At 49.9% G+C, this 113,445-nt stretch overlaps 3 protein-coding genes and 1 long non-coding RNA gene across 8 annotated transcripts; 3 read left to right on the plus strand and 1 right to left on the minus strand.

The window, feature by feature from the left end:
* The first annotated feature begins 972 nt into the window (after nucleotides 1-972).
* On the plus strand, nucleotides 973-17,967 carry KIF7 (kinesin family member 7). Of its 2 annotated transcripts, none has more exons than XM_048867201.2 (19): nucleotides 973-1,062; nucleotides 2,002-2,397; nucleotides 4,448-4,648; nucleotides 6,070-6,487; nucleotides 7,380-7,914; nucleotides 8,900-9,037; nucleotides 9,523-9,750; nucleotides 10,150-10,316; nucleotides 11,022-11,131; nucleotides 11,520-11,672; nucleotides 12,637-12,839; nucleotides 13,073-13,270; nucleotides 13,522-13,647; nucleotides 14,330-14,506; nucleotides 14,894-15,109; nucleotides 15,554-15,760; nucleotides 16,226-16,424; nucleotides 16,633-16,779; nucleotides 17,086-17,967. In XM_048867201.2, the coding sequence occupies exons 2-19, from the start codon at nucleotides 2,070-2,072 to the stop codon at nucleotides 17,478-17,480; spliced, it is 4,146 nt and encodes a 1,381-aa protein (XP_048723158.2). In that variant the 5' UTR covers nucleotides 973-1,062; nucleotides 2,002-2,069; the 3' UTR covers nucleotides 17,481-17,967. The 2 variants fall into 2 exon arrangements, with proteins under 2 accessions (XP_048723158.2, XP_048723159.2); XM_048867202.2 differs by having other exon boundaries at nucleotides 17,089-17,967.
* Nucleotides 17,968-18,883: 916 nt separating this feature from the next.
* On the minus strand, nucleotides 18,884-43,822 carry TICRR (TOPBP1 interacting checkpoint and replication regulator). Of its 2 annotated transcripts, none has more exons than XM_075133167.1 (22): nucleotides 43,044-43,822; nucleotides 41,266-41,551; nucleotides 39,961-40,199; nucleotides 39,454-39,697; nucleotides 38,998-39,130; nucleotides 37,694-37,857; nucleotides 35,645-35,854; nucleotides 34,557-34,708; nucleotides 33,272-33,372; nucleotides 32,808-32,901; nucleotides 32,574-32,653; nucleotides 31,592-31,837; nucleotides 30,433-30,529; nucleotides 30,148-30,220; nucleotides 29,056-29,202; nucleotides 27,135-27,225; nucleotides 26,492-26,553; nucleotides 25,388-25,543; nucleotides 24,515-24,669; nucleotides 21,850-24,127; nucleotides 19,813-19,923; nucleotides 18,884-19,457 (listed from the first exon to the last, which is right to left on the minus strand). In XM_075133167.1, exons 1-22 carry the CDS (start codon nucleotides 43,701-43,703, stop codon nucleotides 19,339-19,341), a joined length of 5,898 nt encoding a protein of 1,965 aa, XP_074989268.1. In that variant the 5' UTR covers nucleotides 43,704-43,822; the 3' UTR covers nucleotides 18,884-19,338. The 2 variants fall into 2 exon arrangements, with proteins under 2 accessions (XP_074989268.1, XP_048723259.2); XM_048867302.2 differs by having other exon boundaries at nucleotides 37,715-37,857; nucleotides 43,044-43,821.
* Nucleotides 19,884-29,194, plus strand: LOC142073413 (uncharacterized). The gene is made up of 5 exons (XR_012670286.1): nucleotides 19,884-20,016; nucleotides 25,170-25,370; nucleotides 26,068-26,186; nucleotides 28,575-28,629; nucleotides 29,018-29,194. It is a non-coding gene; the product is annotated as an uncharacterized LOC142073413 (long non-coding RNA).
* Nucleotides 43,823-44,883: 1,061 nt separating the features above from the next.
* Nucleotides 44,884-84,471, plus strand: RHCG (Rh family C glycoprotein). Of its 3 annotated transcripts, none has more exons than XM_048867112.2 (11): nucleotides 44,884-44,986; nucleotides 72,558-72,744; nucleotides 75,073-75,223; nucleotides 77,791-77,938; nucleotides 78,631-78,797; nucleotides 79,680-79,817; nucleotides 79,911-80,047; nucleotides 80,663-80,787; nucleotides 82,340-82,413; nucleotides 82,834-82,911; nucleotides 83,530-84,471. In XM_048867112.2, exons 2-10 carry the CDS (start codon nucleotides 72,578-72,580, stop codon nucleotides 82,900-82,902), a joined length of 1,176 nt encoding a protein of 391 aa, XP_048723069.1. In that variant the 5' UTR covers nucleotides 44,884-44,986; nucleotides 72,558-72,577; the 3' UTR covers nucleotides 82,903-82,911; nucleotides 83,530-84,471. The 3 variants fall into 3 exon arrangements, with proteins under 3 accessions (XP_048723069.1, XP_048723067.1, XP_048723068.1); XM_048867110.1 differs by lacking the exon at nucleotides 44,884-44,986 and adding an exon at nucleotides 64,041-64,337; XM_048867111.2 differs by lacking the exon at nucleotides 44,884-44,986 and adding an exon at nucleotides 64,225-64,329.
* The last annotated feature ends 28,974 nt before the right edge of the window (nucleotides 84,472-113,445 follow it).

Here is a 113,445-nt window from a genome sequence, read left to right on the forward strand (position 1 = left end):
CTGCAGGATTGGGGTAGGGCTGATGAAACTGGTTAGGCTGGCAGGACTCCTGGGATGATGACCCTGGAGAGGGCTGATTACCCTGGTGGGGGGAGGGGTGTTAGGGCTGGCCAGGGGACTGATGACCCTAGTGGGGGGGTGTGTCAGGACTGGGGGGCTGATGACTCTGGGGGGGTAGCAGAGCTGGGGGGCTGTTGACATTGGTTGGGGTGGCAGGGGCTGATGACCCTGGAGAGGGATGGCAGGGCTGGGGAGGGCTGATGATGCTGGTTGGGGGTGGTAGGACTGGGGGGTGAGGGGTGATCACAGAATATCAGGGTTGGAAGGAACCTCAGGAGCTCATCTAGTCCAACCCCCTGCTCAAAGCAGGACCAATCCCCAATTTCTGCTCCAGATCCCCTAAATGGCCCCCTCAAGGATTGAACTCACAACCCTGGGTTTAGCAGGCTAATGCTCAAACCACTGAGCTATCCCTCCCCCGACCCTAGTGGGGGTGGGGGTGGCAAGACTGGGTGGGGGAGGTGATGATCCTGGTGGGGGCGGGGTGGCAGGATTGGGTGGGACGGTGGTATGATGACCCTGGTGGGGGCGGGGTGGCAGGACTGCGGGGGGGGGGGGTGATGATGACCCTGGTGGGGGCGGGGTGGCAGGACTGCGGGGGCGGGTGATGACCCTGGTGGGGGCGGGGTGGCAGGACTGCGGGGGGGGGGGTGTGATGATGACCCTGGTGGGGGTGGGGTGGCAGGACTGGGGGGGGGTTGATGATGACCCTGGTGGGGGCGGGGTGGCAGGACTGCGGGGGGGGGGTGATGATGACCCTGGTGGGGGCGGGGTGGCAGGGGTGGGGGGCGGCTGATGACCCTGGAGGGGGGGTGGGGGGCGGCTGATGACGCTGGGGTCTGACGCGGCGGCAGGCGGAGTTGACGCCCCTAGCGGGGGCGGCGCTAACGGGGCGGGACTCGAGCCCCCCCCCCCAGGCCGGGGCGCGCGCCTGACGCCATCCCAGCGCGCCCGGCCCCTCCGCCCGGCCCGGGGCTTGTTAGTGTCCGGCCGGCTCGAGGGGTGAGTGCGGGGGCTGCTGGGCTCAGCGCCGCGGCCCCAACCCGCCCCCGGGGCGCTCAGTGACCCCCCCACCCCCCGGTGCGCCCAGCACCCTAGGGGGCTCAGTGCAGTGCCCTGCGACGGGGGTACACGCCCAGCATGGTACACACCCACCACCCCTGGGTCCCTTGGCATCCCCCCCCCCCACACACACACACACACAGCCACTGCCCTGGGGTCAGAGTGGTGACCCTCTTCTCCCACCTTGCTCTCCCATCTGGAGGGACTCAGGGCACCCCTCCTGTCTCCAGCTGGCTCAGTGGGGCAGCAGCTTCCCCCACCCCCCAAAGCCCCCGGGGAGATTTAAGGGTCTGTGTGTACCTGTGGGAGTGGGGGTTTGCTAGGGCCGCCCGGGTAGTTACGGAGAGCGCTGCCCTCTCTGCTTAGTGGTGGTGCCTAGAGGCCTTGGTAGGTGGCACCAAGAGGCACAGATTACCAGGTCTGCCTGTGCCCCCAGCCTGTCCCCATTTTAATCAGATGAGTGGGGGAAAGGAGTGACCCTCCAGTTGCCAGGGCAGAGTCAAGGTGAAGCAGATGAACTCCAGGGGCCGGAGGCATTGTTCAGGCTGTGCAGGGGTAGCTAGAGGAGATTAACAGTGGAGAAATGCAGACCGACTATGGGGATAAAGTCCTGGCTCTGAGGTTGAGCTGGCTGGGGAATAGCTCCTCAAGAAATGCGTGGGAGCCCCAAAACTAAGGAAGTGTGAAACAAGACTGGATAAAGCTCCAGTAAATGTACAGTAGGGCCCAGCCCTGCACTGACCCCTGGTAGCTGGATCCTGGATTTTTTCCAGCTCTGCTCTCTGCAGCCCTCAATCAAATCATCAGGAACCTTTCTCCATGGTTTTTCAGAGGCAATTGCTGGCCTGAATCTACACTAACCCACTTCTCTCCTTACAGCATGTGGGCAGGGAGATGGTGCCAGCACCTGGCTTGGGGCTCTCCTGACTTTGCTGCTGTTGCTGACCATGGGTCTGAAAGCTGAGGCCCAGCCTCGAGCTGAGGAGACTCCCGTCAGAGTGGCCGTGCGCATTCGACCCCTGCTGCCCAAGGAGCTGTTGCATGGACACGAGGCCTGCCTGCATGGGGACCCAGAGACCAACAAGGTGACCCTGGGGCGTAACCGCCATTTCCACTTTGATGCTGTCTTCACTGAATCCTCAAACCAGGAGTCTGTGTATGGCGCCTGTGTGCAGCCGCTTGTCGAGGCCTTCTTTGAAGGCTTCAACGTTACTGTGTTTGCTTATGGCCAGACAGGCTCGGGCAAAACGTACACCATTGGGGAAGCAAGTGTCTGTGAGTATCTGGAGAAGTAGCACCTTCCTAGTCTTGTCCCCCTTGATGCATGTGTGGTAATGGTACCCTCCTCCACCCACTGCCCAGGGCCTGGCTGTGAGCAGGGCAGACAGGACTTCTTGGGCTAGTTTAGTAATAATAGCATGAAAAGCTGGTGATAGTGCAACGTCAAGGCTGAGAAATGAAGCAGGCAAAAAGTTGAGGAAATTCAAAGGCTCCTCAGCTTGGCCATACTGCCTGTCCTGCACTTGTACCAAGAGAGTACACATCTCTCTCTGGTGCCCCGTGGATAGTGAGCTTTTATGTTTAGCTGCAAAACTAGGCACTGCACATTTTCCTGTGTCTGATGTAATATTCCCATAGGAACCTGACTTAACTTTTGCAAAACTATTCATCCACTGGCTTGGGATCAATACCTGTGTTTGAGCAGCACGTGAAGTATGGTTACCACTTGCTTATCTTGGGAAGGTCAAGCAAGGAGATTGTTTTGTGATTTCCTAAGGGTGCCTTCACCTTTGACTTTCCTGAGCCTTGCTTCCTTTATTTCTCAGGGCCCTAAAAATTTACATCAGCATAGCTACATCCCTCGGAGTGTGAAAAATCCACACCCCTCAGAGATGCTGACCTAACCCCCAGTATAGACAGTGCTAGGTTAATGGAAGAATTCTTCCATCAATCTAGCTACTGCCTCGCAGGGAGGTGGATTAACTACAGCGATGGGAGAACCCCTCCCGCTGCTGTAGCGAGTGTCTATGCTGAAGCACTACAGCTATAGCTGTTTAAGTGTAGACATACCCTAAATCAGTCTTAACAGAAGGAGTTTTGCATTTCATTTCATTTCATAGGTTTTTGTTGTTGCACTTTCCTTTTCCCCCTTTTCTTGAGCTTCTGCTGTTCAGTTCCCATAAATGCTTTAATACTGAAGGGTTGGCTGTTTTGGTACATAAGGCCCCTTAAAATATTTACTGCGCATGTGCAGAAAGATAGCTATAAAAATACTAAATTGCTTGTATGTGTTCAAGCTTGGCTTGACTTTTCCTTTTGCAGTTGGGGCTGTCTTCATGCCAAGTTTGAGGCTTACAACTTCAGATGGTTTGGGGATATTGGAGACTCCCCACACACATCAAAGGTCAATGTAAAACTTAATTTAATTTAAAGAAATTCTCAGCCCAGAAGAACATTTTTTTTGATTGGAGAAAGTTCTGAGCAGAGCTGGATTCAAAGGAAATCACATTTCAGCCTCAGCCATAATGTTTGCTACCTACGGATATTATAATTTACTTTTCTCTCCTAAAGAAAGCACTTTACAAGTCCATACGTGCAGTACCACTAAGGATATGTCTTCACTGCACAGTTAACCTTGGTTCTTCACTATGTTTAGCCCAACCCCACAGGACCTTCCACACAGAAAAATCTCTGACCCCGGTTAAACCTGGGCTAGTTATCCTGGCTAGGGGTGTGGGTTAGAGCCCAGACCTTGCTTTCACTTAGGCTGCAGCCTGTCCATTTTGCAGTGAGGCTAAATCACTCAAGTGTTGATAATCCTCCAGTGCTGTCCCACAATTCCCCCCAAAGGACAAGCAAGTTTTCCTACAATTGACACAACTGGCTGGGAAAGAATCCTAGCACCTCTCAGTACAAAGAACTGTGGGATGTGCCTCCATACACAAGGGCGAGTGCAGAAACAGTGAGGACATGGGCATAATTTGGCTGTGGGAACACTCACACCCAGGCTAAGTTAACTGTGCTGTGAAGACATACCCTAAGATACACCACCTCTGCATGAAGGGCAGCAGTAATGCACCAGTGGGTTGAGGGGAATTTTGGACAGGGACCCTAGGACCTCCTATGAGAAGTGCTCCTTTAGGGGCCTTTAATATGGACCCTCACTGCTGAGCACATGGGATGGTGTAAGGCTGGTCCCTGTGGCATACTGTCCTTACGGCATGAGATGTGCTCTGCTTTGATTGTCCTCTGCTGCACACCACACTGGAGTTGGCTCTCTGGGCATCCACTGCTTCTGGTGATTGTGTGTCTCTCTCGGTGCCAGCTTCCATCAATGAGGATGAGCAGGGCATCATCCCACGTGCCATGGCTGAGACCTTCAAACTCATTGATGAGAATGACCTGATTGACTACACAGTCAGAATCTCCTACTTGGAGGTGTATAAGGAGGAGTTCCAGGACCTGCTGCAAGTGGAAACGGCCAGCAAGGACATCCAGATCCGTGAGGACGACAAGGGCAATATTGGTACTTGTGGCTGCTCTTAGACTCCCCTCCTGGACTGACTCCCATGGCCAGGGCTGGACGTGTGTTCCTGCAAAGCAGTGCACTGTGCTTCTGCCCTGACAAAGAAACGATTATCTCATTTCTCTCCCCCAGCCTCTTACTATGAAACTTATGAATGGTGACCGTGGCTGGGACTCAGGTTTTTGGCCACAATAGCATGCAGTTACAGAATACGGGGCATAATATGTGCTCTGACTGGGGCGGGCCCAGCTGTGAGGCTTTATCTAAGGGCTTTTTTTTCTGAACGTGGGTGGAGCAACATCCCTTCCAACATCTTCAGCAGCTCAGCCGTTCAGGTCCCCCGGGGCTGGAAAGTCATTTCACAGGTGGCCATTTAACATGGGGGTAAAAGGAAGTCTCCTGGCACCTGAGATCTCACTCGCTGTCCATGCAGCTGACCTTGGCTAGCAGGCTCTGCTGAATAGTGCAAGGAGAGCTTTTTTATAGCCCCATCTGCACTGGGCTCTCTGAAGCAGCGCAGGGGCCTCACCTTTGAACACTAGCCATGTGCCTAGTAGTTACCTTATGCACAGAAAGTAACTGTGGCCAAACAAACCCACGCTAGCCTTGTGGTAGAGTCTCTGTCTTCTAGGGGCAGCTCCGGATTACGTATTCTCTAAGGCAAGTGGAATATTTGAAGGACATCTGGCATTGCTAGGACAATACTGGATGAGACACTGGCCTTAGTTCAGTACTGCTCTGCTGCCTGATGTCTCTGGTCCATTCCCTCTGAAATTCCTGGGGTCCAGCGGGACCATGAGAAAGTGATGGCAGCAGTCGGCATGGAAGGGGTCTAAAGGGACGCCTTCAGGGTGCCGGTCTCCATTTTCAGCAACACTTGAGATTTGTGGCCCCTTGCCTTTCTTAAGCACCGTCGACTCTGAGAAGCTCAGCCAGGGTGTGCTGTGGAGGCCTCCAAAGGGATTGTATGTGATCGGGACCAATATTTCAGTCCTGGGGCTGTTCCCAAGGGTAGCTAAGCAACCTCATTTTTCTGCTTCACTGTATCTGAGCTACGCCCATTATTTATTTGGTGAGGCTGGGGTGGAAGGGTTTGTCCCCCAAACAAATGAGCCAGCATTGGTTGCTTAAAATAGATGCCTATGGCTGAATGCAGGGGCGTGGCCCATGATGAATTAGCTGGGTGCGCAGTCTGGCCCTTTCAAGCAACCCTACAATAACAAACCGGTGTACCCTGCTGACTGGAGGAAAAGCCTTTGGGTAGGAAACAGATTTCCCTTCTGGGAGTTACTCTATATGTGAGTCCCAACTGCCCTTCCACCCCTGCTGAACATCCTAGCTGTCTCTTTGTGTGGCTTTCCCGGGCAGTAGGTGTGAGTATCCATGCCAGCACTGTCACTGCTGTGTTTGTCTCGTTACAGTGTTGTATGGAGTGAAGGAAACCGAAGTGGAGGGGCTGGATGAGGTCCTGAGCCTGCTGGAAATGGGCAACACGGTCAAGCACACGGGAGCCACCCACATCAACACACAGTCGAGCCGTTCGCACACCATCTTCACAGTAACCATGGAGCAGCGGCGCGGTGCTGGCCGACTCACCCGCCTCACCCTCCACGACAGGGCCTCGGTCCCGGCCTCCGGCCAAGTCCTGGCTTCCAAATTCCACTTTGTGGACCTAGCGGGCTCAGAGCGGGTGGTGAAGACTGGAAACACAGGGGAGCGCCTGAAGGAGAGTATCCAGATCAACAGTGGCCTGCTGGCTCTGGGCAATGTGATCAGCGCCTTGGGAGACCCCCGCAGGAAATGCAGCCACATTCCTTATAGGGATTCCAAAATCACCAGGTACCCCATGGTTCCTGGGCCACCCACATCACGCTGCTCATCTGGCTGGTGCTCTCTTAGCCCCGTAGCAGGGATAACAGCCTTCTCTACTCCTTCCCAGCATGCCGAGGGGTTTCGCTGGGGTTTGACCACCCTTGCCCAGTCAGGGTTGGTGGCTGCCACAGTTAAATTTGCCAGGTTGCTTGCCCCTGCTGCTCTCACTTGGAGGCTCTCTGACTGGTTCTGAATGGGTCAGCTGTCCATCTCTCCAAAAGGCCACAGGTATCCAGGCCTGTCAGTCCATCCTGTAGGTGTGTTTGGCTGGAGGGGTCCCTGAGAAGCAGGGAGCCAAGGATAAGCGTGAAAGTCCAGCTTGTTCCAATGCTGCTTCACTATAAAACATTCGGCGGGTGACCTGTGCTGCTGTGGCTCAGGGCACTGGGAGTGGGGTATGGAGGGTCCCATCTGTTCCTGCCTAGCCGAGACTAGCAGATGCTCCCATCAGATGGCGGTTTGGGGCCTGTGTGAACTAAGGTGGTCTCAGTCTAGTTCCTAGCCTGGACAGGGTCACATAACTGGTTCCCTTGTTACCATGCCCAGCAGAGGTTATTGGAGCCCCTCTCATCCCCAGAAGGGATGCTGTACTGGAGGCATTTTCACCAGAGATCGGTATGAGGGACGCTTGCAGTGCTTCAGGCTGTGCTCTCCCTCTCCCGTAGGAACATACAGGAGCTCAGGGCTGTCGTCCTGGCCCCTTTCCCCAGCACTGAGCTGATGATAAAGCGTTTTGTACCCCTGGGTTTACCCTGTCAGAAGGGTGGTGCTGTGAATACCCTGCCAGCCCCTGGCATGTCTGCCGTAGCATGGGCTGCAGCCCCTTGCTCTGATCTGATGTCTCCGCTCTTCTCCTTAGGATCCTGAAAGACTCCCTGGGGGGGAATGCCCAGACTGTCATGATCGCCTGCGTCAGCCCTTCCTCCTCTGACTTCGATGAGAGTCTCAACACGCTGAACTACGCCAGCCGAGCTCAGAACATCAAGAACAAGGCCATGGTGAACTGCCGCAGGGAGACAGAGCATGTAGAGGAGCTGCAGCTTCAAATAAAGAACCTGCAGAGGGCGCTGGAGCAGCGGCATCGCTCAGAGACCCGTATCATAAACCGCTCCGACGCTGCCAAGCGGTGCCCACAAGACCGCACGGCCCGCTTGCTGGCAGAGTGCGCTCACTACAGGACGTGCACGGACGCTGCCTACCAGCTCCTGATGGAACTGCAGGGGGAAGGCAACCTGACCGTGGAGCAGATCCTGCGAGTGAAGGAGTGGTTGTGTGTGGTTGAGAGCGAGAGGAGCGAGCTGACCTCTGCCTCTGGACTGGATAGCGGCATTGAGAGCACCTCAGCAGAGGATCGGCGCCCCCAGGCACAAGGCTCAAAGCCACCACAGACTCAGGTATTGGGGTGTCACCCTTGTTTGGTCACCCTGGGCAGTGAGAAGTGTCAGTCTGGTATCACCTGCCCCAGGCCAGGCTACGCAGGCAGTGATGCTTGGTGCGAGAGCAGAGTGCTGAGAAGCACCTGGGAAGGACAGTAAAGGAAAAGCTGCATTGGCAGTGGGAAAGAAGAGAATGAGATGAGGTTGTCTCTGTGTTAGGCCCTCATTAGAGCCCATCTGTGGGTGGGCGCAGCCTCCTGGGGGTAGAGGGGAGTAGTACTCCCTATGAGAGAAGAAGGATGGGCCAATGGTTAGGGTTAGCCTGGGATTTGGGAGACACAGGTTCAGTTTTGGTTTCCCCTGAATAACTCAGCAGTCCCTGTCCTCCACAGAGGACAAAGTGCTTCTCAGACATCAACTAGGAAAGCTTCCCAATCCCTCTTAGGTGCCTCCCCACTGAAAGGCAGCTGCTGTTGAGGTGGAAAGCAGCATCCACACAGGGAGTGTGGCCGGGGAGTGAGGGAGAAGCCTGGATCCTGCTGGCAGATGGTAGCGAGGCCGAACGGTGGCTGGGTTCCAGTGGGATTTTTTTTTAAATGTGAAATTAAACTAGCTTCCAATGTAGTTTGGAACGTACCTACCCCTCTGGTGGGGAAAGCGGTTGTAGAACTAGAGAAGTTATTTCAATGGGGCGGGAGGGGGTGTGTGTTGTGGGAGCCCCACTGAGCACAACCTGCAGAGGGAATGGCTAGCACTGCAACTCTTCGCTCCCAGCAGTGTCCCCCATTGCAGCCTGACTTAGTAACGGTCTAAATAACATCTTTCCTCTCGGGCCTGTCACCCCAATCACATGGGGAGAAGTGAACAGGTCTTTGTGTCCGACTGGTGAGTGGCACACCGTATAGCAGACATACCTGTTTGTGCCGCGTGTGGGGCGGGGAGGGGGGCACAGTGACGTTTGGGGGGTTACTGATGCCGTCTCTCTTCCCTTCCCTGCGGGCAGGTGAGCACAGAGAAAGCATGTGAGGCAGCCAGAGACGAGCACCTGGCCCAGCTGCAGAGACAGGTGGAGCGTCTGGAGGAGGAGAACCGTGACTTCCTAGCTGCCCTGGAGGATGCCATGGAGCAGTACAAACTGCAGGTACTGCTGGCCTCTGCCCATGCCCAGGGGAATATCTGACCCAGCAGTCCCCTCCCCTTCCTGTTGCCTGCAACCTGCACCTCTCTGTCCTGGTGGGCAAACCCTCCCTGCACCCTCCTGGTGTCCCTGCAGGCCCTTGCTCCCTTTTCAACCTTCATCGCACTGTTATTCCTCAGAGAATAGGCCCAACTAGGGAGCCTTTAATTTCAGATGCTGCCTGGCCCAGCCTGGCCTGTGCTGTAGATTCTCCCTTCTGGGGTGGGATTTTCCTGTTGGATTTTTAGTGCCTGCCCCCTCCACTCCCCAAACCCAGCCAAATCTCCCTGCCTATCTCATCTCTCCTATTAATCTGCCACTCCTTTTCCGGATGGCACAGAGAGCGGGGGCGGGAAATCAGGGAGAGTGCAGCATGTCCTGTTTGCTACTGTGCTAGCAGCAGGCCTGAGAGACGTGCGTGGGAAACCCCATCTTCCGTTGTTTTTCAGAGCAACAAGTTGCAGGAGCAGCAGGATGCCATATCTGAGCTACATGTGCGCCTGGAGATGGCGATGCCAGACCTGCAGGTGCCAGAGCTGCTGCAGAACATTCACCTGGTGGAGCTCGCCCAGAGACCTCACACGGCCCCGCTGGATACCACGCGGTCCCATGGCCTCAGCCTGGTCCAGTCAAGGCCGTCCCACACGAGCCAGAGCAGAAGAGTCCATTGTGGAAAGGTGGGGGTGTAAGTCATTTCCACGGGTGTTTGCTCTTGGGAAGGGCTGGTTTCTGTTCTGGCTCCCCTGAATGGAGGAGCTGGCCTTTCCCATGTTCAGTCTCTAACTCGGCCCTAGGCGTTGGTGTTGTCCTCCCTGTTGTGAGGCCTTTGCTCAGTTTGGGAAAAAACTGGTTTCAACCAAGTCTGAGCACTTACATATTGCATCCCGAGCCCAGGCTGCAGGTAAAGCCTGGTGTGCTGAGCAGCTGGCTGGGTCCAGGAACTCACCAGCCCTGCTCACAAAGCCACTGAGCTCCACATTGTCCCCTCTTTATAACTCAGTGCCCCCTCCTGAGCCCTGGGCCTTACGCAGTTTGTTCATCTTTCCGTGCATGACCACCCGCTCTGCCCCAAGCAGCTCAGCAGCAGCCCATCCCACCTGGGGGAGGACCTGGTGGTGCATTGCCAAAGCCGTGCCTGCAGTCTGGAGGCCAAAGACGTGATGCTGATGAGGGAGTGCAGTGAGGACTCTGAGCCATCCTTGGACGAAGAGGGGGAGCAGAAACGGTCCCTGCACCAGCGCAGGTGAGTGGAGGCTGCACACACGGGAACGTCGGCTGGGGCCACTCCTTGAACACCATGTCTGCTTCCCCTGATTAAGGACTTGTCCAATCGCCAGCCAGAGACTCCTGCACCAGGAATTGGGCTGGCTCTAAATGAGCCACCTCGGAGCCCTTAGCCAGGCATGTGCCATGTCCCCTAAGTCCGAGAGGTACTTGTAGAACTACAGAAGCCAAACCGGAAGAGTCAGGAAAAGTGAGTGTGTTTGTAATGGCTGAATTGCAGATTAGCATCTAACTGCTCAGCAAGGCTAGTGCTGGCAGAGGCCTGATGGCCCCAGAGACTGAGCCCACCCTGCACAACACAGGCAGGGGCATTTCAAGCTTCCTCCTCCTGTATCGCTGCCCTGATTTGGAGGGGCCATTTTTAGAGTTGAGAGGTGAGCTTCATCTCTGGGGCCATTCAGCCCTTGGCCAACTGCTGGCTTGGAGGATGTGAGCACCTGTCCACTGGAAAATGGCCTGAGATGGATTTGAGTCTGCTGCTTCATTCCTGATCCCAGCCCCTCTGAAACCCATTCCCACAGAGCATTGGTTTGCCTGATAGGCCAAGGGCAGTCTCGTCCCTCTCTGTTGGGCTAGTGCCATGTGGCAGGCTTGGAGCAGGTTCCTTCTTCCCTCAGTTGTAGCGGAGCCTGCACCCAGCTAAACTGATTTGCTGCTGTTCTAGAAATGGGATCCGAAGCTGGATCAAGAAGGACGTTTCCAGCAAGGTGTGTGAGGAGCAGAGCAGAGGCAACTCATTGCCCATGCAGGAGGAGCCCCCGGAACTGGCCAAAGGTGAGTGGAGACTGTGTATCCCGGGGGGGATCTTCTGAAGGTTCGTGATGCCCTCAGTCCCTATTGGCAGTGGTGAGGAGCCCAGCCATGTGCTCTGCTCTGGAAAAAAAAGGTGGTGCAGGGGTATCCAGACTGCCCAACCTAGGCCAGACTAACGCAGAACGGAGCAGATTGTGGCCCGGCCGCTTTTCTCAAGATGGAGCATTGCATGCTGGGATCTGTAGACTGAGGGTTGTAGCGGTGGTATTAAAGATGAGGGCAACCATGGACTGCGTTCCGCCTGATCTGGGCCACAGCATTATTGGCTTGTTGTTCGCTCTCCACCTTGCTTTTGGGACGGCAGCTTCCTGGGCGAGGATCTGAAGCAGGCTCGCTCTCTGTGTTACAGAGGCCTGCGGGAGAAGGGAGCAGGCTGGTCCCAGGGAAGGTCTTTCAGGGAAGGACTCAGAGCGGCGGCTGGTGCAAGCCCAGCAGAAGATCCGGGAGCTTGCAATAAACATTCGCATGAAGGAGGAGCTGATCGCGGAGCTCATCAAGACAGGTGCAGAGCTACTGGAGTGGTGATGTTCCTACCAGGGAGGCTTTGGGGCTTTTGGGCTTACACCTATGGGAGGAGATGCTGGATCTCTGCCTGTCTTCTCTCCTGGTGGGACATTGTTCCCTCTGTTCCTCCAACTCTGCATCCCTCCCTGTGCGCCTTCCCCATTAGGCCAGGTTCGCAGTGCGCTGAGTGACCTTCCCCGCCACACTTGTTACCACAAGCATAGCCCCACTCCCTGGATCTGGGCTACGCTCTCCTGCATCTTGGGGGGCTTGCTCTTACTGCTAGCAAGGGGACTCTCCCTCCTCAGCAGGGAAGTGGGCCTTGTGCCCAGCTGCTTGCCTGGCCTCAGAAAATACTGATTAAACCCTTGCATGCAGTATGAGACAGTCCCCCCCTCAGCCATCTCTCTCCCCCTCTATCCACTCTAGTGCTGCTTCTGCCACCACCTACTGGTTGAGATCCGTCTTCTTGGCTTCTCCTCTGGCTCTCTCAGGGTCTCTCATTGGAGGAGCTGAGGGAAGGAAGGGTGCTGACTGGAAGAAGGGGAGGAGTCACAGCATCCAGCCCCATCTCAAGCCAGAGCAGGGATTGCTGGAGATCAGACCAGCAGGGCTGGTGGCCTACGTAGTATGCTGCAGTGGGGCTTCCTGCAGGATGAGCCAAGAGAACGTTGGGGCAAGGTGGGAAATCTGATCCCCAGAAAAGGGAAGTGACTCCTTGCCTGTGCACCTGTGCAACAGGCCCGGGACAGCCCCAGCTCGTGCCCTGCGGAGGTTATTCTAGCACAGCCCAGTATCCTGGTGCCACAACTGCTGCTCTTGAGGGGCTGGCGAATGCCTGAAGCTGCCAGGTCCATTCAGTCCCTTGGCGTTGCTGTCCTTCCAGCTGTGCCTCCTGGAAGGGAGAGGGGCGGGAGGGTGCAGAGCAGTTGGCAACAGTGTGGATTTCCTGGTGCTTTCAGGCAAGGATGCCCAGGCCATGAACAGACAGTACTGCCAGAAGATCTTTGAGCTGGAGCAGGAGGCGGAACAGGTGCGAGCAGAGCTGAGCAGTGGCCAGAAGCAGCTGCAGGAACTGGAGGGGAAGGAGCCCCAGGACGCTGGAGAGAAATGCAAACTGCAGGAATATCGCACGAGGGTTGCAGCAGCCCAGAGCAAGGCACGGGTCAGTGTGAGCGCGGGGTCCTCACCTCTCTGCCCCAGCTGGGAGGAGTTGAAGCGCTTGCAGGTTGAGCACAGCTTGCTTGCCCCCAGGCTGTGGCTCCTGTGTCTGAGGGGTTGTCGAAGGAATAGGGTTGGGGGCTCGCTCTCTCTCCAAAGGCTATCAGGGATTCTCCAAAGGGCAGGGTGGTGTCCAGTTTCCTGGCCTCGAGTCTGAGAGCAGCTGTCCCGTGGCAGGTGCTGCGAGAGAAGAAGCAAGCGACGGAGAGGCTGGTGTCGCTGTCTGCCCAGAGCGAGAAGCGGGTGCGGGAGCTGGAAAGGAACATCCAGCTGATGCGGCGGCAGCAGGGGCAGCTGCAGAGGCGCCTGCGTGAGGAGACGGAGCAGAAACGCCGCCTGGAGACGGAGATGCACAAACGGCAGCACCGAGTCAAGGTAAGAGCGAGACCCCTGGGGGCCAGCCAAGGGCAGAGGGTAGCTCTGGTGTGTGTCCGTGTGTCCTCACCTGCAGCAGGTTGCGGAGGGAAGCCTGTACTGCCTTTTCTGGAGTAACAGCTTGGCCCAATGAGTTGAGCTTGAGGCTGTGAGGGCTCCAGCCCCGTCTGTCAGTCTGAGCTCCTTGGCTCGGGATCAACCTGTTCTCCCCCCACTGCACCCCCAAACTAACGGCTGCTCCCCCCACGCAGGAGCTGGAACTGAAACATGAGCAGCATCAGAAGATCCTGCGCATCAAGACTGAGGAGATTGCAGCTTTCCAGAGGAAACGGAGGAGCGGCAGCAATGGGTCTGTGATCAGCCTGGAGCAGCAGCAGGTACATAGCAGTGACCTGCCTGTTCCAATGCGGGGGGCACTTAGGGGAGTCCTGCACCAGATTGGTAATGTCAGCAAAGGTGTCTGGCCCCCATGCCCTCATTAGCAGCTGTCACTGGAATCTTCCCCCCAGGCAGGACAGACTGAGCTTGACCCACACCCCTAACATTCACTGTATCCTCCTTCCCCAGGGGGCAAAGCTCACATGCAGCCTCTGCTCTGGGCCCCACATATTCTTGGGACCTGAAGTGCACTGACCTGTCCTAGCCAGGACCCTCCTGAGCCCCAGTAATCCCAAATGGCTGGGGCATGGAGCAGCTGTGGTGAAGCCTTCTCTGTTGGCCGGATGACAGGAGGGCCGGCCCAGTGCTTAGGACACTAACCTGTTACTCAGGAGACCTGGGTTCTGTTCTCTATTCTGCTACGGACTTCCTGTGTGCCCTTGGGCAAATCACAGCCTATGCGTGCCTCAGTTCCTCCTCTGTACACTGGGGATAAGAGCACTGCCCTAGCTCAGAGGGGTGTGTGAGGATAAATCCATTAAGGGGTGAAGCATTCAGATCTGCAGTGATGGGGCCAGAGAAGTAGCTAGTAGAAGCCTCCGCCCCCCAGACCTAACCTCCCTCCTATCGATGACCACATCCTTCCCCCATCCCCTACCTCTCTTCCTTTCTTTCCATCAGAAAATCGAGGAGCAGAAGAAGTGGCTGGACCTGGAAATGGACAAAGTCCTTGAGCAGCGTCGTGCCCTGGACGAGCTGGAGGATGAGCTGAGGAAACGGGAAGCCATAGTGGCCAAAAAGGAAGCGCTGCTGCAGGAGAAGAACGGCCTGGAGAAGAAGAGACGCCGGTCCAGCCAGGTGGGATGCAGGAGGTCCCTCGGACACAGCTGCTCCTGCTGGGGAATGGGGAGGGGGAGAGTGCTTGCCCTACGCTTGCAGGAGTGTTGTGCTTTGGCGGTGCTGGGGATGTGGTCTGGACTGAGGCAGCATCAGCAGGGTTTGGGGTAGGGAGTAGTGCCCACACTGTGTGACTTCTGCTGGCTCTCTGCCTTCTCCTGACCTTTAATCTGAGCCACATCAGCCTCTCCATTAAACTCCTGCCTTGGAATCTCCTCTCGCTGTGGCTTGGGGGATGGTTTGGTTTAATTGCCCTTGGCTTGCGTGGGTGTCGTGGAGGGCAGTTGCAGGGCTGGGTTTCCCTTGGGGAGGTGCTCAGGTGAGGTCTTGTTTCTCCTGCTGCTCCAGGCCTTGACGGATGACATCGTGCGTGTGTCCAGCCGCCTGGAACTCCTGGAAAAGGAGCTGACGGAGAAAAACGGACAGCTCCGTCATGGCAGCGCCCACGATCAGCAGCAGATCCGGCAGGAGATCAATAGCTTGCGCCAGGAGAAGGACCAGCTGCTCAAACAAAGGCTGGAGATAGACAACAAGCTGCGCCAGGGCACCCTGCTATCCCCGGAGGTAACCAGCTGCCTTTTGGGCCCACCCCACAGCTCGTGTAGATAGTGAGAGGATGTCTAGGAAAGGGCTGTGTGCTAACCTTTCGCGCCTAGCCTCAGAGCTACGCTGGTCACATGGAAGAAGACTGTGATGGGCCTGATTTTGCACATTACAGTCAATCCAAATCTAGCACAGTTGAGTACAGTTGTCAGTCTTGGAAGAGGCCTGAGGCTGGACATATCTGTTTTGGGAGGCCCGTGTCTGTAGTAAGGTGCATTGGCAGAGCTCTGTGTGTGTCAGATACGAGTGGAATAAGAGGGGGGGCTCAAGAGTGAGGGGCCCCGGCAGGGCTGAAGCCTGGGTGTAGCTTGCAGATCACCTACCTGACTGCTCTGGGTGGATTCCGTTCCCCCTCATTCTAACCCAGGAGTAACTGCAGCTCCCTTCCTCCCCCCGGGGCGGCAGGAGGAGCGGATCCTGTTCCAGCTGGACGAGGCTATTGAGGCTCTGGATGCTGCGATCGAGTACAAGAACGAGTCAATCACATGCAGACAGCGGGTCCTGCGGGCCTCGGCCAGCCTGCTGTCCCAGTGCGAGATGAACCTCATGGCCAAGCTCAGTTACCTCTCCTCCTCCGAGACCCGAGCTCTGCTCTGCAAGTACTTTGATAAGGTAGGGTCCAGATAGGTGCCCTGCCCCAGCCCTCTGCTCAGCTTGGGACCGTGGTGTCTAATCAAACGGCACTTCCCTCCTGCACTGTGCGGTACCTTTGCCCAGGAGTCCTGGTCCTTTGCTGGCTTTCTACTGTGAGGGGGCAGCCCCCCGCTATTCCTTTTGTAGCCTGGTTTCTGTGTGACACACAAGCCCCCAGTGTTGCAAACACCCTGACTGGGGCGGAAGTGCTGGGTACCCCAGCTGGGCTCTGCTCTAGCTGGCCCCCTGACATTGCTCTCAGATGCTGCATGGCTCCCCCCCATGGCACTGAGGCAGCTGTGGCCCTTTGAAAGTGCTGGCGTCTACTGAAGACCAAGCCCTTTTTGCTCCTTAGCAAGAAACTAACTTGATCAGCGGGGAAGAGCGAAGCTTCCGAGCCTTGGTGAGGGTTTGACATGGGGCCTGCTCTTGGGCCCGGGGCAGGTGGTGACCCTGCGAGAGGATCAGCACAGGCAGCACATTGCTTTCTCCGAGCTGGAAATGCAGCTGGAGGAGCACCAGCAGCAGGTGTACTGGCTGGAGGTGGCCGTGGAGCGCCAGCACCTGGAGATGGACCGCCAGCTCACCCTGCAACAGAAGGAGCACGAGCAGAACATCCAGTTCCTGCTCCAGCAGAGCCAAGGTAACGCCCCTGTCTCCCTATGCCCCTGGAGGTGGACCCTGTTCTTCCCTCAAGCCAAGTGGGCTCCTTGATACCCCTGCCTCAGTTAACCCTTCCATGATGGAGTTCTGTGGCCCAACAGCTCCTCTGCTTCATGAACCCTTTGCAGGGCAACTACAGCGCAGTGTCTAAGCTCCACCGCCTGGAATAACACTCCTTCTCTTTGTAGAGCACATGGGTGAGGGGCTGGCCAGCAGCAAGCTACAGTTTGAGGGAAGAATCCAAGTGCTGGAAAAAGAATTGAGCCGCTACGTGTGGGCAAACCAGGTGCTGAACCAGAGGCTGAGTAATCTGAGCTACCCAGGACAGAGTAAAGGTGAGGAAACCCCTGCTGGTCAGGGTAGGGAGTGCCGCTTGAGTTTTACCACCGAGGCATGCTTTCATTTGCCTGCATGTGACCAGGTACAAACTCCCATTTCTATAGCAGCAAGAGTTTGAAGGGCAGGGCAGAGCCTATGTCGGGGCAGTTGCCTCTGGATTATTATCCATGCCCACTCTTTCGGTGCAGAGGGGATGGAGCCCTTCAGCAATCTCTTGCTGTAACTGGCACGGACTTGAGTTTCCCTGACTTATCTAAGGGTCTCTCCAAAGAACCACTTCTCTAACAACCTGTCTTCTCCAGCAGGAGCGGACAGAAGCATGCTTGGAGCTGGGGACAGACCACCTGCTGTACTTGGGACCTGTGAAGAATCGGGCACTGGTATTGTGGAACAGCAGGTGGCTGTCACTGAAGGAAGCCATAAGTGCAGGGATGAGAATAGGGAAGTGGTGCATGCACCTTTACCATCCACATGGAGGCGCTCTTCACTACCTGGTGACAACCCTTTGGGCCCAGAGGGGATTCAGCAGAGAGAGGCAGAGTACCTGCTGAGACTTGGGCAGCCCCAGGATGTGGTTCTGCCATGGAACCTGGCTCCTCTGCCCAAACCCTGGAGGGAGCTGCGCAGAGCAAGCCTCAATGTTGCTCCAATGCCCTCCCATCCAGGAATGATTGATGTCAGGAGAAACCCAGTCTAGACTCAAGCTTTGAACCCTAACTAACTGTGCACAGCACTGGGAGGAGCAATCACTGCCACAGGTAGCTAGTAAATACCTTCCTGCTCTGCCTAGGCAGCTTGGCTACAAACATACTGCATTTCATTGAGGACTGGGCTGGGACATTTTCACCACAAGGAAAAATTGCTAAAAAGGCAGCTGATGGGAGGTGTAGTCAGTTCCACTTTGGTGTCCCAGCCCAGTTGTGTTAGCTGGGCAGGTTCCCCCCCCCGCCCCAGCAGCTTCCCTGCGCAGAGCTCTGGTCAGCCTCTACCACTATGGACTTATGTTTACAGTTCTGGAGCCTGCCTGCTGGCATCTCCCTAGGGGAAAGCCTCTATTGGCTGCAGCAGGGGGAGCTGCTTTCTGACATTAGCACTACGTGTAGAGGGACTTGTAAATATCTTTGTAGTAACTTTTTTACATTTCTGCTGTAACTTTCTAATAAAGCAGCCTGAGTTTTATTAAATCACTTGTGTCACAGTCTCTCAACCCCTGAGGGTGAGGCACTGGCTATGGTCAGGCAACGCGTCTGTGTGCTATGTCTTAGCTAGAACCTGACCCTTATGACCAGACTTAACCTTTTTTTCTTGTATTGCCTGTTGGTAGCAGCACATTACGCAGAGCTCCAAGGGTCCTGGATCATCATTTCAGAGGCTGGGTTTCATGGCTGTTCCTTTCCCAAGCTTTTAACTCAGTTGGTTTTTCTCCTTCTGTACAGAATAGCCTCCAGCAGAGGAGAATCCATTGTATTCTGCCTCCAGCGTAATTGCTACAAAAGCCCTACTTCTACATCTTCCCGAGGGAGGGAGGTGCAGGCATCTCTAAGCAGTCATGGGACTGGCATTTAAGTGCCATCTGATCTTCCTTACCCAGGGGAAACTGAAATGAGAATCTGTGAGGCTGAAGCTTGGAAGGAGCCTGCCATGCTATGGAAGTGCACTTCATTTCTCCCCCCCACCCCCCCCAACCAATGAGATTTTACAGGAGAGAGAAGTTACACACAACAAGTGCAATCCACCTAGTACTTAACCACCTTGCTTTTCAGTGAGGGGAGAGATACACACCCTGTCATTTAGTAGAAAGAGAAGCAGCTGGCTCTGAACTATAATCTCAAGTGTTCCCTTGCAGTATCCTCCTGCTCAGAGAATACAGCTGTTGCACGGTTAAGGCCAGCCCACCCATCGTAAATTTGGGAAAGGGGAGAAGAGAAAGCTTGCAGCCTTGTATTAGACTAGATTCACAGAGAGGAAGTACATGTTATGTAAGAGCAATACACAGTATATGCCCCCCACTGCTCAGGCTTAGAGGACTTCACAAGCTCATCCAACAGCCCTTCAAACTCCCAGAACCAGATCCACAATTCTTAACACAAAGCACAAAAGTAGCAGTTCAGATTAGTTTATTTTTACAAAAGAACGCTAAAATAGTGACCATTCTCTTCACGTGGTCGAACTGAATCTGTGGCACACAAACCCCAACAGGAAAACACCCATAAGACAGAACCAGGATCAGAATAGATGGAGATACATCCCTACTGCATTAAAAAAAACTTTCTAGTGAACCCTAAGGAGCCCTCCCTATTCCCACTGCCACATGACTGCCTCTTTCCCAACCAAATGGAAGGAGGAGCTTGCAGGGCTGATTCAAACACTGATTCCTCATTAAACCCCACAGGTGTGGAGATGGGGATTCCCACATCCTAGCTACAGACAAGTCCCTATAGCAATGAGCCCCCCATGAGTTCAAAAAAGCAAGCTCGCTCTCTTAGGGACAGCAGCATGTACCACATAGTGGGCGAGATCATCATTCAAGTACTCTCTTTCGCTGGCTGCAGAGTTCAGCTGAGTAGCTTCTTCCGTGAATAAGTCCTGCTAAGGGGCCGCCTCCGGGAGCCTGCACTGGAGAACGGAGACACTTCTTGGTCTGTAATGCTTTGAAAGACATCCAGCTCATCTTCTAGAGAGGGCAGAAAGGGTTAGTGAAAATCTACCCTTTCAGGTTTACAGCTCAGCACCTGCCTCAGGAAACCCACTACCAGTAAATTCCATTTCCCTTCAAATCATTTTAGCCCCACGCTACTTCCCCACCCTCCCAAGCAAATGTAGCTCAGTTTTACCTCAGTTCTAAGGCCAAACTCCTTGGCAACAGGAGCCCGCTGGGCACAGACACAGCAAATCCTCCAGCTTTTCCCCACACCCCCCTTTCCTAGGTACAGAGCCTGTGCACTTTCCACCTGACTTAACTACAGGCAGATCACAGGTCTAGTATCTATTTGAGTGCAAGGCTTTATGAAATGACAGGTAAAGGTTACCCTTGGCACACTTCTTCTGAGATGGTGTTTGTCCCTGGTAGAGCAGCGGGGACTGGGTCAGTGCTCGAAGACCACTAGCGGAGAGGGAGCCCTTCACTGGTGGAGTTGAACCTGGAAAAGCACAATGAGACGTGAAACTGCAGCATTCCCGCCAAGGCCTCTGGTTACTGCAGCACACTGGTGTGGCACAATGGAAATTTTCAAGTAAGTCAAGAGCTGGCTTTTACGCTGCCCTATGTCAACAACTGCTGGTTTGAGATGGTCAGGGGAAACTGAGAAGTCTAGGAAGGAGTGGGAGACAATTTGGGATATGCGAATGATTTTACTAAAGTGATCAGCAGAGAATATAAGAACCACCATAATGGGTCAGCCCAATAGCTCATCTAACCCAGTATCCTGTCTTCTGACAAGCCAGTACCAGATGCTTCAGAGGGATTCAACAGAACAGGGCAATTATTGAGTGATCTATCCCCATCATCCAGTCCCAGCTTCTGGTAGTCAGAGATTTAGGGACACCCAGAGCATACGGTTGTGTCCCTGACCATCTTGGCTAATGGCCATTGATGGACCTACACTCCATGGACTTATCTATTTTTCTTTTGAACCCAGTTATACTTTTGGCTTTCACAATATCCCTGCCAACAAGTTCCACAGGAGCTCTGTGCATTGTGTGAAAAAGTACTTCCTTGTGTTTGATTTAAAACTGCTGCCTATTAATTTCACTGGGTGACCCCTGGTTCTTATGTGAAGGAGTAAGCAACACTTCCCTTAAGGGCATAACTAAGCTTTTGAGTTAACAGAATACCCAGGAAGAATTGTCAGTTTGTAACTTTTAGTACTTATTGTTTCAGGCTGTCTGCAGACTCAGACACGGCATCAGTTACTCTAGCATCATAGTTAAGGGGCTCTTTGCAACCATAAGGAATAGAAACAATTCTTAAAAAAACAACATAAGTTGTAGAACAAGGGATGGATTCCAAGGACATGAAATCTATGGGGCCTTGCTTACAATACTGACTATGACTGCAAACCCCCTTAATAAAATTAGTTGTAATTTCCAAGTCTGTTGCTGACTTGGCATTACTGCTGGCAAGGACATGGGCATATAATTGCACGTCTTATCTGAGTGTGCAGTTGCCATGTCTGCATCTGAAAATAAGAAACTGCAAGTGCTAAGGGCCAGTTGTCGACATGGCCATTTGCACACAGTTGTGGTGCTTGCATGTACAATATGTACGTTCTTGCATGTGCCTACTTCAGAGAAAAACCAACCTCTTAAAATGAGTTTAAAGAGTGAAATGCATGATGCTGAAAAAGGGTGAGTGGAAATAAAGCTATTGGTACCAGAGAAGGCAAGCCAAGGGGTGAGAAGCATAGAATCATACTCCATATCCCACGAACCCATGCAGCATTCTTCCAGGTGTCTAATATATTGCTCAATTTAAAGTGTCCAAGGCCTGAGGCTATTATACCCCAGCCTAATACATATGTCAGGGAGATTCTCCAATCATATGCAGCTTACATTCCTCCCATTCCATTACTCCTAGTTTCACCACATTGCTACCACCCCAAATTACAACTCTCCAATCATGGGTTTTAATACCCTTTCACTATGTTAAGAAAAGGGACAGGGATGTGACTCCACAATCATTTTAGCCCTTAATCCCCCCCCATGTAAGAGCCTCCAGGTGCCAGTCAGTTTATCCTTTTCTCTGATCTCTCTCCAATTTGTCAATATTCTAATAAAAGTTTCCCACAACAGAGGCAAATATTCTGATGCTGCAGAGCTACCTACCCAGTCCATGACATGACTGCATATACACCCTAATCAACACTGGTCTTTTTAGCTGCAATATGGCATTAGGACTCATGTAATTTGCTATCCATTCACACCCTTCCATCTCATTCCAATGGATCTGCCTTTCAAATTTCTTCTGATGTATTAGCTGCATGTTCCCAGCTGCATCTCACTTTGTTTCCAAATTCCCAAATTAGCATCTCTGCATTTCAGTAGGGTGACACTTGACAATGGATTACCTGAAACACTGAAGACATCGTCATCCCCTATGGAACTTTGTGGCCCAGGAGTTCTGTTTGAAGACATGGTGGTTCTACCAGGAGGCATTGTGGATATCCTCCTTTTGCTTGTGCTGCTCTCATCTGTGGAAGAGCTGACCAGATCCAGGTAGTCTCTAGTTGTGCAAGACCTCTTAGCCTCTCCTTTGGTTTCCTCCTCTGGAGACAGGAGATCAAAGGCCCGCTTCCTGGATTTCAGGCCAAAAGTCCCTGTGGAAGCACCCTCATCAGCTCGGGGCTCAGTGTCACTGGAAGGTGACTGGTCCTGAAGCCTATAAACCCCTTCCAGTTCAAAGTCAGCCAGCCGCAGAGCTTTGCTGCTGATGCACTGGTCAGAAATTGTTCCTCCCTCTTCACTTGCTGACACATTCCCTGTACATTCTGCATGCTTCTCACATCGACCGCAGCCACCATTGGCATTGCTGTTTGCTGCTTTTTTTCTCCGTGGCCAGTCCTTGATGGCATCGGGGGTAGTCTTCCCTTTGTGCTTTGGAGAAGGTGTCCAGGGAACTCCAGCATCCACATGAGATGGGGAGGTGGTGTTAGAAGCACAGCTAGTTGGGGTGTATGACTGGCAAATGTAGGTCTGGCCTCCACCCTTCCCAGGCGTACTGTGGGAAGAGTGACAGCAGGACGGTGAAACACAGGCAGCTGCTAGTTTTCCTGGGTGTCTAGCACACCAGGCCACAGCAAGTTCACTAAAGGGACTTTCCTCTCCACTGGGTTTGCTGGTCTTCAGCTGTGACTGTACTTCCATGGCTGAGCCAGAACCAACCCTCTTAATGCGAAGCTTAGGCAGGCCAGAAGCTTGCATCTCAAGTTCAACCTCATAAGTTGGTGGACTAGCAGAGGCCAACTTATGACTTTTAGGAGTAGAAAACTTTGCTGGAAGTTCAGGATTCCCTAGTCGTGCTGCAGCCTCCCGCTGCATTCTGTCTGGCGTGCAGCGCAATGAGTAGGCAGGAGAGGCAGACTTTGAGGTAGCAGGCAAAGCATTCAGAATGTCAGATCTGGAGGGTTTCTTAACAGTAAACGTCTTTGACTCTTTAGGCTCTTCTGATGGCAAAACTCTAGCTTCTGAGGCATCACTCTTTCTGCTGTCTAAAGAAGAGGAATCTAAGTGCTCACACTCACTCACAACATCTGAGATCTGCACATGTCCTTCAGGGGACAGTTGCTTTTCCAAACTCTGATCCTTTCTTGGGGAGGAGCCCTGAGCATCTATACCCACTAGTTCACTTCTCTCTAACATGTGGACACTTTCAGAAGCCTTGGGCTCATGAATCAGAGAGCTTTGTGCAGGAAGCCTAGCATTACCATTACTATGATGTTTCTGCTTATTTCTAGCAGACTTTGAGAGCGAAAGAGCAGGATTTTCTTCTCCACATTTGGTGTGCCCAGGTGCACAGATAGGAGACCCTAGGGCTTTCCTTGGGGATGTGCCTGCGATGTTTTGAGATTTCAAAGGAGGTTTTTTAGGTGTATTAAACTCCCAGTCAAGGTATCTTGTTTTACTGTGAGGAGGAGAATCTATGGACAGAGTCTTTATGGAAGATTCAAAAGGAGAATTAAGTGAAGACCGTGTTTTCAAAGTGGCTTGGGCTTCTGGAGATAAAGCAGCAGCCACTCCTCCCACTGGACTCGAAGATTTTGGAGCTGCACATCTAACCTTCCTGGAAGTTGCTTCCATTGGCTGAGACACTGACTCTAAATGGAAATTTAGCTGTGGATTTCTCTGAATCTCCACATGGAGAGTCTGCATCTGATTAGAAGCTGGAGATGCTGTTTTCTGGAAGGATCTCAAGGAGCGTCTTTGAGTCTGTGGGTCTGTGATAGATTTTTCATTGGTAGTACAAAGCAATTGTGCTGCTGTATATGAAGCAGTTGCTGGACTGGAATCTTTTAGAGGTGCACTAAACATATCATCAAGCACTTCATTCCCAGCCTGCTTTTCTGGAGTCAGTAACCCCACCTCCTTGTAAGGGGAGGATAATCTCACTGGAGAAGAATCTTTCCGAGGAGTTACTTGTGCTAAATAAGCCTTCTTTCTTTCATTACGATCAGGTGGTGACTTCTCCTGTCTGGAAGGAGAGAAATACCTTCCCAAACATTTAGCTGCAGTCTGCTTAGCAGCTGGACTTTTGCCAGGAGTCGTCTTCAACGTTTTTGGTGTTCTGTGTGGAGTCCGAGGGGATTTCCTTGGCATTCTACTGGCAGAGCTCAGGGGCTTCTGGGGAGTCTAAGAGTAAGAACAGAACATACTTAATACTACTGTGCAATGGCATCTTAAAACCCATTTCTGGTGATAAAAACCACAGAAGCTATTTGACTAGAGCCGCACAATTTAAGTCACACACAAACAGAAGGAGCTATTTAAAGACGCACAAGTACGTATATGCAATGTAGTTGTAGCCATGTTGGTCCCACGATATTAGAGAGACAAGATGGGTGAGGCACTCTCTTTTATTGGACTAACTTCTGTTGGTGAGTGAGACAAACTTTCAAGCCACACTGTCTTGTCTCTCTTACTGGGCTAGCTTCTCTCTGGTGAGAGATATTTCCTCACCCACCTTGTCTCTCTAAGTACATATAAGCAGAGGGGGAGAGAGTGGGAAGGTGTTTTTACCTGATAGGCAATTGGTTCCTCCAAGTCTGAGCTGTGTCTTGTTCTCCTTGTTCCAAGTGAATCCTTCAATTTAGGGCTATTCGCCTCAAGAACTGCTCCAAAGAGAAGCCTCTTGGGAGACGGGATGGTTGGGTTATCAGGATACTGTGGAATGCCTTCAAAAAGCATAGTGCAGTTAGATTGGCACCAAGCATTGACATGTGATTGGGCACAGTTGTTCCTGGCACTCAGATGGTCAGAGACAATTAAAGGGCTACAGTATTGGCACCACTTGCTCTTTGCTGGCTACCCAAAGTTTCACATCCTGAGCTAATCAGTACTGTTTTCTGTAGTATCACAGGAAAATAACTAACACTAAACAGCTGTTACTAATAGCTGAACACACACGTGTGGAAAAAGTCCTCAAGGACAAAGCTGTTAGGATGAATAGCACGACTAAGTCCTGAACTGCTCAGTAGAATCAGTTTACAATCCTTCTGAAGAGTCCATCAAGCACTGCATTATGCTCCCACAGAGAAGACCTGGGTCTGGCAGCAGCTTTAGGACTCCTGCTGCTGACAAGGTTATGTTACATTTAATGGGTAAGGCAGTTTCTTGGTTTGGGTCAGATTGTTTCTTGGCTGGCTGAGTAATAAAGACCTTCCTTTTCTCATAGGAGAATGGAACTACAGTGGTTCCCAACACAGAGCTTCCAAATACAAAAATGCTATATTCTGCTGGCTATAATGGATGCCATCTGGCAGTTCTCACCACAACAGATGCCTCAGACCCTTAAGAGTTCTGTCTGTAGTGCCAACCAGAAAATGCTTCTGCACCAGAATCTGGCAGCTAGACTACCTACGGCAGTTAATGCCAGGTAAGTAACCCCAGTACCTGTTATATCCTGCTTAACACAGGTCACTTCTCGCTGTACCAAGTGTACTCGTTGCATATTCCGTGAGCTGGGCTGTGCGGTGGAGTAGAAAGAGCCAGAGTGTGTCCTATTCAGCGACAGCTGTTTGATGCGCGGACTTCTTCTTAAACCCACTTCTGGAAGTCAAGAGTAATACTATCAGGGCTTTCTCTCTCAAAACACACACCACTTCCATAAGGAAGCTACAGCTGGCAGACAAGTGCCTCTGGAAGGGATCTCTCTGCAGCTATCCAACAATCATTTGTTCACTAACCCTGTCTCAGGCAGGGAAGGGGCTAGTTTGTGGAACATTCAATAAAATCAGAAGATGAAAAGCGTTAAAAGGAAACCCAACTCCCCAACTTCAGTGGGGACTTCTAATACTACAACATATACTTCCTTCCAGTCCAAATATCTTCATTGCAAAGACCCCCCCCGCATCTAAACAGGTGCCTTATGGCTACATCTCCTCCCATTCATAATCATTCAACATTCTGTGGCATCTACAACAGTTGTTTATTTAGAAAAGTAATATTAGGAAAACGTGTTTTTGGCTTCTTTGGATAATAAGAGTTTTGTCTTTTGACTAGTTAATTCCATTGTTGGTTTTTGCTCTTCATTTCGTCTCACCCCAAACCCATCTTGCTGTTCTGTTCCTTAGCTGGGGGCAAGACTGAGCAGCTGGAACCACATGGTCTCCTAACTCTCTGCAGAGCCTCAGACACTATGCTGTAGTATATTAGAGAAGAGAAACGAGGGGTCCCAGCACAAGGCTAGGAGGTAATGTCTTTTAAATGTGGCTTCCGCGGTCCAACAGTCCCACAGCATTCCTGGCAAAAGTTGAGATGTTCATAGCTGTGATATGGCCAGTTTGGGGAATTATGTTCTGCTTCCCTAAAGTTCTCATTCTTTCTTAAAAGCTCTGTATAGTTCACTGTTGCCTTCCACTCCAGGGGTGGAATGTTCTCTATATATTGTAGTTTAGGGTCCTTGGGAATCATCCAGACTGAAGGGTGCTATCTTAGTATGAACTGCAGCAAGGTAAAAAAAGGAAAGTGATCAGTCTGTATTAAATTAATACCTACCACTCATGGCTTTCTCTGGCGATTCTTCCACAATACTGATGTCAGAGCCAGGATTAGAACACCTTGGAGAAACAGTGAAAACATTTCAGACTCCCCATAACACCATGCCTGGTTTGAGAGTAAACTAAACATTTGTTTTTCAGAGCTGCAGAGATTACCATTTGCTAACAAAGGCCACATCAACAAGTTGCAAGGTAGTCTCAACATGTGATTAGTAGGCACTGCCTCCCATCAAGAGATCAATCTGGCCACAGGATGTCTTTCCAGCTGTGGCACAAACAAGTAACAGACAGGAGAACAGGCCCAACTTCAGCTGAGATTTCCCCTGGTTCTCATTAGTAACTCACTGTATAAAACACACCACCAAACCAGCCTTTGTAGGGGAACCCTAAGAAGTGGCACCCAACTTTGCCTAAGGGGCACAATGGCAACTTGATGCAAGCATAAGAGATGCATTTAATATGCATGATGAAGCAGGTGGTTGTTGTCCTCACTTAAATGCTGGGACCTGTAGTCTCCACAAATTGTCTTGCTGTATCCACACTGCTAAATTCCATAGTACTTGTTTGGTCTGAAGTCCACATCTTGGCCACCCAGCAGTTGGTTAAAAACATTTCAGAACTACCCAATACCATTCACTCACCGGCCTTTGATCTGTTTATGAAGCAGCCTTCTAGAGATCTGTTTGTGCAGCGGGGTCTCTGAGACTCTCTTGGTCAGTAGCTTGCGATGATCTGAAAGTGACGAAACCACAATCAGACATTGAAAACAAGCCTGAGAGGGGAGTTGGATAGGATTGAGGGAGTGTGAAGATTTTAGAGCCTTATAGATCACATCTACATATTATTTAGTCTCTATTCAGGGCAGGTGGGCAATTGTACACTTCAGTTTGAACCATCAAAACAACAGCCACGCTGCTCTCATGGCACACCTCACACACAATATAAATTTTACAGTTAAAGGTGAGTTTTATATATAAAATCTTGAAATTAGTCCATTCACATAACTTTTATGTTACATCCCTTTGTTCCCTCGTTTATTAGACCTAATTTAAGTCCTTATCTTGCAAGTAGCCCAAATAACTAAACCTCTACCCCAATATAACGTGGTCCTTGGGAGCCAAAAAAATCTTACCGTGTTATAGGTGAAACCGCGTTATATCGAACTTGCTTTGGCCTCGAGCATTTCCGTTATTAATAGTCACTTCCCACCCCCAGAACCCCCAACCCATCCAACACCCCCCCTGCTCCTTGTCCCCTGACTACCCCTCCAGAGACCCCCTGCCCCTAACTATCCCTCCCAAGACCCCATCCCTTATCTAAGCCTCCCTGCTCCTTGTCCCCTGACCGCTGCCTCCAAAGACCCCCCCATCCCTAATCACCCCCAGAACCCCGCTCCCTACCCAACCCCCCTGCTTCCTCTCCCCTAACTGCCCCGACCCCTATCCACACCCCCGCCTCTTGACAGGCCCCGTGGGACTCCCACGCCCCCGTTCCCCGTCCGCCCTGCCCCCAGAACCTCCGAACCATCCAACCCCCCATGCTCCCTATCCCCTGACCGTCCCTTAAGACCCTCTGCCCCTTATCCAAGCCCTCAACCCCTGCCTGGGACCCTTAACATGCTGCTCAGAGAAGCGTATCGGAGCCAGACACGCTGATCTGCTGGAGCGCGCAGCCCCGCACCCCAGAGCGCTGCTTTACCACGTTATATCTGAATTTGTGTTATATTGGGTCACGTTATATCGGGGTAGAGGTGTACTTAAGTTGTTAGTTGTTTGGGGCAGGAACCTTGTCTTCCCATAGATCTGTAATGCACTGAGTACACCTACAGTGCTAAAGAAATAATAGATAGCATTAATGTAAAAGGAAGGGATCTAAAGTTAAGCAGGTTTGTGCTTAACTTTCATTGTATAATTATGGGACTTAATAGTATAGAAATACAGACACATGGGACTTCAAGGGATAGCCCTGATATCTATTGAATTGAGTTTAGTGACAGATAAATGCACAGTACCCTCACAGACATCCACATTTTAATGGTCTGTATAAGGATTCAATCATCTCTCATTTTTCTTGTACCACAGCAGCCAGACACATGAAAAAAGATTAAAAGATCCAAGCTGCCTTCAGGACAGGAAGGTGAGTTATTTGCACAGACTCCATCCGTTTTACAGAGGCGTGAAGTCAATGAAAGTTGAATGTGATGTCTGAGTGTCAAGGTACGCTAAACGATCTCTTACATGGATGTTTTCTTTAAGGGTTTGTGTGGGTAGGTTTTCACTTCAAGCGATCTTAACTGATTAACAGTTGCTTTCTTTGTGAGAAAATATTTAATTTACAGATGAAAACAGGTTTGGATTTAAATATTACCCTGCACCATTTGCAACCCAATCACTGCAGCATTGAGCTAAAAATACCATCTCCATAATAGGAAGCAAATTCACTTTACAGGTAACAAGAGATGCCAGAAATTCTTGTTTTGTTTTGTTATGGAAGCGGGGGAAGTAAATGCAAGTTTCTCTTGCAGATCCCAGATATAGGCAATTGCGTAAGCTCATATCCCACCTCTACCATCCTCGTCAGAGCAGCGGCGTTTGTGTCTCAGACCTTCCACAGCTGATACTGACTGGCTTCGAGGCATCTTCTTCAGGGACCTTTTTGATGGAGAAAGCATCTCTTCATTGAAGAGGTTCCGTCGCACTTTTGTCACCTCTGAAAGCACCAGAAATGGCAAAAACTAAGTAGATATACCACAAAGGTAATTCTCTCATGGGGCACTGGAGGTAGGAAGAATGTAAATAGACCCGACACTTATGAAAGCAAATAACTTTTCAAAAGGTGTGAAAAAGCCAAATAACTGAAGAGGTAGTTTGTACTGGTGAAAACAGTCACTATCCATGCCCTTCCCCAAACCCACCCTGGAGTTCTCTTATGAGGGTTCCTCTTTATTTACACTTGTCAGCTATTTAGGGTTCCCTTGACAGTAATCTACAGAAAGAGGCTAAGAAGGAGAAAGAAGGTAGGTCGAGTTCAAAGCACCAAAAGGATCACGATATTCATAGGAAATATCCACGACAGAGAATCTGAGCTGCAGCACTGGTGGTCGTGGGGTTTGTTACCTAACATTTTATAGAACACTTGAATTTTGAAACTGACATTAACAAGTTTCTAGTTGCAAAGATATCCTGAACATGACATTTATGAGAGCTTTGAGAAGAATGGAGTATGAACTGCCCCTTCGTCTCAATGGGGTGGTGACTGAAGCCCAATGGTTGTTATATCAAATTTCTTTGTGGTCCTCTGAGCATGAATCAGAGGCAAAAGGATCTAAGGAAATCTAAGAAGATCTAAGGAAACTGGCAGATCAAGGGAGACATGGAAGACTGACATTTTGTATATTTTTGAGACTACACTGATTGAAATTAGCCATTTTTTATAAAATTATTCAGTAACTTACTCAACAGCCTATCAGCGTGTTGAGTGAATTAACTCACGAACGCCAATAGTTTTCCCCAAAGTTTCCACAGACCGTGGGAACATTTCCTGCAGATTTCCTGTCTCTTTATTTGTGGAACACTCCTGGCTCACTACAATGTACAATGAAATCAGCCGTGTGTGGAACCACTCAGCTTTCTATGGAGAAGCTAGTTGTCATACCTTGCACTGCCTCCTTCTGCAGGGGAAGCAGCTGTTGGGCTTTTTCCGTGGCAAAGTAAGAGAGAGAGTTTTCCTGAAATGAAGATGTAATAAGTGTTAAACTGCTAGTTTATACTTAAAATCATAAGTGTGAAACATTTAGACAAGTATTTCAGTTTTCAAATTCTGCCTCACAATGATTTGTGCAGCTGATACAGGGCACTCAATAGGCAAAGAACACAATTCACCCACATGTGGTATTACAATGCTGCAGATACCCCACCCAATCCCCTAGGAAAGCTTTACCTTTCTGATGGGATTCTTGGGTAGTTGGGGAATTTCAATCTGGCGTAAATTCTGAGATGCTTCTGTCATGCTCCTGTGTCTGGCTAATGCATTATTCCTTTAGAAAGGGTACAAGAAACGAAGATAGAATAAAGACAGACAAATGTAAGTACCAGCTCTACTGATATCAGTTCTTATATGGAACATAACTTGAGTTTGTTTCTAGTGAGGCAAGCAGGTCATATTACAGACTTCATCTGTATTAGGATTGCAAGCTCGTTGGGACAGGGACCTCATCTATACTGCAAGGAGCCTTTAGGTGTTTTGATAAAACAGCTCCAACTATAATCCAAAAACAAGGCTGAAACTCAGTCCTTAATTCATTCAAAACCATATCACCTAGGCTCAGCCACAATGAGTAATTCAGTTTCATCTTTAACTCCTCGGGTTCCTGAAGAAATATATTGCACAGCGTGACTCCTCCACAGAATGGACTTGGTATCTGTACAGATCAGTGACACTATTAAGACTGCAGGATATCCCAGAGCATGCAAAACTTTCAGCACACATGGAGTTAGATTGCAAATTCCTTGTTTGGGTGGGTTTCATTTAACTCCATTGTAGTCTAAGAAATCTGGTGGAGTTTGATTTGATTTCTTTTAAAAAAATAAACAAACACTCCAGCCTGGGGTACGGAACCCCTCCCAGAAGAGAAATTGGGCAACAGATCACAAAGGCAGGATTCAAATTCATTTACCTGGCTAATCAATTTACACAATAGGCCATGATGTTCCCATGGAGCGTGATTAAGTTGTTTAAAACTAGCATTAGTCATTAATCCAGATATAAAGAAAGTAGTTTGACAAATTTTTAACTAAAATGTCTTCTGGGTTTAATTTATGTCAAAGGCCCAAGCCACAATTCTCTCTTACAAGCCCATCATGGCACAGTTCCATTTCCATGGACAAAACAACCATATTCCCAGAAGTATGGCACAGCTTTTAATGTGATTTAACGGATTTAGGGCCTGAATAGCATGAACTAATTCATTAGATACTTACCAAGATCAGCCCTGATTAGTTATCCAGCAACTGAGCTCACCATGATGAGGACTATAGATTAGATAGCTACTCAGTCACAGGGTTGTGAACAAAATAAAACCCTCCCCCTTAGGAAATACCTCCTCCTCTTTTTGGCAGATCTGGTGCGCAGCTCCTCCAATTGATCAGTCTCAGTGCTTAGGGAAGCTATGCTGTGAGCTGGGACCGATGTCACAGATGGAGGAAGAGTTGGAGATCTACTATCCAGAGTCATCGAGTCATCACTGAAGAAGTCTGCAGGCAGAACAGATGCCAACTTCGGAGGAATCTGCGTACCCAGACTGTAGTAAAGACCACCAAGGGTCTTCGGTATGGAGTCCATATATCTAGAAGGTACCACCGGATAAACAACATAGGTAAGCTTGGCAGAATTCAAATTTTTATTTTTACTTTTGACACATATCAATGTTTGTTTTTAAGCTTTCTATTTTTATCTATTTAAATTTTCACAATGGGGGAACTTATGGGATGATCATACAATTATTTAACCACCAATACTGAGATTCAAAAAGTTAAAGCTTTATAACTGCTGAACTGTAGCTTGTCAAAATAGCCTTAAATCAAATTTTAATAAGTTCTCAAGCAGCCCTTTTATTGTTTTGTCTATCTGTAAATTTCAGTTAGCATTGGTATAAATATTTCTCATCAATTTGTGTGTGTATGGTCAAATCGACATTTACTGGGGGGGAAAAAATAATCTAACCCTTCCAAGCCTGAATACATGTCAAACACACAATAGGCAGCAAGACCCACAAAATCCACCCCTGTGAGATTTCACTTCTAACTTTTGTACCTATGCCTTTACCATGACTTAAAATTCTACTCGTCCTAAGCAAGTAACTGTTTTTGATGGGCAAGTAAAATATCATGTGTCTTTTCTTTAACAATAAGGATAAAGTATGGCAAGTGGATTGTATCTGAGCTAGTACATTTTCATGACAGTTTTCCAAAGCTACCTGAAATCAATGCTCAAAGTTTGCCATTTACCTATGACAGGTACCTAACCAAGCCTATATTCCAGTGATAACATTTAATATTTAACCACCACCATAAAGCACTTACGATACTAAGACGTCCTCAAGAAATTTTGTAAGGTACCCTGGGTCTTCAGTGAGACACAAAATGCGCAGCATCTCGGTCATCTGTAAGAGAAGATCAGATGGGGGAGAAGTGTCACAGATCAACCACTCCAAGACCGAGCCTTATGGTGTGAGCAAAGAAAATTGGGCTGGGAAAGCTACGTGTTCCAGGTCAACATTTCCAATCCCATCTAGAAGCCCAGCCATATTTACTTGCCTCCTCCACCAGTTGCTCCATTTCATCTGCTCTGCTCTGCAGCGAGGGACACTGCAAACACATCTCAAGGCGCAGAAATACCTGAAGCTGACACCTACACAGAAACAGTAAGTAATTTATTGCCATTCTTTCTAGTCAAACAGTCACATTCATGTTACTGCTCACTGACTAGAGCTTTCAAAGGTTTGGGGGTGGGGGAGGGGGGAAAATGGGATTATTAATATAAAATTCATTTGGTTAGTTTTCTTTCCTTGAAAGGAGTGACATGTTCTCTTAAACACTGTATCTCGCTGTAGTAAAGCTTTCACTGCAGTGGATATTCACTCACTTTGATACAGAAATTATCCCTGAAGATTTGCCCATAGAAATACATCTCTAGTTGTATTGCAAAGTGACCTCTAAAATAGCTAATCAAAACTGCAGTGGTTTTTAAGTTGCAGTAAATAGAATATTGTGCATCATACTCTCTGACTTTGGTTTCCTTGTTAGGATTGACATCATACTGTTGTCGGAGAGTTTTGCTGGTCTTTAGGAGATGACTTCGGACTCTGTCCAAGCAGGCCACCTGCAAATACACAGAAACATAGCACAGGGGCTCCAAGGTACTTTTTCCCTCATCATGCAGCAAGTTCTCATTCTAACTTGTTCAGTACTATGGAAGACAACTCAGTAAAAAAATCCAGGTTTTGAAGCTAGTAAAAATAGTACAAGAATATACAATAAGGAGTAATGGGATGAAAATAAGCAGGGAAAATTTAGACCATCAGTTAGATCAGTGGTTCTCAACCGATTTACCATTGTGGGCCGCTTATGCGGCTTGCTGTGCGATGCGGGCCTCAGCCACTACCTGTATAGCCCTGAGGAAGTCACATGGGTCACAGCTATGTGCTGATTGGGCTGTGGGTTGACAATAGTAGACCGTAGAATAATTTCCCAACAGAAGTGGCAGACATTTTAGTAGGAAGGGATTTAAAAAAAACAAAAAAAAACCACCCCACAATCCTGCCCTGGCCTCTGGCAGAGGAAGAACTAAATGTGACATAATAGGCCTTTTCCATCTCTGTCTATGGATAATCTAGTGTGTCTGAAAGGAAACCAATTCAGTGTTATTGCAGTTCATCCATACGTGTGGTCTTATCTGTACTAAAATGTAGCTAATGTAAGCACTCAGGAGGCAGGAAAGTGTGCAGACATAGATCTGGTTTTGACTGGAGGACCCTCAAAAGAACTTTGGAATTTTGTATCTTCCACACTATTCCTCCCTTCAATTATTTGTGAACCAACCAATTTTTTATTTCTAAATAGCCTTATGAACCCACAACTCTCCAGCTGTTGCTTCAAATATGAACTCAAATACATTTTCTTTTGAATCAGTACCAAAACAGTTTTTAGTTTACAAACAATTTTCCAGAGAACTCCATGGCAGTACATTTCTTATAACGGTCTGATTCTTGTATAAATGAACCAGTTCAGACAGAAGAGCGAAGGTTTCTGTGTGTGCGCCTGAACTGGCTCATTTATACACACACACACGATGAAATAATTCTAAAATTTAGTGAGTTTTTCTTGAATCTCATACTTCAGCAGTGATCCCGGCATGTAATTTTAACCAAACACCCACATCTCTAGAGTTTAAGAGCCTGGAGACACTTTTACATAGATCTTTATCCATGTGTGGCATTAACTGGAAAGACCTGCGTCACTGAAAGCACAGCCTCAGCATATGCATTTGTCAACAGATTTGCCTACCTCTCTTTCTTTGGCATCTTTTGGTTTCAGAAAGCTTTTAATGGCTGTGACCATATTCCGTGCACACACAAACGTCAGAAATTCTCCATTAACCAGAGCCTCTTGGTAATTTGCAGTTAAATGGGAAAGCATCTCCTCTTCAGTTTTGAAATCTGCAAGGTAAGCAGAGCAAACGAACTATAAGCAAGAAGTAATGAATGGGCAGATACAGCTGTCCTCTCCAATAACCAGGCCCATGTAACAGAGTGGGGTTGTAACAGCAGTTCTCTTGCAACATGATGGCCAGGCCAACAGAAGATTTACAAAAGAAGTCCCTCAGGAATCCTCAACTCAGACCCAAGGCAAGTGAACCGATAAAGCTCTCAGTCCTTCTCAGACTGAAACAGGCTTCCAGACTACCTCTAATATGCCAGTAACAGACACCAAGCCCTGGGGGCAGCAAGACCTACTGTCTGGAATGGCAGGCGCTATGCGAGCCTCCCCACATGCACACAGGACTATTCCTATACAGGATAGCAGTAAAAAGCTATAGTACCTATAGCTGGCACAGCCTTCACTTCCAAATTATGAAAACAAAAGCCAACACCATCAGATTAAAATGAAATCCTGCCTGGGCTCCTGGGGCTTTAGCTTCAGTGCCACCCAGTCAAATCCCCCTCAAAATCCCAAGAGGGAGGACTGGAATAGATCAACACCAGAGGTAGCTTCACAGGGCTCTTTCCTTGCCTCAGAATAAAGCCTAAGACAAGAAAGCCCCCCATATCATGGGCATAACTGTTTCCACCTACACCTAGATGCTTTGACATCTTTGTTTCCTCCCGTATACAGTCTCACATTGCTTTCAATTATTTTGCAACTAGAGGAGTAATTAACCACATCCTATGCTACAAATTATGCAGTCCAATAGGTCAGTATAAAGGTCTAGAAAGCAAACCTCAGAGGGAAAGAACTTCACCCCCACTGGCATGAAGAGATAGAATCTCAAGAGAGTGCCCCAAACCTGTATCTGCTGCCATGCCACTTTACCTAATTGCTCTGCTCTGCCCCCGTCACAAACACCAGAGCCAATAAACCTGTCTGACATGTACCTATGGAGATTTTCAGCACTCTTCGATTTTCTTCCAGCTTATCATCTGATCTCCGTAACAGCTTCTGAGGTACCTTCTCACCAGCTGCTGGTGGCACTCCATCTGGCTGAAACTTTTGAGCCTTTACATTCAGCCTTGCTACATTCAACATCTGCAGGGAGCGGGACATGGTCTTCATCTTCTGCCTGACTGGAGTCCGGGGGACCCCCCCTGTAGGATCACAAAAGGTTAAATTCTCATCGGGCACAGAGGAGTTGGAATTCAGACGACGTGATCACAAGACGCCATCCGGCAGAACACTGGCACCACAAGACAGGCTAGATGCTACATCGTTAACATAAATTTTTGGTTGTTTAAAATGTAAATTTCAATACAGCAACGTTAGCTTCCCTCGGCACAGTGATGGGGCAAGAAGAATTCAGAATGTGAGGGAAAGACTCAGGCAGGTGGTTCTGCCGGTTTCACTAGGCTCAGCCTCCTTTTTGAAGGGTGGATCTCCAGCTCACCTAGGAAGGAATAGAGACTGCTAACTTGTTTTCAGTTAGCTAGCCACATCATGATCTTTGAACGTATGCAACACACGTACCCAACGTAATCGTAATGTATAGATACACTGCTCTCAAACAGTTATTCCGGGCACCTGGCCTTTGCTCAGTGCTTTCTACAAGAGAAATGGTATTAGAGGGGCACCCCATGAGTGACTGAAGAGGAACCCAGGGCAAGTAGCTTCATCTTAGAGTAAGGACGAGAGTACCATGTTACACAATGGGGGAGAATGTTAGAGCAAGCTCAGCTTCCTGTTTTCAAGACAACAGTTGTATCCTGGACTAAAAACCAGGCTGGAAACCAAACTGTTTTTAGCTCAGAACATGGTTTTTACCAGCTTAACAAAAGGTTTCCCCAGTCTGTTGTTTCAAAATGGGCTCTCAAATTGAGGGGGGAAAATGGCTTAAAACATTAAAAATTCTTTAAAGATTCTGTCATTCCTGCCTCCCTCTCCTCAGCCTCTTTCTCCTTAAGCGTCAGGCTCATGTCTTCTGAATGATTTCAATACATTTTTGTTTATCAACAGTGAAGGATGGACAATATAAATCCAGATATATGAGCTATGGTGGGGACAAGTGCCCGGCTGGCTTGTAAACAGGGAAATACAGTTTTTTTAATTTTAAAAAGCAAACCCCACTTTTCAGTGCTTTTTGGGCATTTTCTCCTAATGTTTAAAGTACATTTTAGAGATTTTCTGCTTCAGTGAAGAGAGAATGATGATTAAGTGGTATATTTGTTGCAGGCAAGCAGCTTGAAAATCCTGAGTACAGAGTCTAATTAGAGCAGAGGGTTTATAATACAGAGTATAGAAATCTGCATATTAACTGAAATGTCACTGAGAAATAGCTATACAGGGATTATATGATTCAGATGCTCCCAGAGTGGAGCTGCTTAACCGGGTAAAAACCCTAGTTCTGCATTAGAAACTAAAGCATCCTTCCCTATGTCAGAAAGAATTCAATTTCTGTAATATGAGGCAGCTTCTTATTTATATAATTCCACCACTATATCCCAGCTAGGTAAACTTTCCCTGAAAATGTAGGGGATTAGCAGTCCAAGACATTCATAAAGTATCCCTGAATTATTATACTGAAATGTCTAATGCTTAAATATTGTGAGAAGAAAGCTGGTTAAAATGTTTGTTCTAATTTTAAAAAATTAAGAAAAGTGGAGAAGATGTGAAGTCATGTTAGTTGTGGGCAAAAAGATGAGAAGTCCAGAAGGCAATAGGCAACTAAAGTGCAGAGATTTGCATATTGCATGGTTATTGAAAATGGGTTTGTCAATAACTGTACAGCTTTGCTTGGGTCCAGCTGGGGCTCAGGGTTCATTTTATGCATAAATAACATTGCCCTTTAATAAACAAGCTACATTGCCACCATCTGAAGCAGCTCAGAACTGTGCCTTTGCTCAGGGAAGGTCAGGTGTTCAAATTTCAGGTTACCAAGAATGTTGCTGCAAAATGCCAAAGACTACAGGATGATGGGAATGCTCAGCACTCACGCAATCCTCGTCTAGACATACGTCTTTTTTTGTGGTCCCTTGGCTCAGCTGTGGCAGATGCTTCACTCGATTTTCTCTGATAGAACTCAGATAGACAGTGTGTCAGCTCCATTTCAGGCTGGGAGGCCTCTTCCTTCTCAGTAGCAGAAACAGCCTGCAGCAGCCTGTACAAAAGTCAAAGCAATTAAAAATAGATATCAGCAGAAGCAGGGAACGAGAGGAATTCAGTACCCTCACTGCAGGTTGCCCACCCACCCTCATCTCAGGAAAGTTCAGCCTGATCCCCTGCATAGTACCTGCTAGAGAACCCCTACTTTCTCCAAACCCCTTGCTCTCAAAACTTTGCCTAGAGTTTGTGTGCTGGCACAGAGAAAAAGGAAAATATTTTCAGTTTATGCTAAGGAGGTGACGCTCAGGAAAAAAAAATAAGAATTCTTCTTGTATAATAGACATGTCACTGACCAATGCCAAGAACACAGTTTCAGTAATCTAATCACATCCTGACCCTCAGTAAGTATTTTTTGCATGTTTCACCCAGAAAGCCCTTTAGGAGGATTTCACTATAATCAGTCAGCATTCACGGGGCACCAGTAAGCATAAATAGAAACAAAGTTCCTTCTTAATGAGCCAATTGACTTCACTGTATTGCGCTGGATTGTACTAAATCTTAAGGGATGAAGTCTGCAGTATCTCGGTCTCATTTTGGTGTCCTAGAAATACCCATCATCACAGCATCAAAGGACATAGATCTAGTTCAGGGGTTCTCAGACCTCATTGAGTCGTGACTCCTTTCTGACAACAAAAATTAATACATGACCTCAGGAGGGGGAACCGAAGTCTGAGCCTGACAGAGCCCTTGGGCGGGGCAGGGCAAAGCCAAAGCGCTTCAGCCCCAGGCAGGATCCTGTAACTTGAGCCCCACCGCCTAGCACTGAAGCCCTCAGGCTTCGGCTCTGGCCTCGGGCAATGGGGCTCAGGCTTCAGTTTCAACTCCAGGCCCAGCAAGTCTAAGCCAGCCCTGATGAGCCCATTAAAATGGGTTCGCAACCCACTTTGGGGTCCCAAACCACAGTTTGAGAACCGCTGGTATAGTTTTTAGAACAAGGGAGCACTAGTCAGGATTCCAGCCCTGGTTCTTACTCCTCTGTAAAGCAGGTACAGTAACATCTACCTATTTAACAAGCATTGCAAGTATCAGGTAATTATGTAGAGTTTAGAGATTAGTTAGAGAAGTGTAAGTGACATTTCCTGGTCTAAAGTAACAACGTCCAAATGATATTCAGGGATAGGTGAAAGAGAATTACTTGAATGACTCCATTAAATCTGAACTTGCTCCACAGATGTTCGATAGAGAGTACCACCCTTCAACTATGGCAGGATTCCAGCCACCTGTGCGGGACAGTTCTTGCTGGACCCACTCTGGGACTGAAGGCTCTTCTGGACAGAAAGGCAAAAGTTAGAATGAAACGAAGGATATTTCAAGTGGCCTCAGCGCTCCCAAAGCCCCAAACGCTTCTACTACCTGGCACGTGTCACCGAGCCTTACCAATAAGCACAGTAAAGCAAATGCTCAGTCAACAACAACACTTACCACCCACCACAGTAGCCTGGGGTCCAGCAAACTTGGACCCTGGCAGATAGCCAGAGGGAGCAAGTTCCAAAGCCAGAGACGGTCCACTAGGAACACCAATTTTCAATCTCTAAGAATTCAGACTTAGGGACTATCAAAAGGAGATTCATTTTGCATTCTACACACTTACCAGAACTATCTAGATCATCTCTGATTGAAATATCAACTTGACTCAATACACTGCTCACAACTTCTGGGAGATGAAAGGCATAGTCCTTGCAAGAACTCTCAGTCACAGCTCCTTGGAGGAGACATCTCTGAACTTCAGCAGCCTTTTCAGTGCAGAATAGGGTAAGGACTGCAACAGTGTCAGAGAGTGGGGATAAAACTGCAGTGCAGGGGGACCAAACTTCAGATGCAGACACTTCAGCAATCTATATGAAGGGGAAAGACATCTAGGTTATCTAAAAATACTAAATATAAACAGCCTTCAAACGGCAGAAGCAGCAGCTCACAACTAGGTTAGAGACTGAATTTTTTAAAAAAGTTTCTAAATTTAGAACAAAATAGGAGTTTGTGGAGCAGACTAACATTTATCAAACCACTAAGATAGCCCTCATCACTGTAATATGAGTGCCTGCTATTTCTTTGCAGTTTCTAGAAAGGGTAGTAGCTAAGTACAGGCTGGAACATTTACCATGTGTAGTTTTTCAGTAATTAGCCTTCTTACAAGCTGTTGAAACAACATGTCTTGTTCTGATTGTCCTGCCTGGGAGCTCTGCAGTATCCAGCTCTCAGTGAGGAAGTTGTCAGCCTTCACCAAATTCCAGTCTGCCAAGGTGCCTTTCAGGAAGATGCTGACTGGACTCTGGAAGTGTCTCTGGTTCATGGCTATGGGCTCCAAAATCACTGCACATCTCCACTGCTTCTCTACTCCTATTCAAGGTGAAAAAACAAACAATGGGTAAAGGAACAGAAGACTCAGCAGCAAGTGTAAAAAAAGCTCATGGATTAGGCAGGCAGGCAGTGGCTCTGTGGTAAGTATGCTATGGGACCACAGGAAAGATCTGAGCTTTTGTGGTCCTGAGCACAAGGGCTGAGAGCACTGTGGAGACAGCAAACTCAGCTCATGTTGGAGAAAAACAAGCACTGCATATCACTTGGAAAGCTACACCCTGTAAGCTGATCTAATCAGCTTTGAAGGAGATCTCCCATTCAGCTCTCTTTGGCCAAAGGAAAGCTAAGGGAAAGTGGTGCAGATTAAAGAGAGGAACGCACACAGGAACCCACACACATGCATGTGCACAAGGCTCTGCAATAGAGGTATAGGTACTTCAGAAGGTCTCAAATCAGGCTCCTGTCCATTACTTATCTGTATTCATTCAGAAACAGCACAACAGAGGCCAACAGTTATATTTAGGCTGGGCAGAATTCAATTTGTATTTTTTATAATATCATCAGATATTAAATTAAAAATGCTTTAAAATAAACTTTTATTAATTTAAGTTTTCACAATGAGGAAAATTATGGGGGGTGTCAAACAATAGAAGAAGTCAGACACTAATTATTTAATGGTAGACACAAATTCAAAAAGTTAAAGCTTTATAACCAATACAGTTAATCAACATCACAAATATACACCGTTATTATCCTTAAATCAAACTCTAATAAGTTCTCAAGAAGCATTTTTCATACTTCGTCTATCAGTAAATTTTGATTATTATCGACGGAAATATTGTTTCTTTGGTTTGTGTGTATATGGTGAAACTGACATTCACCCGTAAAAACGTAATCCTTCCAAGCCTAGTTATGTTGGCTCACACATGAGTGGCCCCTTTGGAGTTTGTTCAGGGCACTGTCTTTCTATTTTACTGTCATCATTTGAGATCTCCTTAAATAACTGGAATCCTCTACATGTGCTTTTAGCAAGAGGAAACATCATGGCTCTGGTCTCTAACACAGAATCCATTATTAAGTAAAGCCTGGCCACCCCTTCCATTACCATGCTTGCTGAGGAATAATGCTCCTTCTTGCTGCGGGAATGATGCTTGGAATACAGAAGGCTTAGAGAGCAGACAGTTCAAGGTTGAAGTAAAGGGCAGGATTGTGGTCCATGGCACAAACTGTGGCCTAGAAGAGCTGGACTCTCTACAAAAGAGAGGGGCTGCCTCTGTTCTGTGGTGACTCAAACCCTGAATTAAGGTCTCGGATGGCAAAACGATGCCACCCACCAGACAGATCAGTTCAAAGATTGTCCAGTACCCAGCATGATCTGGAGACTCTAGCACCTGAAATGAAATAAGGAAACAAGTTAGTACTAGCAATAAGATGATCACTATCAGGAAATGTAAATAGTTGTCATTTAGAGAAAATGGTGCAAGAGAATATCTAAGAAGGTACTGGGGCGAGGGATGGCCTATTTGCCTTTTTTCTTCTTAAATATAGCTTCCTGCATCCTTAATTTTTATGCATAATTACATTTTATAATTATATTCAATACAGCAGGGTTCTTCAAATGCTTTATAATCATTATCTAGCAAATCCTCACAACCACCCTGCAAGGAAGGTATTATCATTCCTATTTAACAAGGTAAGGCCACAGCTTTCAAGCTTGGATGCCTGAATTTAGGCACCCACGTATTTAAGCACCTGCAGGCTGTTTATTAAAGCACCTGCACTCCCACTTAAGTCAATGGATGAGACATCCCACAAATAAGCACTTTGGCACAGTTCAATGGCATTTTGGGATGTATAAGTAGGGGCATAGCCAGCAGATCAAGGGACGTGATCGTTCCCCTCTATTCGACATTGGTGAGGCCTCATCTGGAGTACTGTGTCCAGTTTTGGGCCCCACACTACAAGAAGGATGTGGAAACATTGGAGAGAGTCCAGCGAAGGGCAACAAAAATGATTAGGGGTCTGGAACACATGACTTATGAGGAGAGGCTGAGGGAACTGGGATTGTTTAGTCTGCAGAAGAGAAGAATGAGGGGGGATTTGATAGCTGCTTTCAACTACCTGAGAGGTGGTTCCAAAGAGGATGGTTCTAGACTATTCTCAGTGGTAGCAGATGACAGGACAAGGAGAAATGGTCTCAAGTTGCAGTGGGGGAGGTTTAGGTTGGATATTAGGAAAAACTTTTTCACTAGGAGGATGGTGAAACACTGGAATGCATTACCTAGGGAGGTGGTAGAATCTCCTTCCTTAGAAGTTTTTAAGGTCAGGCTTGACAAAGCCCTGGCTGGGATGGTTTAATTGGGGATTGGTCCTGCTTTGAGCAGGGGGTTGGACTAGATGACCTCCTGAGGTCCCTTCCAACCCTGATATTCTATGATTCCCCATCTTCCAGTGTACCTAAATCTGAACAAAGGTAATTGCCATTCCAGTCATGGGCCTCAGCTGAGCAGGGATGCCCATTAGCTATTAAGCAGATAATTCTACTCATTTCATTTGTAATGAAAGTCACCTCACACCAAAAGGTTAGACTATAAAGCTACCTGACATCATCCTGTGCAGTTGGATAACTGGTAGGGAGTGAAAAGAAAAGGAGTACTTGTGGCACCTAAGAGACTAACCAATTTATTTGAGCATGAGCTTTCGTGAGCTACAGCTCACTTCATCGAAAGCTCATGCTCAAATAAATTGGTTAGTCTCTAAGGTGCCACAAGTACTCCTTTTCTTTTTGCGAATACAGACTAACACGGCTGTTACTCTGAAACCTGGTAGGGAGTGGTACACTAACACTGGTCTTAAATACTCTACTGCATTAGCTCTCATTACCTTGGACCATTCAGCAGTGTCTACCCAATACAGAGTGATTTTCTGGCCTGCAATCATCTCCTGGACTCTCTTGGGTAAGAGTTTCTCTGCCACCTCTTGAGAAGAGGGCAAATCACAGCAGGAATGGACATCACTTCCAGACACAAACTGCAGTAGCTCCCTCTGAGAATGAGGGCAGGGAGAGAAAAGAAAGACGGCATTCACAAAGCCCTCAGAGGGCATATGGCTCTCAAGTGGCTCATCCGGGGCCACAATCAACCTGCTCTTCTGGCTCCTCAAGAATGGCTTGGCTGGTGAGGTGATGTCAGGTCGATCCCACTGGTAATCCAGTAGTGTTTCCTTCAGCACATTCTGGGTGAGGGTGGCTCTCGGCACTGGGCCAGGTAAATGAGATTTGTGGCTCTGCACCCCAAACCTGGACTCCAGTTCTTCCTCAAAGTCTTCCCAGCTGCGGGGCCCCAGCTCACAGAAATCACCCACGCGGGCGGCTCTGCCTCGGGCGCCCAACGAGTCAAAGAACTTGAAACCCCATCGTACCTTGGCCAGGCCAAACCTGCAGCCCAAGTAGTTCAGAATCCTCAGGCAACCCAGCTGGAGCTGGTTCTTCTGCAGGGAGCTGGCCACATCCAGTAGAAAAACCACATTGTGGGAGCAGGTCATGTTGCCACTGAAGGAGTTGTCCAATCACAAAGCACCTCAGGCGGCAACCCCCCCTACCCGACACACACCCTGCTTCTCTCTCCAACGCACGCACCCTGCTGCCCCCTCCAAGTTAGCCCCTCACATGCACAGAGACTGCCCACCCCTAGCTAACCCCCCTGCACACAGGCTGTTGCCCCCCAGCTGCTTCCTTGCCTCCAGCTAGTCCCCCCCACGCACACACCCTGCTGCCCCCCCGCTAGACCCCCCCATGCACACACCCTGCTGCCCCCCCAGCTAGACCCCCCCACGCACACACCCTGCTGCCCCCCCGCTAGTCCCCCCCACGCACACACCCTGCTGCCCCCCCGCTAGTCCCCCCCACGCACACACCCTGATGCCCCCCCCAGCTAGACCCCCCCCACGCACACACCCTGCTGCCCCCCCAGCTAGACCCCCCCACGCACACACCCTGCTGCCCCCCCAGCTAGACCCCCCCACGCACACACCCTGCTGCCCCCCCCGACCTAATCCCCCCAGGCACACACCCTGCTGCCCCCCCCAGCTAGACCCCCCCACGCACACACCCTGCTGCCCCCCCCCGACCTAATCCCCCCAGGCACACGCCCTGCTGCCCCCCCCCCGACCTAATCCCCCCAGGCACACGCCCTGCTGCCCCCCCCCCGACCTAATCCCCCCAGGCACACGCCCTGCTGCCTCCCCCCACACGTATGGCTAGAGGGGCTCCCTAACCCCAGAGCCAACAACCCCCCCGGGCACCCCCTCGACTCCGCCCCATGGGCCCCTTGTCGCCCCGCGGACTCGCTGCCACCTGCCCCTCTCAAGGTGCCACCACCGCCATTGCAATCCTTTTTTGCCCCGATCCAACTGCTCGCGCGCTCATCTTCCCCCTGCTCCCATTGGCTCCCGGCTGCCCCGACCCCGCTTCTCCAATTGGGCCGAATCCCCTCAAGCCCTGCCCTCTCGCGATGTTTGTGTGACCCCCCCCCCCGTCCCTCCCTCACAGGCTTCTGATTGGCTCCTGCTGAACAGGCTCCGGGCGGAAGTACCCGGGCGGCGCAGTCTCCTCAGGAGTCCCTATTCCACTCCCAGTTGATAGGTCCGACGGAAGGGATTCTGGCTGCGATTGGCGGTCATCCGTGACGTACAGGGTCAGCCTGTGGGAGAGAACCACTGATTGGCTGGTGCCCTGAGTTTAAAATTTAAAGGCTGGAATGAGAGGAAGCGCGAGGATGGTAAATAGAGGGATGGAGGTGATGACGTCATCGCTGGGCAATGATGAGGTAATTGCTAGGGTCTTCTATGCCCTCTCTAGGGCGTCACTGCTGCCTGGCCGGGCGACCACGTGGTGTCTGCCCTCCCCCTTCACACCCTAGCTGCCATCGCAGCAAGGATGCTGCCACCCGCTCATTGGTCTCTGAAACGCTGGTTTCATTGTGATGTCACTGTGGTGGTATCCATCACTGGAGCGTCAGAGGCTTCCTTGCTCTCCAGTGAAACAGCCCCTTGGGTCAGGGCTCCTGCTGCCCAGCCCCCTGGGGAACGCTGACAGCGCCCCTCCGTGACCCCACATTCAGGACTGCCAATTGTTTAACTCCACAAGCCCAAACACCCTTGCCCCACTCCCTCTCTGAGGCCCTGCTCCCACTTGCTCCGTTCCCCCTCCCTCTGCACTCGCTCATTTTCACTGGGCTGGTGATGGCTGGGGAGAGGGTCCCTTTTTGACCGGGGGTTTGGTTGAAAATTGGACACCTGGCAACCCTAGGTTGGGGTGTGGGAGGGGTTGTGGGCTCTAAGAGGGAGTTTGGGTGGAGGCTCTGGGCTGGGCCAAGGGGTTGGGGGGTGGGCTCTGGGAGGAGAGTTTGGGTGTGGACTCTGGGCTGGGGTTGGGGTATGGGAGAGGGTGCGGGCTCTGGGAGGGAGTTTGGGTACAGGAGGGGGTCAGGGGTGTGGGCTCTGGGAGGGAATTTGGCTGTGGGGTTCTGAGCTGGGGTAAGGGGTTGGGATGTGGGAGAGGGTGAGGGGTGCAGGCTATGGGAGGGAGCTTGGGCGCAGGAGCAGGTGAGGGGTGCAGGCTCTGGCTGAGCAGCACTTACCTTGGGCAGCTCCCTGTTGGTCGTGCAGCAGGGCTAAGGAAGGCTCCCGGAAGCGGCTGGCACGGCCCTGTGGCACCTAAGGGGTGTGGCCAGTGGGCTCTGCAGTGCCCCTGCCTGCAGGAACCGCCTCCGCAGCTCACATTGGTTGCTGTTCTCAGCCAATAGGAGCTGCGGAGTGAGTGCTCAGGGCTGGGGCAGCATGCGGAGGCCCTCTGCCCCCCAGGGGCCACAGAGACATGCCAGTTGCTTCTGGGAGCAGGTGTGGAGTCAGGAAGCCTGCCTTAGCCCAGCTGCACTGCCGGACTTTTAGTGCCTAAAATCTCCTGTTTTGGCTTCAGTAGCCTCCGGGAGATAGAGCCTGATTCCGGGAGACTCCCGATGAAGCCAGGAAGGTTGGCAACCCTAGTCACATTTGAGGATGAGTCCCCTGAACTGGTTGAAGGGTTGCCAACCCTCCAGGATTGTCATGGAGTCACCAGGAATTAAAGATGAATATTTAAATATTGTATCATGATGAATCCCTGAGCAATACATCCAGCCAAAATTGGTAACCCTGGAAGTGTTGCCAACCTTCATGATTTTTATCTCAAATCTTGCAATATTTGGTGGAGAAAAGCTTGAAAATGTGACCCCTAAAAGCTCAGACTCCAGGAGGCAAATTAAAAGAATCCTGCATTTAATATTTTTGAAATCTTGTGTTTTTTAAAATTATTTTATGATTTTTGGGGCCTGACTCCTGACTTTTGGACACTTGGGATCAGCAGTGATGCAGTTCATGTGAAGTGGGTTAGGGTTTCAAAGACTAACACTCCGGCGTCATGGCGGAGGTCTTTCAATTTTTTTAAAAATCAAAAGCAAACAAAACATAACAGCCAGAAACAATAACCACAGACTAGTACAATGAGATGAAAAATGGAGATAACCTGAACTCCCAATGTGGGTGTGGGGGGAGCGAGGATTATGCTGCCTCTTAGTGGACATCTGTCAGTAGCCACCAATTCTTATTCTCCATGGCTTTGTGATCTCATGGTCATTTGTTCTCAGAACAGTTCCTTCAGCAGGGCTCTGTTTGGCTGCTGAGGTGGATCCATCACCTGCAATGTGTGTTTGCTGTGCCGTATGTTATTCCTGGTCAGTGGCTGGGGTGGATGTATGTTACTTCTGTCAGCAGGATTCTGGATTTCCTCAACAGAGCACTAGCTTTCTCCTTGGTTTTGTTTAGATGCTTCTGTTCTATAGGCATGGCTCTCAGGGTAACTATGATGAATGACTTTGGTTTGGATGGTGTAGCTCTTACTTTGGCAGAAGATTGCCAGCAGCTTTCTGTTTAGAATCTAACATTCTCCCCTAGCAGGGATGGAGGCTTGGCATTCATGTCATGGTGTTTCTGCTACTCTAGTTTCTTGGCATATAGCTTTTTTGTAACTACTTCAGGGTTAATTGTCCTTGGCTCAGGAAGCTTCTTAGATGTTGGCCTTTTTTTTTTTGCTTTGTTCTTCTGCCCATGACTGTCTGAACGATCAAGCATTTTGAGGTGTGCTGAGCTATTCTAGCAATGCTAAGTGTGTATTCCTTGAATCTGCTGGGCTGTTTGAATCAAGTTCTTTGGTATTTGTACTGACTTTTCTACTAATCCAGTCCTGATCTTCAGAACCCTCTGCTAATCTAGTTCCAGGCCCTCCACTTTTCTCCCCCTGTACTTCCTCTAGACCTGTAGAACCACCTGCTGGTCCAGGCATGTTCCCTCACTCTCCCATGGTTCTTATGGTCTCAGTAGCAGAATTTATTTTAGCCCTACAGTTTGCTGCTAAGATTTGGGGATCATAACAGCCTATACAGGCATGAGAACCCAAGAGCCACAGTCCCCTCTCCCAGTTGCTAGATATTTGACTTTCTAGAGAGAGGCACCAGCAAATTCTGGATTGCTCTGTATTGTCTGTGATTTTACTGCTTTTCTCACTACGCGGTTTTCTTCCCACTCTTGCACCCCTATCCCTGCTTTGTTGTTTTCTCTCCTTATACGCCCTTTGCCTTTCACCTTACATGGCTACTTTAAACATACACATGTTCCCCACTAGAGGTCACTACACACCCAAAAATCAGACCTTGGGTCTTGTGCATAGAGGTGACTTTTTCCATCACTCCAGTCCTCACAGTTTCATGTGGAGGCCTGGCTCCTGTGTTGTTAATGAACAAGGAAATAATCTACTACTCCATCTCCACTGACACATGTTGAGGAGGGAAAGGGGCTGGGAATAAAGAAGTCCTGCTCAACTACTCTAAAGATCCTGCCAAGGGGGAGGAATTGGGTCTAGTGGGGGGTAACCTGTTGGGGTTAGCATGGTGGGGAGAGCAGCCACTTCCTAGAGCTCACCCTCAGATATCTGATGGATGGCCAGGTCTCCTGGGATAGTGTCTGACAGTGCTGACCCCAGGCAGCTCTAAGGAAATGGGACCTGAATGGGGGTGCTGAGTCCAAGTGCATGGGATGCTGGTAGGGAGGGGGAATTGAGCTGGAGGGGACAATGCACAGTGGGAAGTGGAGTCAGGGGAGGGAGCATGGACTGCAGTGGAGGAAGGAGGAACAGAGCTTGAGGAGGCATCATATTAGCTGAACAGAGCCAGGGTAAATGGGATAATTAGTGAGGAGGATGAATGCAGCCAGAAGAAACAGTATACTGGAGAAATTGGGGGGGGGGGTTCCTCCGGGGGAGGGGTACAAATGAATGGACTCACGGAGGGAAGGAGCTGGAAGGGCTGAGATATGGGGGTGGGAGGAATGAGGCCAGGAATGGAATGTAAAGGATGGGAAATGAGGGTGAAGGGGAACCAGAGAGGGTAGAATAGTCCAGTGTAATATCTATACACTGTGGCCTGATCACAGCTGCCCTCCCGCTTCCTCCACTGTAGTCCACCCTCCCTCCCCTGACTCCACTCCCCACTGTATGCTGCGCCATCTAGCTCCATTGCTCCTCCCCCCGGCATCCCACGTGAGACCCTGCCTGCCTCGATCTGGAGAGTAAGATTTAGGTTCAGTCCAGGTACTGATGGTTCTTCTCAGTGGAGAAACACAGAGGGGCTGGGAGGTGTGTCGGGGAGGAGGTGCAGACTGGAGCCACCTGCATATCTATGCCATGCTTCTCTCCAGAGCTTGCACACCCCAGTTTAAACCGGTGTCCTCAGCAACCAGTTGTATTTATAGAGCAACAGAGATAAGTGTGCAGTAAACTGCCCAATCAGTTTTATTGTCTATGGAAGCAGGTGCTTTTAATGGTCCAGAACCAGGAGTTGGTCCAGTCAGGGGCTAAGAAGAAACTACCAGCCAGAAGTAACTCAGGGACACCCAATCTCAATTAGCCTTCTGCATGTAGCAAAGTGGCTCTCTAGAGAGGCTCATCCCTCCTGTGATATATGACATCTGCTATTAGACCATGGAATATATCAGATATTACATAGCATGGAACTGGGTATTCAGGGCTTTCTGAGTTCAGCCAGAGAGGAGTGATCTGATCCATGCGATCAGGTCCGAATGGCTGCTGTCTGATTTGCACTGGCAGAAATGACTGTACAAGGTGCAGGGCAATGGAGAGCCAGGCCCACTGTCTGTATTTGGGGCAAAACACTTCACCTTTCTGTACCTCAGTGTCCTGCTCTGAAAAATGAGGCGGTAATAATGAGGGGTGAGATGATTCCCGAATTTGGATCTTGTTCAGTGTGCTGATACATTGATTCACAATCCCCCTTCCATCGAACGGTCAGATAATAAAGTAACGTGGCAGAACAAATGGATGCCTCCGAATGCCTCCTCACCCCCGCACCAGACCCTTGAACAGCCTTGTCATTGGAGGGTATTGGCTGTCGGGCCCTTCACCCCACCCATATTCAGTCACTTTGATGGGCTGGAGGCCGAAGGAGGTCCCCCCAGCCCCATGATATCTTTTTGGTGGAATGGGTCTGCCCAGTAGGCTGCCCACGACTGACTGTCCACCATGGAGTGGTGTCCTGGGGATGAACCAGGCTTGCAGCTGGAAGCTAGTTAGATGCAGCTGAGCCCTTTAAAAGAAGGGGGTGTTGCACTCAGGAATGTGACCCATTGCTAGCTGCAGAGAGGCCACTAACAGGTACAGCTGAAACGCTTTGTCCATGGCTAACGTTGCAGTTGAACCGTGTTTATCACCAGAGCAGCTGTGCCGCCTGTTGGCATCTGTTGTCAGCAATGGCTTCTTTTCCTAGGGAAGACAGGGGCAGGGGGGTGGGCTGACCAGAAGCCAGGCCAGTGAGCCCTGGGGAACCTAGGGGCTGTCCTGTTTGATTTGTACTTCTGGGGGGAGGATTGAGTGTCTTGTGTTTTCTGCTGCATGGGTGTCAGTTTGGGCTAAAGCAGAATCTCTGAAATAAACCAAGTCCGGTGAGGGTGACTTGTATTCAAACCTGAGCTTTCAGTGAATCTTCCCAGGCTCTCAGCTGAGCCAAGATTGAGTGCCATTGGCTGGCCATGGTATAGCCCCTTCTGCTCTTAGCAGCTGTGGGCTCCACCACCCCTCCTTCCACTGTTTGGTCTTCAGTGGGATGTTGTGTTTGGCCTCTCAAAGGCCAGCACTTACTTTCTCTTAATAAAACCTCACCCCCACAGCGGGTAGCAGAATCCCTCCCTGTACCAACTGCCACTCGCCCATGGGAACACCAGATGGTTCCTGTCTAGCAAAGGTGCCCTGTGTGCATTTAGCAGGCTTCCCTCCAGGCCGATCCTGTCCCAGCAGCTCAAGAAGGGCACTTAGCGAGGTGTGACCAAGACCTGCCTTATCAGGGATTGCTTGAGGACAAAAAACAAGCTGAGCCCAGCACAGTTTCTCATGGATGTCTCCTTGAAAGATGCTGTTTGCAAACTCCCTGGATTGATTGCCAGAGTCCACAGCTGCTAATATGGCCTCCAGAGCAAGGGCTGCTCCAGCAGAGTTGTCCCGCTGGAGTGCGTCACTGAAGCCTCTTTACTCCTCTCATGTTGATCGCTTTAACGTCTCCTGCCTAGCTTCCCTCACTGACATTGCCCCTCCTTCGGTCCGCACAAAGCATAGCCATCATGATCATCTCCCTTGGCCACTCACCTGACCACATCCCTCCCTCTTTGAATCCCCCTTCTCCAAGTTCAAGCTGTTTGTCCTCACCTGGCCCTCCCAGCTTAACTGTGCGTGAATTTTACAGCCTGAGCCAACTCCCAAAGAAACCAGTTGAAAGACTCCCATTGACTTCACAAGGAGATGGAGCTGGCCCTTGGTGAGGCACCTGCTCTGCCAGTGATGCCAGATGGGACTGCCTGCTCGTCTGCTTCTCCCACAACTTTGTCTATGCCTCTTTCATGCTGCCCCCTATGAGACGCTCACCCTTTCCATGCTAGTCTGTAAGGATACTGCCCTTTCCTCTTTACAGGTGCTCCTCAAGATCCATGTGCAGTGCTTAATTTGTGCCAGGGCTGAGCCCTGCCACCTCTAGGCGTGGCACTTCATAGCCCCCCGGCACCTGCTGCATCAGTTATGAATGTAAAAAAATTGCTTGAGCCCCGGCACCTCTTTCATTACAATTAAGCACTGACCTTGGGTTATGCAGAACCGACAGGAAATGAGCCACCTTTGAAGGCAGGGCAAAGATCAAATCATCGCTCACTGAGCAATTGAATAACATCCTTGGGGTCACCTCCTACTTCTTCTCCCACCACTCCATGCTCTCATCACCCCTCCCCACATCCTCCTGATAGCATCAGGTCATCAAATTCATGTGTAGGGATCATTCCTTTGATCCATAGTAGGATGCACCTTGTGACACTTTTGGTAGTAAATAATAATCATAGGTGGCTCCTGACACCAGATGAGAGCATGAGGGGATACTAACTCCTGCTCACAGAGAGCATTCAGCATTCACCCCTGCTGTACTGGACTGAATGGAGCTGTGCCCACCTATATCATGGCCACATTTGGTCCCATGTCTTGATGCCCAAAGGCCAGTTCTAGTGGGTGCTGCTGGGTTTTCTCCTGTGCTCATTCAGGCTTTGGAGTGTGGGGTCAGGATGAACAAGAGGGTCTTGGATGTTTTCAAAGGCAGGAAATAAGTAATCAACCCCATCCCTTGTGAGTGTGACTGAGCTCCAGGAAGAGAACTGGGGCATTGGGCGAGTGCAGGGGTTAACTAAACTGCCTTGGCACTACGATTCCAGAGATTGCCCTCTCCTGACCGGGTGAAGATTGTGTTACTACATCCCTGGTTCACTGACACCCTGTTCACACCCTGGCCCCCAGAGCCAGGCAGATGCAACAATCAGGTTCTGAGAAGGGGAATTCCCACAAGGGGTCATTCAGCACCATCTTCCTGTGAAGGGATTTGAGCAGCCTCCACTCACGTCTTACTAAAACACACTGGGCCAAATTAATCCCTGGTGTAAATCCAATGATGTCTCTGGAGTTATGCCTAGGAAGGATTTGCTCCACTGCTCATGCCGACCCTATCTTCTTCCTCATCTGCCCTTGTGTTCTTGCTCAGAGAAGATTCAGATCTTGGCTGCATTTACCTCATTCTCCTCATTCCAGCAGATCCCAGGAAGCTATCAGAAGTTAATTAAAGTAGAAATGAGAACTAAACAGGGCAAGGGCTGCACAGGCAGGAATGCCACCAGCACCCTGAGCCAGGGCTGCCCCGGCTCACTCAAGGGCCGGGGATGCCTCTAGCTGATTCAGGGCCAGGGCTGCCTGCACAGGGATGCCCCTGGCTGCCTTGGAGACAGGACTGCCAGGGCAGGGATGTGCTTTGGGGACATGGATGTGGCTGCTTAGGCAGAGATGCCCCGGCTTCCCCTGGGACCAAGGCTGCAGCTGCCTGGGCAGGGATCCCCCAGGTGCATCAGGCATCTGCTCGGACATTGTGTTTCCAGTTCTCACGTTCCAAAGTGCTTTGCAAGGCCCCAGCCTGGTCTCCATTGTTGGCTGGTGCAGGAAGTTCCAGTCACTTGCATGAGCAGCAAATTCACCCCAAACATGGTAAACAAAAGACAGGCCTTGTTCTCCGGAGCCTGCAGCCCTGCAGGGCCGTGCCCTCCCGGCTCACTGACACCTGTCTGCAAGGTGCATCAGGACGTGGCTCGCCACATCCCCTCCGAACACGAGCAGCCTGCTGCCACATTGACCCCAGAAGGTACGCTCTGTCAGTGCAGCACCCTCCTGCAATTCACTGCAAGGGGATGAGCTGAGACAGCTCACCGCCAACCAAAGAGCCTCTTTCCTCCCCTGCCTCCTTGGGGATTCTACCCACTGAATCCAGGCAAACGGGGAGGGGTTCTGTCTTCTTTTTAAAATACTTAATGCTCATAAAAGCGAGGCACTGAGAGATCCAGCTGTGGCCAGGCATGGTGCAGACACCCCCTTACTCAGCTCTGCCAGTGAACCTCGGGCCTGACCTGCAGCACCCTCTGCCATTCCTGTCCTGTTTCTCCTGAGCAGAAATGACCAATATTTCCAAACTGTGAGGTAGGGCCGTGCCATGGACCAATGTCTGCCAGAGTCACCCAGCTGATTTCCCCATTAGATCTATGGCAAATTCTGACTTGAGGAGTCCTTCAGCTGGCCATTGGGAAGTTTAGACTTGAAATTAGACAAAGGTTTCTAACCATCAGAGGACTGAACTTTTGGAATAGCCTTCCAAGGGAATCAGTGAGGGCAAAAGACCTATCTGGCTTCAAGATTAAACTCGATAAGTTTATGGAGGAGATGGTATGATGGGATAACATGATTTTAGTAATTATTTGATCTTTAAATATTCAGGGTAAATAGGCCCAATGGCCTGTGATGGGATGTTAGATGGGGTGGGATCTGCGTTACTACAGAAAATTCTTTCCTGGGTATCTGGCTGGTGAATCTTGCCCATATGCTCAGGGTTTAGCTGATCGCCATATGTGGGGTCAGGAAGGAATTTTCCTCCAGGGCAGATTGGAAGAGGCCCTGGAGGTTTTTTGCCTTCCTCTGTAACATGGGGCACGGGTCACTTGCTGGAGGATTCTCTGCTCCTTGAAGTCTTTAAACCACGATTTGAGGACTTCAATAGCTCGGACATAGGTGAGAGGTTTTTCGCAGGAGTGGGTGGGTGAGATTCTGTGTCCTGCGTTGTGCAGGAGGTCGGACTAGATGATCATAATGGTCCCTTCTGACCTTAGTATCTATGAACTGTCTGAGCCCTTCCCTCCTGCCCTGGAATCATAAATAAATACCAGATTTTTCCCCTCAAGGGATTACTGTCCTCCCAGGGGTCAGCAAACTGCCTCGTGGTGTATTGATTTATCCCTAGGCGGTCACAGAGGAATGTGTGCTAAGACCTCTAGGGCAATGGCTCAGCCCTGAGCAGAGAGCATGGTGATATTCTGCAGCAGGAACCCACACCTTTTAGCACCTTATTACCACCTCAGTAACTTCCCCAACCCTAGCTGCTATGCTGCCATAAAAAGCCTAATACAGTATTGTGACACTGGCAGACCAGGTGCCAGCTCATGCCAAGGTCCCCATGCCTCAAGAGAACCCTGACAAATAACACGGCTGGAGTCAGTCTGGCTCACCTGGGTGTTAATATTGTAAAAATAGGAATTAGAATTATAAGAATGTGTGTAGTGTTTAGACTTTATTGAATGCTTGTGAGTTGCTGCCTGCGTTAATCTCACTTATAGCATCTGTATCCCATATTGTAAGGTAATATTTGAGTGTTTGCATTGTAAGTCTTTGTGACTATGTAAATCACCAGACAGGGGAGAGACATTAACTAGTGTGAACTGCTGATCTCCAACAGAAGGTGTTACATCCTGCCCAACAGGAAAGGTCAAGACCCCAGATGGAGTAGTGTGGAATGTTAAAGAGAACAAAAGACTTCATTGTTTACTCTCCCCAAACCATGAAGAGCAGTCTTGCAAGTGATTTCCTCCCATCTTGCGGCTCCAAGCAGAGCTGGGGAAGGGAATAAAAACTCCTAGCAAGGAGGAACGGTATCTTTATGCTGCTTGCACTCTGAGGGGCCAGGATTACTAGGCATATGCAAAAGATCCCCAGTGCTTAGCCTGGGTTAGCCAAAGGACATATAGAGCTTGCTTATCATAGAAGCTTCTATTACTTTTCAAAACTTAAGATTGGAATTCATTTGTGTGTATATATGTTTAACTGCTTTAACCTTGTAATTAACTCTCATATTTCCTTTTCCTAGTTGTTAAATCTTTAGCTAGTTTATTATAGGATTCGCTAGAAGCGTTGTCTTTGGTGTAAGAGTTAAGGAGCAATTGACCTGGGGTAAGTGACTGGTCCTTTGAGACTGGGAGTAACCCATGGAAAAGAAGCCCTTGAGGAATTCCACCATGATTTCAACAATTTCCATCCCACCACCAACCTCAGCCTGGTCCAGTCCACACAAGAGATCCACTTCCTGGACACTACAGTGCTAATAAACAATGGCCACATAAACACCACCCTATACCGGAAACCTACTGACCGCTATTCCTACCTGCATGCCTCCAGCTTTCACCCTGACCACACCACACGATCCATCGTCTACAGCCAAGCTCTGCGATACAACCGCATTTGCTCCAACCCCTCAGACAGAGACAAACACCTACAAGATCTCTGTCAAGCTTTCTTACAACTACAATACCCACCTGCAGAAGTAAAGAAACAGATTGATAGAGCCAGAAGAGTTCCCAGAAGTTACCTACTACAGGACAGGCCTAACAAAGAAAATAACAGAACGCCACTAGCGGTCACCTTCAGCCCCCAACTAAAACCCCTCCAACGCATTATTAAGGATCTACAACCTATCCTGAAGGATGACCCAACACTCTCACAAGTCTTGGGAGACAGGCCAGTCCTTGCCTACAGACAGCCCCGCAACCTGAAGCAAATACTCACCAACAACCACATACCACACAACAGAACCACTAACCCAGGAACTTATCCTTGCAACAAAGCCCGTTGCCAATTGTGCCCACATATCTATTCAGGGGGCACCATCACAGGGCCTAATAACATCAGCCACACTATCAGAGGCTCGTTCACCTGCACATCCACCAATGTGATATATGCCATCATGTGCCAGCAATGCCCCTCTGCCAGGTACATTGGTCAAACTGGACAGTCTCTACGTAAAAGAATAAATGGACACAAATCAGATGTCAAGAATTATAACATTCATAAACCAGTCGGAGAACACTTCAATCTCTCTGGTCACGCAATCACAGACATGAAGGTCGCTATCTTAAAACAAAAAAACTTCAAATCCAGACTCCAGCGAGAAACTGCTGAATTGGAATTCATTTGCAAATTGGATACTATTAATTTAGGCTTAAATAGAGACTGGGAGTGGCTAAGTCATTATGCAAGGTAGCCTGTTTCCTCTTGTTTTTTCCTACCCCCCCCCCCCCAGATGTTCTGGTTTAACTTGGATTTAAACTTGGAGAGTGGTCAGTTTAGATGAGCTATTACCAGCAGGAGAGTGAGTTTGTGTGTGTATGGGGGTGGGGGGGATGTGAGAAAACCTGGATCTATGCAGGAAATAGCCCGACTTGATTATGTAAAGAGTTGTCACTTTGGATGGGCTAGCACCAGCAGGAGAGTGAATTTGTGTGGGGGGGTGGAGGGTGAGAAAACCTGATTTGTGCTGGAAATGGCCCACCTGTTGATCACTTTAGATAAGCTATTACCAGCAGGACAGTGGGGTGGGAGGAGGTATTGTTTCATATTCTCTGTGTGTATATAAAGTCTGCTGCAGTTTCCACGGTAAACATCTGATGAAGTGAGCTGTAGCTCACGAAAGCTCATGCTCAAATAAATTGGTTAGTCTCTAAGGTGCCACAAGTACTCCTTTTCTTTTTGTGAATACAGACTAACACGGCTGTTCCTCTGAAACCTGAATATTGCTGTGATTTTTGGTGTAAGGGGCCATTTATCACAAAGCCAGGTTTACCTGGGTGATGAGACTGATCAGAGTATCCAAGGGGACTGTCTGTGAGTCTCTATTTAGGCTGTTATAGAACCTGAGGAGTTTACACTTGATAAGTGGTTGGTGAAATCTAAGAATAGAACTCACAACCAATTTGGGATTTGGTACTCATGCTCTTGAGTCACTGCAGAGAGCTTTACACATGTGTAGAGCGGTGGGAGGGTCCCATGACAAGTGTCCCCTTCAGAGATGGAGCTGTCCCAACAGATGTGGCCAGCTAGGTCTGGGAGAGGTGGGAGGCTGCTGTCAGGGAAGAAGCTATTTAGGAACTCCCATGCTGCTGGCCGACAGCAGCTGATAATAGCGGTGAACTCCTAGCCAGTGACAGAATGACTACCTGGAGAGGGGGACTCTGATCAGGCCCATGGATTCCAAGAGGCTGTCTGGTCAACCCCTACTCCTCAGTACCCCCTCCCAGCTGTGGCACTGCACAACCTCTCCTCTTTGGGACAGTTCAAGCTCTGTGGCACTTAACAATGCTGCTCCTGTTTCAGCCGCTCCAGCAGCACTGTTCCCAGGGCTAGAAGCCTGAAAGTGGCTGCTAAAGGAACAGTCTCCCCATAGGGGCTTTTCAGGTGAGAGTGGGAGCATGTGTGCAGAGGAGTCATTGGAGCATGCAGGCTCTGACTGGACTCTGGTGGCAAAGCACTGATCTGCAGGCTGATAAGGTGGGAATGCTGAGCAGTGCAGCAAGGTGAGACTATCAGGCCAGTGGAAAAGACATTACCTTGTGCCCCATGCTCCCATAATGGGAGCTCTGTGCTTAAACAGCTGGTGAGGAAGGGGGAGGCAGGGTGGAAAGAGAGGGGGTCAGTAAATGAAGCTGTTATGATCCATGCGTTCCAGAGTAGTAGTATTTGTAGGGTCTAGGGAGGGAGCTAGTGCCTTTGTCTCTCTGGCCTTTCGCACGGATCTAATGATCTTTGTAGGGGTAGAGAGCATCTCAGGGTCGTTTTCAGAGGATGCTGTTATTCAATCAGGCTCTGAACTGAAAACCTCTGTAAAGTGTCTGGCCAAAGATGTTTGGTTCGAAGCCCTGGAGATGAGCTGAGATGACCTAGTGCGTCATGCCTTCCACTTCAGGGTCGCTGGGTTCAAATGTGGATTGGGGCACATTTGAAATGAGTGTGTTGGGTTTCAGTGCAGGAGGTGGGATGGCAGCATGGGGAGCCCAGGACTAGAATAATCGGGTATTTGAGGTCAGGACAGAGGAGCAGCAGCCCAGCTGTGGTGGTGGGGGGAACCCAGGACTGAAATGTCAAGAAGTTCTGTAGGACAAGGTTGATCCCTGATAAATCCAACCATAATTGCCCAAATGGCTTCCTTCAGCCTAGCTCCCATCACACACAGCACTACAGACTAGCACACAGACTCAGGACTGATGCATATAATGGCACAGGCCCCTGTGACACACACTCATCAGTGTGAAAAGCAGTTGCCACTTCTAATTACACAAGTCCAGCCCTGCAAAATGAAGCAGAAATGAAAAGGGCAATGAATGGAATGAACCGTTTCCCCCCCTGAAACCCAGTTCCCCTTGGGCCTTTACATGGAGATGATCTGCCATGCCAGCCCTGTTAAATGCTTTCCTTCCAGCTGCCCTGTAATTAGCTGAAGTTTTATGGTACACTCTTGGGGGCAGGGACTGCCTTTTTGTTCTGTGTTTGTACAGCGCCTAGCACAACAGATTCCTGGTCCGTGACTGGGCACTACTGCAGTACACATAATAATAAATGCTCTCCATAAAAGCTCCACTCAACCCCCTGCCCAGAAGAATAAGTGGGGCATTGGGGCTTTCTGGGCAGGAGCCAGGCCCTAAAGAAGCTTTGCAGAGCCTGTTCACTCCCCACCGGGAGCCTCCCAACCCTGCCCTGTTCCCAGCACCCTGATGGGACTGAGGAGGTGGATTAGGACATGTGGACTGTGAGAAAATTTCACTTCACTTTCTTCTGTTACTTATAGTTTCTTATACTTACTTACTTCTTACTTATAGTGGGGACAAGGAGAGGCACCCATGGGCCCTAAGCCAAACCCATGAGGCTTAGGTGCAATCACACTGATTTCCCTTTCCCTACACACATGTGCAGCTCTTTCTTCCAAGTTCTTATAGTAACTGCAATGGGCAAAATTTGCCCTTGGGGTAAACCAGTGGATGTAGCTAGACTTGTGCCAGGGAAGAATTTGGCTCAGAATCCATAGTTAGCCAATGACCAACACTTCTGGTCCAGCTGGTGTGAGGTTGACACTGGAGGTTATGGAAGTGAGATGGTGCCAGCGTATGCCTTACAGCACCTAGGGTGGTATCACAGAGGAATGTCCCAGTCTCGCTTCCAGGGCAGGAGAGGGCTGGCAGGGGTCAGGGAAGCCTAGCACTGGGTGCCAGTGCCCCCCCCCCCCCCACTCAGAGACTGACACCTTCGGGCACCGAAGGAGCCCAGTTCTCTGCAAAAATGCCTCGCCACTTGCGTCCCATGTAAAGCAGGCTAACTCCATAGTATGCCAATGCTGGTGGCTGGCAAACAATTGATGACTATGGCTGTCGTTCTATGCCAAGTCTGCTGCAGTTTCCACGGTATGCATCCGATGAAGTGAGCTGTAGCTCACGAAAGCTCATGCTCAAATAAATCGGTTAGTCTCTAAGGTGCCACAAGTACTCCTTTTCTTTTTGCGAATACAGACTAACACGGCTGTTACTCTGAAACCAGGATAATGATGATTCTATAGCACTGCCTGTATCAGCTAATCTTCCCAGCGACTCTCTGAAGAGCCGAGCCAATAGCATCATTACCAGAGGCAGTGGCATGGTCCCCAGGATGCAGGCCTTTCCCCAGTGAGCTAGAGATCCAGCTTTGCAGAATCGATATACAAAAGCAATTCTGGCCTACCCTGCTAGAGGGCAGTCACGCACGCACACCATGCCTCCCAGCAGCATAGCCAGCTATGACAGGACTCCTTGTGTTACAAGATTCTCCCTTGAACCCTGCACGCTCATTTATCAGAGACCTTCTAGAAGTCACTTTGGCAGCAGAAGAAAACATCTGGACTGGGCTGCAGGGCAAAGGGCTGGTTTCCCCATATCTCTGACAGGGGGCATAACAATCCTACAGACCAGTGCTCATTCCCTTAGCTAATACAGGGAGCAGGAGCCTGCCAGGACTGGCTGCGGGGGACATCAAGAAGGGATCTGAACTCTGTCTGGATCATGGCCCAGGTCATGCCCTGCACTGGAGCTGCAGGTATGCATGTCGCTCAGGCGTGCAAATGCAACCAGAGTCACATGGAGGTATTAGGGGTAGGACTCTGAACAGCCTTCCAGGGAGTGCCAGGTCCTCAGGGCAACTAAGCTTGTCCTCCAAAGATCCTCCTTCGGGGAAGATGCTTGGCCTTTGGTGGGAATCTGCAAGGACAAACGCAGTCTCTACATGCATGTTGTGATCTGGGCACTGGAGTAAGCCAAGACAAATGCTGCTAGCTGTAGCATTCCAAGAGGCTACTCCACCCCCAGGCTAACTAGACAGACTCCCTGGGACAGCAAGTGGCAGGTACACCTCAGTACCATAGCCAGGAGTCAGGGTGGTATAGTCAGATGGGGAACAGAGAACCATGTCAACTGCAGTCCAGAACACAATGTGCTGGGTTATCTGCCTGGATGCCAGTGCCTCTCATTCACAGGTCCTACCTGATGCAGGATGGCCCCTACCACAGGTGGGACATGCACAGCCCTGGAGGAAGGAGCTGTGATCAGATATACAAGCTTGCTTTGCTCTTTCTCCCTTATGAGAAATACTCCAACAGTGTATGGCACAATCTGGAACACTGCAGTGAGCTGTTGTGTTAGGAGAGCTTTTTGCAATAATGGTATCATGTGTTAATGGCCTCACAATGCATGCAGGACCTATCTTAGGGGATTGTTTAGGATGGATGGTGCTATCAAGCCCTCAGGACAGAGCCATACTCTCTCAGGCTAGATTGGCAGTCTAGAAGCAGGCAATAAGGTTAATAGCTGTCCTTTATTTTGAAGATTTGGAGCCAAATGCAACAGTGATGAAAAGAGCTGGCATAATTAAGCATCTTGTAGGAGCGAATCAGGGTGTCAGGTGCTAGGACCCCGCACAGAGATGAAGAGCCTCTTTGCTGACTCACTTGGAAGCCAGATCAGCTGTGTCTAATTAGCTCAACCTCAGGAGTTTAAAGGGTTCCTTTAGCCAGACAAGCTATTTATTGGATCAGTGTCTGTTGGTGAGAGAGATAAGCTTTTGAGGTACACAGAGTTCTTGTTCAGGTCTGGGAAACTTTAAATGTCAAAGCTCAATACAAGGTGGAACAGTCCCTCAAAATATGAGTTAACTACTTATGCCAAACAATCCCTTCAAGGTGAAGGGGCCTGTTAACAGCACTCCAATCATAAGGTGGAAAGGAAGGGGGAAGCAGCTTGGAGGAGTTCTTAGTGGGTTTTAGATTGTTGTAATAAGCCTTAAATCCAGTGTCTCTATTCAGTCCATGATATTTAGTGTCTAGAAAAGTTACCAATTTAAGGTCTGAGGCTCAACTTTTGAAAGTGTTGTGCAGGATGAGGACTGATAGTTCAGACATGGAGTGATCGCTTTTTGAAAAGTGTTCACCCACAACTGATGTGATGTTTTTGTCTTTTGTCATTTTCCTGTGTGAGTTCATTAGAGAGCGTAGTGAGCCACCAGCGAGCAGGATGTTAGGGGGCTTATTCCTTCACCCACTCACTTCCCTGGTCCTTCTCGCATGAACAGAGAGCAACAATACCCAAAGTCCAAAGGTGCAAACAATTTGATGTTTATTGGGGTGAACTTCCAGCAAGCATGATTCCAGTTTCCTTCCTTAGTGTCCCCCTTCCCAGCTCTGACACCACAGAGCTTTGCCTGTGTCCCTGTTCCCATTTCCCCCCCTTAGCAAAACATTATTCCAATTTCCCCACCCACACACTTCCTGATTGACTGCAGACTATATAGTAAAACTTGAGTTCTGCTTAGCTATACCTTAACCAATCATTTTCCTGAAATTAAACTAACCAATCCTAACATATTGTAACATGATTATGTAACCAATTATATCCCACCACCTTAATTAGTTTACACCCAGCAAAATTAATTATACAGCAGACAGAAACAATCACAGAAGCAGAGACCATGCAAACAAACAATAGCAAAGTGGAAACTATAATGACAAAACAATACAGAAGTGAGGATTTCACATCCCAGCTATTGATAAGTGAGTTCTTGCCAGACAGGATTCTATCAAACTAAGTTTTCTTTTACATTTTCTAGGCACTTCCCTTTCTCTGGAGGCGATAGGCATTCTCAGGACAGGATTATATTCCTAACAGCCCAATGGCACCTTATTTCAATGTGACTAGTTTGGAATGTGAGGATGTGACTGTTCGCTTCCCAGCTTATGGCTGTCTCTGCTGCTTAGCCAAAGGCCTTAGCCTAAGCACAGGGCCTCAGACTGTCACAGTAAGAAAAGGCCCTTACACCAGCAGACAGTGATTTTGATTCTTTTTTATACCTCTATAACTAGCTAAGTGATAAGAATACACCTAAATTCTTAGAGTATAGGCCTTTACAGACAGGTCTGAATATCTATATCCTAACACAGGGGTTCTCATGGGGGTGTCTGTGGCAGGGGAGTGAGGAGGCGAGCGGTGGCGGGGGGGGGGGGAGTGGCAGGTGGGGGAATGAGGAGGGACGCTGCCTGGCCACGGAATAAGGAGGCATGTGGCAAGCCAGCAGCAGGGTAAGGAGGCAGATGTGGGGGTCTGGCTGCAAGTGGGGGAGTGAGGAGGTGAGCAGGAGTTCCCGTGGCGGCAGGGGGGTGTCTGTGGCAGGGGAGTGAGGAGGCGAGCGGTGGGTGAGAGGAAGCAAGCAGCAGGTGGGAGACTGAGGAGGGATGCAAGAGGTGGGTGGGGGGTGAGGAGGTGAGCAGCAGTCACATGGACAGCGGGTGGAGACCCCTTTGGGAAGGCTAGCCACTGACTCCCCCGGCAGCTGGAGCCCTGGCCCCCCTGCGGTTGGAGCCACAAGCTCCCCGTCAGGAAAAACCCTGAGCACCACGCCCCCAGCCTGGCTGGAGGAGCCCCTGGTTGGCTGAAGCCCCGAGTGACACACACCCCGGACCAGAGGAGCCCCTGACTGGCTGAAGCCGGAGCACACCCACCCCACGGCCAGCCTGAGCCCCGCCACCTACCTGGAGGAGCCCCGGGGCCAGCTGCAGCCACAGCCATGCCTCCCCTCCTCTCCCAGACCCAAGCCACCCAGATATGTTTTTCATTACTATTGGGACTTCTATTATGTCAAAGCTTTTTAAAATTTACTTCAGAATTGTTGTACAACCACTTTTACCAAAAAAGCAAAAGAAACAATAATAAAAAAAGACAAAAACATGCAAAGCACCTTATTTGTGTTTCTAATCTGTTAGGTCCAGTAAAGAATAGGGATAACTGTGCATTATTTTTATTATTGAGTCTGGGAAAAAAAAAAAACCCAAAACCTTACATAAATCAATTACAATGATTTGGATATATATATGTGCATATTACTTTGTTAATTTACGAAAAATAAATACTTTTAGGAAAAAGCATCAGTGCAGCCACAAGCAAGAGTTGGTGGCTGCACTCTGAGGTCAGCAAAAAATTTGTTGAGAACCCCTGGCCTAGTGGTTAGAGTAGGGAGGGATTCAGGACTCCTGGGTTCTATTTCAGATTCCAGGAGGGAAGAGTGATCGAGTGGTTAGAGCAAGGGATATGAGGCTCAGGACTCCCTGGCTGTATTCCTGACCCTTGGAGGGGAGCATATCCAGTGGCTACTGTGTGGAGCTGGGGTTCAGGACTCCTTGGTTCTATTCCTGCCTCTTGAAGGACATTGGGGTCTAGTGGCTAGAGTAAGGGAGTGGGGGGATCAAGAGTCCTGGGTTCTGTTCCCTGCTCTGCAGCCAATTCACTATGTGACGGTTGCCCCTTTTTGTGCCTTGGTTTCCCCATCTGTAAAGCTGGGATAAGTATAATCCTCTTAGGTAGGTTTGAGCTCCTCAGAGAAGGTGCTGGAGATGTGCCTCCATGCTCCCAACCCCCCTTCTTGTGGCTGGAAGCAGAGAGAGTTAAAATCTATTAAACTTGCCATGAACTGAAATATGAGCCTGCCCCAGGCAGCTGTGAGGACTGACAGCTCCCAGCACCATGCCCCACATCGCCAGACTTGTATAAATGGACTGAGTCTCCCCAGGCATCAGGACTGGGGCTCGTGCTGTCTAGGTGCATGGACCCCCTCCACCCCAGCGGGTTCTCTGGGATCTGAGCGGGTGAGCTGGTCTGGGATGGTGAAGAACACATACATGCGCTGGCGGCTGCCGCTCATCTGCCTCCTCTGGGAGATCGCTATGATCATCCTCTTTGGGGTCTTTGTGCGTTTTGACCCCGAAGCCGATGCGCATTGGAAGGAGGAGTGGCACCAGAAGAACCTCACCAGTGACATAGAGAATGATTTCTACTTCAGGTATCCATGTGAGTACAGCTGGCAAACACCAGCCCCTGCACTGGTAAATGCCAGACCCCCCCACAGGCCAGCCAGGAGGAAGGCGAATGAGACAAATGTCACTGAAGTTCTGGGGCTCGTGAAAGTCCGAGACAAGCAGCCCCAGGATTGTGAAGGCAGGTGCTGCGGGAACTTCCCCCGGAAGCTCTGCTCATGCACCTCCATCCCAGCCTGCAGTACCCCTGGCTATTGCTGCCCTGAGCCCTCCCATTGCCCCTGCCCCCCCAGCTCTGCCCAATCTTGCTCTACATCTCCCTGTTCTATCCCAGTATTAGGTTCCCCAGAACAGCCCTCCCAGAGCACCTCACTCCTGACCTGCAGCTCCCCCCACCCTCATCCCAGTCCTGGGCTGCCCACCCAGCTCTGCCAGTGCACCTCAGTCCTGACCTGCAGCTACCCCACCCCTGCTGCCCCAGCCCTATCTCCTTCCAGCTGTGCAGATGTATTTCATCCCTCTCCTGCAGCAAAGACTGAACTTCTTGTGAAACTATGTCAGACTGGCTGGTTTAGGGATTTAGATACTTGCCTGCTAGAGACCAGGTGGGACTGAGCTCATTTCACAGTCCCATTAGTCTGTATTACCTGCAGACATGGGGGGTGGATGGGGGAAAGCAACTGAAGGGCTAAAGGAATGTGGGAATGTTGTATCTACTGCTGGGATCCTTGAGTCTAAGCCTAGGGCCCCCCTGCTTAACAGGCTGTAGGACAGGGATCGGCAACCTTTGGCCCACGGCCTGCCAGGGTAAACCCCCTAGTTGTTTACCTGCCCCATCCACAGGTTCGGCCAATCGCGGCTCCCACTGGCCGCAGTTTGCTGTCCCAGGCCAATGGGGGCTGCGGGAAGCAGCGGCCAGCACATCCCTTGGCCTGCGCCGCTTCCCGCAGCCCCCATTGGCCTGGAGTGGCAAACCACGGCCAGTGGGAGCCGTGACTGGCCGAACGTGTGGACACAGCAGGTGAACAAACCGGCAGGCCGCGTGCCAAAGGTTGCCGATCCCTGCTGTAGGACATCAGAATGCTCTCTGCTTGTCCAGTGAAACACACTAAGGAGAAGAGGAGGAAACTGTGTATGAGTCCATAGCAGTTGGGATGTGGTATGTGGGACGCAGAGTTAATATTCTCTAGCCTGTCCCTGCTGTTCCAGCTCTGTGAGGACGCGTATAGGCCGAGATGCACACCCCTAGAGGTGTCTGCATTCACCTGCTGCTTTATGTATATAGTTTGAGAAGTACCTGGGGGTCCTTTGGGAGGAAAGGTGCTGGTGGCTGTTACCTTGCCAAGCAGCACACATGCTTGTGGCTTCTCCCCTCCCCCCAGCACATCTAGCCCAGGAGAAAGCACATGGCTGCTTTCAGTCCTTGCTTCATACAGTCCTGCCACCAGATTTAAAGGATGGCTGTGGTGATTCCCTGCCTCTGGTGAGTCACCCCTTCTGGCCTCAGCCCCATCATTCCTGCCAGAGAGGACTTATCACATCTTCCTAAGGAGCAGCCCTTTTGCCCAGAAACTGGGCTGGTTACACCAAAGGTGCATAGCCTCCCACAAACTCTTCCGGCCCTGTGACTGAAGCACTTTGCCATGCCAGTGCCATGTTTCCTATGCTCTGTAGGACCAGGGGATAAACTTTCCTCCATCCTGCAGGCTTCTGTGTGCTGCCACCTCCCATGGGCTGTGCTGGATAAAGCATTTCTGCTCGTATGGAGGAATGAATCGCTCAATTCGCCAGCCCTTTCCTCAGCCCAGGACATGACCCTGCTCCACAGAGCTGAGTGGGGATGGGTGTGACAGCAGCTCGCTGACCAGCAGGCCAGATCCAGAGCATCCTCCCTGGAGGAGATGAGGGTGCAAAGATACAACACCTGGTCTCCCCTCCCCATCTCTGACTCCATTTTCCTCTAGCTGTCACTCACCTCTAGCTGCCATGAGAGCCCCTCGCCCAGGAGCAGCCCTGACCTCCTCATTTGCGGTGGAGGGAGGAAGGCTGTTTTTCCCAGAGCTCAGTGCCGTGGACAGCTGGCTCAAGGGAGAGGCTGGCATCCTGGGCAAGCAGCAGCAAACACCTGTGTGGCTCAGTGCTCACCAAGCTGGGTAGCATGAGGAAGTGCTGTGCCACCCAGAGTAAATAAACAGGTGCTGAATGAAGGGCTGATGTACTTAATGCTGGCTGCTTCGCCCTGAGCTCAGCTGAGGGCAGGGGGACACGTTCTGAGAGATGACTGACGGGGCCACAATAATGACTCATGGGTGTAACATAGAAGTTTGATCTGCCTGCAGTGTCTTCGAGGCATTCCCTTGCCTTGCACAGGGCAGGCAGAGACAACATCTGAGGGGCTCAGGACTTTGCTGTTAACACCCTTGCTTGGATTTCCTGAGCAAAATGCTTCACTTTGCTAAACCAGGAGCTAACAGTGAGTGGCCCAGTCCCGACAGCTCGTCGTGCTCCGAAGCAGCAGTGCTTTGCTCTTTGACAAAGCCTCGCTCCCGCTACTTAAATGGCTGCAACCTAGCATATGCTGCAATAATGTATCCTCTTTTACAGCTAGCCAATAGGAACGAGCTCGATTTCACTCATGCACACCTAGGGTGGGACGCCTTAGCCCCTGACTAGCCAGTTTAAAATACAGCGTGGTAGCACCGATGGGCAGAGTGGTTGTGGGTGGGAGGCTGACCAGCTGTGGGGGATGGAAAGCCAAAGAGTGAGGCGGGCAGCAGGGAGGGTGGCAGGAGCTGATGGGGGTGGAAATAGGAGCTGACACAGGGAGGATCTAAAACATTGTATAAAATGGCCAGATGGTGGGTGCTGTGTGCACAGAACCTCACGGCTTGGCGGAGATGCCCTGGCACTTGCAGCAGGGGGCTGTCAGCTGGGATAGACACAGCTGCGTTAGGACTGCAATGGAAAAGGGTGCAGAGTAGGCAGGTGGTGAGGTCTTCCCTAGTCAAGGAGCATTTATCAGTGTCACGTTCACATCCAGCCCCGAGAGCTTTCGGCAAACTCTAAGCTGATACACCAGCACCAGGTGAGGACTCTGCCGCTGTGTCCCCTAAGGAGCCCCGTACCTCAGGGCGTGTTTGGGGTGGTGCCTGGTACAAATGGATCTCCGTGGAAACCTTTGAGCAGATTCAGGTGTTAGGAGTTCAAAATAATACTGTAGGGGGTGGACATGGTGATACAAGTGGTGTCCTAGGGGCCTCCTTTCCTTAGATGAGAAGGTTTCAATTGTTCTGGGTTTAGCTGGCATCAGAAGATTAGTGGGGGCGGGTGAGATGCCTTCTCTCCCCAGCAATAGGTAACCAAAGCCAGTTTCCTGTGCTGTCCACCTGAGTATAGCACTGGGAGCAGTGCCAAATGCCACCAGCCAGCCAGCAGTGCTTCTGGGGGCAGCACTCCCAGGAGTGGGACATGCAGTTCTTTCAGGGATAGGGGGAGGGACTGTGCTCCTGAACACAGAGTGTGACAGACACCAGCCTTTGGGTCACCTGAGGAGGGGAGAGCACGCACCTCTCATAGCAAGGCAGCTGGGGGATGAGCCGTTTCTCTGGAACAAACCAGCTGTGGTGTATAGTGGGGGAAGGGAAGGAGGCAGGTATGTGGAGGGTGAACTGGGTGCATGAGGACAGGGGGAGGCAGTAGCATCTGCAACCAGAAAAAGCCGACTCCTGCAAGCTCTGTTGTTAGGAAATTCCAGCTGAGAGAACACAGTACAATACAGGGCCAGGACTCCAGGTCACCCATCCCTGTTTGGCACAAGATCAGCGAGACGTCAAAGGCAAATGAAAATTACTTTGGTGTTTGAGCAAGTCACAGGGGAGAGGACAAGATCTTCCAAGGCCTGCAGGCAACTCTGGGTATTTCAGTGAAACAAAGGGAAAAGGACCCCTTGGTGGGAGTGTGCAATATAGTCATTACAGTTGCAGTAAGTGTGACAAACTGCAGCTGACCTTGAGGATTTCGGATACAAATCCCTCAAAGAGGCTTGCAGGTCCCAACCCAAGGAAGTATCTCAAGCTGGCAGTTTCCTCGTTAGGTTGTGTCCTTATCAACAAGTGCATGCAAGATTCATGTTAAGTTCATGAGTGCCACCGACCCAATGCCCATGGAGCAACGCCCATGCCACACCAAGCTGGGAGGCGTGCAGGTGTCTGCCAGGGCGGGAGTGACGATGAGGCTGAGACTCCAAACTAGTGTCGCCTTGTGTAATAAACTGGATGTGCCTTGGAGGCCAAAGGCTATGCCACTGATTAACCCCTTCTAGGTTTGTCTTGTCCCAAGCTAGGGCAAAGGGGACGCAAAATACCTGCCATTCTCAGATGGGGAGGCCTAGCTTCCTAGGGAAACTCGCCTGGATTGCTGATCCCATCCTGGTGTCTGAGTCCTCCCTGGCTCACAGCAGCTTCCCTGTGCACTCGGGCCATTGTCTCATGTGCAAACAGGGATCATTTAGCTGGCTGACCCCTTTACAACTGGCCTGAGCCCCTGTGCAAGCCATCTGGTGGGAGTCACCTGGTGAGTGGCAGCTCAGAAGAGTCTGCAAAGATAGACGATTGTTTCCAAGGCTGCATGAGGGACTGAGCCACAGATCTGTTTTGAACAGTGGTTCTCAACCAGGGGTCCAGGGCCCCCTGGCAGGCAGCGAGCAGGTTTCAGGGGGGCCGCCACACAGGGCCAGCATCAGACTCACTGGGGCTCAGGGCAGAAAGCCAAAGCTCTGCCGCATGGGATTGAAGCTCGGGCCCTGAGCCCCGCCACCCGAGGCTGAAGCCGAAGCCGAAGCCTGAGCAATGTAGCTTTGCAGGGGCTCCTGTGGCATGAGGTTGCTACCCACTAACACCAGCCCTGGCCTTTTATATGCAGAAAGCCCATTATTGTGACAGTTGGGCTGTGGATGTTTTATAGCGTGTTGGGGGGGGCCTCAGAAATAAAAAGGTTGAGAACCCCTGGTTTAGAACACTTCCATTACAAATACAGTGTGTTTATAGCTAAAACAAAGAAGTCTAGAGACTAGCCCAGTTGCCTCTAAGGATTGTCTTTCAGAACAGGGTTTACTTATGAAAGCCATGTGTCCAACCAGTGTTCGTCCAAAGTTGGCCATGTCTACACTACAAGCCATGGTCACTAACTCTCGTCATGCTAGTGCAAGTATATGTACCTGAGCTGGGAATTACACCCCTAGCTCATAGTGTCCGGGTAGCCACTGTGCCTATTTGTTAAAATCTCCCATGGTGGCATTAGCCCCAGTGTGGCTCTGTGGGTAGTGGCAATGAGGGCCACACTAGTGTAGATAGGGCAGTGGCATTTTTTTCTGTGTCACCTCTGCTTAGAGCAGGTCTAGGTGGTTGAAATGGTTTTCATTAGCGTTTCCATCCTTGGTACCACAGTGGAACTGACCTGATTTGTGCAGTGGTGGAAGGTGCTCACAAAATAGCAGCAGACAAAGAATGGACAGTGGGAAACTCTCTCTTCTGGCCCTAGAGATGGTTCCTCCTGGGTAGGGTTGAAAAATGTGGGCAGGGAGGAAGGTGTGTATAACTGATCTAGGGGTGCCCATTTCCAGGGCTGTCAATTCAACCATGTTCAGCAACGGCACTAAAATTCACTTGAATTTAAAATCAGCTGGTGAAATTCCCTGGAGGATGAATCATCTGTTCTGAATGCGGGGAGAAGGGATGAAAGATTCTTCAGTGTAGACAGTATTCCAGGGGCCATACTCTTCCTGCAGTAAACAGTGAAGGTTGCTAAATGACAACAAACTAAAACCCAAGTACTTAATTGTAATGTAATAAGTTAAGAGCATCACGACTCCTACTCTGCCCATGTGAGACGCAAACATGTTACTCTTCTCAAGGGCAAACAAAGTACAAAGCTTTCCTTAGATTGTAAACTCTTTGGAACGGGGGGTGGTCTTTTTGTTCTGAGTTTGTACAGCTCCTAGCACAATAGGGTCCTGGCCAATTGGCCAATTGGCCAATGAGTAGGGGCTCCTTCATGCTACCACAATACAGATAAATAATAATAAAATAATATAATTAATATCTCAACCCCACCACCTGAACTATGACTTTTGGGCCTTATTTTATGTATTATTTCTCATAATCTTGATTTTTGTCTAAATATTTTTGTTAAAGTGGGAAATGTCAGTTAATATTATTTAATTGGCAATAGACACATATTTATTGCTTCTTTCTTTTCTTTCTAGAATGGTGTTGGATATGTAGCCTAATAGGGGAAAGTGTGTATCAGTGTATATTTGGTAAAATTTGTGTGTATGCAGATTGGCCTCTGAGATCTATATGGTCTGGATCCTCGACTGGTATCAATCAGCAGAGGTTTGTTGGAGCAAGTGGAACTATGCTGACTTACACCAGCTGCAGATCTGGCCCTGTAGCTCGTCTGTATGGATTTTCCTAGGTTTTTCTGAAAGAACAAAAAAAAGCCAGAGTCTGGCACAGCGTGACTGGATCCCATCCACACCCACGTCCCCCCACACCTTGGTAGAGCTTGTGAAGTGCACAGTAACTGAAACCAGGACTCCTGCAGAGCCTTGCTTCATTCAAGGCCTGATCTGACTCCCATTGAAGTCAAAGGAAAGAATCGCATTGGCCTCAGTGGGAGCTGGATCAGACTCTCGTTCCACTCAAGACGTGCGCTTTCACTAGATGGCAAACTAGCCCCAAAAACGCAGCCGGCCTTCCCTCTGAACACTGGGAAAAGGGCTGGAAAATCCATTGTAAGTGTCAGTGCCTAGACCGGATTCCGCATGATTTAGCTGCACAGTGTTTTCCTTTCTCTGAGCCAGCCCATTCTCTAAGCCAAGCTGACAGTGCCCAAGCATTTAAACAACAAATATGCTATGCTGTTGTGCAATATTCTGCACACTCTGTAGTACAGACATTGACGTAGCTGAGCAATATGGAACGTTTACCCTTTCCATTCCACAGTGGCAGAGTGCAGCACATGCTGGTTTGCTTGTGGGATCCCCCTGGGAACTGGTGGAGGGAACCGGTCCTCGTCGTCCTTCTCTTGCTCAGGAGGCTTTTGCACATGTGGTTTTTATGGTTTAATTTATAACTGTGCCAAAGTTTCACTTTAAATTGCTGTGGCTGATCGTTATCGGAAAGAAACCAGCAGTGCTGACGTCCACTCCAGGTTTATCACATCAAGGATTCCTCTCTCAAGGCTCATTTTCCTACCAGAACGTATGGAGCGGTGTCCGAGCTGTCATGCCCTGAGTACCAGGCTTATTTAGTACAAGTGTCCGGTAAAGCGGCTGTGCACCTCCAGTCAGACGAAGGTTCACTTTCGATTAAGAAAACAATGAAACAAAGAATGAAAATCTCTGGGTGAAATCCTGACTCCATTGAAGTCAATGGGAGTTTTGCCATTGACTTCACTGCAGCCAGGATTTCACCCTCCATTGAAGTGAGCAGAGTGTGTGCCTCCTCTCTGTCCATCTGTTCTCTCTTGTCCTGTACTTAGATTGTAAGCCCCTAGGAGCAGGGACTGTCTTTTTGTTTGCTGTTTGTACAGTGCCTAGCACAATGGGGTCCTGGCCCATGACTGGGATTCATTTGTATGTGCTATGATAATACAAATAACGGCTGTTAACAATAATAGTTCCCAGAGCAGGAAGGAGCAGAGCAGTCAGTGACACTGGGTTCTGACCCAGCTCAGACAGGTTGTTGAGCAAAAAATTATCAAAACTTCTGTTTTTTTAAATGAAAAAGGGTTTGTTAGTAGAGCAAAAGTGTGCATGGAAAATGTTAATTCTGATTCAAAGTCTCTGGGATTTTTTTGTTAAAAAATGGAGATTGAAAACAAAGAAATGTGTTGGTAGATGTTTGTGCTTTACAGCTCAGGTTATTTTTATACAAGTGTTTTGTTTTCAAAACTGAATATTTTCACTGAAATGAAAATCAATGATGTTTACTGAAAGGGCTTTCCAAACACTGATGGTTTTTCCTCAAAGCCAAACTATTGTACCAAAAAGCATTTCCAAAAACTGAAGGTTTTTCATTTTTCAGTTTGTTTTAAAAATGTTTGTGCACAATTTAAAATGAATTTTTTTTCAAAATTTCTCCTGAAAAATCATTGGTATTTCTGACCTAGGGGTATTGCCAAGTTCCTAAACAGCAGGAGTCCCCGCCTCCCCTCCCCCCATGATAATGATGAATTCTCCTCCCTGACACAGCTTTCCAGGATGTCCACGTGATGATCTTCGTGGGTTTTGGCTTCCTGATGACATTCCTCCAGCGCTATGGCTTTGGAGCTGTTGGCTTCAACTTCCTCCTTGCCGCCTTTGGGATCCAGTGGGCTCTCCTGATGCAGGGCTGGTTCCATTCTTTTGAGAATGGAAAGATACTCATTGGAGTGGAAAAGTAAGAGGGTTTGGGACTGATGGAAGCCATCTCCTGCTGGACAGTGGAGATGCAGGGAGGGAGGGGACCAAGCAGCCTGGAGGTTCTGCCCCTGCTCTTTGTGGAGAAAGGGTGCTCCAGATCATATTACATCTTCTGCCCTGCCTGCTGTTAAAGACCCCATGGAGCCTGTTTCATAAGAAAAGGTCTTTGGTCCCAATTCCCCCTCCCCTCCTCAGCTGTGAGGGCGCTGTGTACCTGTGACTGGGTTCCACCCTCCATTCCAGGGGTGACTGGCTCTGGTGGATGGTGAGGAAGGAGCCAGGTAAGACCAGCCACATGAGACCAAATCTCACAGGCCCCAGGCCAAGCCCCAAGTGTCAGGGCCATTGTTTGTCCTCAGTCTTGGGACTTTCATTGCTCAGGTCCTTTTGGACAAACAGCCTCAGATCTGATGAAACTTCATTATGCCATTCTCCACAGGCTAAGGACTAGGGTGTTACCTGCACAAAATTCTCTGTTACACACACTCTAGGACACCCACCTTTACCCTTCCATGGGCTCAAGGCGTAACCCTGTTAATTTAGGCACTCCACCCTTTCCCAGTTCTTAGGGCTCCAGATATAAGGCACCCAACTTTACCCTAAATTTGTTGCCTGCACATTCTAGGACATCCCACCTCTACCTAGTTCCTAGGGCTCAAGGCATATAACCTAATTGATTTACAAAAAGAAAAGGAGTACTTGTGGCACCTTAGAGACTAACCAATTTAATCTAATCAAATCAAGACTAATCACATAAATTGGTTAGTCTCTAAGGTGCCACAAGTACTCCTTTTCTTTTTGCGAATACAGACTAACACGGCTGTTCCTCTGAAACCTAATTGATTTAGGCACCCCCACCCTTTCCCAGTTCCTAGGGCTCCAGGCAAAAGGCACCTAACTTTACCCCTCCGTGGGCTCTGGGCTCTACTCCTCCGTGGGCTCTGGGTAAACACCCATTCCCTGTGGACTGAGAACAAACACCCATTCCCTGTGGACTCAGGACTTAATCTTTTGCGGGTTTACAGGGTCTTCAACCAGTGAAAGAGTCTTACACAGTAATATCCTACTTAACCTCTATTTATTAACAATCACCAAAACAGAATGCCCATGCTAAGCATACAATGTTCACCACTCCCAATAAGGCAGACAAACTTAACCTGATCCTGAATGGCCAGCAGGAAATCTGGGGGACTCCAGTTTCTGCATGGTGTAATTAGCAGGGTGTTGTGGTCTGGCAGCTCTGATCTTGGGGCTGTGTCCTGGAGATGGTTCTCAAGAACTTCCTTTTGGATCCAGTTTAAATAGTGAAACTTGAGTCCTGCTTAGCTGTACCTTAATCATTTAACTAAAATATGACTAAACAATTTTCTAACCAATCCTAACATATTGTAAAACAATCCTTTAAGCAATCATACCCCACCACCTCAATTGATTTACACCCAGCAAAATTTATTATGCAACAGACAAACAATCAAAGAACCAGACAAAGACCATACAGATAAACAATAGAGAAGTAGGGATTTCACAACCACAACTTGTTGATAAGTTGCCAGACAGGATGCCATCACACAACATTTTCTTTAACCATCTTAAGATTTGTTTCTTTATCTGGTGATGATGGGTACTATTAGGACAGGATCGCTTTCTTAACAGCCCGATAGTACGTTGTTTTAATGTAATTTAGATAGAATGTGAAGATGTGACTTTCTGCTTCTGCTCCTGGCTGCTGCTCTCCTAACATGGCTGCAGACAAAGGTCTCAGACCTTACAATATGGCTACAGGAAAAGGCTTTATCCTCACAAGGGGTCTCCTAACTTCCCACTGGGAGCTCCTCTGGGGACCCCAGTGAAGAGACCCATAACTCATCTCACCCTTAGCCATGCATATACCGAGTACAGTGACAGCAATTAACCATTGGAACAGTTTACCCAGGGTCGTGGGGGATTCTCCATCACTGGCCATTTTTAAATCAAGATTGGATGTTTTTCTAATAGATCTGCTCTAGGAGTTATTGTGGGGGAAGTTCTGTGGCCTGTATTAGAAAGGATCACAATGGTCGCTTCTGGCCTCCATCTATGAGCCTATGCTGCCACCGCCCAGTGGGAGGGGGATGCAAAAGTGGTACTGTCCCTTAAAGGGACCGTGTTCTAGTCACACCCAGCAAGGGGGGTGTTGGTGGGGAAGCCAGGATGAGGTTCATGTCCTGGCAAGATTGAGACTCTCTAGATTTGGGAGTGGTGGAGGGGAGGAGGATCTCCATTACTAACCTGCAGGTTGTTTTCTCTCCCATCCCCTGCTCCCCAGCCTGATCAATGCAGATTTCTGCGTTGGTTCTGTCTGCATCGCCTTTGGGGCCATCCTGGGCAAAACCAGTCCTGTGCAGCTGCTCACCCTGACGTTGTTTCAAGTCACGCTCTTTGCTGTGAATGAGTACATCCTCATCAGCCTGCTCCACGTAAGGCTCCCCTCGAGTCAGAAAAATCGGCTGTCTCCTGCCCTTCCTCTCTGGCAGTGCAAACAGGGTGTCTGAGCCAGGTAGAGGGGATGCAGGTCCGGAGTGAGGTGCAGCAGCAGAGCTGTCTGTAGGCTATTGTACAGTGCCTGGCTCCAGTCAGGTCCATCAGCTCCTTGTTTGGCTAAACACACAGGGTTAATTCCAGCCACAACAATTCAAGCAGAAATGTAAAAAGATTCCAAACGCATCAATGAGCAAACAGCCGGGGCTACTTTTCCCACCCTTTAGCTTCTCTCCTACCTTAGTCAGGGAATGGGAAATCTCCCAGGGTTCTGCAAGCAGTGGCAGTGACTTGAGAGCAAGGGATCTCCTCTGGTGGGGTTTTCCTAAGACAGCCAGGGAGTCTCCACACAGAGGGCCTGATGCTCTCTTTGGGTATGTCTACACTGCAGAAAACCCTAGCAGCAGCAAGTCTCAGAGCCTGGGCTCCAGCCACATCGGGAACATCTACACTGTTATTTTTAGCCCTGTAGTGCAAGCCCAAGTCAGTTGACCTGGACTCTGAGACTCGCTGCTGCAGGGTTTTTTCTTGCAGTGTAGCCAGACCCTTTATGGCTGTACAGTATTTCCCTCTTGGCTCCTTCCCTTGCTATAGTATTTCTTTAGCTGAAGAAAATCAGAGCACACCATAAAGTGAAGACCTGTCTGGTAAAGGAGCCGCAGGGCCTCTGGCAGCATATGAGAGATTTTTGCTCTGGTGGAGGAAAAGAGATTTGTTCTGAAAGGGGAACCCATTCACCTCAATCCTAAGTGCAGGTGGGGTCAAAACTGGGGTGGAGGTGGAGGAAGGATACCTCAAATGCAGAGAAATAATAATCCCTACGTTTTATATATTACTTTTCATTTATAGATCTCAAAGAACTTTACAAAGGAGGTGAGCAACACTATTCCAATTTTACAAATGGGGAAAGTGAGGCACAGAGATGTGACATGACTGGCCCAAGGGCACACAGCAGGCCAGTGACAGAGTCAGGACTAGAACCCAGGACTGCTGGTCTCCAGAGTCCCAGTCCAGTGCTCTAGGTACCAGGGCAACAATTTCATGGTTTAAAATAAAATTATAGTACAGATAAATCCTCCACTGTTGGGAGCCCAAATGCACAGGGGCATCTGAAAGGGAACAAGAGAAACTGATCAGCCCAGCTGAATGAAACACAGAACATCAGTCACCCCAGGGAAACTGGGTTCTTTGAGATGCCAAATGTCACTAACCTAGGTATGCAGTGTTGTAGCCGTGTCAGTCCCAGGCTATTAGAGAGACAAGGTGGGTGAGGTCATATCTTTTATTGGACCAACTTCTGTTGGAGAGAGAGACAAGTGTTCAAGCTACACTGAGCTCTGCTTCAGGTCAACTTCTTCAGATCTGTAGAAGAGCTCTGGGTAAGCTCACAGGCTTGCCTCTCTCACCAACAGAAGTTGGCCCAACAAAAGATATGACCTCACCCACCTTGTCTCGCTTACGTAGGTGGCATTAGTAACCCAGCAGAGGGAATGCAGGGAGGGACAGGGGTGGTTAGTAGATGCTCATAAGCAAGGAAGGGTATTCTTGTTTAAATATGTGATGATTATCTTTACTGTATCCCTTTAAACTCTCATCTCTGAAACTCCCTCCTGTCTCATTAGCGAATAATTTAAGTGTCCAGACTGGAGCTTGTGTGTGGGGGTGGAAGTTCAACCCTTTTCGTTTTGGGGGACTGCCCATTATTTCCATCTGCATAGTTGTTCCTCCCAACACCAATGCTCTGGGTGAACTTAGCTAGGGGAATGCCTTTGGAAAGCTCCCTTCCAGAAGAGTTCATCTCAGCAGCTGCATGTGTGTCTTGAGGCAGAAGAAAAGGATGGAAAACAACAAGCACAAGTGTGGGAGGCAGCAGCAGTGAAGGGAAGAGGGGAAGAAAAGGAGGAAAGTAAGAGCTGAGGAGAGAGATGACTGGGGTTCATTCCTCATGGTGGCCAGGTCCTGATTACCCCTCCCTCAAAGTTCTGGGGTGTTTGCACCTCGAGTTCTGAGTCAGCCCCTTAGAGAGATAAGGGCCAGCTTGGAAGTTTGGATCTAGATCTGAGCATTGCCAATGGGTCTGCAGTTCTGGTTCTGCCCATCTCTGCTCATGGCCTTTACTGGGAGTTTTGTGGCTTTTTAATATTTGTTCTAAAAGCCCCAGGTTTCAAGGGGCAATAACTCTATTTAAAAGTCCTGTTCTTTGTCTGCCCTTTACCTGCCCACGCTGGGACTGCCACCTCGGGGTAGTTCTACTCTGGGATGCTGCTGGAACCCATGTGCCATGGAATCACATGATGGAGGGGCCAGAAATGCCCCTTTGCCATGATGCCTTCCACAGAGGAGGCTAATTGGAAGGATGTGGCTGAGATGTTCTGCCTGCCAGTCGGAGGGACCAGGAGCATTTCTGTTCCCCTCCTGTAGTGACCCAGCACAGGCTGGACGGACGGACAGTCGATTGGCCAGAATACTCCCAACATGTGAATTTTCCTCTGCTCTGTGTCCACAGGTTAAAGATGCTGGTGGATCCATGACCATTCATACCTTTGGAGCCTATTTTGGCCTGACAGTGACCAGAATTCTGTACCGGCCCAACCTGGAACAGAGTAAAGACAAGCAAGGCTCTGTGTACCACTCCGACCTCTTTGCTATGATCGGTGAGTTAACTGTGGACTTGGAGACTTCATGAAAGCTGTGCTGGGTCCCTCCTACATCCCACAGGCTGTGTGAAACCAGACTGGAGCCAGTGCCCTAGTGGTGAAAACCTGTGTATCCCATTTCCTAATCCTGACACCTCAGAGCTGGCCCCCCTGCCCCAGGGCTGGATAAGATTAGAACTAGTGCCCTAGAATTGTAAGGCTCCATGTGCCATTCCCAGACACCCCAGAGCCCTGTACTTCCAGCCTGGGGGCTGACTGGAACTGGTGCTATGAGGTGAGAGGCTCCATGTTCCATTCCGAGACACCCCAGAGCTCGCCAGTCCCCCCATCCTAGGGTCCGATTGGAACTGGTGTTGAGGTGAGAGGCTCCATGTGCCATTCCCAGCATTCCAGAGCCAGACAGTCCCCCCAGCCTGAGGTCCGACAGGAATTGGTGCCCTAGAAATGAAAGGCTCCATGTGCTATTGCAGCTTTGAGTTCCTGGTTGGAGCGTTTCGGAAAGAGGGAAGAGTTGGCCATGGAGGTGGAGCTGGGGGTTTGGGGCACAGCCAGCTTTAGCCTCCTCGCCATATAACTACCATCTCTTATGGTTTCTTTTTAACTCCCCTTCCCCTTGCTGCTCCCTGTTTTCCTTCCCCTCCCTCCTACTTCTCCCCCTCACTGTCCCACTCCTGCCCCTCCTCTCCCAGGTACCCTGTACCTGTGGATGTACTGGCCCAGCTTTAACTCAGCTGTTTCAAACCATGGGGATGCGCAGCACCGAGCCGCCATTAACACCTACTGCTCACTGGCCTCCTGTGTCCTCACCACCGTGGCCTTCTCCAGTCTGCTGCAGAAGAAAGGCAAGCTCGACATGGTAAGCAAGGACTGGAGACGCCTGCTGTGCCCTCTCCTGGCTCATGGATGACTGAAGGGCCAGGCAGTCTGATTGGGGCTGCTTCCTTTGGTGACTGTGCACCGGATTTCATGGGGTTGCATCCAGGGCTCCTAGCCTCCGCACAGCAGCTTGAGCCATGTTCAGGGAATGAATTGTTTTGCAAAGCTCTGTCATGAAAGCCATGTGCAGTTTCCATGCAGCAGCAGGTATGTGAGCATGCTTGGGCAAATGGAGGAGCAGATACGTGTGATCACCTGTGTGCCGGCGGATCCGTAGGACGGCAGAGCCATGCAGACACCTGTGCTGCAGAGCCGGTGGGAATGGTCCCATGGTGGTGGGCATGTGCCGGGGTTGAACTGTACGGTGTCATGAAAGCATACGGTGTTAGGTGTGTGTGTGCTTGTGAGGGAGCGGGGCCCATACAGTGACGTGTGTGTCGGAGCAGGGTGTTTTCTGGGTGTGTGCTCGTGTATGGGAGAGACAGCAGGCCCCGTACAGAGCTGTGGTTGTGGCAGCACCAGGCTTTGGGAAGATCTGTGCAGCAGTGCACGTGTGGACGCAGTGTTTTGTTTCTTCTACATGAAAATGATGCCCCAGCCCATCAGCTGTTGACATTTCATCTTCAGTCTCCTCCCATTCATGTAACGTTTGGTGGTCAAAAATCTCTGGCTTCAGGCAAATCCAGTAATTGGGAATTTGCAATGGGCAGGGAGCCAATCCCAATGCAAAGGAAAATGGGCCCAGATCTTCATTTTCTCTGCTTTTCTCTTTGGTTGCCTTGAAATGTTGCCACGAATGGGCTTAAAACTCTCTCTCTTGTCCCAAAGCCGAAGTGGTAAGACGTGAGTGTTATTTGCACAGGTTCATATCCAGAATGCAACGCTGGCTGGTGGTGTGGCTGTGGGGACCAGCGCGGAGATGATGCTGACTCCATACGGATCCCTCATCGTTGGATTCCTCTGTGGCATCGTGTCCACCGCTGGGTTTGTCTACCTCATGGTAAGTGCTGCTCAGAGGAATTCCAGGCTCTTGCCTCTTAGTTAGGGAGAGGAAATAATCTCTCTCTCTTTCTCTCTCCTCCATTCCCTCCAGCCATTCCTGGAGTCCAAGCTGAAGATCCAGGACACCTGCGGCATCCACAACCTACATGCCATGCCGGGGCTTATTGGGGGGATCGTGGGGGCTGTCACCGCAGCCGCAGCCACTGAAGAGGTGTATGGAAAAGAAGGGTAAGATGGCTTAAATCTCTCCCATGGCGATGGGGTGGGTTATGGGCCAGTGTGTGTGTTTGGGGGGGTGGGGGGAGGCAGATGAGATGAGTCAGTGGCAGCAGCTGAGTTCCCCCTTACAGATATGCATCCTGAGTGGTGCTGGGTCTGTAGGGCTGAGTCAGGCTTGGAGGATTGCCGCCTCTTCCAGCTGCCCCCTTTTGGGAGCCCCTATAACTCCAAGGCCCACCTTCATTCTGGAGGACTCTGAGCAGGGGCAGTTGGGTTCATGAAGGGGCATCTCTTTATCTCTGTTGCTTCCTTTTCTGGGTCAAACTCCAGGATAAACCGTGAAGGTCTCAAAGCTACCCTGGGTCTCGTGGTTTTTGGACCCCTCTAGGTCCAGGCTGAGGCCTCTGGGGGTGGGAACAGACTGGAAAAGAAGGAATAAAAGCAAAGAGGCCGGGCTATGTTGCTACAATCTCCCCACTCTTCGATGGGAATGTGTCCTCTCAGTGCCAGGGAGATGGTTTGAAGGGGCTGTGAATGCAGCTCCCCCATCCTCCACAGCGCAGACTCCCTGACTCAAAGGAGTGTCTCTCTGACAGCTGGTCTCATCATTTCCCTTCCTCGCAGGCTCATCAGTGCCTTTGATTTCACGGGTGACTACAAGGATTGGACGCCCACTGTCCAAGGGGGGTTCCAGGCAGCTGGCATTTTCGTGTCCCTGGCCATGGCCTTGGCTGGGGGGGCCATTGTGGGTGAGTGGGCGGGGTGCAGGGAATGGAGGAGAAGGCCCAGGTCCAGGCTGTGGTTGTAGAGTGGCCGGCTCAGCCACTCTAATTGCTCACACCCTGGCTTACAGGAAGGGTCCATCTCCTGGGCTAGAAGACCCTTCTGCTCCCACATGCAGCCGCTGAAATTGAGATGAGCCCTAAGGCTTGCAAACATGTGGCATTCCAAGGACTATTTTGTTCCCCACTGGCCCTATCACAACAACCCCTTAATACCTCTCCCACCCCAGCATCACAGGAAGTCCTACCTCCAAAAGTGGCACTTCCCGATGTCATGTGGGAAATGTTGATTGGTTGAGACTATGATGTCATTTCCAAAACTACTGCCCTCTGGAAGTAGGCCTTCCTCGTGTGGCAGCACAGCGCTGTGCCCTGCAGGTCCCCAGCAGAATGGGCAGATCCTGGCTCTGGCACGTTGTCCACCACGAGACACACTGGGATAAGGCACATCTTTGACAGCCTGGGGCGGGGAATTGCCCAGATGTTCTGCAGCCCCATCTGCCGCTCCAGACCCTTTTAGCAGGCAGGATGAGACTTTGGGGCATGTTATGAACCAAAAGGGGGGCTGGAAAATAGCAGCAGGAACCAGGAAGGCTGCAATGAATGGGGAACATAACAATTTTAGGGGATCAGTTCTGTATCCTAAACAGAGCTAAGCATTTCCATGGAAAACAGGCCAGGGCTTGTGAGGTCCCCAAGGCTTCTGCTTCCAGCTGAACTCCCCCAAGTCCAGAAGGGGAGAGGAAATAGATCAGCGAATGCAGAACCCTGAATCTCAGCAGGTTCAGCCTGAGTCCTTTGGTTAGTTTGGAAGTTGCTGTTCATTTGGGGTTGTCTCTGATTGGGTCTGGTTCAGTTTGTGGCTGGGTTGGGTTAGATGTGAGTCGGGTTTGATTCAGTGCTGAGCTAAGGGTGAGCTCTAGTTCTAATTTTTTCTGTCTCTGATTGGCTGCCCCGGGTGTTACACTTGCGGTCAGATGCTCTGTATTTCCCCATTTGACGTTTTGCTGCTACCATCCTGTGGGTGGTTGGGGTACGGCGGAATTCTAGCCCAAGCCTCGCCTGCTGCCTCCCAGGGATGTTGCTCACTCAGGAGCAGGTCTCCATTTTTAGGAAGCACTTTTTTGCTTTCAGCATCTAACAGATAGTAGGAGAGGAGATGGCCCCTTCCCCAGATGTTTCCCATAGGGTTGCCCACATTGCTATAATGCACCACATGATTCACACTTTAAAATTACCCCCAGCCTGTGAACTCCACTTCACTGACTTCCCCGAAACAAGACCCCCCTGGGCCTGCAGGGCAGGGAGAATATGAAGGGCCAGGGCTAGACATGCTCAAAACTGACCCAACCTCACTTCACCTACAACACAGGAAGGGAATAGTTTCCCTGATCCCTCTCTCCCCCAGCCACTCACCCCAGTGGGGCTCGTCCCTGGCCGCTTTCCCCTGGCCCTGGCCTGCTTGTTTCTCATTGATTTCAGGCATTTCCCATCTCACTCTCTGTTTTGTGGCTTTAAGGGGCTATTTTGAAATTGCCGTTCCTGGGGGACCCTGCTGATGAGAACTGCTTTGAGGATGATGTCTATTGGGAGGTGAGCTATGGGGGCTGGTCCTTTTCACTGTGGCCAGGGCAGGGGAGCTTTGGGGCCTGGTGGCCTGTTTGCAGGAAGTGCAGGGGAGGGTGTCGCAGTCAGGTGCCCTTCGGCTGATGGGGATTTGGGGCTCAGTGTCCATATGGCTGGGGTAATGGGGTTTGGTGATGGGGGCCGGTGCGTGGCAGAAGGAGGTGTTGGGATCCTGTTTGTGGCTTTAGGCCTGAGCTCTGTGGACTGTTTGGGAGTTGTGATGTGCCACAAGGTGGCGCTATTGTCCATGACACGGCCGCATCATTGTTTATAGTTTCCCTCCCTGGCTGTGTGGCTATGGCACCCCCCACTGGCAGGAAAGCAGGTTCTGTCAATACCTTCATGACAGGGTATGGGGACCTGATGGAAGTTTCGTTTTCTTTGCAGGTGCCTGAGGATGAGGAGAGCGGCCTGTACCACATGCATGACCCTACCCTCAAACCTGTGACTTCCTAACCCAGCTGGGTAGGCAGGGCTGCGATGTATGGGGAGGGCAGGCCTTGAAGAGCCCAAGAGCTGGTCGGGCAGAGGGTGCCCCTAGAGCACTAGTACCCAGCACTTGGAAGTCTGCATGGATAGGGACTAGTGGATCCTAGTTGCCCTCGTGGCAGCACACAGGCACAGGGCACTGGCCAGTGCCATGCACACATGGGCTTATCCATCAGGGATCCACGACAGCATGCTTGCCTCGTGGCAGAAATGCTGGGCACCGAGACCTCTCTCATGTGGGTATGGCAGGAAGGGGGTTGGGGAGTGGGTGTATACGGGTGTGTGGTGTGACTGTACTAACTGCCTGTTATTGGTGTCACAGTAAAGGGCAGGATTTCACCGGGAGAAGGGTAAGGAGAGGTGCTAAACGGCCCAGCACATGTGTCTCAGGCCATGCCCAGCCTAGTGAAACCTTACCCCAAAGGCGACTGCTCAGTCACTAGCCCAGTCGGGGGGGGAGGGGTGCAGGTGCCGGGCAGCTGCCAGGGGAATGTGCCAGGTAGCCAGTGGGCGGGAGGGATACTCTCCATCATCCTGATGTTAAGAGGTCACAGACCAACCCCTGACCTGCCTCTTCCTCTGGGTTTCCTTTAGGTGGCATTCGGACTCCTCCTCCGTCTCTAGCTCTCCAGAGACACTATTGGTGTATTTTGAGAAAAGGAGGTACCCTGCGACAATCCCCAACTGGACACAGACTCTTTGAGTGCTTCCGAAGGCCCCATTTCCTTTCCCACATTCCCCTCCGTGGTGGGATAGCTTGGAAGAGGCCCTGTTTACACTAAGCAACACACTGGAGAACAGCCAGTAAAGCCAACACAGCCAACATGCTGGAGAACAGCCAGTGAAGCCATATGTCTTTGCTTACCTGAGAGCACGGGGCCAGAGGTTTGAAACGGACACTGGGGCATCTCCCTTAGCACTGCCACAGGGCAGCGGCAGTGGGAGGGGGCTTAGCACCTGTGGGGGGAGTTGTTTTACTAGGTGCTTGTTGGGTGGGATCTCTCAGCTTTCAAGTTCCCAGATTTCACACAGGAACAATTCAGCTGGCGCTGTGTCTGGGCCCAGAGTTAACTGGGCCTCACGACACCTTGGATGCTGGGGATTGTGGAGGATGAAGGGACAATAATAATGGATCCAGTTTGGGGGTAAGAGAAGCATGTCCTTGCAGCTGGGGGGCGCTGTTATACTTAGAGTAGATAATCGTACTTGGCACATATCCAGTGCTTTGCAATCGTTAATAATTAACCCTCCCAACACCCCTGTGAAGTGGGTAAGCATCATTACTCCTATTTGACAGATGGGGAACAAGGGGCACAAGGAAAGAAAGTGACTTTCTCAAGGGATTAGAACCCAAGAGTCTGCGTGCCTACCCCCTTTCTCAGTTTTTTGCAATGCTGACTCAAAACAAATGTTTGCTTTCTTGGCCTGACCACTGTCCCTGACTCCTGGAGCTGGGCTGCCCTTCTCTCTCCCTCCTCTTTGTCATTAGCTCTTGCTCCTTGGACGTGTGAATAAAAAGCACTGTTATTCTTTCCAGCGGTGTGCTCCGTTGGGTAATGAGTAGGGTTACCAGAAAGCAACTGTGAAAAAATGGGACGGGGTGGGGGGGTAATAGGCCCCTATATAAGAAAAAGTTCCAAAAAACAGGACTGTCCCTTTACTAGGGTGACGAGATGTCCCATTTTTAATGAGCACTGAGAGTCAGGTGGGACTCTGTCCATTGCCCCATTTCAACCAGTAGCAATACAAAGGGAGCCATGGTGGGAGGATGCTGGGATAGAGACAGATTCACTTGCAACATGATTGGTTCATGGGAATTTTTCAGCCTTCAATGGAAGGTTTGGTGTGGGGGAGGAGGGCGGGTTGATCCCTGTTTTTGTTGCACAGAGCCCCATGCTACCAGCCTCCTCTCTGAGCCAGCACAATCAAGGGGCTGATCAGGCCAACAGCCCCCTCCTGCTACTACACTGGGGTGGGGAACAGGAATGCTGCTGGTGAAAACAAAGGAGAGAGCATCTAAAATCCAAGGACATGGGGTGAGGGGAGACAGTTGGCCTATGGGCCCAGCACCATGTTCCTGAAATACATTTCAATCCATCTTTTCCCAGGTGCTGAACCCCCCTCTCCTCAATGCCCCGTGAAGTCCGGGGAGCTGGGAAGCTCCACACCTTGGGGACTCCGGCCCACATGGTCTGGTTTCAGACTGACTTCAGACACATTGTGTGTTTTGAACACCGTGGGCTGACAATGCTCTTGTGCCTGGGACATATCAGGGCCTAGCTGCTTAGAGCTGAGCACTTACATGGACTCAAATTTCCCAGAGAGCTCAGGTCCCATTTTAGGCACCAAAGTAAAGAGCCAGATTTTCCAAATTGCTCAGCAGGTGGGGTGCTGGGCCCTTTTGGAAATCTAGCCCTCATGGCAAATGCTGAGGACTTGAAAATCAGGCCCATCTGTGCTCACATTCCAAGCCAGTGCCCATATCAGTGACTGGTTTGAGGTCTGGCTGGGCCTTTGGGTGCACAGCTGTACTCGCTGCATGTGAAATCACAATAACCATGCACGCAGATATCACACCTACATGGTTCCGATGATCAGGGCCTAGGACTGCCTTGCGGATCATTGGTGTACTGGCTCTGCTTCTCCAAACTGCTGGTGTTTGGGTCCAAATAGTGTTGTGCTGGCTGCTTGGTGGAAATATTTTTGCTGCACGTTGATACCTTGCGAAAATGGGTCACTTTGCTCTTCCAGTCTGAGCAGAACTGCTGCCTCTGTTGTCCCCACTCCCATATTCTCCAGGCTGCAGTGACCGGGCCTCTATTGCTCTCCTGGGGAAGCTGTTTCACTGCCCAGTCACTGACTATTCGGAACTTTTCCCTCTTTGTTGGTTTCAGGCCATTCCTCCGTGCCTACCCCCTCTCTTGGGACAGATCATTCCCTTCTGTCTAGATGGTTATGCTGGAGGGTCCTGATCCGTCGGAGTCCAAGATACAGAATGTGGATCCCTTTCCCATATTAGTAATACCTAGCTCTTGTACATTGCTTTTCATTGGTAGAGCTGAAAGTGCTTTACAAAGGAGGGCAATATCATTATCCCCATTTTACAGATGGGGAAACCAGGTACAGAGGGGGGAAGTGATTTGCCCCAGGTCACTCAGCAGAGCCAAGAATAGACCCTAAGTCTCCTGAGTTTGTCCAGTGCTCAAGTCACTCGACCTAATCCCATCCATCAAGCACATAAGTGAAAAACTGGCAATAAGAGAGGAATTTGGGGGCAGGGGAGAAAACCTGTTCTGGAGCCAGTGTATTTCTCAGGGTAATATATGAGGAACAGAGAGGGAAAAGGAAAGAAAGGCGGTGGGAGGGGTGATGGGATCTCTTCTCTATGTCTCTCTGTAATTCTCACACCTGAGAGGGGGAGGTGAAAGTAGCTATTCACGCCCCCTTGGGATGTGACACCCTCATTTTCCATGCTGGGTAAAGACAAAAACCCTTTACAACATGTTTCTGGAATTTGTCAGCAGCTGCCAGTGGCAGCATGTTAATTAAATGTCGGCAAAGATGGAAGCAAGAGGCCCTGCTCTAATTGGACAGTTTGCTTGGTAGAACTGAAAAACATTGTGACAAAGGAGGAGGCTCTGAAATGCTGTGTTCCCGGGTCGAGGAAACCCAGCGCCAGGAGAGGCTCTGGTAGAAATCAGGGTTTGTCTTGGTTTGATCTGAGATGAACCTGCTATTTAAAAAAAAAAAAAAAAAGGACTGCCATCCTTTGCAGTAATGGCCCAAAGTTTGCAGCTTGGAGCACTGTGGCAGTATGGGCCAGTACTGGACATCCTTGGGCACAGTGGTGGATTAACAGACTGCTGCGGAGACCCCTGCACGGTGGGCTGGGGTGCTTGAGAGCAGCCCGCAGCCCATGTCCCCACACTGCCCAGGACAGGTGGCGGGCCTGGGGCTCCCCACAGCAGCCCAGGCTCCCTGGGCAGCTCTTACCGTGTCTTACCATGGTCTGGCTCCGGGTTCTGGCCTGGCCAGGGGGCAGGGCCTTATGGGAGGAAGAGGAGGAGCAAGGGACAGGGCCTCCTGGTGAAGAGGGTGTGGGGAGCCCAAATGTTCTTTGTGTCCAGGGCCCCAATAAGTCTTAATCCACCTCTACTTGGACAGGGTGGCAAAAATTAAGGGGTGGGCTGCTGTGGGGCAGTTTGGATCTTTAAAAGGGGAGCTCTTCCTGACACTCTCCACCGTCCAAAGGCCCTGAGTCAGAGTCTCCACTGCATGCACCTTAGAGCAGTGCAAAGGGAGTGTGTAACATGATCAGATCCAAGTAGCAGGGTTTTGCCCTGGTGGACATGATGGCACAATGTGCAGGGCAGTAAAGACTCAAACCCTTGTGACGAGGCTGGTAGCAATCAGCACCACTCCTGGGTCAACTGGAGAGAGGGAGATGAGGTGCCCCTGCCTCAGGGGTCCAGCTGGCTGAATTGGCAGGGATCCTAGCCCCCTTTACCCCCATGCCTGTAGGGAGCCAGGGACAGACGTTGGGAGCTTCAGTCTTTTGTGCTAATAATTCTATTAATGTGATAAAAAGCCATTCCAGTATTGTGAAGTAGTTCCTTCCCTGCTTAACTAATTGATCTGATGGCTTGGGGACCTTACTGCATTTTCCATAAGAATGGCCATACTGGGTCAGACCAAAAGTCCATCTAGCCCAGTGTCCTGTCTTCCTACAGTGGCCAATGCCAGGTGCTTCAGAGGGATTGAACAGAACAGGTAATCATTGAGTGATCCATCCCTGGCACACAGAGGCTAGGGATACCATACTAATAGCCACTGATGGACCTATCCTCCATATATTTATCTAGTTCTTTTTTGAACCCTGTAATAGTTTTGGCCTTCACAACATCCCCTGGCAAATAATTCCACAGGTTGACTGTGTGCTGTGTGAAGAAATATTTCCTTTGTTTTAAACCTGCTGTCTATTAATTTCATTTGGTGACCCCTATTTCTTGTGTTATGAGAAGGAGTAAATAAAACTTCCTTATTTACTTTCTTCATACCAGTCGTGATTTTATAGACCTCTACCATATAGAATCATAGAATATCAGGGGGTTGGAAGGGACCTCAGGAGGTCATCTAGTCCAACCCCCTGCTCAAATCCCTAAATGGCCCCCTCAAGGATTGAACTCACAATCCTGGGTTTAATAGGCCAATGCTCAAACCACTGCGCTATCCCTCCCTTTAATCCCCCCTTAGTTGTCTCTTTTCCGAGCTGAAAAGTCCCAGTCTTATTAATCTCTCCTCATATGGAAGCTGTTCCATACCGCAAATTATTTTTGTTGTTCTTTTCTGTACCTTTCCCAATTCCAATATATCTTTTTTGAGATGGGGCAACCACATCTGCACACAGTATTCAAGATTTCCCTGTGATGCTCTTTGTTTACAGAGCATTTCACTCAAGTCTAGAGAGACCATCCATCCCATTTGTAAAGGGACAGTCCTGTTTTTTGGGACTTTTTCTTAAATAGGTGCCTATTACTCCCCAACCCGTGTCCCGTTTTTTCACAGTTGCTATCTGGTAACCCTACTCAAGCCTGATGAGTTTCACTTTCTATTTTGACTCATGGGGCTTGAGTCTCAGTTTTGCTCACCTCCTTTTTATGCAGCTTTGGCACCATAATGGAGCCTTTAGGGGGGTGGAAATGGCCCCATTGGGAATATCTCCGCCCACCGAGGGCCTTCCTGGTTGGTGTAGAGCAGATGTAAGTGCTCCCAGTAGGGGATTAGGTCGGAATATGTAAGGGGCAGGGTGAGGTGCTTAAAGTCATTCTCCGACCCCTGCCCCAAGGGCAGGAAGGGTGTGACTGAGGACTAGGCCTGGGGCACACCCAGGCTCCCAGGCTCTAATTTGGTGTTGTGGTGTTTGGGTTCCTAGTGCTGCAGGGGAAAGATTTAATCTCACCTCCCTCACCCCCAGGAATGGATTAACCATTAAACACACTGTGCGGTGGCACAGGGCCCCCAGCAACAGGGGGGCCCCCAAAATGCAGCAGCGCGGCAGGGCACAGGTAGGCAGGCTGCCTGCATGCCATGGCCGCTGGCACCGTGCTGCTCCCAGAAGCGGTTGGCTGCTGGCACGTCTCTACGCGCCCCTGGCTGGGGGGAGGTGGCTCCGCGCGCTGCCCCCCCTCTTCCCCAAGGGGCACACAGAGACATGCCAGCAGCAGCAGAGCAAGGCTAAGGCGGCTCCCTGCCCACTCTGCCTCCCTCCCTCCGTGCTGCGCCGCTCCCGGAAGCGGCCGGCATGTCCCTGCGGCCCCTGGGAGGGGGGTGTCTCCGCGCGTTGCCCCCGCACCGAGCGCCGACTCCGCAGCTCCCATTGGCTGAGAACTGACCCCGCCTAGGAGCCACTGCCAGAAGGGTGTGCTGGTCACTTTGGGAGCCGCGCCACCAGAGTTAAGCGCTGCCCCCCTGACTCCCTCCCACACCCCAACCCCCTGCCCCAGCCCAGAGCCTGCACCCAAACTTCCTCCCAGAGCCTGCACCCCTCCCCGCTCCCAACCCCTTGCCCCAGCCCAGACCCCGCACCCCACACCCAAACTTCCTCTCAGAGCCTGCACCCCTCCCCCCAACCCTTTGCCCCAGCCCAGAGCCAGCACCCCTCACCCCCTCCCATACCCCAATCCCCTGTCCCAGCCCAGACCCCACACCCCACACCCAAACTTCCTCCCAGAGCCTGCACCCCTCCCCCAACCCCTTGTCCCAGCCCAGAGCCTGCACCCCTCACCCGCTCCTGCACCCCAATCCCCTTCCCCAATCAAGATACCTCACTTTATTTTCATTTACTTCTTATTACTTATAATATAGGAGGAGGATGAAGAAAAAGGAATGAAAAACGGGAGGGAGATAAGAAAGAATGTTCTTTTTCTTTGTTGGGTCCCAAGGGGGGGAACCTGAAAATGAAGCTGCGCACAGGGCCCCACTAACTCTAAATCCGCCACTGCTCACCCCGGAACCTGTTTTCACTAGGGAAGGAAACAGCAGGCCTTTCTGTGCACATACCTTCATCTGGGGGAAATCTGCCCAGCTAGAATTCGGAAACCTCTTAGGTGTCGTAAAGTGCCCCCTTTTAAAAAGTGAATCCTAAAATATTCAACCCAAAATATGGGAGTGAGTCTTTTTAATGGGCATGTTGGTTGCCACACCAAAGAGGGAGCTCCCAAGGAGCCAGGTGTCGTGGTTCTCAGGTTATTCTGGCCCTATCCTTACCCTGTCTATTTATCTCATCTCTATCAGCTTATCACCATGCAATGGAACTAGTGCTAGTGTCTTCCTGTGCCCTGCCTTGCACAGTCCCCCAGGTCTGCACCATAGGCTGCTCCCAGAAGCGTTGCCTTGCGTTATGCTAGGATTGTGTGTCCATGCCCTGCTCCAGACTCAGGCTAGCAGGGCTCATGCTGGTGCTCTAAAAAAGAGCTTTGCAGATGGTGCAGCCCAGGCTGGAGCTCGGTCTCTCAAGCCCACCGTTCACCCCCCAGCTTTGGCCAGCCTGAGCCGCACTGGCTATGCAGCTTTTTTCAAAATGAGTCTGTGGCCCCGGGCTGGGAGGCTCACTCCCAATGCAGTGCAGACATGTCCTTCCTGGCAGCCCTCTCGCTGCTCCCCGCGGCAGAGGAGGTCAGCGCCCAAAAGGTCAAACAGCCCTCATTGGCTTAACAAGGCCACTACCTCGTGTCTCCCTGGGGGGAGAACACTGTGTGAGGGCCCTTTGCTGAACTTTATGAGTCTGCCCTGCTCTCTGTGCCTGCGTCTGACAGGCAGGCAGAGCCTTGCACATCTCAGCCCCTCCGACCCTCCAAATACATTTGCTCTGTCCACTCACTTTCAATGGACTGTTTTCCTCCCTGGTAGTACGTTCCCATGCCTGTCCCTGGGAGATGGTGGACTAGGCTCTGTAGATTTTCCCCCTTTTGCTTCCCACTACCCCCAACAGAGCCTTGTAAAGAATGTCAGTCTCAAGATGGCGTGTGTGAAGTTCAGTGACAGCCGGCTGGGAGCTTCCCATTGAGGGGCTGGTGAGAACACAGGATTGGCCTCTTCTGGAGGGCAGGAGGATGTATGGGAAAAGAAGTCATGGAAGGCTTCAGGCCCAGGCTCTTGGGGATTAGGAGGTACCAGTTGGATGGGAAGGATGAGGTCCTGGCCAAAGCTGTCCAGACAGGTTCCCATAGGAGCGTGGGCTGGATGGACAAACCCACATTCACATAGGCTCTAAGGCCCAGCCTGGCAGTTAATCCCCTGGGATCTATGGGCCGAGAAGCAGAAAAGATAAAAACAACTTCTCATGTAAAGATGGTGGCTTCCTCAGGGGAGGCCATTAAATGGCGTTGGAACAGGGCAAGGGGCAAGGTGGGGAACAGCAGCACTTAATCCTGTGGTGACTAGGCAGGCAGGTGGGTTTAGATCATGTGCCAGCTGCTGAAAGGGCTGCCACAGAGCTACTTACAAGGGCACGGCCTGTACTCAGCTCACTAGCTCCCCCGGAATAGGAACTCCACTGTGCAGCTGTAGGGGGGCGTCTGTCAGGGTGTGCACGTGTGTTTGTCTCAGTGTGTCTGTGCACACGTGCGTGTGTGTCAGGTTGTGTGTCAGTTGTGGTGTGCCTGGGTCGGTCTGTGTGTCCCTGCGTGTGTGTGTGTGTGTGAGAGAGAGAGAGAGTGTCACGGTGTGTCTGTATGCATGTATGTCAGCCACAGTGTAGCTGTGCATTAGTCTGTGTCACCTGTATGTGTGTCAGTCACGGTGTGTCTATTCATATATGTGTGGGTTGGTCTCAGTGTGTCCGTGCATGTGTGTGTGTGTTGGACCCTGTGTCCCTGTGTGTGTGAATGGCTCTTCAGACCCTTCTGAAGGAGCTCTGTAAATTGTAATCAGATTAAGGCAGCCAATCACTTAGAGCCCTTGAAAAGGGCATACGTTTTCTAATCAGTACCTAGCATTGAGTCTCACAAAGGGTCTAAGTAACTTGGCAGGGGTCGGGCCCTCTGGAGCACAGGGGAGGGGGCACTCCTCTCTTTTCTCTCTGTCCCTTGTAATTATGTCAATTTGCTATCCAAATTGTTTGCTTGAGTGGACAGTGGGGGCTTGCCTCCCCGGCCCTATTCATGTGGTAATGTGGGAAGGAACATGGCCTCCTGGCTTCAGGAGATGCTGCCGGCCTCCTGAGGAACAGCACACACTCCCAGAGCAGGGATCCAAACCCTCAGGGGAGAAACTTAGGCAGGCTGCTGGCTGCTAGTGCCCTTCCAACACCCAGCTCACAGGACAGGAGCAGATCACTGAAGGGGTGCTTGGCTTCCACACAGCATTTGCTTTAACTTTCATTCTTCTTCCATGTGGTTGAGTCTTGAGGTTCTTTTCCCTGTCCCAGGGCTGCACAGTCACTGGAGGGGACACCGCAGACACTGGGGAATTCAGCTGCAGTAGGATGCCGCCATGTTATGTACAGCATCTTTCATATGGTGCTTTAACGAGTGAAATTCTGCACTTATTTACCAGAGTGAGCGAGGCAAGGCACAGACAGGGTGCTGCAAAGGAGCAAGAACTTGCACCTTTGTAGTAGTGGTAAGACAGTAGTGGTAAGACAGTGGAAAGGGAAAGACAAGAGGCCGGTGCTAGACAACTGAAGAGAGGTTGAAAGAGAAGGGCTATAAGGATGGCCGAACAGTGGCAAACACAAGGAGGGCAATGCTGAGCTAGATGGGCTGGCCAGCCTGCTTTGTATGGGTGAGAAGGGAACAGCAGTATTCTGGGTGTGCTGGAATCTGGAAAGGTGGGACCGGGGTATGTGTGAGGGGGAGAAGGGAGTTGCAATAGTCTACGCAGGAGGAGATGTTGACCTGCATGAAGACTCCTGCAGGGAGGCCATTCTACTCTTGGTCAAGGTTGCAGAGGCAGCCAAAGGCAGGTCTCAGACCTCAAAAGAGAAGGAGAATCCAGTGTCAAGGATGGCATGAAGGTTGCAGACTATGCAGTCAAATGGCAGCTCTGGGTTGAGGAGGGAGAGGAAGGAAATGGAGTTTCATTGGAGGAGGCTCCTCTTGCCCGTCTTGTGGCTTAGTGACATTTGGCTAAAGGAAGTTGCGATGAAGCATTTTCTAAGGTCGAGACAAGCAGAGAGGAAGGTCAGGGGGATTCTGCAGAGAAGGAGGCATCCCCAGAGATGGATGCAATTCCTGAGAACATTGGTAACACAGGGTGAAAGAATGGGAAGGCAGGATGAAACAACAGGGAAGAGGACCACAGCTGGAGGCTGGATGGTCTGCAGGAGGAGATGAAGGAAGAAATGCCAATGTGCGAAATCGGAGCTAGCTATTGTGAAGGGGACATTGTGGAGAATTCATGCAGTCTTTGATTGTCATCCCTGCACTTTCTCTGGGATGTAGGCTACCGGGGGTGCCCATAGGACGTCTCTGCGACAGATGTGCCCAGGGCATCTGGGCGCCATCTATGGGATGGACACGAATGGGGGTTGCCGTACATTGCCCCCTGCTCCACCTGCGACACCAGCTTTGTCTCCCATTTGTCAGCTCCTCACACAAGTATGTTTGCACCTTCCTCTATGTTCCAAATGCTCTCCCTGAACTGGCCCTCAAGGCCATTGCCCCTGCTCATTCAGCTCTCCTCGGGAGTCCCACTCTGCTATGGCACCTGTGAGGAATCAGCCAGTGAGCACTGCTGGGGAGAGTGCTGCACTTCACCTGTTTAGAAGAACAAAGGAAATTTGGTTTGCAAATGTACACGTGTCTGTCCAAACTGTACACATTTGATTGTATCCCTCGCCGACGCCTCCACAGCCAAACTGAATCTAGGGGACATTATCCTGTTTGTTTTAGTCACATGCTAGGGAGGCAACGCAGCTCAGTCCTGACCTGTAGCAACCCCATGTTGGGTCCCCCAATAGCTCTGGCATTCTGGGCAGCACTGTAAAGTGCCAGTGTACACAAGCCCTCTGACTGGGAACATCTTCTGCTGTCTGCTTGTGCCCCACCCTCCGGCAGCTCTGCCAATGACTGGCTAAGCTCCCTGCTATTCCCATCCTGGTCTCCCATGCACCATTCTGCTGCTGCACCTCAGTCCCTATGTGAAGCAGTCCCCTGCTGTCCCTAATTTAGGCCACGTACACAGCTCGGCCCAAGCACTTCCACTCTGACTTGCAGCACTTCCCACTACTCTAGTCCTGGCCCTCTGCTGCAAAGAGAGTGTGAATCATGCCAAACTGTGTCATTGCTTTTGTGACACACCTAACCACCCACACTGGGATGAACATTTGCATATATTTTGCCTGCAAGCCCTTGTAAAGGGGAGCCTTTATTGCCTGTATAGATCACAGTGTGTTAGTTAAGGGCTTCTTTGTATTGCATCAGACAGAAGATTGCCAGCTGGGGTCATCAGAAGTCCTGGGTGGGGAGAAGAGACAGGAGGAGGGAGAAGCTCTGACAATACAGACTGGAGGATTAAAGGAGCATATAACGTTCCCATTGAGTGAGACAAGAGGCTGTTCACTCAAAGATTGACAGCAACCAGGAGGCGATTCCCAGCACAATATCCAATTAATTTTCTACCCTCTTCTACACTGTCTCCTCCCCCCTTGGTCTGGTACATGAGCAGGGAAGGGCTGAGGCTGAGATCCTCCACAAGGTCATTAATTGCTCTTGATTAAGAGGAGATTGTTGAGCCTGGAAGGATTCAGTCCAGGCACCAGTCTAAGTGGGCATCCCTTGTCCCATCCTCGCCAGACTCTCATCAATTTGGCCTGCCCCAATAATCCACCTCCCCAAATCTCAAGCACGGAAGAACTGTAAGATTGAGGGTTTATCAGTGCTGCAGGCTGGGCTTGAGATGCATCAATAAAACTGTGTGTAAGGAGCACAAGACAGGCCCAGCAGGGGGTGTTATGGGACAAAATGGAGGTGCATTAGCAAAGTTGGCTGTAAAGAGCCCAAAACAGGCCTACCAAGGGGTGCTCTGGATGAAGACTAAGGTTCAGACACTGAGCTTTTTGAGCAAAGATTATCCAGGACTTCTGCTCTCTGCTTAATAGGGCTCGTCAAAAACGGTTTTTTAATGGAAAATTTGGGTTTTTGACAAAGAATTTTCCTGCAATAAGTATCTGCTTTCTGCAGAAAAATTTGAATTTGAGTCAAAAACTTTTTGGCTAGAAACCAAAATTTTTCAGCCAAATACTGAACACTTCTGGGTTTTTTTGGTTTCAGGCGGATGGTTTGAATTTATTTATTTTTTTAAATGCAAAATTTTCTATAGAAAAAAGAAGGAGGAGTCCGGTGGCACCTTAAAGACTAACACATTTATTTGGGCATAAGGTTTCGTTGGTAAAAAACCCCACTTCTTATACCCACGAAAGCTTATGCCCAAATAAATGTGTTAGTCTTTAAGGTGCCACCAGACTCCTTGTTGTTTTTGTGGCTATAGACTAACATGGCTACCCCTCTGATATAGAAAAAAGCCACATTTTCCAGCCAGCTGCACTGCTTAATTCCAGCCAAGGCTTTTGGTCTCTAGCACTAACATTCTTCATATGAGATTGGTTAACATGTGAGCTGCTTCTTCTGTGCCATCCTCTGAACTCCATGTCCCAGTCTGATCTCACACCAGTTTTACAACAGTGCAGTTCTGCTGATGTCAGTGAAGTCCCAACTGATTTATATTGGTGTAAATAAGAGCAAAGCTGGGCCAATCAGTAAAATTTCTGCACACCTGTGGGAATTTGCTGGTATCTGTCAATCTCTCCTCTTATTCCTTTGCGATCAGCCTGAAAGGTGTTTTTCTGAGATGTATACACTTTGGCTGGCGCTGCTTTGTGAGCTTTGGCTACAGGTGCCAGTGCTTTCGAAGTGGGAAACTTCACAAAACTGCAGGGAAGCGACCATGAAAGCACCACCGGTCCTGGAAGATCTGGAAGCAGCCAAGTTCTTATACCAGTGGGCCCCTGCATTTGGCCAAGCTTCCTGTGGCATTTACATTGTGGCTGGTTCACCTGGGTGATGTCAGATTAATATCCTGCTGCAAGCTTCTCCCACCTGGCTGGAAACAGGCCTGTGTCCTCTTCCCCCCTTGACTCTTTAGTTAGTGCTGGGGATTGCAGTTAATCCTCTGTGGTTTCTGGGATGGGGCAGAGACAGCATTATGGATTTAGCTGCTTGGTATGTCCCTACAGAGCGCTGCAACCTGGAAGTGCCCTCCTGCAGCCCATGACAGACACAGAGGAAAATGCACGTCTGGCTGTGCCTTCAGCAGCCTTCATTGATATGCACCATGGCCTGAGCGTCCCTCTGCCTCCCGCCTGCTTCCTTCCAGACACACACACACAGTAGAGTTGTTTGAAAGTCCTCTGGCAGTTTTAGTGGCAACGAATAACAGATTAGCCATGATCTGATCAGCCCAGTATCTAAGCTTTATTCTCCCTGCTGACAAGTATTTGAAAGAGGGGAGGGGCCACTTTCAGCCCAAACGATGAATCTTTCACAGACAAGAATGGGCCTTTTTTCTCCAGTGAGGCCTCAGGCTGTTCGGTGCCCTGTTGCTAGGCAAGGCATGGAGCCCGTGATTGCATGCCGGGCCTAGTCTGGCAGAGTCCTCGGGTTAACGGGATCAGGAGATTCACACCAGACATCTTGTTTTGTGGGGTTTCTTTTTGCATAGGCATTTGATTGACAGATAACAGCTCACCCCCGATTCCAGTCTGGATAGTCCCAGCAGTTTCCTGTTGCTTCGGGGGCTCTGGTGAGTTATGGGCTACGAAAGGGAATGTGGGGACTTGTGGGAGGTGCCTCGGCGGGGGGAAGGGTGGGACACTTTCTCTGTGGCCACGAAAAGACAGCCGCAGAGGCCTTTCCAGAGCGGTCCATGAATCAGGATGTGTGGAGTTTGGGCCTCAGCAGCTTGGCTTTGATTTATAAAGCTTGTCCCCCAGGAATGGCTGCTGTACTCCATTCCCACACACATTCCCTTTGCCACTTGGGACACGCAGCAGCCAATGGCTCCCAGCTCCTCTGGGGAAGCCCTTTCAATGGGGTGTTTAAAAAATGTCTCCCCTAAAGATTCATTTATTCCCAACCTCTCTGATGGGGAACAGGATCTAACTGGAAGGCCCTGTCTCTCTCTCTCTGCTCCCCCATTGAGAAATCCCTGTCCCATACTGAAATGCCTGGCCCAGCCTGTGTACAGCGGATTTTGAAATGGTATGGTTTTCAAGACCAGTGAGACCCCTTTTAACCGCAAAGAGAACTGAGTGTCCCAGGTGCTATTATTGAGAGATTGCAAGAATGAAATTCGAGTCCCCAAGAGCTCTGGAGACAAAGCTCAACCCTTCCCTTTCAGAGAGATTTTCATTTTGCTGACACTCCTTGGGCACCTCTGGGCATTGGCTCTCCCCAATTTCTTTCCCGTCCATCAGGTGTTCGAGCAGCTCAGAGAAGGTTCTGCTGCAATCACCATCATCCACATTTGGCAGTGTGAATTCATTGTCTGAAACCACCTCCTGTCATGTTGTGATGTCTCATTACTGTCCAGGACATCCCGTTGTCACCCAGTGATGCCCCAGCTGGGATGGCCTGCCGGCTGTATTGCTCTTGCACTTCCTCTGCTTGGCTGCTATAATGAAATCTCAGACTGCACTGTGCATCCACAGTCTCTGAGTACTCTGGGACTCGGCTGACCTCACGAGAGTTTGCAGTGGGAGTTCTGCCATTAGGGCACCTGGGCCACCACCCGCTCACCCATTCAATCTAAATAAAACACAGTCTGCACCCATCCCCCATCTCTGCCCCAGCCACAATACAGTGAGATTCCAGAGCGCTGGAGGAGCCCCTGCCCCAGAGTGGGGGCTGAAAGTGGCTGGCATGGATGGGCAGGGGCAGTATGGGAGAGACTGTTGTGCTGCAGTGGGCTTAGCACTGGTGTCAGGAGTAGCCAACTGGAGTGTTAACTAGGAGGGAGAGAGGGAGGGATGTTCCCTACTTGCTGGTCATCAGGTGGGATATTACCCTGAACATGTCCTTTGGTGCTCAGTGGCATTGATCACAAGGACAGAGGTGGCTACTGGCCCAGAGACCAAAACCCCTAGAGGGGGCCCGGGAAAGCTCCCTGCCATCCCTGTCCTAGCCAGGCGCCCAGCCTTCCCCTGTGGGAACTGTTCTCTCCCCGCCATTCTCTGCAGTGGCTCAAGGGGACTGGTGCTGCTCTGCCCTCTTACCCAAGTATCAAGTTCACGGGGTACCTTGCGCTCAGCTGCAGGCTTGGGACCCTTCCCAGTGGTGAGCTGGGTGGAACTGGTATCACAGTGAGCTTTACTGGAGGCCTCATGAGGATCCACATGATGCAGCTTCCCATCAAACCCTGATATGTGAAATATGGGACAGTAACATAGTCACTGTCTAAGGCAGGCTGGGCCAAACTCAAGCCTGGTGTAAGCAGGTGCAGGGTCCTAGCCCGTTGACTGTAAAGCCCCATGCACCCCAGTGGTGCTATGGAAGTATTCCTCTGGGCTGCTGTAGCCCATTCCCAGCAGGGAAGAAGCTACAGTTCCCTGCATGACCCAGAACAGGCTGACCTAAGAGAAGAAAGGCAAATAATTAAAACCAAGGGTTTCCAGGCTATTTCTGGAGCTGCCAGCTTGAGGCGCCCTAGGCTAAGGCACAGCACTCTTAGCTCCCTCCTTTTCCACCAGACAGACAGGTGTATGGGGGGCTGGCTGGGCTTTGTGTCAGGGCCGGAGCACAGAGCAGTGTGGAAGCTGTCAAGTTCCCAGCGCAGCAGAGGGCTGTCACTTTCCCAAAGTGCTCGCTCTGCAGCAGGCAGGCTGTGGAGAGGTGGAAAGGGAGGGGGTTATTGCCCTCATAAATGTAACCCCCACTGTGCATATCACGCGCTGAGACATGGTGCTACTTACCCACCTCTTACCTCTAGGGAGGAGACAGAGCTGGGGGATGTGGGTGGGAGGAAGGGGGGGGATCTTGAGCCTGAGTCTCTTTGACTCATTTTAGGTTTTCTCTAGTCATCACCTAATGCCCAGGCTCCCTGCCTCAAGGTCTCGCCCATTCCCTACCCTAAAGCTGAAACCACTGCATTTGTTGCACTTGTTCTAGAGGTCAGAGGTCATTGTTCAGTAGTGGGCTGATCCTTCATCCCATAGAGCTAATGAGAGTTTCGCCACTGGGCTCTGGGTGAGTTTCTTTTTCCGAGGCTCCGAGAAGCGCTGAGCTCAGACTAAACCCAAGGCAGAAACTGCTTTGTCTCCTGCTCCCAGGACCAATTTGTGCTTGGTTTCACGGCACAGATTTGGCAATCTCAGGTGATTGACACTGCTCCGTTTCCAGGGGCATAGACAGCTTTGTTATTTGGTGGGGGCTAGAGTTAAAAATAATGTCATAGCTGCTGGGTATCATTTTTGTAAGTAATTGAACCCCATGACTACATTTGTGCATGTTTCATAAAGTGAGAGAAACGCGTGTCTGCTCCAAATTCAGGGCGTCCTTAGTGTAAGCCCAAAATTTTTGGGAGGGCTAAAGTCCCCCTATGTCCCTAGTTGTCTAAGTCCGTGATCCCAGGCTCCATTGTGCCCAGCTGGGGACAAAAGGTATGAAACAACAACTGAGTGGTTTGACTTCCACTCCGGGCCTGGCAAGGGAGACACTTTTCTGCAAGTGCCGATGCTCAGTGCAGGGTTTTAGGGGATTGCCTGGCACCCCACAAAGAGGGCGAGAACCCAAACCAGAGGAAGCCATATTGTTTCAGGTGTTAGAACAGCCTTTGAGCCTCCTTCACGCTCCCAACAACAAAGCACAGCCTGCTGCAGATTCCACCCAGTGCTGTAGGGCCAGGCTCTTAGTTTAAAACAGACTTTGGGGGAATTCAGTGACTGCTAGATCAAGTGGTGAGCTATGGACACTTCCCTCACAGACAACTCTGCCAGTGCACCTCATCATACCACCCCAGTCCTGACCTCCCCATTCTTTATGCTGAGCCAAAGTCCCCTGTTTGGCATCCTGAGCCCATCCTTATTGGCTCGGGGTCAGGAATTCCTCCCTCTTGTCTGTTTTTATGGACACTGTGAATGGTCACCCATGGAAAGACCCTCCTTTCCTGCCCTCTCTCAGCCGCTGGAGAATTTCAGGGTATTAATCTTGTGAGAGCACTTGAACTAAAGACACTTCGCTGACATGAAGATGGCCAGCTCCTGGCACATGACCTTTTAGATCAGTGCTACTCTGCATTGCAAGGCGCAGAGGGAAACAGAATTGCAGGTAATGTGCTAGAAGGGGCCCACACAGGAACCGTATTTCTCCCTCCTTGTGTAGCCATTAGGAGCTTCTCTCCAGCACGGAAGAGCAGCAGTGATGTCATATGGGTTGGAGGGAAAAGCATCAGGGAGAAATCTGTGTTCCCTGCCAGAGCAGTTACACCCAGTGGTACACAATGCAGTATAAGCTGCTGCCACTCTGAGCAGTGGAATCTCCCTTTTATGTGCAAATGGGAAGAAACTGGCCTTGGCTTTGAAATACAAAGGGCCAGATCACTGGCTATGGTAGTGCCCGGTTGTGATGCTCCAGTTGCACAAAGGGGCTGAAAAGTCAGCTTAGCTCGTAAATTGAGCATTCCTTTGGCCTGGAGGATTCCCCAGGTGGAACAGAGCCAGCATACTGGCCCTATGCCATCCCACTCAGAGCACTTAGCATAGCTGTGGCAAAGGGAGTATGGCCAGAGAGCTGGTGCCAGAACAACCTTTAAGACATAGGCAGCAGGGTACAATGTAGAGCAACCCTGAGGCTGCTCTAAATTGGACCAGGCACCAAAGTGGCCTCTGGGCAACCCCAGGACTGGGGTGGGGTGGGGGGGGAAATAAAGTCTCTTTTTACTTCCACTTGGGGCCTGCACTGAGCAGAGCTCAGCGGAACCAGAGAATTGGGCCCATTGTACACTGAGGTCTTGTCTACATGGGAAAGTTTTACTAGTTATACCAGTACAGTTATATAGATAAGTTATGCCAGTATAACTCCTCCCCTGCATGGAAATTCTTATTCCAGTATAAGAGTGGATTTTTTGGTTTAGTCTAACCCCCTCCCAAATATTGTAAGCTAAGCTGAAAAAAGTCACTCTTCTACTGGAATAAGAGGGTCCCCCTGGGGCTTATACCAGTATAACTACAGCAGTTTAAATTCACACCTTCACTTGTGCCAAAAAAACCTTCCCATGTAGGCAAGGCCTGAGCTCCCTTTGCTCTTTCCTGGGTCCCCCAGCCACTCCCAGTAGAATGGATCTTTCACGGTCTGCAGTTTCTCCGGGACTGAGACATTCCAGCCACTGCTTGTGCCTGACTTCCAAGTCATCAATGACCAGGTCCTAGATTTACTGCCCTCTTTCCTATAATTCTCTTATAACCCTACAGCATCCTGTGTGCTCACTCTCTGTCTCAATTGCTAATTTTTGTCTCTTTTTGATCTTCTCCTTTTAGGAATTTGGTCAAATCTCCAGGAGATCATAACAGGTCCATGAGAGTAGGTCACAGCTACCTGTACGGATCTTGTGTGGGGCCGGCATACTGATTTGACTCAACTTCAGACTGATCTGGGGCCTGTTGTCTGAAGCAAGGACCATGAAGTGCCCCTGTCCTTGGCTCACTAGAAAAGGACACTACCCTGCTTCTAGCTGGGTACACAACAGTGAACATAAGAGGGAAGGAGCAGGGGTAATTGGAAATTAGACTCATCTATGCACAGGAATGACAACATTGAAGGGGCTAACTTCCCACATGCTGAGTCAATATCATGCTCAGTGGCATGGGCTTCTGGCAGGCTCTGCAGGGCCAAACTCCCAGATGACGGATTGCATCCTCCTTGGTTACTTCAGGTGGGCAAGTGTACCAGTTACCAGACTAAAACCTCAGCTGTAACAACCAGTGCCTCCCCACTGCAATGCAAGTGCTCTGGCTCACAAGGCATCTGTCACTGTAATTACAACATCCGCTCAAGCTGCATGGCTAGTTGGTTAGTATCGGAGATGGGTGGCAGTTGCAGCATGCCATGGCCCAGCCTGGAGGCTCCTCAAGGTGTGGAGGAGTAGGCACGAAGGGCTGAGATGCCAGCACCCGGCAAAGCTGTGGGGCTTGTGACTGGAAACCTCTTTGTAGCCCCTGCTCTGGAGGATGACAGCATCTCTGAGGTGTTTTCTAACCTTCCCATCCTAGTGCCCTCATGGGTTTGTCAGGCCTACAAAGGACTTTAGTGTATCTTCTCTCTCTCTCTTCTTCCCTAGAGATATCTCAGTTTACCTCCTACCCACCTTATCCAGCTCCCTGCCTGCCTTCTTGTGAAGCAACTGGCCCAATAGCTCGCAGTGGTGACCGTGTTTCTAGAAGCTCCATGTGTGACATCTGGCAAGACAGGCATCAAAAATGGCACCTCCTGACTCTATTCCTCATCCCACAACTGCTTCGCTTGGCTTCACCTTCATGGTTTAGAACAGCTAGTCACACTTGACATAGATAGACATGAGGAGGAGGCTTTATGTTTGTGTGTGGAATACAAGGAGTTATGGTTTTTGCTTCATTCTTCTTTAAGGAGTCCTGACCACCAGAACTGGTGTGAGACTCATGTCAGACATGCGGAGCAACGCCTCATACAGCATAGAGAAAGAAAAACACTTTTTGGTTCTGGGCTTTTATGTTCTAGTCCAGTATTTCCCAAACTTGAGATGCTGTTTGTTCAGGGAAAGCCCCTGGCGGGCTGGGCCTGTTTGTTTACCTGCTGCATCCGCCGGTTCGGCTGATCGCGGCTCCCACTGGCCGCGGTTTGCCGCTGCAAGCCAATGGGGGCTGCGGGAAGTGGCGCGGGCCGAGGGATGTACCGGCCGCCACTTCCCACAGCCCCCATTGGCCTGGAACGGCGAACCGCGGCCAGTGGGAGCTGCTATCGGCCGAAACTGCGGACGCGGCAGGTAAACAAACCAGCCCGGCCCGCCAGGAGCTTTCCCTGAACAAGCAGCGTCCCAAGTTTGGGAAACACTGTTCTAGTGCTTAGATGCTACTGCGCTATATATAATCCTTAGCTAGGTTATATTAGATAGGTGGGTACTATAGAAAACATGACCTACAGAAAATGCAAATGAGTGTGTGCAGGGGGCTCTGGGAGAGGCTGGTGACTTGTGTCTTGAAATTTGGAACATCGTCCTGGGAACAGGGCCACCTACAGGGTAGAAAAGGGGCACATTTACAAGGCTGAAGGAGGGGAGGGGTACTGTGTCCCTACAAGAGAGGAGAGAAACTTTCCTCCAATGAAACCTGAATTGGAAATTCTTTCATCAGATATTGGAATAAAATATTGTGTGCGAGGGAAGAGAGAATACAACATGAGCAAGCAAGAAACAAGGAAATTATTTCATCCTGATTTTTAATAACACTTCCCCAAATCATAACCATCCTCCCATAGCTGCAAATGTCATCAGAAACAGAATCATTACATATGCCACTCTCTCTATGTAACTATCAATACTCTCAATATATATATATATATATATGACCTATGTCTATAGCTACACCAGCTGTATCTATCTACTTCTGTACCCTATAGGCTAAGATCCAGCATGGTACGAGTTTGGTATCTGGAATACCTTTCCTCAGGGGACTATAGCTAGCCCGTTGCATGCAGGGATGAACTCCATGCAAAACTCAATGAATGACTATACTGAGTTCTGGGACCAAATGGTGCATAATGATTTCCTTTCACTTCTCCTTGCATTGGAAGCTGTCTGCTCCCCAGTGGGAGTCCCTCCCAGTGGAGGAATCTCAGACTGGGAGCCCTTGTTTAGTCTGGCCAGTCAGTTCACTTCACCCCATCATTACTTGACCAAAGGTGACTGAAAGAAAAAGACTTAATGCAGCAGAATGGCGGTTCTACGGGGGCTGGGTGGGGAACTTTGCCTTTCATGACGATGCTGCAAACAACATAGATGTCCTTTTCTAGTGAGCCAAGGAGGGGGGCACTTCATGGTCCTTCCTTCAGACAACAGGCCCCAGCTTAGTCTGAAGTTGAGTCAAATCAGTATGCAGAAGTGGTAGCCACTTGCCAATGGATTAGCATAAAACACTCTAGGAGGTAAATAGACATACAAGCAGCCACTGTGTGCAGCGTAGGGATGCCTTTCTTTCAGGCCCACTATTGTCACAGCCCCGACTGAACAGTGACGGAGTGGGGCCTCTGTGTTGGTTTCTTACACTTTTGACTGCTGGATAAAAGGGGGGAACATAAAGAAAGGGGGAGAACTGTTTTTTTTTAAAGTCCAGACGAAGTTACAGATGTCTGTTAAACGTCAATTACAGCTGAATAAAGACGTCTGCTTAAGGCTTAGTTATGGCTCCTTTCAGCCAGGGAGATTTTTCCAGGGCTGGCCTGGGATGCCTTCGGCAACCTAATTTGGAGCTTGTAACTCTATAAACAGGCACTTGCATTAATCAAGGCTGGTGAAAATGCAAATGAGTGTGTGCAGGGAGCTCTGGGAGAGGCTGTCGTCTTGTGTCTTGGAACTTTGAGGGCAGAGAGTGGAAAAGAGAAAAGGGGCCACTCAAATGAACAGGGAGTTGGGATGGGGCTCATGCATACAGAGCATAATGTACTTTTTCTTAGTCTCATCTTGCTGTCTTGGGAATGTGGTTTCATTAGGAACCATTTGCACCATCCACCACTTTCCCTTGGTGAACTTTTGCCCTTGGCTATAGCTCTGCTCTGCCCTTACTGTATGAATTCAGGAGTTGGTCTGTCTTGTGCCCTGTGATCTCCTCCTTGTGCAATACATTTACAAAGGTCCTGTCCGCTCTGCAGTTGGGACCACGCAGAAAACTATCCTGCTTCTATACTCTTAGCATCATTATCATTGTTTCTTATTATAGGCCACATTGTACCACCCTTGCTTGGGCTGAAAAGTGCCTTAGCAAAGAAAAAAGGACAGTCCCTGGCCCAACATGCTCGCAACCTAAAAGACACCCACCTAGCTGGTCTGGAGAATCCCAAGTGGGGGGGGAGGACTTAGTGGTCTTTTGTTTGCTTGTTTTAATCAAAAGGCTCACATCTTGTGGGCCCCTCAGAAGGAGTGGAGTATAATAAGGACTTGAATGAAGCAAGGGTTGTGGTTTGGTGAACTGGAATGGGGAGAGCATCTCTGGACTTGGGTCCAGCCTGGTAAAACGCATGCCCAAGGCAGTGGGAGAAGAAGACCAGTGGACATCAAGAATGGCTTTGGTGGAGGAGAAGGGCACAGGTGGGGACACAATAAGCAAGGTTGGGATGCCATGATTGTCAGATGAAGGGCCCATCCTTGTTACAGTTCCCAGCCATGTCAGGAGGCGGGGGTGCCATATAGCACCACTTGGCAGTGCAGATGGCGTCCAACTATGTCCCTGACCCCAGTCAATAGCCTTGGGTTGTAAGCAGGGCAGGGAACAGCCATGTGGAAACCAGGTTCCCCTCAACTCAGCTGAAGTCGTAGTGTAAACAAGCCCCAAATCCAGGACTGATAGTAGCCACAACAGCCGTGTTTAACTCTGATGATAACACAGTTTTCGTCACAGCATGGCTGGGGTTTACCAACTGGCTGTTCACGAGGGGAGTCTACGTGGTAACATGCACTCTCCTTGCTGAACCAGGCCTCAGCTTTGAGTTGGCTGTGGGCCCAGAATTCTGATTAGTTCTGTGGGCTCTGGAGTTTGGCATTCTCACCCCTGGATTGTCTGGACTCCTCTCTGTACCTACTAAGGCTATCGCTGATCTGGGGCTCAGAGTTGGAGATAGAGGGGCAGTGTTGCAGTGGGAAATTTGGAAGTGTGGACTCCTGTGGTGTTGGGGAGGAGACTGCTTACTCCCTAGTGGCCTCTAGGATATGAAGCATACATCGCAGCTCATGCAGAATGACAGTGGGCAGGGGAGACAGAGGTAAAGGGAACAACTAGATTTAATGGAGGCTTTGACCCCAAAATCTCAACAGGGTCCCAAGAATCATGGAAAATATGATGCAGTCTGGAAGCATATTAAAGGTAAAAGTATTGGGCTGCCCTCTGGGGCAGAATTTCATCCCTAGAATTCCAAATTCCTTTGAAGCCATTTGCTTCCTCTGCTGGCCAGAAAGAGAATTTCATGCACTGATGGAGTTTCAGTATAAGGCTCAGTAGAAAGAGGACAAAAATGGTGAGGTGGCCCTGGAGCAAAGTGTGGGGGAAGAGAAGCCCGTTTAATGGGATTTATACAGGGAATAAAGTCTCATCTCATTTACTCTAGTGAAAAGAGTGAAATCTCATGACTTTGGGCTATATGTCAAGTTCTGACATCCTAACCTCGTAAACCAGCGGGATTACACTACGCTGATTAATGAAAAGTGACTGCATTTTGCTTGGCTGGGTTGCATCATGTTGCAGTTCTACCATCCAGCAATGAGCTGAAACCTAACCTGCATGTTCAGAGAAAACATTCAAGGTATTTCCTCCAGCATGTCTTAGGCTCGAAGAGGGTGAGAGGGGCTTTGGCCCAGAGGGACACTTCTTTGGATGGGGTTTAAATAATATGTTTTGCTTGATGAAATATTCCAGTATCTTTCAGATTCATATGGCACGTCCCAGGAAAGTGTGAACGCGGTGGGAGACATATCCCAGGGCTCTGGTGAGTCATTTAATGGGTGGTAAAAAGAAAAGGAGGACTTGTGGCACCTTAGAGACTAACAAATTTATTTGAGCATAAGCTTTCGTGAGCTACAGCTCACTTCATCGGATGCATGCAGTGGAAAATACAGTGGGGAGATTTATATACACAGAGAACATGAAACAATGGGTGTTACCATACACACTATAAGGAGAGTGATCAGGTAAGGTGTGCTATTACCAGCAGGAAAGTGGGGGGGCGGGGGGGGGAGAGAGAGGAAACAGGTGTGTGTGCCTGTGTATATCCCAATGTCACTGTGTACAAGCTTATATAGAAAGAATACTGCATATTTGTTCCTGGGGTAACATACATGTTTAATTTTAATAACTTAGGAGCCACAGATCATTGATGAGGCCAGGTCCCTCGGTATGTTTTTTAATACCTCAAAAGCCAAATGATTTTATTTCTAACCCTCATTCTATGTGTGCGTTAGAGAGGGTGGGGATAAACACTCTGAGGTGTGGAAAGGATGGGGAGCAATTGCTGATTCTACATTTGCTGTGAGTGTCTGCATGCTGCATATCCTTGCTGAGCTGTCTTTATTTTGTGGTTGTGTGTTACCTAAGGCGTATGTTCTTCATACCTCATGCCTGGGAGCATGGATGTGCAGCTGGCTTCTCCTAAGGCTAGGAGTAGTTTTATGTTTGAATTTCCACACGTCATCATGAGATGGCAATGGAGACCTGAGTGGAAATACATACACACCTTAACTGAGGCTAAGCTGACATTTCTGTGGCCCTGTCTCTGTGACAACTGGTCATTGGGAGAGATGGAGACGCAGCCTATCAGACAACAGATTGGTGGCTGGAGCCCACCAAAGCAATGGAAGACCCACCCCCCTCAGGTAAGGGAGGGGCCACAGAATCCAGACATCAACAAAGTACAGGGACAAAAACATGAAAAACCCCAAAACAAAACAGGGATTGGAGTGCAGGTCCTGGGTCAAAAGCAGGATCCAGAGGGGGACACTAAGCAGAGAACCCTGGAAAACACCCACTGCTCCCAGAAGGAGACAGTGGCCAAGCGACAGCTGGGAAGGTTTAATTGCTGCTCTAGTCTGTGGCAGATCTGCTCCACTCCCTCCCTCTCAGATCTGCATTTCAATGTGAGAGGAACAGTAAGTGGGATGCTGCTCGAAGGGGTTAGAATGATTAATCATTTAAAAAGCAAGATCTTAATTACAGGGTGCAATTTTTGCTATTTAAGGAGTCCATTAGTTTCCAGAAAGGGGGAAAAAAAATGATCGCAGGTTATTCTCCTTTTAAAGAAAATTGGAGGGGGAGGGGAGCAGGGAATCTCAGAGCACGGGCTGGTGCTACAGCCCCTGCTGGGGTGGGGGTGGGGGACTGGGAGCAGCAGGATTTGGGGAAGGGGAGGCAGAGTCATTTGTTTTAAAAGGTTTTATTTTTTTAGGGTGCTTGTGAATGCTCTGCTCATGAATAATGAGCCCTCTGCTTCACCACACACCTGGAACAGCCTGGACAGGGACAGCGTACGCTTCCCGTTCACTGCCTCAACCCCTGTCCTGAAGGGACCCCCCTGTAGGGGTGAAATGGGAGGTTAGCGTCCAAGTGACCCATTCAGGCCTCGGCCTCTCTGCTAAGGCTGCCAATGAGAAGGTTAATTGGTGCTAATAATAGTGATAGTCCACTAGGAGCTGGTGTGAGACTCTCCCAGGACTCATATCACATAGACCAGGAAACAAGTAACAACTTTTTCTCTTTATTGATCAAAGGCTGGATTGGAGATGGCAGCCCAGAGGTGAGAGGCTTTTTAACCCATTGCATGTCTCCTGGGTTTAAAATTGCCTTCACTTTCCGTGTAGAAGCAAAATCATCGCACCTGTGACTCGCTCACATCCTGCTAAACGGCGAGGCAGGGAAGCAACCTCGGACTGAGCAGTGCTACGCCGAGAACAACTGCCGCCAGAAAGGTCCACAACAGCACCTGCCTTGGTGGATGAAAAAACTGGGACAGAGCTCATCTTTGCATAGACAGTATGGGAGCTAGTGACTTTGCTTCCCAAAGCAGAGCCAGGCATTGAGCTCCCACAGCCCAACCTCAAGTCAGTAGGTTTTCTTCTCTGCTGGGCTGGACCAATTGGTATATTTTTGTATCTCACCTGATCTTGGTCTCCAGAGCTTATTTCTGAGCGTTTCATGGCAGCTGGTCAGGCCCCTTTGTCTGACCCTTCCCTGTCGACTGAAGAGGGGTTAGGAGGGTTAATCTCCTACTGCATTCCCTCTGACCCCTGTGTGGGTTTTTCTCTTGTATAATCATTTAGCCATTCCCCCGCACAAAAGGGAGCCATTAAACACAGCTCAGGCCCTTCATGCTCTAGTGGATTAATGTACTGATCCCCTGTGGATTAAAGGTCTCTGCGAGATCAGGCATCCCAACCCCAAGAGAGGGTGAGCAAGCGCTAGTCCAAGGCAACCTGAAGACAAGAAGGATTTCTTCTCCTGCAGGAACCCTGGCCCTCCTCCCCTTTCTGCATCACTGAGACATGTCAAGGTTCAAATAAGCGGAAGCTAAACTAAACAGCGTTTCCCCAAATCCTCTCGTTCACTTCACTAAACAAATGGCTCATTCCCCTGTGGGGAATAGGACTGGAGCCAGGGGAAAAGAGAGCGGCTCTCCCCTCCCCCTGCCCAAAGCCAGGCTGTGCAGCCTCAAGGCTGCTGAAATGCAGCGCGGGCATGTACTAGTGCTGGTTTGGGAATTACAGGTGCACAATTAAAAGGGGCGATCCGTGTGTCAGCACGGGTCTGTGTGTGCATGTGTGAGAGTGCTTCTTTGCACGTGTCGGGGTGCAGGTCTGTGGGGGGGATACCAAGTTCTTTTGGGCGTGTTTGAGGAAGGAGGACGTGTGGGTAGTCTGACCTGCCGTGGGCTAAAACTGCTGAGGATGGAGGGACAGAAGCAGCGCTGGAGACGTCTTGCTACTGCAGTGGTGTGACAACAAATGCCGTTGCAGCTGCTGAAGATAGGGTTTTGCATTCCCGTAATGCCTTTCGTTTTCAAAGAAGCCCAACGCTTTTTGTGAACAATACGTACACAGGAACCACTTCCCCCACTGCTGGAATGCAGCTACCTCTGCGCTGGAACATTGCAAGCTGTTTCACAATGCAGAGTAAGATTAAGAACAGCATAAGGAGTGAAGAAGAATCCTCTCTCCAGCTGAAATTCCAAGATAGGTGAGCAGAAGTGTAATGACCCAAACTGGAATGTGGTCACAAACTAACGTTAACAGCCCCATTCCTGAGAAAAGCGCTTTGAGATCTTATGGAGCACAAATGGTAAGTATAATGCTGCCTGAAGTGACTTGAGAGCATGGGTACTAAACTCAGGGCAGACTGTTAGGAACCAGGCACAAACCCCACATTGGCTGTGAGTTCTATACTTTGATTTCACCAACTGATTAACAGGTGTAAACCTTCATGCGCTGTAACAACCTTAACATGGAGTTACAGTTCCTTTGGGTACTCCAGTCTGTGTTGCCACCCAGGTGACCCTAACTTTGTGATTGATAGTCCCTTATACCAAGACTCACAGCAGTATTCAGTTTACTTCCAGTCCCAAAAGACAAGTCACTTATAGGTCAATTGCAACTTAGATCTCACACGAAAGACAATGCTTGTAGCCAGTCCTATCGTAAACTATATAAAGATTTAATCAACAAAAACGATTAGGGGTCTGGAACACATGACTTATGAGGAGAGGCTGAGGGAGCTGGGATTGTTTAGTCTGCAGAAGAGAAGAATGAGGGGGGATTTGATAGCTGCTTTCAACTATCTGAGAGGTGGTTCCAGAGAGGATGGTTCTAGACTATTCTCAGTGGTAGCAGAGGACAGGACAAGGAGTAATGGTCTCAAGTTGCTGTGGGGGAGGTTTAGGTTGGATATTGGGAAAAACTTTTTCACTAGGAGGGTGGTGAAACACTGGAATGCGTTACCTAGGGAGGTGGTAGAATCTCCTTCCTTAGAAGTTTTTAAGGTCAGGCTTGACAAAGCCCTGGCTGGGATGATTTAATTGGGGATTAGTCCTGCTTTGAGCAGGGGGTTGGACTAGATGACCTCCTGAGCTCCCTTCCAACCCTGATATTCTATGATTCTATGATTTATTAAGTAGAAAAAGGAAATGACAGTTATTTGCACTGTTAAAGCAAGCAAACATAAGTACACAAACGAGTTACAATCTCAAATTTCAAAAGGTAATAGAAGCTTCTATAATCCATAAGATCTATATATTCTTTAGGACTAATCACCTGGGGATCTCTTGCTTATGCCTAGAGGACCTTGCATCCTGGAGTCCAAGCAGCACAGAGATACCAAGTTCTTTTGGTTTGGGGTTTTTATCCCCCTGCTACCATGTGCTCTGAGCTGCAAACTCAGCTGATGGGAGGAGTCCACTTGCATGACTCATCTTCACAGGAAAGGAGAGCAGGACAACATAAGTCCTTTGTCCATTTGTTGATATCACGAAGGGAAATTCCAGTTGCAAAGTCCTACAATTGTCCATCTGGTACTGATAGAGCTTTCCTTTTGGGAAGGGCATAATATCTTCTGTTTAAGAAAAGCCCTTCACACTAACTAATCTCTCTCTCCTGACTGGTGATTTACATAGTCACAGAGGTTCACAATACAACCACTCAAATATTACCTTACAATATGGGAGACAGATGCCATCAGTGAGATTAATGCAGGCAGCAATTTACAAGCATTTCAGAAAGTCCAAATACTAAACGCATTCTTATAACTCTACTCTTTATTTTAACAATATTAACATACAGGTGAGCCAGACTTGTTCCAGCTCTGTGTTTGTCACTGTTCAACTGAGACACGGGGCCCTTGGCATGAGCTGGCATCTGCCAGTGTCACAGTTAGTCCCTATTGTTAAGGCTAAGATTATATCATGATTATTTTTAGTAAAAGCCACGAACAGGTTACAGGCAATAAAGAAAAATTCACGGAGCCTGTGACCTGTCCATTACTTTACTAAAAATAACCGGGAGTGGGGCTAGGTAGGGGGGAGAAATAGAGTCCCATGGAAGAGGGGGGACTGACAGGCCCGTGGGCACGCAGCCCCCACTCCAGAGATGGGTGCATGGACCTGACTACAGACCCTGCCAAGCCCTGGCCACAGCAGGGTTGGGTGGGTGGGCACATGGCCCTGGGAAGCCACAAGGGAGGTGCATGGCCCCAGGTGCAGCCACCCGGCAGGGTCGCACAGCCCCAGGCAAAAGCCGTAGGGTTTGGGCACATGGCCCTGGCTGTAGCCCCCGCCAAATCTGGAATGCCATGGGGCTGGAGTACATGGCCCCATCTGCAGCACACGGCCCCAGCTGCAGCCCCCGGAGAAATATGCGGGGCTGGGGCATGCGGCCCCAGCTGCAGCCCCCGGCAGAAGCTGCAGGGCTGGGGCTGCAGGGTCCTTGTTCCAGCCAGCCCCAGTTGCAGAGCAGAGACGCACAGTCCCACCTCCTCCTCCTGAAGCCCTAGGAGTCACAGAGGTCAGGTAAAGTCACAGAATCTGTGACTGCCGTGACCTCCATGACTAAATTGTAATCTTACCTATTGTATATCTCATCCCAAAGACAAGATGGACAGGAGCTGTGCTAACTAAGTCTTCATCCTGAGATGGGCTGAGGATGGCTGGGATGGATGAAGGGGCCAGACTAGAATAATTTGGAACAGCCCTTCACAGTGCATGGGGCTGGGTATACAGAAACAAGCTAATGAGGCTTATAGGGAGGCGGAAGGATGGGCAAAAGGGAAGAGCTGGAGAACTGTTCCCCTGTAGAGCTGTTAAGAGCAGTTCAGATGGGTAAACAGAAAGAAGCAGCAATGGAGAGGCCTTTGCCAAGCTGAGAGAGGCTTGATATGTATGGGAAGCATAGCTCCAGCTGAGTTTTGAGAGCTATATCCTTGGTCAGGATTGTGGTGGCTCTTCCCATGCCTATGAGAAGCAACGAATGCATCTGACTTTAATTACTCTCTCCCTGATGCTCTTGCACCTTCTTCACATGAATGCTGATTAATTGCAGGGTTAGGCTCTGAGGCAGGCTGGACCACATTATTTCTGATGTTTGCTCTTTTCAGTGGGAGAATAAATGCCATGAATCCACAGTAATCAGCAGCTTTTAGCTTGTCACTCTTATGACACTCTTTACTTAGACCAGGAAATGGCAAATGTGGTGGAAATAAGAACTTTATTCCCCTTTGTTTTTGTTTTTTTAATCTCTTCCCAGAGAGGGAGGTGTGGAGAAGAGTTGGTATCTTTCAAATGCAAGGCAGAGAGGGGCTGTGTGGGAAGCTAGGGCTGTGTATTTCAATCTCCTCCCTTTAATCTGAGGACCCTTGCTTGGCCACATTCATCGAAAGGGAGGAGAAGAAATGAAGGGCTCTCTTCCTTACTTAGGAACAGGGATGGTCATAGAAAATGTGAAGGAACAATGCCCATGTTTGATATTTAAAAGAAACCACCTGGAAAGGAACTTTAAGGCCACCGTGTTATACTGCTAATTTGCACCTCAGTCGTTCACAAGCCAATCGGGCAGTGATTCTCAACCTTTCCAAACTACTGAACCCCTTTCAGGAGGCTGATTTGTCTTGTGTACCCACAAGTTTCACCTCACTTAAAAACTATTTGCTTACAAAATCAGGCATAAAAATACAAAAGTGTCCCAGCTCACTGTTACTGAAAAATTGCTGACTTTCTCATTTTTGCTATCTAATTGTAAAATAAAATGATT

The sequence above is a fragment of the Caretta caretta genome, chromosome 10 (assembly GCF_965140235.1).
Source record: "Caretta caretta isolate rCarCar2 chromosome 10, rCarCar1.hap1, whole genome shotgun sequence".
Lineage (NCBI taxonomy): Eukaryota > Metazoa > Chordata > Testudines > Cheloniidae > Caretta > Caretta caretta.

Coding starts and splice junctions, on each gene's coding strand:
- KIF7 (XM_048867201.2), top strand. CDS start 2,070: ATGGGTCTGAAAGCTGAGGCCCAGCCTCGAGCTGAGGAGACTCCCGTC. Junction 12,840..13,072: donor CAGCCCAGAGCAAGGCACGG/GTCAGTGTGAGC, acceptor GTCCCGTGGCAG/GTGCTGCGAGAGAAGAAGCA. Junction 15,761..16,225: donor TCTGCAAGTACTTTGATAAG/GTAGGGTCCAGA, acceptor GGCCCGGGGCAG/GTGGTGACCCTGCGAGAGGA.
- RHCG (XM_048867110.1), top strand. CDS start 64,151: ATGGTGAAGAACACATACATGCGCTGGCGGCTGCCGCTCATCTGCCTC. Junction 72,745..75,072: donor ATACTCATTGGAGTGGAAAA/GTAAGAGGGTTT, acceptor CCTGCTCCCCAG/CCTGATCAATGCAGATTTCT. Junction 77,939..78,630: donor CGACCTCTTTGCTATGATCG/GTGAGTTAACTG, acceptor CTCCTCTCCCAG/GTACCCTGTACCTGTGGATG.
- TICRR (XM_075133167.1), bottom strand. CDS start 43,703: ATGACCTGCTCCCACAATGTGGTTTTTCTACTGGATGTGGCCAGCTCC. Junction 35,855..37,693: donor TATGTCTAGACGAGGATTGC/GTGAGTGCTGAG, acceptor GTGATCCTACAG/GGGGGGTCCCCCGGACTCCA. Junction 24,128..24,514: donor AGGAACCAATTGCCTATCAG/GTAAAAACACCT, acceptor TCTTACTCTTAG/ACTCCCCAGAAGCCCCTGAG.